Raw genomic sequence first — 134,170 nt, forward strand, 5'->3', positions numbered from 1 at the left:
GTGTACTCTAGGTCACATCACACAATGAATTCCTCCACCTGATCAGCTACTAGGGGGTTGTGTGGCACCTCCCCAGAAATCAAATTACTTCCCAGCTTTTCCATAGGCAAAGCAAAATCAGGGTAGTTGATCTTAATGGAAGCATTAGTATTCAGTGAGTGGTCTCTGGCTATTACAGCAATCCTTCTAGAAGAGGAGAACAGCCACTCTGAAGAGCTGGGCTGCTTCTCTGTGAGGTATACAGACACTTCTTTCACTAGGCACCCAGATTAGTAAAATCCCTGCTCCTTGTGCAGGATCAGGGGTCTTGGCTGGAGCACATTTTGCAGAGGCAGGAAAAAGAAAAAAAAAGGGCAGCAAGTTGGCTGCTGACAGGAACAAGAAGCATTTCAGAGACTAGTGTAAGAAACAACTGTGTAAGAAACACTTCAAAGAAGTTGCTGGGTCATGCCAAGATTCTTGAACACAGGTAGTGGTGTTGGGGGAGGATCTGTGAAGTCAGGCACTGCAGCCTCCCAGAGAGGCTCCCCCCAAAGAAGCCCTGGGCTACAAAACAGCCTTGACACTTCTCACTTCCATTTCTGACAACACCTCAACCCCAAAACACTCCCAGTGCAGCTCCTAACTCTCACCTTGGCCTGAACTTGGAGGAATGATAGTGATGAATTTGGAGCAAATGCATGTTGACTCTTCTAAAACAAAAAAAACCCACACAAATCACTGACCAATTTATGTACAGACAGATGTTGATACGAAGGCACATGGTAACAGTACAATCAATATTGCACAGAGTTGGATGTAGACATGCTCTACATCAAGATTTACAGATATTAGGGGGAAAAAAACTTGGTAAAGTGTTTAGTCTCCAAAGTTTCTGTCATGGTGTTGCAGCCCTGAGCAAAACTCTAATAGCGTCGTTTGGTTTTTACATTCACAAAAGTGAGTGTGCAAATTCTGCTGCATACAAATAAGACATTTGCATATATTGACCAAGTCCTGGAAGTCTGGATAAAATTTATTGTCTGCTATATCAGTACAGTAGCCAAAAAAACACCCTGATGTTGATATGAACTACTTTGAGGAAGAAAAACAATAATAAATCTGGCTTCTCCGAATTTGAAATTCAGAAGGTAGGCTGATCAAACTTAAAAATGTTATTTGATGATACACAGTAAAACAAATAACTCGCATTCTCCAATTCCCCAGTTAATGTTTATTGATTAACTTTTGTTAGAAAAAAGCTATTAGCAGTGCATATTCTTGAACAAGTGCTTAAAGCAAGTGTTGTAACTTATATCTAACCATTTGCTCAGTGAAAAGCATTTACAAGGAATTGTTTTTCACTTTTGAGGGGGTAAAAAAGTAGGAGTCATTTGCAACAATGCAAGCAGAACAAATTGAAAAAAATGCGTTCTATTTTATTGGGTTATAAAAACAAGCCACTGCCAAAATTTCATGGAGGTACAGTTAGTATGTTCTACCTTATGTTGTACTGAAAACGTTGCTTTGCTATTTCCAGACTTCAGGGCAAGTTTTTGGGGAAAAAAAAGAAAAGGGGCAACATTCTCTAATGCATCAGAATTAGATACTGAATTATAAGTACATTAATTGCATGCAGCGTTCCATTTACCTATAGCTACTTTGAAATTAAGCCACTCTTGAAGATTAAAATTTCTGCCACCATTCTAGCATGTTTCACTCCTGCAAAGTAGTTTTCCTCCTGGGTGAGTCAAGGAAAAAAAAATTACAAACTATTATCAGGCAGTTATACTATTGCTGTAAAGGCATCAAACAGGTGACTCAAATCTAGACAGAACAGAGCACTCAATGTTCTTCTTCACTTCCCACCCTTCAAGAAAAGGGATTTACTAAAAAGGTAGCATGATAGTAATGAACTTGTTAACAAGCACATCTCTGGTCATCTCTAAACATTCTCTTATGACCTTTGCTTAAAACAAACACAAGCTTTTAACCCAACCATTTTTTATTTCTAATTGTACTTCAGGGCACACGGTATAAGCCCAGCTGGTGGCCAAGCCCCACACGGCCACTCACTCACTCCCCCACAGCAGGGTGGGGGAGAGAATCAGAAGGGTAAAAATGAGAAAAAAACTCATGGGTTCAGATAAAGGCAGTTTATTAGGGAAGGAAAAAGCCTTCCACTCAAATAGTGTAAAAAAACAAGGAATTCATTCACCAATTCCCGTGGGCAGGCAGGGGTTCAGCCATCCCCAGGTATCCATCACATACAAGGGTGACTTGAGAAAACAAACACCATAACTCTGAATGTTCCCTCCTTCTTCCCCCAGTTTTATATGCTGAGCATGGTGTCCTGTGGTATAAGATATCCCTGGGGTCAGCTGGGGGTCTCCTGTCCTGGCTATGTTCCCTCCCAGCTCACTTGCTGATGGGGCAAGAAGCAGAAAAGCCCTTGGCTCTGTGCAAGCATTGCTCAGCATTAGGAAAACATCTCTGAGTTATCAACGCTGTTTCCAGCACAAATTCAAAGCACAGCCCTATGCTGCTACTGTAAAGAAAATTACCAAGCCAAAACCAGCACAAGGCGTGATTTTTTTTCATCCACACTGCAAAGATGTTTGAACAAAGTCATTAGGGTATGAGAAAATATAATTATGAAATAGGCACTTAAGTTCGCTATATGAACTTGCAAAGTCAAAGTAACAAATTCTGAAGATACTTCACACATCCCTACAAATACCCTTCACAAATAATGACATACATTGTCCAGACACCACAGATATACAGCTTTGGATAGAAAGAAGTAGTCCCACTATTTTCGACAGAATGAGTTTTACATCAAATAATTAATGTACAACACATCTTGTGGTCTTTTCTGCAAATCTTGCAGCATTTCAGCTTAGCATTCACCAAAAAATATAAATGTTATTATTTACTTAAACATGTGTTGGATCAGCATCAATAAACAGCACATGATAAAGGTCAGTATATGCAAGTTCTCCAAGAAAGCATAAAGGAAAGTCAGCTTTAAAGAGCAGGAGAGCAGGAAGAGTCAGATGGACTCTTAAGATTTTATTAGAATACAGCAGCATCTCAGGAACAATCTCTCAGTAATACCACAGGTGCCATTCTGATCAATCTTTTGTTTCTTTCCAAGCTCATATTGGAAACAGTTATCACAAAGGGGCAGTTCTGCTCAGGAAAATAAGAGTGGAAATAGGTTAACACTGCAGGGTTTGCATTTTCAGCAGTATTCAAAGACTTTCAGTAAGCTTTCATTCATTATGGGTGACCTCACAGAGAAGGAACCAGCTACTCTTGTCCAACCTCTATCATGCCTAACCAAAGTCCTTTACACTGTATTTTGTTATTTCACTTTAAAAAAAAAACTCTTGAAAAAGTCAAAACTATTTCCACTTCCTCCACAGGAATTGATCTAGACTAATATATGTACATTTCCCACCTCCACCTCCTTCAAACAAGCAAACCCACCCCCTGGTTTCTATTGCTTTGTAGAAATCACCTGTCTACTTCCCAGCTGGATCTGATTGCACACAAAGTCAGCTGGAGCCCTTCAAGCTCCATCTAGCCTGCAAAGCAGGTTAATAGTTACATTTATAAACTCAAAATAATGTATTTATAGGTTTGAATGTGTTTTATTATTAACTGCAAATGCTTTCCTTCATAAACACCTTCCAAGAGAGTGGTGAATGAAGTTTCCGCGCTCCTTATTTATACATGTGCATTTAAAAGTCCAGGAAATACACTCAGGAGGAATCTTGGTTTTCACAAAAGATTTCTTTATCCTTTGCAAAGATGGTTTCAATAGTTTCATAAAAGTAATAGCAAGCAGACAAGGGTTAAAGTTCAAAGAAAACAGTAGCCGAGCTTCACAAAGATGGTGCCAAGAACAAGCTAATGAGCCACTGGTCACTCCTATATCAAATAAACCTTAAGATTCTGGATGTGACAGATGGCCCAATGATATTTTACTATTCCTCATAAATATTCTAGGCCATTCTAAGACAAAACAGGACTGAGAAGCAAGAGCTACCCTTAGGTGTATGAAAACGATTTTGAAAGATTGTCCCCACTAAATGTTAAGACCAAAGGTTTTTTAGAGGTGGGGGAGCGGAATAAAGACTGAAAAAGCAAAAAGCATGAAGAGCACAGGAATTACAGGGAAGAACATGCCCTCAGGAGGCATCTTTAACTATTGAAGGAGCAGGTGAAGGTCTGATGGTTTTGGATGCATGCAAGGGTTTGCACTGTAGAAGAAATAGAAAAACAAAAATGGGAGAGAAAACATATGTAGAATGTGGATGTTTCTGGGAAATGTATGAAAGAGAAACCTTCAAACCTCCGTGGTGACAGAGAGAGCCCAACATCTCTCAAAAAAAAAAAACAAAACAACAAAACCAAGGGAGGCACAGGAGTGAGTAATGCAAAGCAGTAAACTTGACAAAGGTGGTTTCCTGTTGGGAAGTGATTAGATAAATCTATGCTTGTTTATTTTTATTTTTTTTTTAGAAAACACACTATCTACTAGTACTTCCCCATTACAATCTCACCATCACTTGCAAAGTTACATTTAAATATCTCTTGAAAAAAAATGGGATAATCTAGTGATTTAATTAAAAGATAACACAAATAAACTTTAGCTATATTCTTCCAGCAGGACTTTTACAGTTTCAAATTCAGCTGACCTTTGAAATAGTATGTTTTTCACGGACAGAGGAAAACATACGTATAGATTGGTGGGAATCCTAAAATATGTTTTAAATTTTTACAAGTCAAGAAACTGAGAAAAAAAAAAAAAGAGAATCTTACACATTTCCAGAGATGAAACTTGGTGACAAAACTGCTTTTTAGAAAAAAAGGGACTCTTAAAATCTCAAACATATTCATTCCATAGTCTGTATTCAGAGCAAATCCACCAAGCTCTTGCACAAAAGAAGATGAACAATCAGCCAGCTATACACTACTCACTAATAATGCAAGAAGCTATTTCAGTGGGATCCTTAAAAGCAAACTCTGTTATGGAAAGATGCATTTATTTAGAAGCCATTGGAATATTTGTCTCATCTATTCTTCCATCTCCTCACCTGAGCTCAGTCTGTTTAAGAACAGCGCAATCAGTCAAGCTGTTTAATAAAGGAAAATTCAAAACCCTTGCAATAAATATGTCCCTGGGCTATTTATTTTCCAATGGAATTTTCAAAACATGAATCAAAGCAGCAGAAACAGAAAGACTCAGAGACGCAGGGTGCAATCCTTCAGGAACAGACTGCAGGGGAATCTCTGCTCCAGTGCCCGGAGCATCTCCCGTCCCTCCTTCTGCACTGACCTTGGGGTCTGCAGAGCTGTTTCTCTCACATGTCCTCACTCCTCTCTCCAACTGCAGGTTGCTGTGCAGGTTTTTCTCCCCCTTCCTAAACACCTTCTCCCAGAGGTGCATCCACCATCCCTGATGGGCTTGGCCTTGGCCAGTGGTGAGTCCATCTTGGAGCCAGCTGGCCCTGGCTCTGTCAGACACAGAGGCAGCTTGTCACAGAAGCCACCCTTGTAGACCCCCACTACCAAAACCTTGTACTGCAAACTCAATGCACTGAATTAAAAAGGATAAGGGAAGGGGAGAAGGATTTTTTTTTTTTTAAGAAGGAGTCCTGCAGGTTTTGTGGCCAGTCAGCACTTGGTTGAAGCAAGCAGTGGCAAATACAGATCTAGCTGTGGAAAAGGTCATGTTGGTTTCATTCAGTCAAAATCATGCCAAATGTCCATGATGTGTAAAGAAAACTTAGAGAAAGGGATGATGCACTTGACAGCACTGAGACAAAGGCATACACAATATTTGGCCACCTTGGAAGACCTGCTTTATTGCTCCCCTACTGTTTGTCTCTGTTTTTCTGATCCTTCTCCAGCATGGATCCCAAGTTCATTTTGAATAAGGTTATGTAGATACCACCTCTGTCCTTCCTGATGACTGATGTTAATGACTCTTTCTTTCCTGAAGAAAACAGGTCTAAGTATTCATAAGATTGGGACTGTCAGACCTGCTTTTTTTACATCGGGAGAGGCAGTTGTTCACTTCAAGTTCTCACTAGTTTTGAAAATACCTTGAATATGACAAAGACTCTTGTTATCAGTGAAAACAACTGAGCCCCACAGACTTCAGTAAATCTTCAACAAATCTGAATCAGAACAAAATCAGCCCAGTTAATGAGTCAACACCTTAGGGCAGAGACCAGAGTTGCTTCTTATCAAAATAATTCTGGTTGGCTGTTGGAGGGAATGGAGTTCTGGGTTTTTTAGACAGGAGTCTGACTGAACAAAATGCTCTTAAACTTTCCAAAGAGAAGAAGTGTTTTAACATCAGAATGTGTTATGGGACATAATTTACCTCTTCATAGAGTCACAGAATGGTTTGTCTTGGAAGGGACCTTAAATATCACCCAGGTCCAACACCCCAGCTTTGGGCAAGGACACCTTCCACTAGAACAGGTTGCTCAAAGTCCCACCCAGCCTGGCCTGAACTGCCAGGGATGGGGCACCCACAGCTTCTCTGGGCAACCTCTTACAGTTCGCATTGCTTCCATGTACTCATTCCCAAGGATTCTGAAATGCCTGCATGTGAATTTGAGAGAGCGAAGGCACAGCTTGTTAGTCCTGATAACATGAAATTTAAGTTCTTCTTCATTTTAGGTAGGTGGGAATTTCCTCTCCTCTATTCTCTACAGCTTTCTTGTTTGTAGCTGATATGGTACATTATATATATTTTAACTCTATTGTTATTCCACAGCTTGAAACTTTCCCTCTGTGAAAAGAGTAGGCAAATGAAGGTAAATATGTGTGATCTTCAAGAAGAAAGCCATGGAGTTACTTGCCATTGTTTTTGTTCTCTTTTATTCCTTTTGCTGTTTTCTATAGCTAGGTAGGAAGAAGAGATTGTTCCCTGACAATAGTATCTGCAGTCCTTACACAGAGTACACTCCATCTTTGATCAAGGCTTCCAAACACAAATTTAACAGAAAACATTCTAACAAAAAAACAAAAAGGAGAAATAGAAACAAAACAACAAACAAACAAAAAAATAAACAAACAAAACCCCACAGATTATGTACAAAAGGGACAGAGACAAAGAAATACAGAAATGACACAACATGGCAGGGAAAAAACCACCAAATAAACAAATAGAAGAACAACAAATTAGAGAAAAGGCAACGACTGCAGAAATTAGGAGAAAGTATAATGAGTGGAAAACAGCAGACACTAGTCCATACCCTTTTCTTGAACTAAAACTGCCTCAGGTTGTCTTGAAGTGGAACTAAATGTATTTTCTCTCAACTGAATGCTGGCTTTCCCTCTTTGGAGACGAGTTCTGTTACTGGCACTTTGGAATGTATTTAAGCAGACACTATGCTCGTTTTTTTTTTTTCGGTCATTTTCAGCAGTCATCCCCATGCCACCGAGATTTTTATCAGCATTGACACATTTCTAAAAACACTGCTGACATCAATAGTTCTCATGATCAGTATTGATGCAAAGCATTCCTCTTGGGGGAAGAAGGTATAGTCATTTTTTTTCGTGACTAAGCTGAGGTGTGAAGTTGTTTATATTGCTGATTTACATGTTACAGCAAGCCTTTTAGCTTCAGGTATCAGGTATATTCTAAGGGACTTAGTAATGTGCTATAACGGCACTATTACTTGTAGCTATCAGCATACTGTACACCATTTTGCTCTGTAATTAGCATTTTTTCTTTTTGGTAGTCAAACTCATCCTTTTGCAATTGCACATTGCCCTGGTTCCAGGCTCTGTGTGTTTGTGTATGTATGTGTGCATGTGTACAAACGTGATCACAGCAGCTGACAGAACAGCAGCACCCAGCCAAGTGGAAAATACAATTTCCAGAAAATAAAAACATGCATTCCCAGGGACAACAATCTGTCTAAATAAGTCATCTGTTAAATGTAGTTACACAGTAATTTAGTAGTGAAAATTATCAAGATTTCTCTAGTGGATCTCATCTAAAGGGTCTCTCAGACTCCTACATTCTTTGTAATAATTAAAAATAGATTTCATATAATCACAGAATCATTAAGGTTGGAAAAGACCTCCAAGGTCATCAAGTCCAATCTTTGACCCAACACCACCAGGTCAGCTAAGGGCTGACAAATCCATCTAATCTCTTAGGAAGTTATCACTTTCCATAAATAATTGTATTTCACAGAATCTGAACTTCAGAAATACGTGAAATATGGAGAACATCCTCACCTTTGAAGGAAGGAGGAAAGCACAGGGGGTTTGCCAACTTCTGTAATTCTTCCCAGTATGTGAATCATGATGTCATGAAGAAAGCCACCAAAGTCCCGCTGGACGACTGGAATGGAAGTTACTAAATCTAAGAAAGAGAAATTAAACTTCTTGCTGACATAATCTAGTTGTAAGCCAGGATACAGCACCTTTGTCCTCTATCTCAGCTGCGTGTCCCATGGAGTGTCCAACATTCTGAAAGCTGTAATGAATTTTTCTGGTAACAGAAAGACTCGTGGTTTTGTTCTGAGTGATTTCCCATTGCATTCACCTTTTTCTGTCCGTTATGGGACAGCATTCAAGCTTTTTAAAGTTCCAGCCTTCTTCTTCCATTTCCAGCTGCTGTACATTTCCTTTCCCACCTTCTGACTTAGAAGCTGTGGCATCTCCCTTTTCCAAGAGGCAGCTGAAGAAGTGTTCAAGAACAGTAACGCACCATGCCCTTCCCCATATCCCATGCTAAATGTGCTGGAGGGCACCCTTGAGCTTAATGCGACGGCCTTTGTGATGAGAGCAGGTTTGAATAAGTGGAGTGTAAGTATTATTTACATCCCCCCTATTTACAGGGGACAAACATTTCCGCATTTTCCCTCTCTAGACAGACAGCAACGAGATACACGCACTTCATTAAGCAAAAACGATCGTCTGTTTTGCTAAGCAGCAATCTTCATTAGCACTTAATAATCAGACTTTAAGTGAACTAAAGGGTGCTTTAATTAGACGATGCAAACAAATAATCTGATTCTGAGAGATGCCGAGCACCTGGTATTGCAAACTGCAGATGGTCTGTCACTGCCCCCTCTGACCTGCTCCTCTGGCCCTCATTAAGGGCACACCACAGCACATTACTGTGATGGCTCTGCAAGGCAGAGTCAACAGGGCAACGCTCTTGGCTCTCTAGACATCACAATGTAAATAATAACATCATAACCCCTGCCATCTAACCGAAGTTAGCCTGGCATCTGCATATCATATTTCATCCCAAATGTGTAGATATTTATAGGAAAGTGGAAAATGCGAGAACTGTGAGGCATCAGTCCCTGGGTCATCCTGGAACTCAGCAAACAGCTCCTAAAGGTGGCTCTGACACCAAACACTGGCAGCTGCACTGCAGGTTCAGCAACCTCCTTCCCACCTCTCCTGTCCGTGAAACCATCCACTGAGCCCCCTCACACTGCTCTGAGGGGGTTTTGACCTTGAGATGAGTCTGCTCCAAATCTCTGTCACGTTGATTCAGCCTCCCTGCACCCCATACAAGCCAGTCAAGATATGTACAACAGACAGATATGCCCAGACAGGAGCACGAAAGAGTAGAGGGATTTAAAAAGGGGGGAAGACAGTCACCTAGAGCTCTTCTAAGAACAGAGCAGTAAAAATCAAAAAGGCACGTGTGTTTTATCACCCTGATAAATGTCACTGCAAGGAGGAGCTTCTTCCACAAGACAGTGTGGCCCTAGAGACTAAACAGCAACTTTTATACTTACCTTTCATAAAGCCAGTGGGAGGAAATCTTCTGGCAGCACTGTCTGCCACATTAATTTCTTACATCAGTTCAAGCTACTTTGTCTTGTGCTTGGTGTCTTTGGTTATATTCACTCAAATATGGCCAGGGCCTCTTCTTCACCCTCCCAGAAAGCAAATGTGCTGTGTCCAGGGGTGGCTGGATGGAGGGTATAGTGGTGTCCATCCCCCCCACCACAACTGCAAAAACCTCACTAAAGCTTTCCTTTGCCCCTCTGTCCCACAGCTGACAGGCAGCAGCAGAATAACAGTAGAGGTAAGGGAACAAGGAGGTATCAGGGAACAACAGAAGCAGCAGATACCAGGTTACAACGTGCGACAGATTGCTCCCACACCTAGTTAGTTTTCACAGTGGGGTTTCCTTGTGGTGTGGAGGGGGTGGTCAGCAGGGTAAAACAGTTCACAGAGCTCCCACACTTTCAGGCACCAGCACCCGGGGATTTTACTGGCTACCCCCAAGGTCACAGAAGATGGGAATGTGGCAACTTAGGCTGAGCATGACAAGATGCAAGTAGGACAAAGGCTACAAATGTCTTTCAAAATTTAATGTCTTTTTTTTGTGTGTTGTTGCTTTCTGCTCCATAACTAAACACTCCTGTCTTATCACTATCTTGTTAATGAACAACCTGTACTGCTCCCACTCCATGCTACTAAATATTCTGCTGAGATCCTCACAGCTAAAATATATTAAAGAAGCCACTGACAGCATCTATACACAGCTAAATTTAAATCCACCCCACCCCAGTCTGCCGTAACTACAGTGCCCAAGACAAACAGCCCTTGGCTAGTGCTCTCTTCACCAGCATGCTATTAAGCTTTTCCAGAAGAGAAGGCTTTATTTTCTCAAACCCATGCCTGGAAAGGAGGAGCCATATGGGGGAAGAAACTCCAGCATCCCAATCTGATTAATCTCCAGACCTGTGGATACAATCCAGGGAGAAAGGAAAGGCGTCTGTCAACAAACCTCAGCCACCAGATCTACATTAGTGAATGGGAAAGGATGAAGCATGAGGGAACAACAAAAGCTTCTTAACGTCCCTGGAAAGAAACATCCCAGAAAGAAAAAGAGCCCGCAAAACAAAGGAATGCCATACAGGAAATACAAATTATCCACCTGATTTATTGCACAAGGAGGACTTAAAAGTGATGGAAAACCCCAAAAATTTCAGTATGAAGTCTATACTGTTGAGAAGGGAGAAAAGTTTACAAATGACAGCGGTTTATAAACAAACCAGTCCTTCTTTCACTCCATACTGATGTGAGACAGAGTTTGCAGAAAGAGGAAAGCAACCTGGACTTCATGGCTGGATGCTGGAATTTCAAACAACATGCCAAACTGAGTGTTCCCTGCCCCACTCTTCTCCAACACCAGCTTTACAAACCAGCTCGTTGTCATCTACCTCCTCATCCCTGGGGAAGGAGAGCTGGGATGACAGAGGCCACTAAGCTGGCACACTGAGGGAATAAGTTACTCCATAAGTCATTCCTCTTCCTGAGGCTCTGAATGTGCTGCAGAGCAGTGCTGCTTTTTTTGATGCCTCCCCCAAGGTGATAAATGCTGCTGGGAAAAGCTGTCCTTTGGAGTGCAGGGTGACTATAACTCATGACAGTCTTCCACAGCCTTATTGATGTCTTCAGATCAGATTTTCTGACTTAGTTTGTGGAGAGTTTATAGTAAAACAGTCAGAAGAACCTCTTGGGCATCTCCTGGCCACAAACATACCTGGAGAATTGTCTCTAAACAAATTTCTGAAATGCTGGTGCTAACTCTGTCAGCTCAAGGGAGAAGCTGGGAGTAGCATCAGCACTAGGCACTAACACTGTAAGGAAACAACAGATAGGTAATGTAATCTTGAATTCAAGAAACTCAATTATTTTATTGCTTATCTAAGAAAACCTTTCTCTTTGTAACAGGTCTCTGGGAAAGGGACTGAAATGTATGTCACAAAAATCAATGGTTTTTTGCATCCACACAGCAGCCACCATGCCATCGTTTTAATTTTTCTTTATCATTCAAACAATCCATTATTATAATTTTGGTGTCATTTTGGCTTGGAGCAAGTCTTTAATGAGGCAGGTGTTGTGCAAACTCAGGGCAAAAAGGTTGTCTCAAAAAACTTGAGAACTAAGTATTATAAGAAGTGTGGGCATTCTTCCTTGAATAAACCCTGTATGCAGCTATTAGGAGTTCACTGACTTATTTCTTTTTTCTTCTTCTTTTTTTATTTTTAATTTAATGCAAGGGATTAAGTAGCTTTGTCTAAACTGATGTAAATATCACTTAAGCTAAATAAAACTTTCCCACCGTTGCTTGCCTTCGTTTATGAAACAGAAGTTTAAAACAACAAAGAAATACTTTTCCATAAGCACAATGGCTAGGTGTGCTGTAGAACAACTTGCTGGAGCGACAGAGCAAATAACAAAAAATAAATGTGTTCAAAAATTACCTGTAGACACTCTTATAAAAAAAAGATCCCCCCGAGGTGATTAGATACAAAGGCAGAGCCAGTGTTTCAAACTTGCATTGCCTAAGCTTCAGCAAGAGAAGAGGGTGTTCCAGGACAAGGATCTCTCTGTATTTGCCCAGGTCTCACTCTATTCCTGGGTACCCACTGCCAGCTCTCCTCAGAGAGAAAACAATGGACTTGGAAAGAACTTCTGCCTGACCCAGTATGAACTCTTCCTATGTAAAAGAACACAGCAAAAAAAAAATACTCTGAAAAATAAGCTTTAAATTGCTACTTGTTATAATCAAAACAGAAAATCCCCTTCTTGCTACCATCAGATCCACTTCTGTGAGGCACAGCAGCTGAACAAGATGACACTACACTGAGGAGGGCACAGTCTAAGAGGATGAGCCACAGTTTGAAACTAAAACAAAAACAAAATAGAGATGAGCAAACCCAAAGCAAACACCACAGGAAGCAAGGTGTCCTAAGGAGATATTTGAAGATGGAGATGAAAGACTGCTTACTCACACTGTGACATCCAGTGCCCTTGCCCTCTGTTTTGGGAATCACTAAATAGTTTCTGCCAGCATCAATGTCACTCAAGCAGTTGCACCTAAGAGAAAATATTTTCAAAGGTTTACAGGCACTGCAGAAGAATAACATAGTAAGTTGTCAGTTCTGGAGAGGCACTTTCACATTCCTGTTAGACTGAGTGCATCAGTCTAAAGCCAAATGCAGATTACAGTGCAAACACAGGTCAATCATAAACAGTTGATTCTTACTGCTCAGGAGCAGTGGATAGAGTAGAACTGTTTTGCTATTATTTCTGCTATTTCTAAGGTCACTTGTGGTGTAATTCATTAATTCAAACAATAGCAGGTCATATATATAATTGGTAGCTGAGGGAGGAGACTGCATTCATCAGTGCCAAAACCTGCAAAAGAAATAAGATTGTTCAGCTCATATAAAACTGGAACTTAAAAAGCCTGCAGAAGACAAGTCCTAAGCAGCCACTTCAAAACCTGGCAGGCACCAAATGACCCAGGGATACTGCATCTAATTAGACTGATGAGACGACAACATGGCTGTGTGCTGCAGGTAGTTGTTAGACCTCCTATCTACAAAGGCTTTCCTTTGCCCTTTTTAATAAACAATGTTATAAATTAACCTCTAGTACTTTCAGCTCTTTTAAGCTTTTGTGGAATAAAAGTTTGCGATGGTATGTATGGGCTTGTTTCGCTGAGACACATTTTGGTATGCTTCACAGACAAATACTTGTACAAATAGAGGAGCTCAAAGCATTGCTTGCAGATAATTTGTCTGGGTGGTACTCAGCCTTCTCAGATGATGGGCTAAAAGCAACTACTGAGACCTGTTGAGTGTGGAGGCCCAGGGTTGAGTGTCGAGAAGAGGGAGGAAAAAGGCACTGAGTAGGTCTACTACTGTTGGGTTCAGAAGAACCTGGGGTTCACCCCAGGGACAGCAGCTCAGTTACCCCCCAGGTACGTCTAAGATCCTCAGTAAGGTATCACCCACTTGCTGGTCCAAATACATGCCTCTGACAGCTGCACCTTTTCTCTGCAGAACTGAGCACACGTTTTTCCACCTCTGCGCCGCTTTACATGCACCCTGGCACCTCTCCCTCGCAGCCCGGTCGTAACATTTTGGAGGAGGCTGACAGCTTTACCCGCTAACTAGCACACACCTGTGAAGCTCCAAAATCCCACATAAGCCCGCTGCTCGAAACAGACCTTCCCCTTCACCCCCCTCACCAGGCAGAGACTGAGAAGACAACGACTAGGCAGCAGCAGCAGCAGCAGCCGCCTTTCCACCCAATTTAGGATAAACTAGAGCTCCCCCCCCCCCAACCCGGAGGACTCTCGCAGGGCTCCTCCCAGCCCGCGTCCGGCTCGGGGGAAGCCGGGGAAGGCGGCACAAGCGCGGGGCGGCCCCCGCACGGCACCGCTGCCCGCACATCGCAACGGAGCGGCAGGTCCGCGCATCCCCGGGCATCTCCCGGGAGCCGCGGGAGGAGCACTGGCGGGCATCATCCCGGGCATCATCCCGGTGCCCGCCCCCGCCCCGCCCCAGCGGCTCCCGCAAGTGGCGGGGCTGCTCCGCCGGGCAGGGCAGGGCAAGGCAGCGCTCGGGGAGGTGCCGGGGTTTGCCCACCCGGCTGCCGCCTCCCCGCCCCCTTCGCCGTGTTTTCTTGTCTTATTTTGGGGCGGCTGAGGAGGGAAACGCTTCGCTCTCCGCGCCGGAGCCGGCGCCCGCCGTGGTGTGGATGCGTATGGAGGAGTCCTCGTGAAAGCAGCTCCCGACGTTTCCCCCCCACCCACCAAAAAAACACCCAAAAAACCCCCAAACCCAAACAAACCACCCACTTGGACAATTAAAACGGTAAATCTGGCTAACTTTTCATTATCTTGCTTGCTGTGTGCTTATATATGTAGATATTTATGGCTTATCTGGCTTCATTTCGTCATCCTTTGGTTTTCGTTAATTAGCTTCATCTTGTGCTGCCGGAGAACTTGAAATACGGTTTGGAGCAGAGGAGGACTCTGTTTCTGCTTTTGCCTGAAGTTGGGCTGAGGAATGAAAACCTTCCTAGTTCATACCAGCCTTGCAAATATGTTCATTTGTTTTATCAACCTGAACGTAGATGAGATTTCCTGTGGCAGCATTCCCTTGAGTTTGCTTTTCCTTAGTTTAATTTTTGCCGATGCTGCCTAAACCAGCAAAGATGTGTGTATGCTACACACATGCAATCCCATAACCGATTGATTTTGTATGCTGGCATTCCCATCTGAAATTCCAAGCAGGCTTTGAATCTCTTTACTTCATGATGTTAACAAGTGAACTGTCTTCTGTTTTCATCCTAATTCAACTTGAGGATTCTGCAAAAGAAAGTCACCCAAACCAAATCAAGTGGTATTTCTTAGCTCTGTAAATATTTAGTTTCCTTTTCAGTGATAGAAGCATGCTGTGATTTGTACAGTTCACTCAATCTGTACAGGTTCATAATCCAGAGAGCTTTTGTTTGCAAGGTTATTAATTTTATACAGTTACTGTGCTAGTTGGATGCTTTATGAGACTGGGCAACTCCAGGCTTTCTGCACGTTATGAAAACCAACTTTAGGAGGTCATATGTGTTTGCTTTGTTAGATATTATAATTTCACAGACATTTCTGTTCTCTACTGTTCTTCTTCTTGGAGTATTGATACAGCAGATATTTGTCTAAGGAAAATATCTCACTGAGACGTCAGTATGCATGGAGAAAAGACTGTCTTATTCTCATAAAACAAGAAAAAATGAGAATATGCATGGTTGGTAAAAATTACTGATCAGAACTTTGCTGTAAAATATGAGCTAAATTGCCAAGTCTGACTTAGGAAAAACTCAGGTCAGTGTAGACTTTGTTGCTCTTCACTGATTTTTTTGACTTCTCAGGAAAGAAATCATGTATTGAGCTACCTACCCACACATGCATGTGCATATGCACCTGCACAGGCACACAAGCCAACCTGATATTGTCCAAGCACAGGACTTGTGATTTGAGTTTTTGAGCCACAGGGGACTACAAAGAATGCAGGGGAAAGGAAAAAAAGGAGGAGAGATTTGCAACACTGACTGTTGGGCACGTAATTTAGGGACTTGGAAACTGGTCTCAGCAGTCAAAGCAAAGTGACAGAACCCCACGTGCTCTTCAAGGCGCCTGGTATATGCTTTTGCTGTGATTACATCTCTGAATTAATCTTTGAAAAACTTATGTCCGTCCACCATTTGTCTTGTTAGTGTTGAAAATGGTATAAAAGTATGTATTCGTTTGTTATTTTCAGTCTCCTAACTACTAAGATCTGTTGACCCAAGAGACAAGTGTTTTGCTTAGGGGCTAAAAAAAAATATATATTATATTTGCTCGTGATCATAAAAGCTGCTGTGTGCTGACACTGCACACTTCACTTTTTGCAGTGTTGCATGAAACAGGAATATAGAAGTAGGGGGGTTGTTTTCCTTGCATGTGGGACAGAAAGGGTTAAGTGACTGGTCAGCAGCGCTGCTCATTAGTTACTCCAAGGAATATTGCTTTCTGAACACTGCAAAAAAGGTGACAGTTGCATCAAGTTGTTTTTAGGTACTGTAAGTAGACTGCTCTTGGTACCTCTGCCTCTTCAGAATTGCCTTTCCCACCTTCTCTCTTTGGTGTGATTTCTGCCGAGTCCAGAATTCCACCAAGCCTGTCATAAATATCTGAATGTTTCTTCTTTCTGATTGTGGAGACTGAAGTACTTGGAGTGTCCAGGTAAATTAGCTCCAAGCCACTGTGAAATGTTAATACAATAAATAAAACAGACTTTGAGGTAAGTCAGAAATCCTGCTCTCTTAAGAAGATATTAGTCAAGCCTCTGGTGTAGGGTTTTTTTATTTTTCCCAGAAGTTTTGTACTCTACAGCTCTTACAGCCTTCAGTGAAACCTGCAAATAAGCAAGTTCCCTTACATATTTCCTCCTCTTCCTTCCTTCCTTCCCTTTTGTGAGCTCCAAATTACCTGGCTTTTCATCCAGGTAGCAAATGAAAGAGCTATCACACTCAGGCAGGAGTCACTCACTGCTTGTAGTATCTGACTTTTCAGTACCAAGAGCCCTTTTGAGCTGGGGTTACAGACAGAAAGGGCTCATGCTGCACAGGACATCTCTCAGGGGCTCATGGCATTTTGTGCTAATTCCACACCTGAGGATGACATACCACTATTTTAGTGTTTGAGAGAGCATAAGTGATTGAAATTCAGATATCTTTAATAACTTACTAATGCACAGCTGTTAGAAGTGACAACTGAATTTATTGGATCTGAAAGGGTAACACCTTTTTGCATGATTTCCCTTAAAGTATTAATTGGAAAAAGCCTTATATGCTGCCAGATTCAGTAGCTTGCCCTAGTAATAGCTCCTCACCCAGAAACAGGGGGAGGGGGGGAAAGGCATAGCTTCAAAACTGCAAGAAAAAATGATTTGTAAGACAGCTTTAGTAGTTGAAATCAGTTTTTATACCTTTGTCTTTTAAATGACTAATCTCTATCTGTGGGTGTCCATTTAACCTGTGATATAACTTTAGAAACTGCTGGAGGTAATTTGTACTTTAGGATCTCAAGTGATTAACATGAGGTACACAATCTAATGCATTTCAGTATTTGATGGGTTGTGTCTCTCGGCTTTGGATGCCTTTTGGTTTTTATAAATGTTACATTTTCATCTACAGGGTAATTTATGAGCACAAACAAAGGTTGCTGACTCTCTCATTCAAGCTTCAACTGTTATGGCATTTTTATACAAATGCTCATTTACTTTGTCATGCCATTTAGAAGAAGGATCAGTGTAATCCATTATTCTGCAACTATTGTGAGAAAAAGTGATTCTATCAAACGTGTCCCCTGGTTATACTTTTTTATAAACTAATTATGTATGTCAGATATAATGTTGCCCTCTGCTACTATGCTATATTTCCAAATGTAATAGAGTTGGAGAATATTCAGTCCAAGAACTAAACAAAGTATTTTTTCAGTTGGCATTTGATGTCTATGGTGGGAAAGTTGCCCCTGGCAGAGAAACAAGTCCTTCAGTGCATACACTTCACATTTTAATTAAAACCAGGGCACATTTCAGAAAATGCTGGGAATGTATATTATATATATTGAATTTCAGGTGTTATTTTCTTGATGGTTCATCTTACAAATTAGTAATGGAGAAAAAAGAATGGAATTGATGGTCATTTCCTCCACTCTCTCTTTATGTCATCAGTTCTCCTGCAGTTCCTGGAGGAAGAAAAGCACATGGGAGCACAGTAAAATATGCAGACCAAGGCATCCTTAGAAGTGATTAAACACTTTTGAGTTTCCCTTGCCTACACTAGGAGTGTATCACATGGTAATTTGGGAGGCTTACTTGGAAGCAGAAGAGCTATGAAACTGGGTTTGACTCTTACAGCTGTGCATCCGTGTGGGGGGGGGGTTTGCAGGTTTTCTGCAGGGGAGAGGTAGAAAGCACAAAACTAAAGACAGGATCACTGGTTTTAAATAGTCTACCATGAAGCATCAGCTGCTCAGCACCACAAAAAGCCCAACCTAAGGACTCCCACGTCACTGACTTCTTCAAAAAATGAGAGGATTCAAAAAAGTCTATCAGCATATGAGCAAGTGGCCTTGCTGACTATGCTTCTTGTCAAAATGCAAGCTGAGTTTTGAAAGTTTTGAGTGGCAAGTACCCCCAAATTTAAGATAAGGCTTATCAAAGTGATAAAATGGCTGCCTAAATCAATTTTTTTCCTTATTTTTCCTAGAATCTTGTGCCTAATTAGTTGTATTTTGTAAGAAACCATTACTGCGCTACGTTAAATGAAGGCGTAACTTTTTTAGGCTTTGACTAAACTTGATTTTTGTTGATGGTGGAAAATAGGATGGTTTGATGGCAAGAACATCCAAAAAGAGTGATCCATTGAGCTGGCTCATGTACAAACACAGCATTTATGCCTTAAGTGCTAAACTTTTAAAGAGTCATTCTCCACCACGGGGAATATTGGACTTCATGATGACAATCCTGCTAATAAGTTGTCTACAATGTGCAAAGAGAGGTTAAGGTGATCTTGCCACCTACTCGTATATGCAGATACTAATTTCATGGAAGCCAATGTGAATGAACAGAACATTGCAATGAACTATGAAGGAACAGTGGGAATATGACTTGGTGGAGAAAGAGGAGCGAAAAGCAGAAACAAAAACCAAGAATCACAAATATGTCTGATCCAGTATGTAGATTTTTGACAGAGTAGGTGAGAAGGGCTGGAACTGGCTACCTCACCCACGAGAGCCACTGCTTATGCAGTAATGAGAGGTGATTATAATTTGATGGAATTCTTCCAAAGGGTACTTTGTACCTATTGAAGCGTGGTTGCATTTGGCAGCTTCTCCTGATTTGAGGAGAACTTCTGAACTCTGCTGCCATAAGTCACAATCAAAAATGTGACAATTTTAGAAACTTTTGACCTTCAAAATAGAATTTGAGAGCTTTGAATTACTATACCTGTAACTGCGTAGTCTTGTCTGCAATAACAGTTATGGTCAAAAAGACAACAGTCAGATTCCTCTTGCCCCTTTTTCACAGTAGTGGAAGTAAAAGTTCACTTTAATCAAGTTTCATTTGTTTTCCCACTTTCTTCCTGAAGCTTTCTGTAGCTGATTTCTGCAGCAGCTGAGTGAGCGGAACAGTTGGCTTGGATCTTTTCATGGACAGGAATGCCAAATGTTCTCTGCTTATTGCTTCCCACATCTGACAGAGGACATGGTGTTCAGTGAATCACTGCTATGGTCAGCAGCAAAACATGACTTCAGCATCACCTTGCATCTTCTCTCCTTCCTCTTTCTCCCAGTCCCACTGTTCTCCTTGCCTCACAGCAGCTAGTTTTCAGGCTGCTAGTTTTCAGATCTTTCCTCATCCTCCTCTGTTTGAGTTTCCCGGGTTTTGACTTCCTGGATTGCTACTGGTTGCACTCACATGGAAGCACTGACACTGCCCTGACTGGAAAACTTTCTGTGTGGGCAGCAATAATCATTGTGGCTGTTGTTTCTCCCTGAATCCAGAAGCCAGTGTGCATGACACTTAATGTAGGGCTGCTGTAATATATGAAAAACAAGCATTTTCAAATTGTAGTGAAGATGATTTCTTTGTGTTATAACTACATTTGTTAGTCTCTAGATGCATACATGTGGGCCATAATTGGATCATTTGCTGAAGAAGAGTGATACTTCCTCTGGGAGAAAAGAAACATTCCATTACGTAGCGCTGTTGATTTGATAGCATTAAATCCATTCAGTTTATGTATACTAAGCGTAAGACTGTCTCTAAATTCAATATGGGGAAAAAAGTAGCTATCAATACTTATTTTCTTATCCTTAGCTTTGTGCCAGATTATAAAAGATCAGCCTGGCTTGGAGAAACCACTGCAGTAGGCAGTGATGGAGCCCACGGAGTACAAGTTTGCTCTCTCACTGCAATGACTGTGGTTCACTGAGTCACTGATGAGAAGGGGGTGCTCTAAAACCGAGAGAGAAAACTGAAACAGAGAGGCCTATGATCAAAAGATGATCTTTGGGAGAGATTTCAGGCCATGGTTTATTGGTAACTCAACCACTAGAGGATGTAGGCAAATTTGGACCACATCTGTATTGCTTACAGAGGCAGCTCAGTCAGCTATTAGAGCATCTTCCTCCAATTGGTGTTATAATAAATCCTGGTAAATACAGCACAAGCTTCAAGCATTGCCACAGACACAAAGCAATAAATGTGTCTTGGGTGAAAATACTAGGAGAAGTACGTATCACTGGAAAACTTTAATCAGAAAATAGGTCTTAACAGCTCATTATAACAACTATTGTCAAGTTACAAAGCTTACACCACTTGTGACTGTTCAGGAGACACTCCCAGGTATCATGTTTTAATTAATAGTTTGATACAAATTAGTGTTTAATTATTCATTAACAGTTGAGCTAAGGGAATAACCTGTACACTTTGCAAACGTGCAGGTGATAAAAAGTCGAGGAGGAGTGCAAATGGGTGGAACAAGTGGGTTGGAATTAAAAGTTGTTTTAAGAGCCGTAGATAAATAGAATGAGTATCAAGGGCTCTCTTGGGCAGGAACAACCCAAATAGAACAGTGGAAATGACTGACCAGGCAGAGATGCACCTCCCAGGGTACATCAGCCATCTCACAGAGCTGATTCATGTCCAGATGATGTAACCTTTGGATCCTTCTTGAAAAACTGCTCCACGGCCATCCACATCCTGAACCTGGGCACGTGGGGAACAGAGAGAGCTACAGAGAGAGCCTCCTGCACGGGGGGATGTGACGGGAGTGGAGGTGACCCCAGTGCAGGCACTGTCTCATTGAGGGGACACAGCCAAGCATGGGCAGGCAGAGCCAAGGGCCACTAATGGGACCCAGTGACAGCCCCAGCACAGTGAGGGGGATGAACCAAGGCCAGGGGCCACCCAAGGGAGCAGCCAGGAGTGAAAAACGACACAGAAAAAAATTCAAAGGTACCAGAGAAAACAAGCAAATAATGCAATTATCCGCTCAAGAGAACAGGGAAACCAAACTTTGAAAGTCTAATAGCATTTTTGGTCTCTGTAAAAGATACATTTAAGGCTGTTGATTTCTTTCCTGGGGAAATGACTTCCATCCTGTCCTCTCTAACGCTTGTATCTACATAAACAATCTTCTTCATTGGGCTTGCCCAGCATAATGGCATCATTACCGTGTCTTTTGCACAAAGATTTCTTACATGAGGGTCATAAATCAAGCTCATTCACACTCTGCCTTTTACTGAAGGCTTTTAATTTTTTTCTTCCAGCCAAGCCTCACTTTTCTCAAAGACTGTACTGCAGGTCTTGTTATGAAATTACCTGAAGACTGACAGTTGCCAGTGGCAAAAAGGGCCCCTGCTGTTTTGGAAAAGACAAAATATGTTTCTTTTCATCTAGACCCTTGTGTGATTATGGGGGTTTGGCTTTTTTTTTCTTTTTCAATTAATATTTTAGGATGTTTGTATCTAGAACAAACAACCATTTTCTATTAATAATGAGCATCTGTGCCTACACTATCACTTTGATTTGCTGTTACCTCCCTGTCTCCTGATCATCCAAACTGTATCAATTTTAGTTTGTTTGTACCCCGTTATGGAGCAAACCAGTCAGAGTCCTCCAAGACAAAGGTCAGGTGTGGATTTAGAGGTGACTTGTTGAGAAGACCATTTCAAATAAGCCAAGATCATATCCAGATTGGGATCTTTCTGTCCTGCATAGTGTTTTCCAGCACACTTTCAGCAGATTTTCTGCCCGTAAGGTCTCACAAACCTTCATGCCCCGTCCAAGGACACTTAAGTTATCTCCCCTTTGGCATTACACTATCAAACTACCATGCCACTGGCTCAGCCCTCATGTCAGTTTAGGTACTTTGAACCATAAAACCTCTAAAAAATAGTAATGATATCTCTCAGGCACATGGATATGTGCTAGACGTCATGCAGTGTGGGCCCAGCTGCCCGTTCACACCGCTCTAAATGGAATATTGTGGGCACCAGCCACACTTCAGCTGGGGAGCAGGGATCTCTCAGCAACACAGACTTCTTTTCTGTTTGTTTCAGATATTCTTGGGTCAGGATTTTTGCTTGCGTTTCAGATTTTGGCAACTGCCTAGCAAGTTTTCTTCCTGGGGAAAACAGGTAAGGCTCTCCTCAGCCCAGGGCAAGCCAGTTACCTCTAGACAGATGATAAAATGATGCAATTGCTGTTGCAAGATGAGCAGCCCAGGATGGCTCCATTAGTTTTTGGTACAAAAGTCAGTGGTGATGATTTGAACTGTCTGTAAAGACAAATTTGACCTAGAAAAAAACCCTATATTTGGGTATAGCTACCGAAGAAAGACAAGTAAAGAGGGTGCAAGTGTGGAACCTGCTTACAACTGTCTGTAGTGGCAACCAGCCCCTGTAAGTGTTGGGTAAAGAATGGAAGCCTCCCAAATGCTGACAGTTTTCCAGAAAATTACTTACTCTTTGGTGAAGTCGTTGCGTGGTCTCTAGTGAGCACCAGTCTGAGCTGTGTGTATGTGGTATCGTGACACAATCTGATATTCATACCGAAATTCTAAATCCACTGTAGTCACCCAAAAGCCAAGAGTGTCATCTCTGCACGTAGATATGTGATCTTTAATCAGCAGCAACAGCTCTGGGTGCATATCTTGCTTTTAAGATGACCTATTAAGCTGTCATCTGTAGCTGCTTGACCTGTAACAGATAACGCCATCAGGAGAAACAAGCACTAAGATGAAAAATAGCTCTACTTGCTTTCACTGACATTCATCTGACACTCCAAAAGTCTGCAGCTGGGCAACACAACTGCACACAGATAATCACTATGATGGTACGCCTTAATTACCTCTTTCTGGTGAGTTTATGTTGCTTTTCTCAGTTCTCAGGTATTCTCTTGATTCTCAGTTATTCTCAAGCCTGCTGCTCATTAGCCCTATCCTTGATCTTGCACTGAAATTATTTACTGGCTCTCCTGGTAGTTTGTTAAACAAGTGGCACTCATTTCTTGTTGTATATAGCTGTGCATAAGAAATAGGCAAACCACATTTAGTCATTTCAGTCATTTCAAACTTTTAAATCTCCCTATTAGGACAAAGAAAAGGGGGTTCATAGATGGACTGAAACTTCACCTGTTTTTTAGTATTAAGAAGCTAAATTCAAAAAAGGTACCAGAAAAGGGTGAAAAATATTAATTAGCAAAACCTGGCATTAGTTTTACAGTGAGGCTCTTTGGGGGTTTTTAGACATTATCCCTCAGAAGCAGCTGCTGTCTCAATGGCACACATCACTGGTTACATGAAAGATTTCTGTCTAAGGCATGACATTTAATTTCAGAAAAGCAGTCATTAATTTCTAGCTTCAAAAGTCTGTAAAGTGCGTCAATCATTAATGACAATTAACAAAAATTCTGAATGTAGCAATAATTTAATCTCCAGAAATAAAAGAGAATAAATGTGTCTTGCACGTTTTCAGTGCTATATAATACAGCATTCTGCCATGAACCTCTGAATATTTAAACACTGTTTCCTCCTTGGGTGGTAGTGAGAAAAGGGAAATGCATAAGGCAAAGGCTAGGCTGTGAAACCAAAGAGGAGGGGAAGAAAGAAGAGTGGGAGGATCTGCCACTCAAAAGAGCAGCCCTCTAACGACAGTGACTCAGTAAGAGAATTTTGTTTAGGAGCAAAATGTGGAACGCATGTTGACACTGAAAACTGGAAAATAAAAACCATTAACTGAGGGGCACTAAACCAAAGAGTAGAACTACAGAGGTTTCTCAACACGTTTTGCCTTTGGCATCAAAATGTTCCTTATGTTTTGAAGAGCTAATGTTAAAGAACAACTGTAACTGATGGAGCTGAGGAAACTTGTAGTGGTCCATACCCCCCCCAAAATTATGCCATTTAAAGTGGTAAAATTGTTTATGAATACACCCAGACAGTTTTGCCCAAACAAACTTTGACCAAACATTATTGAGCACAGAGACCTTTCTTTTTTTTTTTAACGGTTTTGATACAGCAGTAAAGGAAGATAATTGCAACAGGATGGCAGTATTTCTGTTTCCCTAATAGTTCAGTAATTGGAAAGCACAATCCAGACACAACTTCTTGCTCTTTGGGGGTTTCTCGTCGTGCAGCAGTTTTAACCTCACAAAGGACCACACTCTCTGTCTCCCCTGCACGTTACAGGCTTGGAGCCACACAGCAGCAGCAAGAACAGCTCTGTAACCAGCTTTTATGGCAATCTTGAAGATACAGATGGCCTGGCTCAAAGCACTTCTTTTCTCCATTTGAGAGGAAGGCCTGAAATGGGCTTTGGTTGGTGCTGTGAGGGGGCAGTAGGAAGAGAGCAGCACTTTGTGTTGCTCTGTGCACAGATACCCCACACTCTGAACTGCTTTACTTTTCCCCAGCACAGGCAGAGCTGACCTCTGCTGGAATAAGAGTGTATAGAAAGAAAATCAAGGGATTTGATTTATATCCACATAAAGAGAGGATCATTTCTTTTCAATACCCACTTGCAGAAAATCCCATTAAATTCTTCTTTCTCAGGGCATATTTGAGAAGACTAGTTGATGCAACACATGATAAATGGGAAAAACAGTACACTAGAAGCACGGGGTCTGTTTGGCATCCATGTAAACCTCTTGCAAGAATGGGCTGTATCTGCTGTATTTGGACATATTCTGAGGCAGGGATGCATAAAGAGGAGGATGATTCCTGATTCTCTTTGGAAAATGCTTTCCACTGCAGACCTACAGAGATGCTTCTCTTCCTTTAAAGACTCACGTGGTCTCCACTACTGCAATATCACCTGGGTTTTACGGTGTGTCCCCATACAGTCTGTTAGGTGGAAATGTGGCTATTCCATCCATTTTATTGACTCAGAGGGAGAGAGAGGCAGACCTCTGCCTGTGGACAAAGCTAGGGATGATATAACTGGGTCAGGGAGTTCGCCTCTCACTTTCCCAAGTAACACAGCAATGATGCTGACTGACTGCTCAGATGTGTGTGGTGAGGATAAACTGGGGACTGTCTGCACAGTTACCAGGACCATTGCAACACCCCTAATCAGCTTGAACAGCCAAAAGGAGCTCCGCCTAGTTTTTTTAGAAATTGCTCATCTCTGATCCATCAGAAAAGTCATAAGGAAAAAGCTCTTAATGAAATACTAGAGAACCAGATTTGGCCAGAATTTTTCTGTGGAAAAAACAGGATCAGAAAGGACTTTCAATGCAGAGAGATGACAAAGCAACTATTTTTCTGACCTGGATGCATCTGTCTGCTGAAATCAGACATATGTAAGGAAAAAAAGCGAGGGAACACTACATATATCTTTACTTCTCTCATAAATCTGTGAGGTACCTTGGTGGAAGTGGCACAGAAATCTGGATTGAAATTCATTGCAACAGCACAGAGCCTAAGTTAAAGGTAGGCTGACAGAGAGATGTGTTGAAAATACATATAGAATGAAGCACCGTTCACATAGGAAGGAGCACTGGAAACTTCAGGACTTCACTTAGAAATGTGATTCTGACCTTTTTACTGCCAATTCTTCTCATAAAAGCAGCACTTTTCCTAGGTGTGGCCAACTTCTTTGTTCCCTTAACTGTTATTGGGAGAACTGCTTATGCAATGACACAGTTTATTGATGCCTTTTCTGCATATCTAATGTGTAGTACACCTGTGACTATATCATTCTTACTTTCTCATTTTTTATTGATACAATATTGTGCAGACTTCTTTGGCAGTAACCTGACAGAAAGCTTTGTTTGTTGAGCCCAAACACATTTACTTTCTGGAAACTCATTCATTTAATCTAGAGAAGCACAGATCACTTGAAGAATGATAAAATTACATGGTCAGCCTGAAAATTAAGCCATTTGTATGAAGAGGTTTGCTCTTGTTCATCTGTAGGTATGAGTCACTGACCTAAGAAGTTAAAGCATTGCAGGGATATTAAGAATATAAAAATAAAGATTTTAATAAATTGGTGAAGTAATAAAAGAAGGCAGGAAATAAAAGGCTTGTTCATCCTGACTGAAACAGAAATCTTCTTTCTGTGATAATGAGAACAGATCATACCCCTCATGTTTCCTGTTACAAATCTTTTGGATCAACACCTGTCAAGCACTATTGCTGGATGTCCTGCCCTTTAAAGAGTTGTAGGAATCAAGGAGAGTAAGGATCAAGAAGTGTTGCTCTTGCTTTTGGTAAGAAAGACTTTGTCACCCTGTCTCTTTTCTTCAGAATCTTCTCTTCTTCCTCTGCCATCTCAGGGAGAGCTGAGTTGCAGCAAGGAAATATCCTGGAGGGGTGGAGGGACCCTTTGGGCAGAACTGTTCTCCTTCTCAGACACAGCTGCCTCCCAGCCAGTGAAGAGAAGGTAGTGTGGATCAAGGGTAGAAAGGGGAAAAGAAGGGGAGAAAAATACCTTTCTTCCTTTCTTTGCCATTGTCACCTACTTCTAAAACTTATCCTAAAAGTGAGAATCAGTTTTTCCACCTTCTCAGTAGTGGAGGGAACTACAAGAATCTGTTCTCACCTCTGTTTCTGTGCCTTTGAGAGTGAACAGTGTCACTCTGAGCTTTCAGGCAAGAGCCTCATCTCCAGCATCTACAGGGGAGCAGCTCATACATTGCAATAAACTGGCTTGGAGTCAATTCAATTTAGATCAAAGTGATGATAATGAGGTAAATAAAGGAAGTAAAGAGGCAATTCAAAAGATGTTTCTGCCTTCTGGAAGGTTATCCAGCTAGCTACTCTTATCCTTTAAGTTTTTTTGCAATTTAGGTTCCAAGTTACCTCTAACTACCCCTTGCCCAGACAAAATGTTTTTTGTGTGCAAACGCTTGTCTGTTTTTTTACTCTGTTTTATCTGTGCGACTGCAGGAGCCAGTGGGAGGTCAGGAAGAATCCTCATCAGAAACTGAGGAAGCACATTAACAAATAAATTGAGAAGATAAAAATATTCCTAGGGCAGTCTCTGCTTCTCAGACTGAGATTCTCTCTGATAAAAGGCAGGCTGTACCCCACCCCTGTGGCATGGGGCTGTGTGTCCTGTGAAAAACAGCAAATCCTTATTTGAACAGGGTGGTCCTGCTGTGAACTTGCCACCTCTCAGGCACATACATGAGCCACTACCATCCCTTCATGCTTGTTGTCAGGAAGTTTTGAAGGCAGGAGTGCTTGTTTTGGAGAACAAGGTCTGGACCACACTGTCTGAGAAACCTCTCCTCCTTGCACTGTACTTGGTTTGAGGAAACCAAACTAATGGAGGTAGGAAAGCTGCTACTACCCCACAGACTCAAACAGGCTGGTTCTGGAGCTTCCTGCCTACCCTGGTTCCTCTAACTGATGGGCACAGAGCCCATCTTACCCTGCAGAACGTGCTCCATGCCAGCATCTGCAAGAGAGTGCATCTTCCTTAGCAAGGGGCAGTGGCTGGGCTGGACTCTGGGGTAGCGCCTGCTGGTCTGGAGTGGGGAAACAGAAAAGTAATTTCTGAGGCAGAGGAATCATTAATGAATTGCAAAAGATCAAGTCTGAACTAGGCACTCCAATAAAAGTTGTATTTAAAATGTAAATACACACATTACACGTGAGCTTAAGGAGACTGCTAAATCAAAATGCAATAGGATAGACACAGATAATGAGAAAGAGATGGAATAATTACAAGTGAGAGACTGAAACATAACTCCTGTTATATCATCTACCTGTTTTTCCCTCATACCACCCCAGCACTCTCACTAGACTGTTCTGAATCAGACAATATACTGTCAGTTCAGCAGCAGCAGAGCTGGGGATAAGGCATCATGATTAAACCCTCACAGAGACTATAACAGAATAAATTGAATTATGTAAGTAGCTAATTTTCATAATTTGAAATTACTTATCTGTTGTGCAGTCAGAATCACAATCTAGGCTATTAGCAGCTACTTTGGAGTATTTATGGACATAGTTTATGAATGCTCTAAGGGAAGACAGCAAGCCATTTTTGTAAGCAAGTTTATAATACATAGCCTGTTCTCTTGGTATGGAAACAGGCCATATATCTGCAAATGAGTTTTAAGCAGAACATGCAGTTCTGGAGGCCTCCACATAGGAGACGTGTCTCTGATTTTATCTGCAGCCATCCATAAGTTTAAAGGACAAGAACTGCAAGTGGTGGTTCAGTCTTACAGCTCTCCGCTCCCACCAAGCTGACAGAAGGCTTTCACAGCTGGTTCTGCAGACCTTCACAGGACCTTTCCACCTCTCCTGCAAGCAGCAGTGTCAACTGAACATTGATTTTTCAGTGTGGCTTTTCATCACTGAAACGTTGACACTTCAATTATCAGGAGGCCCCGCACAGATTGGAATTAAAAGAAATTAAGAGGTCTTATATACCATAGAGCTTAGTATAGCAAATCCCAACAAGTTATCTGAGCAGGGAAAAACTTTTGAAGCTTGCTTTCTATAGTTTTTTCCTTAAAAAAGTTTTCAGTCCTTCTGTTCCCTCATACAGATTCTCTAATGTCTAATAATAAGTTGAACACATGCTGTGGCCTTTCCATTAACAGGGGCTTGCCTTGTGTCTACTTGGCAGCACATTTTCATCAAACGTGTCTTGATCTCTCTGCAGGTTGGTTCAAACTGGGCAACGAGTTCAACAGGAACTCATGGGGACTGACAGACAGCACCACCTTGGATTAAAATAGTAGTATCTGGTTATGTGGTAGGCTGATTGAAACTATCCTTTTTGCCACTTAAAAAATAAAAAAAAAAAGTGAGAAAATGTATTTTTAACAATATATATTAGCAGAGTTTTAACAATGTAGATTAGCAGAGTTTCAGGCAGAGGGAAACAGACTGCCCAAATTATTTTTTTTCCTCATTAATGATCTAGAAAAAAGACAGTTTTATGCCTTTGTGCAACTGTAAAAAACTACTCCTTTAAAGTGCCCCCTTTTATTAATTACTGGTGATTTGCTTTGTCAGGGATTTCCACAGTGTGGTGTCTCCTTTGAAATAATTGCAAAATCATTATCATGAGGTTGTTTTGAGCAACATGACGGAAGCCTACCATAGCCTGGTTTCCTGCTGGAATTTTTATCCTTCTTGATTATAGGCTGTGTTCCCATGACAATTCCTGTACTCATGCTTCCCAGAATTAGCTCCTCACACGTTCCAGCCTGATGGTACATTAAGCCCACTCAGTGCTCTGCAAATTCACATGTAGGCAATAGGCTCTGAATATGTGGGGAAAGGAAGGTCTCTAATTTGGGTATTAAGGCTATGAAAGATGGGAGAAGGGATGGACAGAAGGAAGTGGAGGAAGTCAAATATGCTTAGAGTTACTCCTTTTTTAATTTTTTTTTTTTTAAATTGAAGTGCCTCATGTCTGTAGGCTATATAAGTATATAATTTTTATAAGTATACAAAAGTGGAATGCTTGCTTGAAAATGCCATCACTTTATCTTCAGAGTCAGCTGACAGGGAAAGCAGTTCTGTGTTTTCAGTTAACTTTCCTGCAGCTTTCCTTCTCTGCACCCTCAGTTTACCTGGAAGCTACTGGAAGTTTCCCTGATGTGCCTGTGTGTCATTCCCACTTTAAGTGCGTCGCTGGGTGTCTTCCAGCTGCAGAACTACACGCTTTTCTCAAGACCTCAACAGTCATCTGAGTCAAAACCTGGGGAATCCTAGCAGAGACCTACTCAAAAGAGCAGCTTCGTGCTCAGCTCTAGCTGCCAGAATAGTTCCAGACCTGACAGGAACATCCAGCAGTGCCAGTAGCTGAGAAGGGAGCATCTGGATACCCCACCACTGCAAGCTAAGTCAAGGCCCCCTGACAGAAAAAGCTCTCAGTAGGTGCTGGTTTGGCTCCAGACCCTGCTGGTGGTTTGCCGGGAAGATCATCGCTGCGTTCCCATGTTTTGTGGACAGCATTAGTGTTTCGCAGCCAAGGCACAGTGAATTCCAGCCAGGACTCCGGACGGATCTTCATGGACATCCAACACTGCTCACAGAACACCTTCAGCTACTACAGCTGCCTAGAGAGCTGAGAGCTGACTGGCAGCTACAGTTTTTTTCTGCTGGCAGCTACAGTTCACAGATCAAAGCCATTCTGAGGCTTTTATGGATGTTTTTGCCCCCAGCCTGTTCTCAAGAAGCTGTCCAGACTGGAGAAGTAAAGCTCTTCAACATGTTTCCATCTGAGAACAGCCTACCATCTCACCATCTGTCACAACAGCATTTGCTAACATTTTCTTCTCCCTCTTGGTGCTTCTTTTCAAAGTTTGCCCTCTGGCATTCTCCACGTGGCACAACAGTGTTAAGCAGTGAAATATACACCTTGGGACACTTGCATTTGTGGAATATCAAAAAACCTCCTTCCTCCCAGCTAACCACATTTTCTCACTCAGTATGATGGTACCAGGAGGGTTAAAAAAAAACCCCAAGCTTATTATAATGCAAGTGTGGTTACCAAGATATCAGGTATAGGAGAAAAAGCAATTGAGATAGTAGTTTCTTTTACTGTTTGAAGGATGCTCTGAGCTTTCAGCCATCTTTACCTTTTTAAGATATAATTATCCAAAGTAAGATATTTAAAGATGCATATGGATTTTAAGATATTCAGTTTGCATTAATCATGGTCTCACACTATTAGTGATTTCAGAAATGATAGTGCAAAAGTCTGGTTTTTGCTATGCAATTTGTGCAGACCTTCAGATGACCTAAGATCAGATTTCAAGGATAATAGGATAATACATTCAAAGGCAAGAGTGTCTCTCTGAGGGCTCACCTATAAAAGTAACACTGACCTCTCATCCTCACAGAACCTCTGCAAAGAAGCCTTCCAACAGAATATTTGCTGCCTACTGCACCAGCTGCCATTTTAACAAGACCCTTTTTGTGCCTTGGTGGCAGACTTGCTGATTTTAATCTGTCCCACACCAGTAAGGGAAGCCCACAGAGATTGCACAAGGTTACTACTTATTTCTCCAACTCTCCTCAATTTCCCAACAGCCCTTCCACCAATTCCAAACCATACAGACACCCTCCAAGTCCCTGTGCCAGTGCTGGTCTCCAGGCTGAGCCAGGGGCTCAGCTCAGCCCAGGAAGAGACCATAGGAGGGGAATTCCAGGACTAAGGGAAACTGCATTGCATTAGTGTTGCTATGGAGATAAAAATTAGCACAATAACTATTGTGTTCTATTTCAAAGCTTCCCAGTCTTCACTTTTAACTCCTTCCCCTACTCCACCACTGCTCCAGTTCTGTTCCACCAACATTCCAGCACACCTGACAGATTTCTGGGCCAGGAACTGGAAAAGGAATGGCAGAACATATAAGAACCTGAAGTCTGGCCAGGGACTAGAAAAGGAGGGGAATAAAATGAGGGAAGGCCTTGTAGAAAGAGGAGAGGATAAAACAAATTTGAAGGAAAAAAAAAAAGAAAATGAAAAAAAGAGGGTTGTAATAGGCAGGGACATGGAAAAACAGCTTTTGAAGATGGCACAGAAATTGGAAAATATTTTGGTACCATATGGTTACCCTGTACCCTTCCTTAATGAAGCTCTGCCTCTCAGAGGCTGATGCACAGACTGTGCACCACTCAGCAGTGAATACTGAGACCATCATCTTCCCTCCTGCATGCAAAAGTCTCTTGCTTTTCTTCAGCACCAAGAGGAAAAAGTGAAGCTTCTAGGAAGCAAATGGAACACCACACTTTCTTCTGAGAGGAAGAGCAAAAGTTGGAATTGATTTGACAATTTTAAATAGTTTTTCACAAGACACGGCTGCACTCAATTAGATGGTTGTGCCATTTCTGACAGGGTTTGTGTTTCAGGCCCTAAAGCTGCACTGCTTATGTACAGTTTGTTGTTGAACAATACTCACCCATGCTGTGAATGTAGTATCCTCCCCTTCTGCAGAAACACTGGATAACTTGTATATGAAAATTAGGAAGACAAGGCAGTTATGATCCACCAGGCTTCACACTTACACACAGGTGCTAGGGGCAGCATCACCAGCTATGTAAAGTGTCTCTGAACATCCCTTTCATCCAGGGAAAAAGCTGTCTCTTGCTGCCACAGCCACTGTGCAGTGAACAAACCTTGCTCCACTACCTCTGGCCGTGCCGCAAGCACAACTTTTGTTCTTTCAATCTTCCAAAAACCCATTCCTCTGCATTTGCCCAGAGAACTTTTATTTTGCCCAGCTAGCAAAAGATATCACAGACCAGTCGATAAGCAGAGGGTAGAATATGCCTCCCAGGAAAGCAGCAGAATGTCTGGCCCTGCCACAGGGCTCCAGCCACGGGGAAAGGGGGCTGCAAAAAGGGCCTGAAATGTGGCTGGGGGCTATTCACTCTTATGCCATTATTATATACCCTCATCCCGCATCACATCCGTTCCTAAAAATGAATACTCATTATCTGAGCCCAGAAACTGAGCTACTGGAAGTCCATTTGGCGCAGGCAGAGCTCACAAAAACTACCCCTTAAGATTTTATCCTCCTTTGTCCAAAATGACACGGGCAGCTGCCTGTTCCTGCCACCCATCCGTGTGATGGCACATGCAGACAGCAGCACCCCCATGGTGATGATGGGATCTCACTACATTCTTCCCTGCTGGCTGCCAACAACTTGAAAATGGGCATAGTTTGCAAAAGACATGTGAATGATACAGCAGACTTTTGTCTGTGCTGCTCTCCAGTCCCAGCATTCCCAGAACTTCTTCTATGACGACTTCTAACCTCTGTGAGGGGGAGAAAAGCCCACAACAAATGGCCACCAGCCCCACAAAGAGAGAGAGAGCATCATGAGCCTAAGCTTTGGTGGGGTGCTGTGGTGTCAAAGATACATTGCTGCACAGATTTAAAAGGGTAATTAGAAATGACCAATCTTGGCTATTGGTCGCTGTGCAAAAAACTTTCAAATAAAACCATACGTTCTCATAACTTCCCCTTGTAGACAAGCCTTCAAAAGCAGGAAAATGAATGTGTTCCCTTCCAGATTTTAAAGAGGAGAGAAAGGCTTTGCTCATTTATTGATCTATAAAACAGATTTTGTGGAAGCTTGAGGAAGTCCAAAACTGGAATAAGGTTCAGTGGGACGCTCAGTCCAACTGTAATTCCACTGTTACCATCTCGTTTCTGTTTCACTTCCCTCCTCCAACCTTGGAAAGGAAAACACCTTTAGACCAAAAATGCCTTTAGACTAAAATTCCTATCTCTCTTATTTCTGAAGATTCATTTTCCCCGCTTCCTGGTGAAGAACTACACTTTTTTTTTTTGCAGCATCTGTCTTCTTATATATGCTTATTATTAAAAGGTTATCTTATTAACAAATAATCAGTTTAAACTTGAAACTCAGATGCACTATAGAATGACTAAAGTCTGAAAATATGGGAATCCTGGGGATGGGTGAGTATACTACTAGTTACTCCTTTCCCTGAAAATCTCATTTCTTTTTAAGAAATATAATACATAAAATTATGACAAATAACTATCATCTCCTAATTGAGAAAGTATCAGGAAAAGGAGAAGCAGTAGGGTTCGGATTTTGCTCACATGCCAAAAGCATGGTATATGAAAATGTCACTGTGGAGTTCCAAAACCACACTCAAGAGACTCGCTCAGCAGCTGCTTACTTAGGGAAGATACTTATCTGTTTAAATCTCTAGTGGTGCTGAAACTTTAAGTGCAATTTGAAATCATCTGTCTTCCTACATTTTCCTGTTAAGCTTTTGGAAGGTGGGGTGATGAAACCCTTTACTTTGTGAACCTTAAAGGCAGACGAGATTACCAAGAGATCTTTTTTAGCTACTCTGCTATAACCTCTCTTGATTTCTGAGAAGCTTTGCCTTTAGGATGATTTACATTTCTTTATCACTGGGTTTTTATGTACCACACATGGAATGCAATTTTTTAATAACAGAGTACAGGCTCATGCTTCTATTCAGGGGTCACTTCATAGATAAAGCGCTTGTATGAATGCCTGAATTAATTCTCAGTCACACTGAAATAACCCAAACACCCAAACTACAAAGATGGTTTTGGAAAATGCTGTTTTAGGCTGGGGTCATACCATCTTAATCTAGATATTCACATCCAGATGTCACTGAGAGAGGATTGGTTTTGGGAGGATGATTGATTTCATTTTCCCTGTAACAACGTGAACAGCACTAATCACTCTGTCTAATTTTGTTCAGTGTTGGTATTAGTTAGTGTCATGCTGCAAATAAAACTTAGCCCAACATCTCAAGAATCTGGGCATCATCCATGTAAAGAAATCCTTCTTACACAAGGTTTATTTTATGCCTTTTTAAAGCCTTAACACAATATGGTCAATGTTAAGGTAGAGGGAACTCTTCCATCTTTAGTGGGGGCCAGCATGGAGTAGTTGCTGTGTTGTGGAATGGCTCAAACTGGCCACAGTGAGGGTCTGGTACATGCAAAGCCATCCCTGGGTCTTTGACACTGAATGACACCTGAATGACAAACAGTAAAGCTCCTCAGGGTACTCCATCCCACCTATATCAATTTATCCTAAAGGAAATGTGCTACTTCCTGTGCCTCTGGTACAAATGACACCTGATGGAGAGTGAAAAGGTCTAAGGTGATGTGAAAAAAAAAAACAAAACAAACCAGAAATCAAGGCTGAGCGATATTAGTTTGAATCTTGAACGGGCAGGCTGGTGCCACACTATCCAGCAGAGACCTGCTGGACAAATGCTTTCTCTCTTCCCGAGGAGAAGGGCATAAAGTATGGCTGGGATCTCTTCTCTGTCGTGTAAAAACCATAAATGTTGCACCAAATGCTGTGCTTTGATTGCAGTGTTTTTCAAGCCCATTTTCACTTTCCCTTCTGCTTGCCTTTTCAGCTTTGATCACAATGCTGTACAGCTAAAGGCACCTGAGAAACAGATTGCTAGGCAACAGATACTGCTAAGGACAGCTTCCCCTCCCCTCACATCGAGGTGGCAGGAGACCTTTCAGTGCTCAAAGTTGCCTGTTACAAAATATTCAAGGCAAAACCAGCTTAGTTTTATGAAGGTGGTCAGTTGAAGCAAGAAATTGCTTTGAAAGTAGGAGTTGAAAACAGTTACAGGAAAAAAAGAGGCACTTCAAGCAAATGAAAGAGAAACTTGATGGGAGACAACAAAAGGCAACATTAAATAAGGAGTTATTAGATGTGTGGGAGTAGGTAGGTAGAGAATATGAGGAATGAAATTAGCAAAACACAGGTACAAAGCAGATTTGAAAACTTGTGCCATAGCATAAATATATATAAGCTTACTTTATTGTCATTATTATAAAAGTGTATTTATTGCTAAAATTCTGGTTAGTGTTCATTTTACACCACCATATCAAAAATTATGTCTACCATGAGGAAACTGATAACTACTGTTGTGTTTTTCTTCTGAATTACCAGAGTACTTCACCCCCCTTTTTACTCAGTCCATAAATGTCATCCATGGAGTAAACAAAAGTTTCATTTGATCACCATTTAGGAGCAAATGTAGAAGCTACATAAAGCTACATAAATCTTTATAGAACACAAATTGGTCTTTCACCCAGAATATAACTTGAAAGCCACATATAAAAACAAAATAGTACAAACTGAGCAACAACAAGTAAACAAAAGGAAGGTTGCATCTGTCTAATGAGAGTTTCCTTTAGGACAGCAAAAACAAGCTGCTAAAATAACCTGACCTGAAAGCTGTGAAACACAGTGCAGTACCACATTTAGGAAATGTGTTTCAATCATCTGAATCCTTAATTGCCATTTTAAATGTGTAAATAGGCTTGCCCAGAAGGGTGAACAGTGGCAACAAAAACAGATGCTGGGGATGCAGAACCAGCAAGAAAGTACAGAGCAGCAAAAGCAAACTGAGTGTTGGAAGTCAAGAAATGCAGACATACAGTGAAAAATCAGACTTTGCAAAGGATATTAAAGCAAATGGAGGAAATCGAGTTACTTATGCAGGAAGAATGGGACAGAGATTAAAGATAATCTAGGTACAGCCCAAAAACTAAGTAAATTCTCTGTACCTCATTTCAATCAGAGGAGATGATGTTGAACATGGAACGAAAGGCAGAATGGCTAAAGGAATCAGGTTAGGGAAGTTGCTAAGGAGCTTATTTGGTCTTTTGAGACCAAATAATCGCCACAGCAGAATTCTGAAAGGACAGGATTCAAAATAGCAGGTAGAGCAACTAGTCTTTTCAATAATTCTGCTGGGTCAATCCATTCTTAAATGACCATACAATTGCAAAGAGGTTGCTGAAAGACTCAGCTTGCCAAAGTAACAGCTGAGATGAGGATAAGGGTTCTGTCTACAAACATATAATTGAAGCAAAAACCAGAAAGGGGAAAATAATAATGTAGCTAAAGGGTAAGGTTGACATGAGAGCAAACACATCATGAAGTTAGAAAAACGTATCTAAGCTTCAATGCAGTGAGGCTGGGGAACAATCTTCTGAGGGTAACTGGCACAGAAATATTTAGAAATGGAGATTGATTGGTTTGGAAAAGTGATTTAGTGATAAATTTGTCTGAGGTAGGTAGAAGAGAGACAATTCCTAGTCCTTTTTTAGTACGTTTCTTTACAATCAGTCAAATTTCTGAGATTCCTCCATGGTTTCCTAGACATTTGACTAGATAATATTCCAGCATTCAGTAATAATACTTTGCCTTGTTACTACTTGCAGTCAGTTTATCTATCATCCTCCTTGCTTACCTCTCACTCTGGCAACAAAGAGGGTGCACCTATTCTGTCACAAGGCAAAGTTTTGCATTGAATGTTTTGACATGGCCCAGACTGAGTTCTGCCAGTTGTTCTTGGAACTGAGGGAGAAAATGGAAATTCGAACCCCACCTGCTGTCACAGGGCTTGAAATCCATGCCCAGATGAGAGACATGCTTGAGGAAAAGCAAGCAAGTATTTTTCCTCAATTGATTACTTGGAAACTTGCAACAGAATTTATTCAAAGTTTGTGAAAGCTGAAGCAAACTATTGACAGTGTTGAAATATGAGAATAGAAAGGCACAAGTCTCTTCAGATAATTTACCTTTATGCTTTTCAAGTTTCAAGTATATAGAATATTCCATCCAAGAGTTTAACCAAACTTAAGTATGTTTTGTGTGTGAACTCTTCAACCAGCTTTTTGCCATTGACACATCACCTTGATAAAGGTCTTTTTACATTGGCTTCAACATACCCAGTTAAAATATCTGACTCATTTCACAAATGCACTTTAAGGTTTCCTATTAAAAAGCTTTGTAATAGTCTAAGAGAAAAAGGGTTCTGCAAATAAAGAATAACATTAACTATTTTTGGAAAATGAGTGTAGTGCCAATTAGCCTGCAGCAGTCTGAAGGCAAAATTTCCCATTCCCTACCAGGCAAGGTCACTGAAATTGTGTGTGCATGTTGACACAACCTTTCAATGCATATACCCATTTAAAATAATTATTTTGCATGTCAAACCATATCTTCTTCTTATAAGTTCATTTCCACTGTGTAATGGATGGCCTGAAATCCAATTTAATTCACTTTCATGATGCAATTTTCTTCCATGTCTACTATTTTTCAGTGCATATTACATCTTCTCTACTTCTGAATGCATCTTACTAAGTAATAATTGCAAATATATATACCATAAATTTCACTTCATTAATTTCTCCTTTTAGTCAACTCTAATATCTGTCATTTGTGAAAGCTCAAAAAAAAGTAAATCTGTAGAATAAACAGCATTTCAACTGCACTCCCTATCCCACTCATTGAACAAAGATATTTTATAGCTAACCTGTATTTGTTTATTTATTCCTAAAACCAATTCCTTTTTCTATTGAATCTTCTTCATGTGTCTTGCCCTTAATAATAATTGATGTGAAGTTGTGCAATTCAGTTAAATCACAGACTTTTTCCCAAAGCTGGAAATGAAATTAGCTAGCATCTTTTTTCTCATCCTCAAAAGATCAGTTTGAAGTATCTGAAACACTGCCACAAACCAAAGTTAAAGAGCGAAACAAGAGAACTGGGGATTCTGGGAAGGTCCAGAGAATCTGCTCCCCTTCTAACCCAGCTGAAGCATGGAAGGGGTCTGGAGGGATGCTGGGACATTGTTACCCTTACATCACACGTGGAGGAGGGTTTGAGGACCAGCTTTTGGGGTTTGCAGTCTTCATCTGAAGTTCTTCCTGCTTATACAAGACTAGGTCTTTCAAAAGATTCAACAATAAGAAGAAAATTCTTAGATTTATCTGCTGTAAAACAAAAACAAACAAACAAAAGCCGGTCCATCTTAAATCTGGCTACGTCACAGACCCTGAACTTCACAGACCCTTCTATTATAGCTGTTTGTTTCTGCAGTTCTGTTTCTCAGGCAGGACAGGCTGTTTATCCACAGATGCTTTTCTGTTTCCTTTGAAGGGGTTCTGGACCCAACTATTCCATTTTAAACAGATTTAGCTTGATCATGGTGAAACCTTCAGGAGAGGGTGGTAGTGCTTTCTACTTCCATATAAATGATACCTCTGCCTACAAAGTGGCCATGAAAGCAGCAGGTAGGAACTTTTTTACGTTGTTGTCTGTCAGTTATATCCATGTAAATTATACATTATTTGCAAGTTAAATTGGGGTTGGTTTCCCCAATCTGTCAGTTCTATTAGCTCAAGCTGACAGTCAAGCAAAGTTCTTCTCATGCATAATTATCTTTAACGAAGACTCCTCTGGCCCAGCTGGTTCAATGACACTTGAGCGTTGTTTCCTGTCAGCACTTTTTGTGGGAACCTGAACTTAACAAACAATGCTGATGATATACAAGAAAATGTTGAACCTGGTTTACTGTCAGCACATCTCCTCTGCTGGGCTTGCACACCAAAGAAAATAGTTAAAACATCAGTTTGAAAGGCAAGCTAGTAGCTGTGCCTTTGAATACACATAAATAACATACTGAGTAGGCGGTAATTCTACATCAGAATGGGAGATGTTAGATAAAATCTCTTCCCAGTACAGCTTTTGAAATACCTGGGACTGAGTGCTGCTACCTTTTCACATTTATTTCATTCTGCCCTTTGCTTTATGCTTGTAGCACCTTCCCTTTACCTAACCCATGGAAAAAATTTCCAGGACAAGTAACTTTTCTAGGCTTGGGAAGTGATAACTTGACAATTAGTTTAGTTTTGTTCTTTAAGAAACAGTGTATATTTTAGTGCCTAAGTGTCTCACTTTTGCTTTCATCCACTTTTGGCATTAGAAAGTTGGAAAGTTTTATATGCATAAAACTTCATAGGTAATAGCACAGCAGAACACAGGTAGGGGCTTCTCTATCTGATACAATAAGCACTTATTTTAATTTGAAGGCAACAAACTGATAACTGCTACTTAAAGAATGAAAGATGTATTTTATAAAACCCACTCTACCATATCCAAACCAGTGGACCAAGCAAATGCTGATTTTCATTTGAAACACAGGCCAGGAATCCCTACCAGTCTCATGTCAATATTCATGCCCTCATCAGCAGGAGTGAGCTGATCTCCCCATCCTTTCCTTTGTTTATACAGGGTAACATACACTTGTTCCTGCAATTGATATTTACTTTTATTGTGCTGCTGTCTGCTTTTCACAGTAATTTATGGAATCATATTACACACCACTCATCTAGTAGCTAGGAAACACCCATAAATTCTGCTTTGAATGAAAGACCACTATGGCACACGTAATATCTGTGAGACATTTATGTTATACCCACTCACATCCAGAAGTCAGCGAGTCCTTTATGCCTAAATGATTGCTTTCAGTGGCAGATGAAACTGTCTTCTCTGCTTCTCCAGATGCATGAATTTTTCAGCTTATTGCTTTTTTGCAGAAAAGGGGATCAAAGTAGAGATGATGATAAATCTCTCTAACCCCATCCATAACGGCATCTTCAGACATAAAGATGAAAAGCTTTAAACATGTTTGCACAAAGATTCTTTCAGCATTGTACTGATCTGCAAGAAATGATATATGTCCTAGTGTCAACACTGCAGAACTTTATAAATATACTCTAAGATGAAATTGTCAGTTAATAGCAAATAATCCTAACATTTGCTAACATAGTCAACAGAGGACGGTTAAACCAGACAGATTGTTATTTACAGCTGTGCCAGATGGGACAGTTTGAAAAATGTTTAACTGTTCTTTAGTTAACATTTAAAATATACTCCTCAACATCCTGCAAATAGTTTTAAATCTCTGAGATTTTTATTTTTTGAGTAAAATTTATCTGCAAATATTTTTATGTTCCTGCTGTCGACTACAATTATACGTGCCCGTAAATAAAAGACAAACTGCCTACAGAAAACTATTTTTGGAGCTCACACAGTAGAAACATTAAATATTAATAACTTAATACATCAATTTTCGTACAAAGTGACTGAACTTTGTGGGAAACTTGTGTGTTATTTATTGCAATACGTTATTTTAACATGACATTTATACTGCACTATGCATTGTGGGGGGAAGTACTGCCATCTGAGTGTCTGGCTTTCAGATAAATGGTCAGTAATGAGACTTTTAAAGAAGGGGCATTGAAGTGGTGCTGTTTTGATTAAGTGTTATCTCCATATTTCTTTAGACCCTACATGTCTCTGCTGTTTTCTTCCATTCTTTTGCAATATTCTCTAAGAAATGTAAAATCACTCTGACAAAAGATTTTAGCAGAATGTCTGGACTGATGAGTGCAGAAACACCATGGCATGTGGAGCTGGACACAGCTTTATTGTTTAAAACTAAAGGAAGTGTTAGTTTTCCTATAAAGCCAGAAGCAATCAGTAAAATACAATTACAGTGTTCTCATCAACCCTTCAGGGAACCACTAATCAGGTAGTTCATGTTTGGGCAGAAAACTATACTGTTTTGCAAGCCTTTAATGATGAATTTAACGGTGGTTGTGTACAGGTCATTTACCTGGTGAATATGCCTGAACACGAGCTGGGCTTTTTCTCTCCAGCACAAGTATGTAGACTGAAGCTCCTGAACTCCATGATTATCTCCCATTGCCCCTTGGACATGATTCAGCTCAGATCTTCAATAAGATCTTTGAGTACATCATCACTTCAGTCTTTGGGTTATCTGCTAAGACTCCTAGCAGTGCTATCAATTATTTTTTGAGGTACAGCCCACGATCCACTGAAACCTGTGGGAAATAATTTTACATACACTGACATAGCCATTGTTAGCTTGGACTGGATTTGATGCATTAGGCTGAAGAAAAAGCATTACCCCCTGATTCCCAGTTCCCTACAACCTAGGGACAAGAATCAAAAGTACAAATAAAGGAGGAGATACAGGGAATTACCTTGCCCTTCCCTATGGCACATCAGGACATGACTTTTCTGCAGTTGAGAATGCCAAAATCATGCCAGCTTGGCATTTAGGGTGCTATGCTGAGGGGTGGCACAAAGACACAGGGGTGTCTGGGACGGTGCTAGGACTGCCCCAAGAACAGGGGCCAGACCCTGGGCCAGCCTCATCCTTTATGTCTAACCCCACAAAACCATGAGGGAACTCTCCTTCTCCCTGTGGCAGGGCTTTCTCTGTTCCTCTTGGCCTCACACCTTCAAAGAGGAGATAAAGCAGTTTTTTGGTTTTAGATGCACATAACACATTGTTGTGGTGCATCAATGTGCATAAATAAAAGTTCTGAAGTTTTCATTTTGATATACTCCAGTAGCTTATGTTTCTCTCAAGGCATTGCCTAAAGCACGAATTTTAGCACAGGTGCAGAATAGAATATTTGAATTACCATTGGCATTTTAAATACTACATCTTCCCTACACAAATTCTTATTGCAAATGTCGACATTTTGGATGTATGTGTAAAAAAATCTCTGTGAGAACTTGGTCTAACCTTTTATTTCTATTGTTGCTATTTTATTAGCTGTTACATCATTTAACCCGTGCACTATTTCTACTGCTATGCCTGGAAACACAAATTACAAGGTTCTTGTAAGGGGAAAGCAATGTTCATTCACTTTTGGTTTGCCATGGGGGATGGGGTGGGGGAATTGGTACTTGTTTTTTGGGTTTGTAGGGTTTTTTGGGGGGGAGAGGTGGTATGTGGGGGTTTTTTTGTTTATTTGTTTTAAAATTGTACAAACAAAAGTAGTCTCTACCACTCAAGGAAGAATGTGAAGTCAGAAAACCCACTCGTCCAGATGGAGAAATTTAAGAAAAATATTTCACAGTAGCTCTAATGGCAATGGTAGAAGTGCCAACACATTGGACTAATATCCAAATGAAATCTACTGTTCTGGTGCTTTTTACACTCTTCAGTAGATGAACAGGGAAAAGGAAGAATAGGGAACAAAAAGAAGAAAAAAGCCCTCCGAGACCTGAAGGCTGAGTTGAAGTTCTCTTGTTCTCACTTTAGTATTAAATTTGCAAGATGATAAACCCATAGTGGTTTAGTCATGGTAATTTCAGATTTGGCACAGTCCTTTGTGTACTGTGCACAGATAAGGAAAGGTCTATATCCTGTTTTCAGAGTTGTCCCTTGAGACACAATTAAATAATATATAATCTGTATTCTGGTTTAACACACACTTTCATAAAAAGGTGTACTATTAGGGAATGGAAGTTTTCCAGGACTGTGAAAACTGCAGCAAGTTACAGCAACTGCAGACTTTTGGAATAGTTAAAGGACCCCTAAAAGACTTAGTTTTATATGTCATAAAGAGCTGCAGCTTAGCACAGGTCTTTACTCTCTGGACAGAGCTGAGAAGGTCTAACTGACCCCAAGGGAGAACCTCAGCTACTTGACTCCTGCAGGAAGTTTCAGGGTAAGGACATGCTAAAAATATGAGCCACTCAGCACCTCCTCTGCTGGGTGGGTTCTGGACCATATGCTTAAATATGAAGGAATTGCCTTCTCCCCACTTTCTCAGTAGAAAAAAGCCCAAACCCCAGCTTAGTAGGGAAGATCTGCTGAGTGGGATTGCTGATCCACTTTAAGGCACACTGGATTTGTCACACCCTATTTTCAGCCCAGACAGATATTCATACAAAAGATAGTAATTCATCAACCATATATTTTCTATAAATCTATTTTTTGAATGAATTTATGTCGGTTGGTGCCACTGAGACAAGATTTTCATACGTAATTTAGAAACCTGTCCAGGCAGGTTTAGTGATGGACTTGGCAGTGGTGAGTTAATGGTTGGGCTCAAATCTTACAGATCTTTTCTGACCTGAAGATTTATACGTGTCTACATTTAACCAAATATATCTCTTCCCTGGAAGTTTTCAGTCTTCTGCAGAATTTAGTATCATTAGAAGCAGAAAACCTACATCTCTTCTTTTAAATGGGTGAGTTAAAAGTGTATAAAAATCATGCTCCTCTCAGAATTGTGTCGCTGAAATGCTGTGTTAAGTTCCCAGAGTAAAGGGACTCTCTTACAGCAAAAATATCCTCAGTCACAGATTGAGCTGGCTTGGGTCACTTGAAACAGAGTGTAGATCTTTATAACTGATTCATAGAACATTTATTCATCCTGAATAAAATTAAAAAAAAAAAATCAAACCAAAAAGCTGATTTCAGGGAAACATGATATGAGAGATGAACACTACAATGAGCAAAAAGGATGTCTGGCTGGCTGTGGAAAAGTTTTAATTTTACCATGAATTCCCTTCCAGATATAAAGATACCTCCCCCATGCCACTTGTTGTGATTTTTAAGAGTCTAGCATTACAAGATTAGTTAGCTGTTCATCAACCAAGGTGCATATATGACATACTGCAAGCAAGATGATATTGCTACTATTATGGCTTTTAAATAAGTTTCTGATATTTGATATTTGTTGGATCTCATCTCTTGATTGCTTAGCTTCCCTGTAATTGAACAAATAGTCTTTACTTACATTACTTCTTCCATAACTCCTACAAGAAATTCTTGACGCACCGAACAGTTCTTGCACGGCATCTCTTTTCTCTATAAGCCATTTATTTCAGCACTTCAGATACTAATTTTCTGTGCAGCAATTTATTCTCTAGCTTTCCGTGCATCTGAATTTGTAATGCTCTGGTAAAACTCTCAAATTTTCAGACAAACTTTTCTTCACGAGGCTCTGTTTGCTTGGTCCGCACGGCTGCCCACCTCCTCCTATTATCAATGCATCTACAAGCACATGCCCCAGTGGAAGCAACCATGTTATTTACTTGGTGCTATTTTCAATCATCAAAACACTTTGAAAACTTTGTCTTTAGAAGCAGCATGGGTAAGATTTTGGAGCATCATTAGTGCCTTTTCCTGCAGAAATACGGAGGAAATTAGATGGCATAAAGCTTCCAAGGTTAGAACACACATCTCTCTATATTCAGACTCAGTTAGAACCATTTCTTTCCTTGCCAAACTCTACTTTGGTGACATACATCAGATGGAGTAACAATCCTTTCCTAAAGCATTTTTAAAATATGTAGGTATTGAAAATAGGTTGATGTAGGACTGGGCTGCTTGTCTTTTATGTGTCTCGTCAGGGAGAGAAGAACATCATCTACCCTTCCTTCCCTCCTCCATTCCACAATCTCTTCAGCATCACTCACAGCTCAATGTTCCCCGAGAAGAGATTTGTGTTTGGTCCCTACAAGCTTATCAGATGTAGACTTGTGGGAGGTGTAGAATGTAATTTTTTGTAATCTGTCACTATTAGGGAAAAGAACAGTGACTTTTTTGGTTTAGAAATAGTCCACTTTTAAACATTGTGAATAATTTCAAGTTTTTGCAATTGAATGCATTTTGTTTGATTGTGCCATTTGTACATTTACCCCCTTCTTCCCCATAACTAAAAGACTACCTGATAAATAAATAGTCTAGTTATAGACAGGATATCAGAGCAAATTCTGGAATATTTGACTACAAAGCTACAGGAAAACTTCAAGATCATCCTCTAATATGGCAGCCTGGAGTGGTGCTTTTAACAAGGATCTTGTTTTTGAAGGCATCCACTCAAACATCAGCAATGAAGTTATGTCTGTATGATCAGAATCCACTCACTTTATTTTGCAGTATTTCTACTATATTCAAATTTATGTTTGTTTTGGCTTTTACACATTTCAAACACATAAAAGTTTCATAAGTCTGAGTATTGTGTCCAGTTTTAATTATGTTAGTTCTGCCTTTTTATTTATGACTTTAATCCAAAATAGCAGATTTGGCAACCAAACCCATGTCAGGGCTTGCCAGGTTATTGTAACCAAGATCATCTACTTGCATGGACCACGTTCTTATTCTGGGCCACATTTTAGGCTTTAAATGTGACTCAGGAAAGTTTGGAGGTTTTGTTTGATCCATGATAGAGATGTATGTGTTTATCCTTAGATATGACCTTGCAGAATGTTGCCCAGTAAGGGGTATCCATGCCAGTAGGCAGTAACACCCTCAAGAAAAAAAAAATGAGAAGGTATTATACAGTTTAGGAGATGGAATTGTTTGATCTCTAATCACTGTTTGTTTAGGGATCAGTAACAAGAATTCTTCCTATTGCCATGGAAATGGAAATTCAGGATGCACTGGTCAATCACCATGTGGCTCTGAGCTGTTACTGTGATGCAGGTGTGGAAAAAGTTACTGACATCTGAAAATGCTTTAGGTGAGATAATGTTGGAAGAGAGAAAGTCTGTGCTTGTGAAAGATTTCCCTGAGACACTATTTGGACTACTTTTCTGATCATTTACATTCTGGAAAAAATGATGTAAGCTAGAAAGGGTACAGAGAGAGGACAAAAAGATGATTAAAGGAATGGATTATGCAACAGGGAAGTTACAAGAGCCTGGACAGTTTTGTTGTGCTGAAGTTGAGAGGGGGCAAACAGTAAGATAAGAGAAGATCTATTTCAAAGATAGCATCAGTAAAAATTCAAGTAAATACAAACTGGTAATGAATCAACTAAAACTGGATGTTGGGAAAGGAAAAAAAAAGCTACTTTCATGTTATCAGCATGAAACTCTGGTTCAACCTTCCAGACAAAGCAACTGGGACAAGGAACTCGCACTGTTTTAAAACAATCAAGTTTGACCACTTTAAGAAGGGATTTATATACTCAAAAGCTGCTGCAGACAGAAAACCAAGTCTCTGCTACAGATTCTTGAATTGTTGGTGCAGTGGTACAGCCAAAAAATTTACCATTAAAAATAATTTACACCTAGACTGCTTTACCCCTGCATCAGAATTTCTTTTGGTTACCTGCCAAGAGCAAGAAAGTTCTTTTCACATGACACATCATTTGTTTTCCAAGTTTTTCTGCTTCTTCCTCTGAATCCTGTGAGATTAGGTCTAGAGTGCCTTTCAGCATTCAGCTTTATTGCCCCAAAGTTGGCCCCATTGACTGTCTGCAGCTAGAAAAAAGTAGCATGTGCCAGCTTGCTTGCCAAAATTCAATTCCCAGGTCTAGGGCAGCAGCTCTTCTCCACTTCCCTCAGGCTAAGCCAAAGATTTTCAGCTCAAACTGAGAAAAGCAAAAAGCTGAGCCACAAAAAAAAAAAAAAAAAAAAAAAAAAAGGCAGTCCATCACCTTTAACATGAGAGACACAATTTTTTGGACCTCTGAACAATTCTTGTGTCGTATTACCTACCACTGCAAGCACTTGGGCTTTTACAATACTCTTATTTGTTCATGGTTTCTGCCTTTTTACCACATATGGCCTGTCTTTGTAACACCATTATCAAGCAATTTGTTCCTGGACTGGTTGCAAACGTGCAAAGGAGATGTTTTGCAGACCTTCTAAACCAGACACCTGTGGTCAAACAGCCTGTGCGTGCGGGAGGCTGGCATAAGTCTTCCAAGCCGTTAATAGCATTTAAAAGAAATTTAATCCTGTAAAACAAATAATTGTAGATTTGGAACGTATGTTTATGCAAGTGCTCCAAAACAGCAGTTGAGCTCTTTTGAAGTTGATAGTGTTTACCTCAGGCAGGAGCACTTTTCAAGCTCTGAAATAATTGGCAGCGAGCCCTATAAAATTTACTCCGAGCATTAGGTTGCTAAAACACAGTAAAATGCCCACATCAACTTCCTAATACCCTTCCAGCTCAGTATCGAGTTTTAACACCTCCCCCTTGACCAACTCAAGCTCTGGCCAACAATAAGCTCCTGAGCCAGCCTCTTCCTGCTTATGAGAACGAATTCAAGTACTTCTTGCACAGAGGGCCCAGACGGTTCCTTCCTCTCCATCGAAGGCTGCTTGCTGGCCTTAGCCTCTACCCCGCTTCATTTTAAAAACTTCCCCTCCTGGCCTCCAAAAATCACTTGGCCCCAGCCAGTCCCATGACCTGCCCTCACAGCCCATTCCGGGACCTTTTCCTGCACTCGCCCACAGGGCACAACTTGATTCACCTGGGGCTGATCTACACCATCACGCTCTTTTCCCGAGTCAAGCGTGTAGAGCAGGAGGGGTGGCATTCAGCACACTATTTTATCATGCTATGAATAATTGGAATTGTTTTTACTGAACAAAATATGCGGAAAAATGAGTAGGCAGCAATGCGAACTATTATCGTTCGTGCTATTCATGTGCAGTGACAAGGCAGTGTGACCTAACTGCAGCTTTCCTGTAGTTCAGCTATTGTAGATATCACAGCTGTGATGTTCAAGAATGGCCTTGGCAGTTTGGACATGCTGCTGACAAAAATAACATGTGAATTTTAACTTCGGTGTCATAGCCAGCTATAAAGATTAATTCATCCTCTGGTTTTGTTTACTAAGATCTCTGCTTTTAATTTACTACAATCACAATATTTGCTGAAAGAGAATCTTTGGGATGTATGCAGGAGGAATCCTTCTCAAAATAGGAATGGACCAAAAATGAAATCAGCCTGCCAATATAAATGCAGGAGTGAATTCTATATACAGGCAGAAAGAGTTTGCTGATTGAAAGCAAACTGGGGGGGGGGGGAATAAAAAGCTATATCCCTTATTTAATAATGGGTTTTCATTACAGTTTTCAGAAGTGTGATCTCCTCTAGCCACAGGTTACTTTTGAAATGGTTTAAAACGCAAGGTGGAAGTTCCAGGTGTGGGAGTTACAATATAAGCTATCAAGGAAGATAATATAGAGATAGAGAGATACACACAAATCAAAAAAGATGATCTATTTAATCATTTACGTAGGGCTGTAGTACATTATGATTTCTCCTAAATACCACTCACTGTAACATCAGAGATTAGTTTTCCCTGCAGAATAGTATATTTAGAGGCAATCATATACCAATCAGTATTAATTAAGATCATAAAAAGATGAAGTATCGTATAGGAAGCAACTCTCTAGGGTGAGAAATGGTGTAACATTAGGTCTGTAAAGCATCTGTCTGCTTAATGGGTTGATTCACATCTAAGCATTCAAAACTACTCTGCTAGGTAGGAAGGTCTCAGGATCGCCTGGTTCTTTTCCTACTTCCCAGGAGTTTAGCAATGGAACCCAAAACACTGGTTTCAGACATACCAGATTTGGACCATGTCATGCAGTGGATCTCCTGTTTCCAAGTGTTGCTGGTTGCTTTTAACTTCAAGATCAAAAAATTATGGGGAATCTAAAGGAAGTTGTGAACTAGGTATACATATAAGTGTGTATATATATATATATTCTTTCCCCTTCAACAGTCATGTCCTGGAGATCAGGATGGTCCCTGCACACTGCAAGTGTGTTCTTGGTGGAAAAAAAAAAAAAGGGAGGAGGGGGGAAGGGGAAAAAAAGAAAAAGAAAGAAAGAAAAAGAGGAAATTGGAAAATGAAAGTGGAAAATCTACAGATCATAATCGGTGATAACAATAGAGGAGGAGATTAGGCAAAGTCTTTGTTAGGGGAAATCGATCCACTACCAGCCCTGGAGATAACATCCAGTAAGTAACAAAAAGCTGACAACAAATGTCACAGCCCTGAGCCCAGCCAGACAAACCCCTCAAAGCTAGAGGTGACAGAGGATGCTGATGCATTCCATGTCCTGACAAGGGAGTCCAACCCTTCTGTGGATTGCAGGTCAGGAAGGGGAGAGCAAAGTACAGGAAAAAGACAGTTCTCATATATACATCTACTGGAATGGGGTGAGAAGATTAATCAGTTTATTTGGAGGAGATTCTAGTGTCAAAACCACTAATTTGGAAGAAGAACATCAGCCAGTAGGTTGGACTGCATGCTGTGTGGAAAGCAATAAGGAAGAGGAAAGGGGGAAATAATAACAAAAAGAAGCAGCAGCTAATGGAATAAATTCTGTGAAAACAAGCCTAAGGAGTTAGAGGTGCACGTCCCTGCCATGTAGAGGTCCAAATGGGTGTAGGAGGATAATGGGAGTGGGAGTTAATGTAGGCAGAATCTGACATCAGGTATTGATTCTGTCTGCTGCCTAAAGTTGTTGAAACCCCATCCTAAAGAAAGCATACTTTTACAGAGCTACTCTTATAATAATGTCATCACTTCAAACAGTGAAGCAAAGAAATTCAGGAAGAAACTTTTCAAAATCACAACAGAAGTAAACACTTATATCATTAAAAGGTGACTGTTTAAGCAGGTATCACTTTAGATTATTTTCACTTGCTAAATTCAAGAAATAGTGTGAAACAGAATATAAAATGCTAGAGAGAAAGAGCTCTTTGCTAGAGGGTCATTTAAACAAGGAACTTCTTTGAAGGTGTAAAGCCACTTCAGTATTAATGTAGTCCCAGTCACTCAGCAGGATGTCAGCAGTGAGAGACCTATTCTATTAAAAGATATCCCTCCAGGCTATACCAATACACTGAAAAACACTTATTTATGCTTTTGTATTTTACAGTGATCACAAAGAAAAGCCTTCCCTGGTTTTTAGGTCTTAGGCAACAAATTTCAGCCAGTTTTGTGAGGCGATGACTCCCGCAGATGCTGTAGTGAACCGTCAGAGCAGAGTAACAAACACTGGGCCTTATTCACAGCCATGTAATCCCATTGCTTCCTGAAGGGAAATGCCACAAACAGTGGAGATCAAAAGCATTTAGCAGCAGAGACACAGATCCCTAGAGACTAACAAACAGTAGAAGAAATACTCTGAGTCACGAAATAGCCAAGAGTACAACTACTGAAACTAGGCAAAGCCAGAGTCTGACAGAGCTTGTTTTTTTGGCATTAATGAAGAGGTTAAACAATCAAAAGAAATCTTGTTAAACACCTGTTCCTTGTCTTTCCTGCTGTTGCATCCAAATGTTATTTAAATTCTCTTCTTTCTTTATTTAGTTTTCAGGTTACAATATCATGTCACCCTCACAGTCAGTATTTTACTTCTCCTTTTATTCAACCAAGAAGCAGTTTTGCTTTTATTGAGAGCTGGTTGCTCTTTGTGTTTCAGCCCTTCACTTATATACAAATATATGCATAGATACAGATATATAACAGCCCATTGCACATTTTCTTCATGATCTACAGTAGCTGGATAGTTCTTTAACACACTATTCCTGTTCTTGTGAATGATGAGGACAAATATCCAGAAATTTGAAGACACAAAATCTAAAAATATTTACTGAAAATACTCAGAACAAAAAACCCTTAAAAAAAGAAAAAGAAAAAAAAAAGTCATCTGTGTCTTCTGCTAAAAACTGCAGGAGAAAAAGAGACAAAGAGGGTGCTCTGGTCTCAGGATGATAAAGGTAGCCAGCTCACTAAATCATTGTTTACTGTAAACATAAGGGAAAGCTGTAGCTTTCAGTGTGCTTGGTTTTTGAGAGGACATGCATTAACTCAGGGTGTACCCAGAAAACATGAAGGGGGTCAGGGATGAAGAGAGAAGCCTGGGGAAATTGGCTTTGGCTTTTGTCTCTTCCCCCATGGTTTCTCCCTCACCTTTCCTTCTCTCACTCAGGTTTGTTTTCCTCACTCCTAGCAGCCTCCCTTGAAACTCTGCTCCTACTGCATTCACCAGGATCCACCATTCTGCATCCAGCATTCACCCCTGCTTGCACCTACTCTCCTCCCAGTCCTTCTTGCACATCTGGAGCCACCTGTTCTATTCTACCATCAACCCTTTCCTTTGCCAAGGTGTGTTTCCTTTGCCAAGCAAACACATTCGGAGGCAAAAATAATTATTGAAATCCCACTGCCAAGATCCTTAACTGGAATCTTTGCCTGGAACACAGCCTACACCAGAGTGCAGTGACATCTTCCTCCTGCAAAAGCACTCATATCCCAATAGGTTTTGTCAGAAGTCCTAAAGGTCCTGCACCCACCAGCAATAAATCTTAGCCTTCAGATCAGCATGATCTGTAGGCATTCACTAAATTGGCATTACAAGTCATAGGCTCAGCTTCCAAGTCTACCAGCACTGGAGCCCTGTAAATTCTATTTGGTTGCCCCAGCAGTGCAGAGTCATGATGTGTAGGGAGTCACTGTCCTCCCTGCTATTTCCCGTGGAACAGCCAGAGCAGTAAATGTGGCTCTCCCCACTCCTCCTTCCTCCCTGTTCCACCACTGTCCTTCCCTCTGACTCTCCCTCCCATACCTTGGCCAGACCAGACCATCATCCTTGGGTTCAAAGATTTCAAATTTGTGTCCACCAGTAACACACCTCGAGCACATTCTGTCTGAGCTGTTACTGTCTCCAGTGCTATACAAGGCATTGGTCACTTCAGAGACCTTTCACACAGCAGAATTCCTTTCTGGCAGTAGCCTTCAGCTAGCCATGTGGGTCCTGTGCTATTTAGGAATAAATCTAATTCCTCGGCCTCTTTGAGCACAAATCATAAACCCAATACCAGCATTAACCACACCCTCGGCAACATCACAGCAGTCCACGGCTAGTGATGAGCCATTTGCCTTGTCTCCAGCATTCCTCATCCAAACTCCTCTTCCACAGAATCCTCCATAATCTGAAGGTTGTGGTTAAGCTGAGGGCTAGCAGAACTTCCCTCCCCTGTCCAACCCTGCACTGCTGTGCCCTCTTTGCTGTGCTTCTTGCCCTGACAAAGCAGCTCAGGAAGAGCAAGCCCAGCAGGACAGGAGAGAATCTTGGCTCACATTACTCCTTCCCAGGAAAGTAAGACAAGCCACGGGTTCATTTTTTTTTACAGTCCCCACAAGCAGATCAGGTGCTGTGGGAGATGGAGATGACAGTTGCTAGGAGCAGTCTCGGAGCAGTCACAGCCTCCACATGAGTCACCCCGGGGCCAGTGTCAGACCTCCTCCTCCTCACATGAGGTGGTGCACAACAACAGCAGCTATCAGGTCTCACATCTTTGTAAACACAACAAGGTGTTCAGGCCTTGACAGGTGCCACGTTGGTTAAGAGAGGCTTCAAACAACAGGGTCTGTTTTAAAAGCCTAAGATCATTCCTGTTTAAATTTCCTTGCTTGGGAGGTTTGATGTTGTAAGACTTCTATTTTCCTCCTGACTAGCCAGGCTTGCAGTTCTTCCCTAACTCTCCAGTCAGGGTAATGAGACATTTGGTTAGATCTCATACTTCTAGCTGAAGTTTTACCACACTCCAACATTGGAAACTATTTTAAGAGGCGGGAGAAAGGTTTTCGAGAGAGGGAAGCGTTACTCATGATTGACAAGAAAGCAGTTGTGTCTTCAGAAGCCAAGGGGGAGGATATGAGCCCGAGGAAAATAATGAAATGAAACACTTATCTGCCTTTTCATTATACGACCAGTTTTCTTAAAGATGCTTTTTCTCTGTGGGAATCTGAATAGGAAACTCTGAGATGTTCTGCACATTGCCCTCTTACCTCACGGCTTTTATCTGAAGTTTTGCAGCATCAAGTCTTGGTTTCAAATTCTTGAATTGTCTATAAACAATAGTGGAAAGCTCATGGTGGAGCGAGCACACGAGCACAATAGAATTCTCACAAAAATATAAAAGAAAATATTCTTGTTCTCCCCCCAAAAAATGTTCTATGGGCACTTAAGTATAAAATTGATTACCTAATCTTCTGCACAAACTGTGTGCTTAAAATCAATTGCATTTTTCCATTCTGAAATGTTCAGATTTTGAAGACTGATTTTCCTTCTACCTGTACATTCCTGTCATTTGCAATGTAAAGGGGTGCTGATGGCAATGAAAAAATTTGTTTTCTGTGTGCCGGAAAGGAGTGAAAAACCCTGTTTCAATTAGGTGTAGTTACAGTGAGGTAGGTTAGCCTACCTTCATCCCCTCCGCTCCGTGTCTCATTTGAGTCTCTTGTCCTTCTTTGACCTCTCCTTACTTACTCTCTCCTTGCCCATGGCAAGGTCATCTTTAAGGTCCCTTCCAAGCCATTCTATGATTCTACTATATCTTATTCATTAGTAAGATATGGCAAGAAATGTCATTAGTGTTGTACATGTCTACTTTGAAGAAAATCTACCACTTTTTGACAGATTGTGTGGATTCTTCCATTAAGAAATCAAGAGATTTACTCACTTTAAAAAAGGACTTCAACCCATTGTTACTACTTACAGCTTGTTCAAGGCAGGTACTTAAATACCAAAAAATTTTAGGTCCTAAAAGTTTCTAACAAGCTGAAAGCACTTCTGCAGGTCTTGCAGTCAGATCAGTATCTCCCCCTCTCTCTTCCCTTTCCTTATTGTTGGATGTTCAGTTTCTCAGATGTGTAAATTGATGAGATCTATCTTAAAACTCCCAACTTTCCTGTAATATACATCTTCTCCAGGGAAATGGCAAGCCTAAAAAGCTCAGCTGCAGATATGTCAGCCTGAACCAAAAAAGTGCAGATTGAAGGTGGTGACTCACTAGTTCGCGACGGAGCAGCTCTGTGCAGTCAACTTTCTCCTGCATTAAACAGTTCTAGAAGAAAAATCTGAGGGGCTTGGGGCTGGTTTGGGGTTTTTGCTTATGGGTAGACTTCCATTCCTTATTAGCCTCTGGTTTTGTATAAAAGGAAGTCAGTGTAGCCTCCTTCACAGTGAGGATAATCTTCAGAAAGGATATTTTATAGATTTTTCAGTCTACCATCCATTTTTTGTTGGAATTTGCCAAGATAGGCTCAAATGTGCACAGATACCCCCTACCAACCCTAAGAAGGAAAAAAGAAAATTTCTGTAGAGAGGCAGACCTGACTCACATGTGCTTTTATTTAAGCAGAGAGAAACTGGATAAAGTGCAAGAAACCATTCTTAACATTAAAAATTTATCTCATGTTTCTGATCCATAGTGAAAGGGAGCAGTGGAAAAATTCAAAGCTTTCCACAGAGAATGTACAGTGCATCAGTGCTTCAGATAGTGCAGCTACCTCAGCAACTGGAGCAAATGAGAAATAACATGGTTTTACTCACAGCAAAAGTCTAGCCATTAAGAATTTACAGCCTGTAGTTGGAGGTGGGGGAAGCGAATGTTTTTGTCTGAGAATAAATAATAGCAGCAGTGGTCTGTGACTTACACTGGAATATGGTAATTACCATGCTGGATCAGATTTGTACCCCATCTTTAATCAAAAGCAGGCAGAACGCTAAGCTGGCCACCCTGAGCTGGAAAAGGACAAGGGAGAGAAGGGCATTTTCTACATTTGGCACTAGAAAGTGAACAGTGTGTTTTTTGAGCTCCAACACATCATTTTTAAACTAAACCATAATGTGAAGTGCAGGCACTTTTAATGGATAGAAAGATATGGTTTAGTGCATGATTTGGTGAAAGACTTTGAAAAGCTTGTCCCTGAATATATTTTAGTTCAGACAAAATCTAGACATCTTTACCTAAATCTGTAGCCCTTCCATTTGATAATTTTTCTATCCTCAATGTAAAAGAAAGCTGGCTATTTGTCCCTCCACTGTCTTTTAAAGAGAAATGCAATTACTTTCATGCAACATTCAGGTACAAAGCAAAAATAACCAATGCATAGTATTTTCAAAATTCCCTGATTTCTATAGCATTAAAAATCGATTTCTTCATAAAAGCTACTTTTTCCTCATTTAATAGCAAACTACTCCACCATGTCCTCAAACACATCAATTAAAAAAATGCCTTTTGTGTAGAAAGTTAGAAGTAATTTATCAGTACATATAAAAATGATATGCTTGATATGTAAGATCAACCAGGCTTCTGGCAAATTTTCCTAAACTGATGCAGCTTTTGGGTATGGCTTCGTTATTGGAGTCCCTAAATAAAATGTAATTTAGCAGAACAGAGAGCACTTCTTTGACTGCATATCACCATTAAACACCTCCGAAAAAACATCCTGTGGAGTTCTATTCACCAGGCCTTCCCTGGAAGAAAAATATAATCGGTATCTTTAGCAGGCCCCAGCTGTATCCATCACCATTTCTACATTCCACACAAGAATTCTTCCCAAATAATTCTTTCAGCAGCAGCACCTGCCTCAGGGAGAAAGGAGTTAAATAATCTCAACAGGTTTCTGTGGGCAAACGTGGTGTCCAGAACCCCAAACTCTGAGGGTAAAGATGAACTAACAGAAAAGTTGCCTGTCTCCCAGTCAGTTGCCAAGCCACTGATAAAGTTTATGGCAAGATTTCCTTTCTTATTCCAAAAACTTTATCTGTATTATACTCTACATCACCAGTATCTATACATTAGAGGCGAGAGACCATTTTAGGAAAGTTTGAGCTATATGATAGCTTTGGTAAAAGAGTATTATATAGGACTAAAATTCTGTCTGCTCTAGAGACATGGGTAAGACATTGCCCTGTGAGACAGACAACACACTTAGTCTACCTGTTATGCCAGTCAAGAAATGATATCTAAGTTTTTTAATCCCAGGCACTGTCCTTTACCTGTTAATCCCTGCTTTTCCTCACTGGAAATGCTCTGATTGAGTGATTAGATGACAAAAAACCCAAGCCATTTTAGTCACAGAGCTTTCTTAGAGAAATACTGGTGCTCATCACAAACTTAGATGACCAAGAATCAGCATGTTACAGCAACAAGTGTATTAACACAACTAAAAATGCTGGTTTTCTTAAATTTGAAGAAGACTGAGGCATTTAATTATTTCCTTAACTAAATAACAGATTGTTTTTCAAATGACTTTCAAAAAAATATTCTCATCCCTAAAATGAAAACTCAAAATTTGGCGTGGGAGAGACAGACAAAGATATAGAATTCTGGTTACAACTTTGTTGATAAACAAGGAGGCAGTTCTACTGCATATTTCCTTATCTTTATTAATTAAAAAACATCCTTTCTCCTTGAAAATGAAGTTCAAGCTTTTTTTCTCAGTCCTAATCAAGAAATCATCCCTTTCGGTTTCCTGATCTGTCAAGGTCTGACAAACAAGTCCTGAAAATTGTGACAAGACTCTGTGGTTTTCATTAGATGTCTGAAGATAATTAAACTCACTCTGGCTCAGCTTTACCTTTTTTTGGAACTCTCAGGTCACTTTTGATCTTGTTGCAGGGCCTGAAGACAGTAGGCTTTGAAAGAAAAGAATAGGATTTTAAAGCAGAGGGAGGGGCATTTATGTTTAATCCCTTAATTCTACTTATGCAATTCACTGAGGAACAATCCAAACAGAAAAGTCTAAAGCAACTCTGAGTACTTGGCCTTGCTTATTGCAAATCTTATCTCCGAGGACTTCAACCCATCACAGGATGCTGGGGCTGGTGTAAAGTGTCCTTCCAAGTGGTTCATGGCCTTACCTGGGAATTTTCATGTCCTTTATGATATAACATTCCCCTTCATGAGAGAAAGTTCTCTCAATCATGGTTAATCAATGACTTGGAGCTTAAATTGTTATAAATATTGTATCCATTACTTTTATTTATGTTTCATAATTGATTCATCGTGAAGCAGAAGAGAGGGAAGTGCATGCTGGCATAATTTTGTTGCATTGCTACTTAATTTATGTAATTCCTTACCCTTATTAGTTAAATTGCTACCCGTTGTTGACATTAAGTAATGGTAATCTTCACAGATGGTTAGGGCTTATATTCATTGCCATTAATACTTCCAACCTCAAGGGAACCACTTTTATGGTGTATATGAGGATACAATGACAGTACTCACAAGTTTACAGACTGATAGAAACAACAAAAAAAATTGTTGAGAAGGAAGAAACAATCCCACAACTGTAATCTGGCATTTTTTACGGAGTTTAGAAGTGATTCCTCTTGACAACTTCACCTTCCCTTGTGTTTTTATGAGCCAACTACCTTTGTGTAGAAATGGATCTTTAGGAACAATGTGCAGTAGAGAAATCAGTCTTTCATCCTCTTCGACAACAAACAATTTTCCCTTGCCATAAGATGAGGTGTGGAAGGCAGACTAACTTCCTGGAGCAGAAGAGGTTGGCACAAAGCATCCACATAGTTTGAATCAAGACAGGTCGGGCAGTCTCATCCTTCTGCTCCCCCTGTCCATCCCGGCTTTAAATCCTCATCTGCAATTGGTGATGACATGTTCTAATCCTCTTCATACAAGCTATGAGAGGATTGTAACTTCACATGGGAAATGTCAGGGGAAGGAAAATACAGAACAAAAATCCTTCCTTCTTACAAAAGCATTCAATAACAAAGAAGGAAGAACTAAAAATAAAAAACGGACAGACTGCATACAAAGTTTGTTTAGAACTAAAGAACTCCAGAAAAACAGCTTATTGCTGTTCCTTTGTGGGATTAAGATCTTATTTGATGGTGCAATTTATGCCTGCAAAATTTCATACTGAAGTAGATGCATTCATGAGTAGATATTATCCTCTTTAGGTAATAACAGAAATAATTATAACAATCAGATTTGTTTCTAGAATTGAACGGTAGCTTAAAAATTGTGTACAAGAATTGCTCACAAAACCAACCATCCTACATATTTAACCCTTCATTTTTGCTGCCACTCTCTTCACCATGAGATGGCAAAGATTTCTTTTCAATCCATGGCAATGATCACTGGAAAGGAATAATTTATTTATACACAAATTATATTGTATAACACTTCATCCTCAGCTTCCAGCTCAGAAATATTTATTGTGCTCAGATAAATGTTATCATCATCATTCCTACACAGAGTAAGCACATCTTGAGCATATTTCTTTTTGTTTTTCCTTTTGTGGCAGGGAGTTTTTGTCATTTGAGCATAGGCTCTTCCTTCTTATTTTATGCATTTGCCCTCTGGTCATTGTCAACCCCTGCAGTCAGAATAATGAATTCCTCTTTACTGCACTGTCAGTGTGCTATCATTATTGTGAACTTTTTCCTCCTATGGAAGGGTGTTTTGTAAGTTATTTCTGAAAAGCTATATTACGTATGTGTTTGGGATTTATAGGACTGTACTGATCCACCATTTTCCAGAATATCCAATGCAGCCACTGTAAATTTAAAGAAAAAGAGAGTTCTCATCCAGCTGTGGACGTCAAGACAACTCGAGGGAGTATTATCTGCTTCTAACTCCTTGCAGCTTTTACACAGGAAACACAAACTTAGCTCAAGATCACAGGGAGATTTCTGTTTGCCTTTGCAGTAGGGCTGTCATTTTTTTTATGCCACCTACACTTCCTGCTGGCTTTTGAGGAGACAAACATTTGTGTGTGATTCTGAACATAGGTCTTCTGCCTGACAGCAAATGATGCTGCCAGCTGAGCTTTTAAAACAGCTGTTAGATTCATGCAAAGCTGCTTGTCTCCCATAATTACCTTAGTGCAAGATACCATTTTAAAAAGTCTTATTTAGCATCTTCCACACGGTAAGAAAATCACTTTTACTCTTGGAATTATTGCAAATGCTACTTTTAACCACAAGAAAAAGCTTGCCTTTTTATTCCACGCATCTCATAAGGCTTTTCCCACCGTGTTTCAGAAGACCAAAGCTCTCATAATATCAGTGTTTTTGCTAGGAAAGGAGGGCTGCAACTGGTAGTTCTGCTTTTTTGGTTACTGGCAGACTTCAACCTGACGTAATAAATATTGAAGCTTGAAGCAGGAGTACCCTGAGGCTTGAGAAGCGATGGAAGCAATAAATGTGCTACAGAGATGGAGGCAGGTCCAGAATTACTTCTGCTGGACTACCTTCCTAAAGGAAGTTGCTGCCATGCACAAAATGAGATTACTGGGACTCTGAGCAGATGGGAAATGATTTTATATTGAGTAAAAAGAAGTTTGTTTATATTTAGAAATATTAAGTTCTCATATGTACAAAACAACACTGCTAATCTGTTAAAAGCTTGGCTTATGTTTATTAAACAAAACAGTGAGTTCATAGGATTTGGGGCAGTTTTCTAATTTTTCCCTTTACGTGGGGATGTTCTGTCATAACAAAAATTACTGTTATTGTAACTAGTTTATCAATAGTTCAAAAAGTCCTTGTTTCTGTGGTTTTGTAATGTCTTACTTTCTGTCCTCAGTTTATAGGAATCCCCGTTGTAAAACCAGTCTCAGTCACTCATTGAGCGTTACTAATATTTTTTTAATGTTCTTGGAAAGTTTAAAGAAAGCATAATTCCATATGAACCTTACTTGCCAGCTGTGTAGGATTCACCTTGGAGATGTCTGTTCAGTTCCTCTGCTGAACCCCTAGGTCCAGCATACATACGTTTTAATTAAACAGAAAAGGATAAGGTAACGATAATGAAGTGATAATTACAAATGATGAGGTACAACAGCTACATCCACACTGCTGTTTCATCAACAAAGACTCCCACATCCATCCTCCCTTCCCATGCAGACAAGGTCTTCTCAAGAGCTTGTAGGCAGCTTGCAAATCTGTCTGCACAGGAATGCCTGGCAGCACTCCAAGCTAGATAACAAAGGAGCAAATGGTGATCTAAGAACCCAGGTGACCTCCAGATCCCCTTCAGAGGACACTCTCTCCCCCTTCAGACAAGAATGAAGTCACTGAGTGACAGTGCCAACAATGAAATTCTTGACTAAATAAACACATATATTTCAGAAATATTCCTTTTTGCATTAGAGGACCTGGAGAGAAAAAGGGAATGCAACCAGGAATGGCAACTGAGTGCCAAGAGCCAGGAGCTTGCAAACACGTTTGAGATGAAGATGAAAATGCAAAGGTGCAGAAGCAGGAGGGCAAGGAGGATGGACAAAAGATAGACTGTAGGGGTAAGCCATGTACCAAAAGAACCTCAAGTTTGCAAAGAAACAGAACTTCTTGCCTGTCTAGAGAGGCCAAACAAAATCTCTGAGGAGCGTAGGTGCTACCTGGACATTCTGATACCTATAATTTCTTACCTGGGAATGAAACATTAGCGTGCAAGGTTTCAAGCCAGCTTCCCCTCCTTTCAGCCCTTAAGATGGAAATCTTTTTGAGTATTTTAAGATCACCCTAAAATTATCTCAGCTCTTGTGCACTCCTGCATTCTCACGCAGAACATGGTTTTGCCACATCTGATGGAGCGTGTTGAGATAAAAGAATGGAGACAATGGTTACACAAACAATTTCCAAGGAAAACCAGAGAAAAGGGCTACTCTGCCTCTACCTTGATCAGTTATTGATGGTCATCTGTTGGATGCTTAACAAGACACAGCAAAGTACATCATTATGTCTTGAGTGCTGCATATTCCCATAGTAGGTCATGATGGCCCCTCTACCTTCTGTCCTTCCTGACCTTGCCTAGAGAGAGAGAAATCTGAATTACAAAGGAGAGCAGGGAAAGAGGGAGCGCAGACACTCATTTTACTTTTTAAACTCTATTATCACTGCCAATAAGTTGCATTTTGAAGGTTAATGCTCTGTACTGAGCAGGAGACTAACTTCTGAAAAATATAAGTCTTATGTCTAGCAGAGGCATGGGTACAAAAGTACTGAGAGCTTATACTTTTTCAGTTTTTTCCAACACATACAGCACTGATTTATAACTCACGATTTGCTGGGTGCCTCCCTGGCAGGGAGGTTCTTGCCCTTCCTTTAGTAATAGAAACCTGGACTTCCCAAAGTTGCACTGGCAACCTCAAGAAACCAAAACACTTGCTATCCCAGCCTAGCCCATAGAATCATAAAGGTTGGAAAAGACCTCCAAGATCATCGAGTCCAGCCTTTGACCAAACACCACCTTGTCAACTAAACCACAGTACCAAGGGCCATGCCCAGTTGTTTCTTGAACTCCTCCAGGGATTGTGGCCACAATGCCAAGTGGTACAAAAAACAGGTCTATAACCATCCTCAAAACCTGCCCAGAGCACTTCAAGCTGTAAGAACTCATCTGATAGCAAGTCACAGCCAAATGGTTGTATAATTATATCCTGGATAAATTACCATGTTATTTGACAATGTGTGAAAAATTATTAGTTTTTAATCCTTCCCACCACCCCCCCCAGGAAATCAGTGCTAGTTCCTTATTTGTCACTTTGTCTTCTTTTTATTCATTTTTCTCACTGACTGCTCTTCTGCTTTGAAACAAGAACTGCTTTTGTTATCTGATTTTCTACATTTTAAGCACATTAGCCATTTAAAGATTTTATATTTAAAATTAAATCAGCCTACTCCTGGTAGAATGATGTATTTCTGCTTTTCGCAGCGCAGACTTCACAGTGCATATCCTTTTGCCTTATATTTCTTCTTTAGGCAGTTGCTTACTCTGAGACACTGCTAACTGGAGGGGAAAAAAAGAAAAAAAATGTATTATTTTGAGAATCCAAGAAACAATGCCTTGCAGTTCAAACTGCACATACTGGCGTGTTTATGTGTTTAGTTTAATAACAGCAGCTTAATACTGCAAAGTGCCCTGGGCTCCTACTGCAGTCAGTGGGAGTCGACAATTAGCACCTGACAGATGCACTCGGGTGCTGAGAGCATGAGATACCCTGGAACTGCTGGCTTGGCTAAACAGCACAGGCTTCCTCCTCCTTCTCCTCTAACTGATCATTTATCTTCAGAAAAGAACAGGGCAGGTTTTTCGATTTCTTGCCTTCCTCGAGCGGAGTCACTCTCTGGAGTGTCAAATACTTGCTGGTCGTTCACTAGCTCATTACAGGGAATTTCAGACATCGCCAGCAATGCTCTTATGTGGACTCCCCGGGGGTTTCCTGACACTGGCCCCTAAGCCTTTAAAGAATGGTTCCCGGTTATCTGAAGAGATCCTGAAAATTAGTTTAGGGTTTCAGAAAATTTTTTTTCCTTCCTCTGAAGTGGACATCATTCGTTGTCGTTTACAGAGTCGATATTATGATTTTTTGCTTTCTCGCAGGTTTTTGGCAGTATCCAGTGTTGCTAAGGGTGATTTAATTCCTACTTCCGGTCCGGTTCCCAGACACGGCTTTTCCAAGGTGCTTCTAAACACAGGAGATGGTGAGTTGCTTTCTACCCTCATACATGGAGACTCTACACATGTGTTTGTGATGTACCTGCTTTAAAGAACAAATTCATTCAGCTGGGTCTTCCATAGGGATTCTGCAAAGCGTGTTGAATAGAGGGTTTTGCCGAGCTCTGTGAGAGTGACCTTTCCTTAGAGCAGTTCAGAAGGAGAGAAAAGTCTGCACTGCAAAAAACTCCAAAGTAACAGAGCAGGGAAAGGCAGCCGGGTGAGGGTTGACCTGCAGAGTGATTGCAGGCTTACCTGGGCAATCTGAGTGCATGTAGTGCAGTGGAAAGCTCCAGACTAGTCAGGAAAAAGATGTCGGAGAGGACAATCAGTTCGAGAAAAGGAGAGCAGTGGCCAACCAGGGATGACTGAATAAATGAAGAATGTCCAGCCCAGCCTGAGAAATTCAGGCACTGCAGAAGAAGCTTAGTCTGCAGTACTAGATCTGACCTTCTCCACACCCATGGACATTTAAACACTCAACATCTACTTTAACTGAGGGGGAAAAGAACAATGGTGCCAATATAACGCTTCATTTCACGGATATATTTTAAAGACTTAACCTTTGTAAGACATTTTGAAGATCAAAAGCACAGCAGTGCTCATTACCTTGCTTAACCAAATTTTTTAGTGCCAAGCTGAACCTAAATTCTTTTGATGTTAGCTCATCACAGATATTTTGTGAGACTTTTCTCAATTTCTGTGTTGGCCTGTAGCCATTTCATGCCACTGTGTGCTTCATTTTATTTCTGGGTTTGCCACATGCAGTTTTGCAAAAAAAGGGTGACTTTTTCATAGCACCTAGTTGTAGATTTTTAACAACAAAGATGAAATTCCAAAGTCCTTGTTTCCCATAGTCATTCAAGTACAACAGCTTAATGATAACATTTCAGAAAGCACTTACAATTGGTTTGAATACAAAAATATTTTCAAAAAGAAGGGTAAAACTTCCTGCAACAGTATCAGGAGACAAAATTGTCATTTAATATTGAGACATCTGGATAATAGTGTAACAAGAAACAAATTAAAGTCTTCAGCAGTCAATTAGTTGCCTGAGCAAAGGGACATGAGGTATGATTGCTCATAAGTAGGCCTGAAAATTGTATGTGTCGAGACAAGAGTAGAGCCATGTGCCAACATTTGACATTCAAAGAGTCTTCCTAAGGTATGTAATCTCATTACTTTTTACCTAGAGGAAGAAAAAGATCCTCAACACCGATGTTTTCCCATGTTCAGTACTCCTTATGCTCACCTACATCTACACAAGTTCAGAGCCCTCCACCTCACGGTTGCATCCACATTCTGGGTGTATGAAAAATATGGTACATTGCACTTTAAAAGTCTTACAATGAGAGGGACAAAGACAAGGTTACAGTGCTTGTAATGATAGAATAATTAAAAATGGTCACTGGGTAACTGTAAAATCGACTGAACTGAAGTCATCTAATTGGTTCATGGTAACGTTAATGAAATGTAAAGATTTTAGTGAAAAATAGATTGGAATATTGGCCAGTTTGAGCCTTTACAACGCCTTCCTGCTGCCATGGAGAAGGCATACAGAAAGACAAAGTTCCCAAAATTGTTTTATTGTATACTTCCATGTTGGATTTTACCCTGGCCTTTACCTTCCTCCAACTGCCAAACTAGACGATGAATGAACCAGGTACTGGAGGTAGAAGCTAAACAGGAGCTCTTCTGATCTGTGACCTCATCCCAGTGCTGCCTAATTCAGCTTTCAAAAAGGGGACTAAAGGATGCATCATAAACCAGGAGAGATTCGTTTCATATCTGTAACAGGATTCACATGGCAAGGCAGAAGAACTGTCGAGACTTCAGAAGACAGCAAGGTCGCTGATGCTCTTCCTGTCTAACCAAGTCTTAGCCCATGAGCTGTGTGCCAGGCTGCATGAAACGTGTGCTCTGGCCCACACTGAGTTCAGCTACCAAAGTCAGCAGCACCTGAACCAAGGGCAGGTAGGGGGCTAGTGCCTCTCAGCACATCTGTACCCAAAATAGGGAAAAGGAGGAGTTTTACGCTGTATCTGGAAAGTTCCGCAGGTTCAGGTGTGGGGAATGTTTGGTTTGAAAGCTTCTCTTTCCTTTTCTCTTATCGTTTTTAAAACCTACTTCCTCCATTTACTATTTATTGTTTTGTGCCTAGTACGAGAGAAATTTTGATTATTCATTAATTCTGCTATAATACCGGTGGTGACATTATAGAGAGAAATTACCTGGTGGGAGAAAGTGGAAGTGAAGTATAAACAGGGAAACTTTTTCTGGTTCTGATGGAAATGGGTTTGCTGGCTGCATGCTGGTTTCCAAAAGACAATGCCAGACTGGCAGCTTAAAGCAAACAGGTCTTGACAGCACACTGTAGAGAGCCAACATTTTCTAGCACCTTGTGTCATATCAAGCACTTTCATACCATCTGTGCTCCAGCAGCAATGGGTTGTTCTGTCCCAGGCAGAACCTTTTGTCTTTGCATAGTCGGTGGAGCCAGCTATCAGATTTATAAAACTCGTCTGAGGTTGGATGTGTGCAGGGTGTCAGCTTCTCCTGTAAACCCTCCCGGTGTTCCTGACTTCCCACAGCCTGTCAAAAGCAGCAGCACAGCTCAGCAGACAGGCAGGGGTGCAGAGAACAATCAGACAGATATGAGTTTTCTTGCTTAACACTGCCTTGACTTGCTGAAGAAAAGAAATAACGTAGAGGAGGAAGAGAGAATGCAACTGAGAGGCGAGTATGTGTCTCATTAGCACTCACTATGAAAGTTCTTTATACTCTGGGGAAGGTAAAAGCATTTTAATGAGGAGAACAGCCTCTTTTCAAATACTTCTTTTAGAAAAGGACTTTATTTCTAAGATAAATATAGGTAAAACATCTACAGTCTGCATCCTAAATAGAGACCAGGAGGGCAATTAGAAAGCATATCATCTTGATTACATTAAATTGTCTTCTTTGAGCAGTGATATGTGTCATTATTAAATTGTATGTTTCTTAGTATTGGAAGAAGAGAAACCCTTAATACTAATACTTACGTAAGCAGCATAATGGACTATTCCATATATCACTATCAGCAACAGGTTTTGTGCTAGTAAAATCCCATGTGCCTATGGCAGCTTAAAAGTGACTGAGTTGCCAAAATTTTGATTTCTCAGAATTAAAAAAAACCCAAACCTCTAGAAAGAGAAAACAGCCCCTCCCATGAAGTAAGCCCTAAATGCAGGCTCTTCTTTCAGTATTGTTATCTTTGAGGCTCAATATTTTTCCCATTATCATCCCTGTTTCATGGATTTTTTTTCTTACTTTAATGAATTTCTGTGCTCAGACACACAGCTATTTTCTTGGCTGTCTTGCTTCATTATGCTGATGGAAGCAGTCTTTTAATTTAAAACATTACTATTGAAAGTAATGCATGAAAGGCTTATCTGAAAGATATATTGTGTTGGCAATAGATGCAAATCAAAATGCAACTGTCTAGGTACTCAATTATATATTTTAATGGAAGACTTTGAGTAAAGCTTAGGCAGGAAGGAGAAAAGTTCTTATCAGCATTTATCATTTAAATTACCAGCACACTGGTAGACTATTCATATATTTCATACACCTCAATAAGGTCGAGACTGAAGCTGATTCAATGGACAGCAGTTCGCTGGTGAAGCCTCTGTCCTTGAAACACATTGCCACAGCAGCATTCCAAAAGTACAAGATATTCTTGCATTTTTTTTCCTCAGTGCATTAAGTACTTGCATCTTTCAACATCTGGTGGGCTGCTTCGTCTTTTGTAATCCACATAAATATTTACCAACTATTTGCCTTTGAACGTGCTCCAAACTTTTTTTTCTTCGTGATCTTTGAGATACTCACTATGACTTAGGCCAAGGGTGGTCTAGAACAATGCATGCTCGATAATGCCTCCATTGGGACACACATCAGACATTCAGCTGCCCAAATTATATTTAGTTTTATTTCTAGGTTTCAGTCTTGCCAGGCTTTTTTCCTCTCAGTTCAATACAGCACAACTGACTGGAGCTTACCGAGTCGTGGTTGGAGCATTGTCCAGGCTCACGCTGATCAACAAATAACACAAGTTCTTCTGTACAGCAGCTCCATGTGCCACAGAGTTTAAACCCTGCAGTACCCTGTGTGACTCAACCCTCAGCATTTTGGAGCTGGCATGTTCTTTACTGCCCACTCTCCTGGCAGCCACCTCGATCCAGAGACCTTTGCGCTGCCCCAGAGGTTGCAGTGAGCTCTGGGAGGTTGGGATCTGGGATAAAGCATCCTGAACAAGTACAAGGTCAGAAAATCAGGTAGACACACAGAATCTTCTAAAATTTAAATGAAGACCTTAGGTCTTTCCGAAAGGGGAATATAATGCAGATTTTTAGAGCCAGCCTATCAAGCTCACACATTGCTGCTCATGTAAGGAGAACAAAATATGCTCTGGAAGAAACCTCAAGGCCATGAAGTAATTTGTTTTCCTTCACCAGGACAGAGACATGAGCTTGTCATCTCTGTGTAATATCTAATATACAAAATTATTTTTTTTTTTTTTTACTGCTGTCCATCTTTTCATTTTATAGCAGCCTGTCAGCTGAAAACTGGTTACATGGATGTCCACACAAAATATCACCTGGTAAATATTAGCTATTTGTAGATGGCTCAACTATGCAACAGGAGTTTGTAGGCAGCAACAATGCTGGTAGTCATAAGTTTTGCCTCAGCACTGAACTAACAGTTCATTACAGCTTTTGGACAGTTTGTTTTTATTTCTGATCTCTGTACCTGCACTCTTTTAACAGCAGCTTAACAAGTAATCATCAAGGCAGGCAGAAGTTAGTATTTAAAATGGAAAACTGAAATTAAGATAGGCCCTGCTTGCAGAAGGGTTTCATTTTGGCATAGTATTTGCTTCCATTAATACAGAATAATAGCTTTAGCAGGGCTTTTCTGTTCAAATATTTAGGAATTTGTCTGACATTCACTCAAATCTTAGCAGCCTTAGCTACATTCAGAAAGACTGATAATTTAAAAATTGTTTTACTTTCATACAATAGAGTTCATTCAAAGAGTTTTATCAAATTTCTTACCTGCTAAATTTGACTTTGAAGTTATGTTAATTATACTGGGACCTTCGAACTTGAAGTTAACAAAGTCACAGAGATGTTGCACTTCAATCAGAAATTCAGGACAATTGGTACAGACACTGAGGCAGAAGAAGAGGACATATCAGAAGATTGTGCTTAATGAGATTTCCACCAGACATCTGAAAAGCTGACCTTTGCCAAGTGCTTCTTTTATCATGTATTGCCAGAAATATGTTACTTCTTCAGTTTATATATCTGCAGCAGACTCCATCAGCTGAAATCATGCAAGTTGTAATTCTCCTGAAGCCAGTGCACTCTAGGGAGGACAATTTTAGCTACAAATGAATAGGGTCATTTACACTGCAGATAAGGGAAGGCAAGTTACTGCAATGTCAGTAAAATACGTACACTTACGATAATTGGGGGGGAAATGTTCAGACTTTTAAAATGTGTTTCTAAAAATGATGATAACTACAATATGTGTGGTAAGCTTGTGTCCTGTTCTGAACATGGTACTGTCATCAGCTGAACATGTTTATCTCAATTAAACTAAGCTATGTTATTGCGGAGAGGGTTGGTACTGCAAAGATCAGCAGATTTGGTATTGAAAGGCTCAGCAGACAAATGAGATAAATGGTCAAATCTTGGATTTTATTCAGGACTTAAGATAGAGTAATAATTTTTTTTCTGTTGCACTTCGGTCTGCTTCAGGGAAGAGACATCTACCTCCTTTTCGAATGTGGGATTCTTAAGATACTAAATATCAGGACAATTCTGTATTAGAATCAATTAGAATCTATTGGAATCTATTTCTACTGACTGTCTCAATAATAATACCACCTAATACAAACTTCCCAGCAGAAAATTGTCATACATCCCTTGCTCTTCTCAGACAAAGCTTAAACACTTATAACCTGCAAGTTTAGGGTAGGATTCATCTGACCAGAAGTAAACAATTGTACCTAAACCACTCACTCCCAAGTTTCCTTTTGCAGTAATGGAGAGAAGTAACCACTCATGAGGTGTGAGGCATCTGGACTAAATAAATCAGCATCATCTCACCCAGTAGTCACTTTACTCCTTTCCCATATTAGTGCCTAAGGTGCCAAAGGGTACCTGTCTAGCACAGACTGCTTTTAGATTAGACAGACACAGAAAAGAAGGTGAGATGAATTCCACCAAAAGAAGCTGCAAAATTTAGGCAATTTTAAAAACTTAGATAACAGGTGCATGGGAGTTTCTCACTTAGTAGGACTTGATGACTTCAGGAAGAACCAGAACTTGAGAAGAAGACTTCAGTAGTTTACCAGAAATATAGGGAAGAAAAAAAAAATTTAAATTCATAGAGTAGATTAACACGTGTAAATACCTTTTGTAGTGTCCCCAGTGCAGGGGAACAGGTAGCATGGTCTGTTAAAGAAAAACTGGTAAACTTTACTTTAGTAAGTAGCAAATACCCCCATGGGTTCCTCTGCATGATAGCTGTTGTGTGCTTTAAGAGTCCTTGCTGCAGAGTTTTTGAAAAGATCTGTGCTGTTGTAAGTCCTGTCTCTTATGACAGCTGAGGGCTATAATCCATAAAAATCAAAGCTTGCATGTAAATGTTGTCCTGAAGGAGTGTGTTGGGTTTTGTTTGAGCCTATCATTAGAAATTTTTCTCCTGGGGTCTTTCAGGTCCTTGGAAAGAAAGATCAATATCTCTGTAGAGAAAAATGAAAGGCAGACGATTGAAAATATTACTTATTCTAAATACTGGATTTCTTTACTGCCTCTAACCCGCAGTAGCTTGCAAAGATTAATCTGCTAACAAAGGGTTATTTGACAGAGCAGGATACTTTGGAGTCACACTGCTGACATGTCAGACATGATGGAGCACTTAAGAGACTGCCAGTGGTCTGGAAATGGAATGGAAACGCACTGCCTTGTATTTTTCCTATGAGTAAACAAAATCTAACATTGCTATTCTTGGCAGAATTCCGTTGTCAAAAATCTATAAAGTCCGTACACATTATGATATTTTGTTTTTTGGTAACTCAGATTTTTTGAGCTTCCACAAAGGTGTTCGAGGCCACGTGCTTCACCAGCAAGGCCATCCTACATCAAATGTCAAGGTCATAAAAGTCTGCTAGAATTTCTCAGTCAAGAAAAACTTTTGCAGACATTTTACATTTGCAAGACAACTTAAATAATTTTTATGTCTGCCTCTGGAAAAATGGCTGCTGGAAAATTTTCTAGCATATATTTCCTCGAAATGTTTCTTCCTTCTTTTTCTGCGCTTAAAAAAAAAATAACCCAGGGCAGACTGAAATATCAACCAGCTGTTTAAGATTAGCTTAGAGAGTAGGGAACAGTATAGAAAGAGGGCTTTGGGATGGAAATTTTCAGTGTTCATCAGATCTCTGCCTGTCCCTGCACCAAGCTGGAAATTTAGATTTAATTCTATATTCGTTCAGTGAGTTGATATTTACTTGACCAGACAAACAAATGTCCAGTTCTCTGAGGTCAGTTATGAGAATAGTATTTGCCTTACTTTGAAACAGGACTTGTTTTTAAATTACAAATATGTATACTGCTAAACTGGACAAACACACACATTATCCCTTTAACTGTATCTAAAACAGTAACAGCAGGATAGTAAAAAAAAAAAAAGGAAACCAAAATCAGAAATTGCCTGCTTAAATATGATTAATGTTAAGGCAAATTGCATCAGTAAAGAGTTTACTTTTTGTTATTACAACTTACAAATAGGCAACTCTAAAACATCAAAAATGTTATGTTTGACCAGGAGGAGACATTAAAACCATATTTAAACTTCATGTCCTCAGTTATCTTGGTCATTGCCTGCAGAGCTTATTAATTAGCAGTTACTGCACTGGTTCGGTTACATAAAACCAAGAAAGAGCAGAAAAACCTGGTGTGGATTCAGGCAGGTATTTAAAATAAAAGAAATCAACCGTTTGGCAACAAAGTTGATGGCCAGATGCTGAGATGCTGCTCGGGAAGATGGGTTTTGACTGACCCAAAAAAGAAATGACAGAAAATTGACAGTTTTGCTGCTCTTGCTTGCCAGCATGGATATGTTGCTGTTTCTGGACTTTAATCTTTACTTTCTCCCTCACTGCTTTTAGGACACATAAACACCAACATTTGACACTTCCAATTTACGTTTCAAAAAGATAAAGCAGTTGTATGATTTGGAGGCTACAGACATATGTCATAAATGGGCTCAGCCCCTCACCATACCCCTGTAACTCAGTGGCTGTAACCAGTAGCTTGAATAATTGGTGCACTGCGTTAGCTGTGATGGTGTCTGAGGTACAAAAACATGAATATGAAGGTCTGTATAGAATTATTCTGGAGTGGTTATTTGTTCCTAATTGTACTACTGCAGTAGTGCCTAGAAACCCGTCTTGTACTGAACAAAAAATACAGTAATAAGTGGTCCATCTGCTAAAGGGCTTTCAGCATAAATAGGCAAAATGAAGGCTTGGGGAAAACTGGTTTTGAAAATGATTGTGGTCCTTCTTAGCTAGACAAATTGTAGCAGTTTAACTGAGGTCCTTCAGAAGCTGAAGTTATGCCAGGCAATTGAAATCCACATAGGCAGGGATTTACATCTGCTGTCCATCAAATGCATCTTCAGTAGTAAACTTGCAGCCCTAACAATATTTCCACGAGGAGTTGTTTTATTCTATACATAACACGTGTGTGTTCCTGTATCCAGCTGTCCTTGGGTCATACATATTGACTTGAAGCAGGTTAAATAGTGTGGCTTGCCACCCTTCAAAAACAACATGACTGTGCACAACCTCACTTGAGTCTGAAAAGCAGGCGGGCCAGCAGAGCCCTCTCTGCTGACAGCAAACTGTGGTTTCAGCTTTTAATAACTTTTCCACCAAGATTGGCAGCTTTGCACCCTTACCAACCTCTGTCTTTACTGGAAAGCAGAGAGAGAGAAAAGAAAAAAAAAAAGAACTTTGTGTGGATTTGAAGGAACCCTGTGCTTTTCACATTTGCTTACACTCTCTGCAAGAAGAGAGCAAGGCCAAGTTAGAGTCTGTGTTTGAGGGTTTGGTGCCTTGTTGCTGTTGCCAGTTCTGGGTGGCTGGATTAGAGTCACTTGTGCTGCAAACACAAAGGTGCACAGCATAGCAGGAGCACAGAGGACAGTCATCTCTATCAGTCTTCTAATCAGTCTTCAAATCAGCAAAATACTCAAAGAACACTTCTTGGTATTTTAGATAGTTCATTGGTAGAAAAAGCTAGTGGTGAAATTTAAGAGATTATGCTACAGATAGGAAAGCCGTGATATCGTGGAAAATAGGGAAGCATCCATGTTCCTGAGTTTGCTTAGGATCTAACTAGGAAAAAACAAGGTACATAGAAGAAAACTTATGGAAGTCAAACTACCTGGAGCCTTTTTATACTTTGAAGTGCTAGGCTAACTTGCTGACTGTTGTACCCCCTTCTTATTTAGTTATTCAATTATGACACACATAAATGACTTACTTTAAGTGACAGCTTTTGTACTTCAGTGTGGCACAAGCCTTGCTACAGCACAGCTCTGACTTATTCTCAACTAAAGAAAGGCAAAGCTCAAAGCAGAAGCAAGTGGAACAAACGATTGTGCAGATGGATGGAAATGATAGAGGCCTCTTAGCTCAGAATCCAGCGCTAAATGGAAGCTGCTACTTTGTCACAGTTGTGTGATTACAACTTGCAGGTGATACTTTTCAGTCCTCAACTGCAACTGTGCTGTTCATTTTCCCAATTAAGGTGGTGCTGCTGGGTTCAGTCTCTCACCGTGCCAAGCCACACCATTTGTCTGTTGCAAAACAAATCAATGAGAAAAAAAGGGAACTTTTCAGCCTGGTTCTCCAGGGCTAGAAGCATTCTTTCAGTCCATTAACCACGTGGCAAAAGCTTTCCAGCTTGCGTGCAAGAATCCCACAACACTAAAGAGAACATTGTCCCTGTTAAGTTCTTTATATTTCATGCTGTGAACCAACAGAAGTAAGATCTTCCATGTCACTACACAGGCCTTTTTCAGCAAGGCAAAAAACCCCTGTGCTCATACTGGGTAGGACCTTCGTGAAATCTTCCAAACGTGGTCGCACCTGAACAGCCCTGCTCCAAACAGCTTAGAAATTCCTGAGATGAAGGTTACTGAGAGTCATCATGTTCAAATAACAGTGGTGGATCTTCATTCATGAATCTGATGCGATCTGTTTTCAATCTGTTTTTAATTTTGACTGTTTCAGCATCCCGTGGCAATGAATGCTGCATACTCCATAGCCAGGGTCTTGTGAAGTTGGTAATAGGGCATGTGCCTTGTTATTAGAAATGTGCTTGCAGTTACGTTTACTGCTTCCAGTGAAATCTCTCTGTAATTTATCTTGCACAATTAAAGAACAAATTTGTAACTTTGGGCCTCGTAAACTGATTATGCTTTATATTGAGTGGGAAAAACGCAGGAGGGGATTTTGCTTGAATGTTTCGTCTCTGAACAGTTCTAAATTACTTACCTTCAAATGGTTTACCTTCAAACAATCACTTTACTGGTGGAAATTAAAATTCATAAACTTTCTCCAAGTTTAGGATTCTTCTCCCCTGTGATGAGCATGCGGGAACAGCCAGTATAGTTACAGCACTGAAAATTATACATAAAATGCATATTTAAGATTTTCAACAAGTCTGTCAAAACTGTATAAATCTTACTTAAGGGAATATGAATGTTGAAAACTCTTGCTTGGACTGCTCTCACAAAGGCATTTTAATACTGAAAAAAACCCTCACCTATTCGGTTATAATTTAAAATTAACAAAAAAAGAGCTTTCCTAAGAAAGCTTTCAGAAATTTTAGGACCAGAGCAGAAGACTAGTGCTTACATGAATTCATTATATGCTTCAAAACAATTTATTCAGAAGCATTGGAACAGAAACAAATTAAAATGTCCCTTTAGATTTCACTCAGGAAATATATTCTTTTATAGGTCTTTGACTCCAACCTTCTGACAGCTAAAATTAACTTTGCATTACTGAAACAGATAATGTGCTGTCCTTATTTTATTCAGAGATAATACAGTAAATATTGATTAGTTTTAACACATGAGGTTTACAGCAGAAACATTTCTTAATTTATATTAGTTTGTATTTGTAAATGATGCCTAGTTGTCCTCCAGGCTTCGCTATTTCCAAAATTTATTTAAAACTGACATGTCAGCTTTAGTAGTTTTTTTGTTGTGGCTCTGTGGGGTGTTTTTAAATACTTCTGTATGTGTCCACATTTATACAAATATTACTTTAAATCACTACAATTTAATAGCAAACACTCTCTTTATCTCCTGCTGCCTCCCAGACAGCTTGTTTGTACAGGAAAAAAAAAAACCCACATCCTATTTTGGATTAAATCTGTTATGTATTTTCAGGGAATGTAATAATCTTCATACAGTAGCAGAAATGTGTACAGGAAAGTGATGATTTTATACTGCCATAAAATCTGTCCTTTTCCCCAGGTTTTCAAGACTTCAGTATGTAGGTTAATACAATCAAAACCCAACTACACGATGTGGCTCAGAGTGATGAGAATGTTGTAAAACCACCTCATGCATGATACGTAAGGTGGATGGTTTGGTGGCTTTTTTAAGCAATCCTGTCCCTGTTCCCTTTTGGGAAGACAGCTCAGTCAGTACACAGATTTTTAAGCCCCTGCCATGTCCCACAACCATCTCGTCCAACACCCCTAACTAACCCCATATATTCCAAAGGCTCTGATATGTTTCCTAATTAAATCTTGACAGTTAAATTGTAGTTTATGGAAACAGTCTATGGCGGTTTGCAAGCCAGTGTCTGTGCGCATTAAACCAGCACTTGACCAGATTGGGTTTTTTACAGTTCAGTCAGGTATGCCTTGAAAGCATTATTCAGGATAAGTGGTAGGTATTTGAATAATAAGTACCCTATTTCTGCCTCTGGGATGAAATACAAAGCTCCTCAGGCAGTCTGCAGTGCTGTAAAGCACAGTCAGGATGTCTGGTATTTTGTTCTGCTGCAAGAATCCACAGTTTACTTAGACACCAAGCTATTTTTCTGATCCTTTTTCCCTGGTAACAGTGATATCTCACCAGCCCGTGTAGCCGGAGGTGTTATTATTCCCATTCTCTTTAAGTCCCCTCTATGACCTATATTCACTGATCTGTTTGTTAGTCTTTCACTTATAAATAGACTTTAAATGTTACTGTATGACTTCAAACGTATGTTAACAGATAACACCACCCACTCCTACTAAATAGAAATACTATTTTTTACCAATTTACAAGTTTAGAGCCATAATTAAGATAAATTTGAAGCACACTTTAAACGTCTCAGTCCAAACGCATGCACATCTCAGAAGTGTTCTTATTAATTACTTGGTGATAATTATTTTCTTACTTCTTACAGCTGCAGAGGTGAATTCTATTCCTGAAAAACGGTTAGTGTTGCTTTTCAAAGGACAAAGTTAACCTCCCCCTTTCTTTGACATTCTGTTTTTCATTCTGTTTTGACCTTGTTTGCCCTTTGGTGACTCCTTTCCAAAAGCAAATGCATCAGTAACAGCATAGGAGCAGGCATGGCAAGACAGTGTTCAGCAGCATGGAAGAAGCCAAAGGGATAAGAAGCATAATACCTTGGTTAAAATTCCCAGCTGAGGCCAAGGTGCAAATTAACATGGAAGCCACTTGAGGGTAACCATTCCAATCTAAGATATTCCTACAGAGGTACACATCATTTTCTGCACAGAAAGACATCTAGAATTTAATCTTCATTTAGAAAAAGAAAACATTAAAATTGTAGGATAGGCACTTAGAGCTATATTGGAGTTGTCTTTGTGTAGCACACCAGCAAAAGAAACCCAGCCACCAAACCAGCTGATATAGATGTTTTCATATGCATGCTGCTCAGACCTTGCATCCTCTGGAGCACACATAATGTGACAACAGCTGATTATTTGGAAAGAAATTCCTTGAAAACTGCTGCATGGCCAGGGAGTTCCTGAAATGTCAGGAGAAAACATGGTAAGAAGGTTCCCGTAGGAAGTGTTACCTGCACTGTATTCACACACTTTTCTACCCCTTACTTCTTATCGTCCCTTTATTTGTAAGAGCCGAAAACAGACATAAAATAAAGGTAGTCACGCTGACAATTGCTTACAGAACAGTAGCTGGAAGGAGATGATGCTCTAGGAGGGCACAATTCATTGCAGCAGCTCATTTTACACATAGTTTCATGGTCAGCACGAGAGGCGAAGTCAAAAAGCTCTCCAAGTTTGAGCCACAGGCCAATCTCCAGTGTGCTTCCCATGGAGCCCCTGCGTACACGACCACAGGCACTACTGTGAACAATGCCAGGCTTAGCACCTACTGGGTCAGTTTATCTGCCAGTTTTTTTACAGCAGGAAGAGCTGGAGCAATGACCCAGGGCCAAAGTAATCTTTGATTTGAGCCTGTAATCATCTCCCTGATATTCTCCCCCAGGCACCAAAATATAGTTATTATATGTTATTCTTATCACATGTTTTCTCAGCTAAAACCATGAAAAACCATGTCATAGCTTAGCAGAGTAATGTTCTCACACCATAACACTTGTGTTACATGGCTGTGCTATGGCACAAGGGCATCAGAATTTGAAGATGCAAAGGGTGCTCTTGGAGGGGGGCAGATGTGGTGCTGCCTTGTGTCATTTCTATTGGTTTGCAGCAATTGGCTCAGGCATAAAACCTCAAGGCTCTGATATTCAGAGCTTTGCCCCATTGGAAATTGGCTTGTTCTCTAAGAGAGCCAATTTTAGTGCATGCACAGTATTGATAATAAAAGGATCAGAGCCCTAGAGTAAAGCAGGAGGCAAAAAGACAACACAGAGTGCAAGGGCAGTATGACCTCCAGACAAAAAAAAGGAAAGAGGGAAGAGAGCTTGAGTGAAACCATGACAGGAAATGATTCATGAGGCATAACAGTTCACGATCTCCCAAAGCTTTTTCTAATTCTCCTACAAACGGGAAGATGGAGGTTACATTGCAGGTTGGGATCAGGAAAGATTGGGAAAAGAACTGGAGATGCAACAAAAAGTTTAGAGGAAGTCCTCTCCCCTGCATCTCATAGCTAATGGTGACAAAGTCAAACAGCCATCCACCAGATCTGCGGGTAAGACAGAATTAAATGGGACAATCGTGTATCTCAGATGAATTTCAATATAATTTTAAAAAATAGTAGCCTGCTAATTAAGTAAAAATAATATATATTCTTATTGAATCAAATCATTATTTTCAGTTTTTTCCAGGATCCAGCAGTAATGTCATAAAATGAGATATTAATATTTTAAGTCTAAATAGTAGGGAGACCTTTAAGAAATGCATTTTACATATAGTGAAGTTACCATTTAAACTTTAGATTTCCTTAAATAAGTGTGACTGTAAGAAGTGGTACTCAAGGAGTTTAGACAAATTATCAGACTGATATTTCTAGATGCAAAGTCATTAAAAATGTCTTCCCAGCAATCTCCACATTAAAAGTGACACACTGAAGAATGACTTAATTTATTCTCTGAAGGTTTCTCTTGCCCAGAAATGTAAAATAAGTAACTGCAAACACCTATGGTGAAAATTCTGAAGGAAATACATTGAAACTGAAAATATTTCCTGTGAATCACAGTCTTTTGAATCTCAAGACAATAGTTTTTTGCATAATTGGGTTTTACTGCTGTACCTGAAAAAATGATCACATTGTAAAAATGCACAGGTTAAACAAGCAACATTTTTAGGCTTATTTGGGAAGGCAAGGTAGAATTGCTCATGGTGTTTTTCAACAGTGTTCATCACCACAGATCTTTTCCAAAACCCAGTGAAGGCCTTTGCCCCAACCCCTGTGGGCTTGCACTATTGTTCTCATTTTGAAGATAGACAAAGGGCACTCACCAGTATCTACTAATTGCAGGTTCCCAGCTTAAGAGGAGTGAAGCCTTAGTTGCCATAGGTTTTAGCAATGCACAACCCTTTGTTTTCACTCTTCACCTCCTGGATAGCAACTTCTTACATCAGTTCATCACAGATCAGAGATGGGTTCTCAAGTCAAGCACTGGAGATTACACAGAGGGACAAGAGCCTTACTTAGCTGACTTCAGGAAGTTCATAAGTGATATTAGGACAGAAAGAGGGCTAAAACTCATTTCAAAGTCCAGAGGTAAGTGTCTAATCCTGAAGTCTACATTTTCTCTTTCATTACCTACACTTCAGTTCTATAGCAAAGCAGGCAGAGGTCTGACACGCAGCTGCTCTCATCTCTATAAAATTCTGGCTTATATCCTGAGCAACTGTGGTTGCTCACAAGCAACCATTCACCTGTTCCTCTCTCCCAGCATGGTTATTGTTTAAAATCTTCTTCCTTTTAAAAGCCACAGAAAGGAGAGCCCCAGGAACATCCATCATGTGTCGTTCCCTTGACCCACAGGCTCAACACCATTGGATTGTTACCACCCGCTCCTGTCACTGAGCCAACAGAGCAAAAGAAAAATGCTTTAAGTTTCTAATCTCTCTGGGCTGACCACTCACAGAGGATGGGTGCACCTTTGGCCAGTGGGTGTCACAGGTGTTGGCTGATAGGAGAAAAACACAGAGATGGTGGCCACAGGGATTGTTTACCCCCTTCGGAGCATGAGCACCAACCACCAGCCACTTCCAACCTGTCTCCTCGTCACCAGTTTCTCTGTTCACTCTGGTCTGTTCAGAGCACATTCCCAGGACAGGTCCTTTGTAGCGGGATGACTATGATCCTTCCCCCTCACTGTCATTTCCCACCTGCCTTCCCCCAAAGTTTTCAAGTTTTTTGCGGTCAAACCGATGTAAGGATTTTATTAGTGGCAAAGTCATACATTTTTCCTTAACCTCCTTCTCTGAAACAACCCAGATACAACCCACACCAATTCATCCTAAGGCACAAAATCAGCATGAAATTTTTTTTTTTTTTTGGCAAAGCTACAGGAAGTCAAAAATCACATTTACACTGGAAAATATGTGGATGGTTTTAGGCATTGCCACCTGGATGGTTTTAGGCATCACCACCTGAATGAATTTCATGATTATTACATTCATCTCTAAGGCACGAAGTAGCAATTCTGTTTCTCTTTTCACTCTTCTCTAGCAAAGCTGGAGATTCAATAATGTCATACAACATATTGCATTATGACAGCAGAGTGCTGATATGTCCTATAGAAGCATTTGTCATTTTAGGTGTGGGATGATTTTTCAATATATTCATCAACACTTTAAAATACTTGCCTAAATTAGATTTTTTTTACCTTCTGTTACACAAATCTAGATTCTTTTTCATCCATACATTGCAGTTAAATGGAGCTGTTATCAACACTAACAGAAATATTTTGTAGGGAACAGAAATCCCCGTGAAAACTAACAGGATGCAGAAGGAAAACAGTGTATTCTATTGCATGTAGGGATGCCAGTTTGACCCAGTGTTTGTAATTAACTAAGGAATAGCCAGACTACTGGCACAAATATTTTAGTGCTCCCTGTTCTATTCAGAAACAAGCAGACCCAGAACTAAAGTACTTACACTGTTTTCAATGACAGGTCATCCGTTCTCTCAGACACTGCTGTTGACCGGTGCTACAGGTAACAGACCTGAAGGGATAGCCTATAAACTTCTTTTTGGGGTAATATTAATATTCATCTAATGTTTGGAAGGCAACCTTTGGAAGGCAGTATTCTGCAGTCCAGATAATGCTGTTACTTTCATGTCTTGCTCCCAGTGCTTTTACCAAACAATGCTCCGGACAAACACATTTTGAAGAAACAGTAATGTAGAATATTATGCATGTATCATTTTTCCCTGCTCAAAGCAGCTGGAATAACTGCAGTACTTCTACATATTTCCAGGTTGGTTGGTACAAGTGACTTCAGAGTTCAGACAGGACAACAGCCTGTACTAAGCTGCTGGCAGAGAGCAGCAGTAATTATGAAAGTAATTGTGGAAGTGAAGGAGGTGAAGATGGTATTGTACATTTTCTAGTACTGCATTTGATACCTTATGTCCATTAGCTAAGTCACAATTTAGTAGAATCATCTACTAAACAAAGTTTTGTTAAGTGTTTCCTTAACTTTTTGGATAGTTTACTTTTTGCTTTTTTCCCCTCAGGGTATTGCCATTAATCCTAATCCTTGATGTGGAACCAGCCTAACTGCACTCAACTTATTTGAAACTTGCCATGACTTGTAGAACTGAGAAAAGTTAATACTTAAAGACATTAGGCAATGAATTTGACTTTTTAAACTATATACTCTGTGTTTTCCTTAGAATATTTCTAATTTTCTTTTTATTTTTAACCTTCCCTGGAGGTCTATGATTTTAGTATCTCCTGAGCTGACAGACCTCTTCTGGAAAAATGGTCCAAGCACAGACAATTGACTTTCTCTGGTAAAATGTGTTTTAGGGTTGTGGCCCAGCTCTGACAGCCCGTCCCTAAAATAAGAACATCTGTGGCAAACTGAAAAAATAGCCCATCTAAAAAGAGATGGCCATTGCCCTTAGTGAGCTTCAAAACACTACATTTAGTTGGAAATAATCCCCTGTATAAAGCAGGGCTGCGAGGGACTCTGCAGAGAAGGATTTCAGGGATCACAAGCTGGACATGAGTCACAACAATGCCACACTGTTGGAGAGGAAAAAAAATAAATAAAGATAATATTATACTGTAATACATAAAACAGGGATATAACAAAGCATTAAAAAAAATTAATATTTCTGCTCAGCTCAGCACTAACAAGGCATCACCCAGACAACTCTGTCCTCTTTTGAGCACTTTAGGAGGGTCAGGAATGTGTTGAAAAGCACCCAGGAAAGAACAAGGAAAAAATTCAAAGAACTAGAAAAAGTGGCCTAAGAAGAAATATCAAAGAATTAGAACTATACTAACTTCTTTAGCCTAAACAAGGGAAGCAGGGAGGAAGCACTTTTGAAAGCCTAGAGGCTGGTGCAGTGAGGGAGGGAATAAAATGCTCTTCTTACCCACCCAGAGCCCAGCACAAAGGCATGGCAGCAAGGAAGGCTTAGCTCAAAATTCTGTGACTGCGTTGGGAGATGGTGCCCAGGAATTGTTTATTTCTATTGCTGGAGAGCCTTAAACAAGAGAAACATAATTATTTGTCAGATGTGACAGTAACATTGGCATGGTGAGACAGTCAAGGTTACTGTTCAGAATCGCTTTTCAAGTAGATTATATTCCTGCCTTGCATATGCAGCTTTCACAGAGCAAGTTTTGCCTTCATAGAAGCTTAAAATTAGGACTGACATAACTGTTTGGCTACTGTAAATAAATGGCTTTAAGGGGTAACAACTCTTTGAATTTTGTTTTTGTCAACAGAACACAGACTCTGGCTCTTTGGATGGGTTTTTTCCCCCATCATCTTTTATTTAGAATCACCATTTTTAAGAGGGGTTAAAAAAAATATAAGCAAACTGCAAAACCCACACTTGCAGTCCTTGGAAGTCTATCATTGCTCATTTCTGGCAAACTCAACAAATACTCAGCCTTTTATACAAGCTTTTATTCAGAAATTACTTATCAGGCATACTTACACACTATCTGTGTTTTACCTGCTTCATGTCTTCTTTTTGATCCTCTCTCTAGCAATCCTAACATTCAAGAAATTGTCTGGGGACAAGACATGCTCTGCAGTTCACCAAAGCAGAAGTATTACCTGGCTATCAGAAGGATGCTAATGCAGAAGGCAAGGGGACATTTCAGACCAAGGGCTTGTTATTGGGTTTCAGAGAACATAATTGCACACTCGGGAGGCAGTAACTTCTTAATTACAGTCCTGGAGGGGAGTGGGAGGAATCAAAGTACAAGCACGTCTGAAAGGGACTTGACACAAGCAGCCAAAGTGGCCTTATCCCACCAGAGGCACTTGATCCCTACTCCAGGAAGCACCCAGCCTTCTTCAGGCACTCTGTAATTAAGCACTTCAAAATTGCTCCCCTCAGTGCACTTCTGTGCTGCTGCTCTTCTATCAGCTTCATCACTTAAACCCCCGGCGTGGTTAATCTGCCCTGAGCACGCTCCGGTGTCAGTTACTGGATCATGGATAAGGCACAGGGCTTATGGATAAGGCACAGGGCTTATGGATCAGGCACAGGATCATGGATAAGACACAGGATCATGGATAAGGCGCAGGACTGGGGGGCAGAGGCAACACATCTGAGAGCACAGGTATGGGTTTCAGCATGACCCATATCATGGCCACTCTCAGTTTTGGGTGATGTGCTGTGCTGGTTTAAAGGTAAACCAGCAGGGGAAATGAACCCAACTCAAAAGAGAGATTATAAATCAGAATAACAATTTAATAAAATAATACAATAAATACGATTATACAGACAAACCCACAAAACCCAAATGTATAACCCAGCACCCCGGGGCATGAACAGAGTGGTGTTCGTGTGGCCCCCTGAGTCCAAAGTAAAAGGAGAGGGAAAAACCTGTTGGTGAGAGTGCTGTTGCAGTCCGGTCGAGAGTGGTGGTTGCAGTCTGGTTGAGAGTGGTGGTCTCAGTCCTTCTCTGGATCCCACTAGTGGTTAAAAAAGTCCCAAGACTCCAAGATTATATATATCCTCAGGTTCAGGCAGGAATGCCCAGTACCTCCCTCAGGGCAGGGAGTTCCACAATGGGTGTGAGGACAGGAGCATCCTCCTGTCTCACAGGCCTCTTAAAACCCAGTTTATAGCCTGAGGAGTCAGGGGTGCTCTGGGCAGAGGGTGTAAATGATCTATTGATAACAGTTTCTGGGAAATGGGATGGAAGGCTATAGAATACACAGTTTTGGGTTACACCCATCCAGTGATGAACTGGTCCCAGCTGTTCTAACTAGGACATGTGCCTACTGTGAGGCACATCAGCTAAACGCATACAGGAATTCTGGATGCATGAAATGATCTGGAAATAACTGCTTTTTTAAAAAAAAAAATTAGGGCCTGGACGCTGGAAAGAAGTTCTGTTTGAGAACAGTGTGGAAGCATGTGCTAATTTTATTTATTTCAAAGTATCATCCAAGTTTAAAAAGAACTAAGTCACATTGCTGGTTCAGGACATGTGACTGACTAAAAAAGGGAATAACCACACCACTTCTAAAGTGTGTCATTTAAAAAGGAATGTAATTATTCATCCTTCAACCATCAACCAACTTGCAACTTATGGCAGTTAGGAACAAGCACTTGCTCTAGGCATATTTTTTCATAGTTGTCCATGCATGAATTTCCTGCACTTTCCTGCTTATTGACTAGCCCCAGTCCCAATCGAAATCAGGATCTTGGAGTTGAAAGAGAAAACACTGATAAAACCAAAGGTGGCTTCCACTGCAAAGCAGCATGAAACAGACACTTATTTTAGCTGAAGAGCAGAGTGCTGCCCAGCCCTCCAACCATTACCATTCCAGAGACCACTTTGTGAATCACTGTTCTGTTCATTTTTCATACATACAACACATTTCAACACGGGAAATAATGCAAGAAACTTTCAGGGTTATTATGTGTAAGTTCACTTTCTGTGAATACAGCAAACCACCATATCCGTGAAAGCTAGTTACCACTACCACCACCAGAGATGTCCTCTGTTGTGGGTAAACTCATCCATGGCTCAAACAGGGTGAAAGACAACAAAGTTGCAAGCCCTTAACAACTCTTCATATAAAATGGGTAATTTTTTAATGCCACCACCAAGAAAGGAAAGAATGAATGAAACAATTTTCTTTTTTTTAAATTATAACATGCAATTGCAGACAACTAAACATTTTCAGACAGCCTTACCAAACTTCAGTTGAACTTTGGTACTAGAAAGATGTACTGTACAGGGCTGGTGCCTCATTAGCACAGCCACAGCACTGCAATCCATGAAGGAAGAAATGGGGGAGGAGGACTTGTGCTAATTTAGCTCCGAGTTCCACTGAAGAGAATGTCACACTCACTCCCCCTCAGCAGTGGGCTTTTCATATGGCTGCATCCAGGATGGTTAGTGGCTTAAAAGAGAAATCACTACTGCTGAGAGAGAGCAAGCCAGTCACTCATCAGAATAGTGCCTTTTTGCTGTCCTTAGTAGTACACCTCTTGTCCTGATAAAACACAGTCCCTTTAACCCAGCCCAAGGCTGGGTTAAGATAGGATGTGTTCACTTTGTAGGAGAAAGGACAGAATAAAGTATTTTGATTTCATTTTGTAAGTTTTCCTTGAAGAGCTCTGTAAAAGTGAAAGATTTTTGTGGTTTCTCGGAAACACTTTTTGCTTAACAGACCTCTATCCCTCAGTGAACAAAGGGAGTCAAATATGTGTTTTGCTATGAATCCTGTAGGCAATAATAGTCAGCATATATATCCCATATACTTACCCTGTGCTGCTTTCTCTACTGTAAGCCACAGCCTAACAATATTCCTTTTCTTTTTTCCCATCTGGTAAAACAAAATGGTTGTTTTCATCCTGGGGTCTATAAGCATTTATATGAACAACTCCTAAGAGATCCACCCAAAACAATTAGGGAGGCTAAGGACAAACCAACAACATTACCAGCACAGGACATCAGTTATCACATGGGGACCCACATTTCTACCGAAAGATTTTTAGTAGCCTACAAATTGGCTGGGGGGGATAAAAAAAAAGGTTGAAATCCACTGCAGAAGTTAAATAGCAGAAGACAGATAACCGTTGAGAAAGACCACAAAAATAAAGAATATGAGCAAAACCATATCCCTTGGGATTTTATTGTCTAAGATATTGAAGTGGGAGGTATAATAAAACTATGAGAAAAATTGAGAAGTATCTGTAGTTAGTATGACATTAACAGGAAGGGTAACAATAAAACCACACTGTTGGTTAAATGGGCATAAGTTGCTCTATTTACAAATACTGGAACTTTTAGAGAACAAAAAAGGCACTAAGACAAGCCAACATTTTATACCAAACAATTAATAATGTACTGACAGTCTGAACATTAAGTTAAGGTTCCATAATGAGGGTAACGGTCTGTGGAGCTGGTTCGGTCATAAGACTGTTCTCAACTTAATGGGTTCCATAACCATCAAAGATGAAACACAGTATTTGGAAGGGAAAATAGATACAAAGCAGAAGAACACCACAGCAAACAAAAAAAAGCTCTTGTTCCTTTCAGGCTTGGCGCTGCACAGCAGGATGAAAACACAATACTGGTCTCTCTGTGTCTCCCACTGTTCTAACTCCTGAAAACTAGAGCTGAAGACACTCAAAAGCCAACCACAGCTTAGGGAACAAGTCTTCCGTGGTTCCCTCTATCGTTAATGGAGAGAGAAATCTCCCCTAGGAGAATAAATCAGAGCAGAAACTTGCCTGTGAGTTTTTGTATCCTCTAGGATACTAGATTAGAAGTATCTGACACAACAAAAGACAAGAGCTTAAATCCAAAGGGACTCGGCCATGAGTCTGAGAACTGAGCAAACAAACATCATGAAGTTAACAAGTGCAAATCCATGCACTCAGGGAAGAATAATCCTGGGTCTCTGCAAAAGCTGGAAACCAAATGGGCTCATGTTAGCCCTCCCAAAAAGGTCCTGAGGTTACCATGGGGGCCGATAAATACAAACCACTCTTGCCACAAACAGTGCAAATGTCCACATTAAAATAAGCATATCCAGCAGATTGAGCGGTTATTATCCCACTCTAGTCAGCACTGATGAGGCCACACTTGCAGCACTTCATTCACTTTTGGGATGAAGGATAAGATCAAGATGGATGTGGAGAAACTGAAGAGTCCATTTGCTGGGATGGTCAGGGCCCAGAACATGTCTTGTAAGGAGAGGCTGAAGAAAAGGGGTCGTTTGGTCTTCAAGGAAGGGATGATCCATCAGACTAAAGAAGGGATGGTACAATGCAACTACTTGTAGGGAAGTTAAAGACCACAGAGGCAAACTGCTTTTGAGAGTGGCAGGCAATAAAACAAAGAATTACATTCACAAACCTTATCCTGAAAGGAAAGAACCTCTATTTCTGAACCTGAAGGAGCAAAAAAAAAAAGCTTCAAATCTCTTTGGGTTTTCTATGGGTTGTGTAAGTTAGAACGAAAAGCTTGCTGTTGTCTTTCCTATTTCACCTAACCCATTAGTATCACAAATAATGCTTCAAAGTAAGCATCTGTAGGATCAGCCTCACACCTTGCAGTGGGAGAAAGAAAGCCTTTGAAAACAATGTGGCACAGAGTACAGGTATTCATCAGCTGCATTAAGAGTCTCTAGACGATAAGCAAGTTAATGGTGGCAGTAAATTTCTAGTTGGTTATTGCAGGCTGGGGAACAAACTAAGCATGGGGATGGTTAGCAAAATAGACCTAGACATCATATGATTGGTAACTGTAGGTCTCAAAGAGTATTTTTTTTTAAATCATTTTCAGTAGTGGAGTACCTAATTTAAAAGAGAGCAGATTTTAACCAGTGCTGCGTGTCCACTATGGGAGATGAAAATTCCAGTTAGTAGTAAAGCAATTTGAATGTGTGCCCAGAATTGAAAGAAAAAAAAAGGGGTGTTTGCTTGAGATTTTTTTTTAACACGTATTCCAAAGTTTATTTAGCACAGTCCTCTCCTACGTTTGTGGTGGGGTTTTTTTTGCATTTCTGCATTTCTTGAATAACATCAGATCCAGGAACATTGCAAAACCATAAGAGAAGGTATTTCAAGCTACTTGACTTAGCTTGAAGCACAGATTACAATACTTGATGTCCCAAAGAGAGCGTGTTATTCAGAAAGTTCTGGAGGTTCAAGCAACTTACACGGTATTCATTGTGCTAAACATCCAAAATTGCCAAGGCTTATCTGAACAGAACTGCTTTGTGACTAACACAACACTAACCATCTATGTCATAACAAGAGATTGACTGAAGCGTGATGCAAACCACAGATTAAATAATATATATCCCTGTCCTTGCTTCTACCTCTCTCTTGGGACTAGCGTAGTATGAAGATTTTATCAGCAATACTGCAATAGCTTTAGAGGCACAGAAAGGAATGAGTTATAAAGGCCATTCCATACAAACACTGCTAAAGCTCATTGCTTCATAGCATCTTTGAAATGATCAACCTTCATTTCTGAAACTCAGAGCCCCCCCTCTCCCCCAGGATTACATTCTCCTAGGGTGGATCTCAGCAGCAGTGTTCCTGTTTTTAAGCGCTGCAAGGTAGAGAACGTTTCTGAATAACCTCTCAGGAGATCACAGCAGAGTAACTCCTGCCCTGTACAGGTGCTCAGGGTAAATGAAGTAACATTGGTTGTTTTCTTGATATGCAGCATGGGCAGTAATACAGCAATAAAATTGATCTGTACTGACCAAATTAGAAAGGAGCAGCCATACATACGAATTTACACCAGTAGACTCTGTAAGGTAGGGCAGAAATTGAGCAGCGACTTATGAGACTGCCACCATCACCCAGGAACTTGTTTTGTGAACAACAGTTAATTGGCAGCAACTCAAGGAGTAAAAGACAGAAAGATTAACCCCCAGTTAAAGGACTTAGCAGCGAGGTTTCTTGCAGAAGAAAGGGTAAATCACAAGCGACCAGGCACCTCGGCAACGCACTATCGAGAAGTAAGTGGTTGTGCTCACTTTGGAGAGGAAAAGGGCTCCCAGTCGAGAAAGGCAGCTCACACATTTCTGTTTTACTGGGGCAGACTGGGGGAGGGAAGCGAGGGGGCTGTTCTGCACGGGAAGCAGCGGCATACGAAGCAAAAAGGGCTTTGCTGCTGAGCCAACGTCAACGTTTCTCACGCTGAAAATGCAGACAAGCATCGTAAACAGTGAGGAAACGTCCACAAAGTGTATACACTGGAGTTCTGGCTTACGTGTGTCAACATACAGAGCAACACACACCTTTCTGAATCATTTTGTGAGACTCGTCTGCAGCTGTAGTAAAATCCTGATCTTTGATTGGGAGGAAAAAGAACAAGAAGTGCTGCTTAGAGAAGCATCTAGTGACTATGAAGTAAGCACTTCAAAAGAAAGGAATTAGATTTCTCCATCTGTTTTTACCTAGTACACAGGAAATACATTTTTAGTTAGTATGCTGAAGGATCAATTAAAAAGACCTTGACTATTCTTCCAAGCCCTAAAGCTGTCAGAGACAAAAATACTAATTTTGCTCTCAGTAAATAAATCAACACCTTAAATAATTCAATCAATTATCTTTAGCTACAGGCTTGTCTTGTTATCACCATGAGCAACTGGTAGTAAAAATTAGGAGAATTCTCTTTTCTTCTCTCTGAAGGTCTCTGCTGTAAATGTCAGGTGGGAGGCATTATTGTTTTATATGCAAATAGTTTTTCTGACTTAGGAAACATATGCCAATACAGATAATGAAATTCTAGCTGTAACCAACCCACTCCACCACAGAGGCAAAGTCTCCCACAACAGGATCCCTTCAGCTATGAATTTTTATACCCTACGACGAACAACGATGCATTTTATCCAGAAATGTGACCTGGATCCTACACTTGATCTACAAGCACAGCCACTGGTGTTATTTCTGAAAGGCCTAACTGGCCCTTATGGAATTACATGGCTGTATTTCTGCTTATTGGTGACAAACTACCAAGGGCATTGCAAAGACTTAAGTGTTAATAGAATTCTACACTGTAGCTGTGAATTTACTGACTGCACAGTAAACCCGAGCAGCAGGTAGGTGTTGTGTGATGATAATTTTGCAGAAATACAGCCCTTTGTGCAAGAGCAGAAGCCCAGCCATAGGTCAGCAGAGCACACACAACCTGAGACCAGTGCAGGATAAATAAACCACTGAACTGCCAGACCAGCTGTTGCCCATGAACCCAAACTAACAATCTTAAAGTGACAAAAAGCTCAGCTTCAGTCTTGTCATAACCTGAAGTAGAATTCAGCCTTTGCCCCACCCTGCTCAGGACAAAACGCAGGTCAGTTCTCTTTTCCCTTCTTGTGCCTTCTCTACCTGTGAAATGAGGATGAGCCACAGATAGTCTGGGCTCCAGGTCTTGCAGCAGATAGAAGATGAAGCTCAACTGGTGCTAGAAACAGTTTTCCAGCTGGAATACTCATATATGCCAGTCTCTCATGATTCTTTTCTGCCAGAACTAGAAGAAAGAGTTGTTATGACACCAGAGGAGAAAGGAGACAATTTTCTAAGTTATATGCCTGCTTATCACTTCAGCTTTCTTACCTTTCAGGCTTTGTCACAACTTTGCCATTACTCTCTACAATTTTGCAAGAACTGCCATACAGAGTCAAAAGTTGCCATTTTAAAAGGATATTTTGAGGTTGAAACAATATTCTGGAGCTAGACACCACACCCTATACTTCCTCTTTAGATGCCTGCAGTCACTGCTGACCCAACATAAGGAGATGGTAAACTTGGGCTGAGAGTAATCACTACAGCTACAGTGGTCACATGGCTAATTACTCAGGGAGCTACACTTGGAAACAAAAAGGTACTGAAAGGTTGCACATCCAGCTGTCCTTTTCCTTTTCTTCAAATGCATTGAAATGTAGCCCCTTTGGGGCTTGTCCTTTAGCAAGGCAGATCATAAATCCACACAGCAAGTTGCTATGCTGTACCTTTAATGATAAAGTACAAATAATCACTCATTATCAAGAGTATCACGAATTTCATGAATATCATTAAAACACCTCATCTGTGGATTAACAGATTAAAAAAGAGATTAGTTTCAAGAAACCTCCATTCTGTTACCTTCTAATATTTAAAAGTAAAGAATCTCTGGTTCATTTCTGTTAGAGTCTCCCACTCAGTATTCCCTTAAGTCAGGGCAGTCCTCCTAGGGTCTTCTAGCCAGGGTAAAAGTATTCTTTTAAGTGAGTAGATAATCCAGAAAAAGAGATGGAGGTTTCCTCCATGGAAACACAGAGGAAAGAAACTGCTAAGTTATTTTGTGAAAGCAGTTTGTTTCACTTGTATTGAACATGAAATTAAATGCTCCAAGCAGCACTGAAAACAGTAATTATCTTCAGGTGATATCAGTGACATTTTTCACTGCAGCCTGCATGGCTTTGGGTCTTGAGCTACAGCAAAACCAAAAGCAGTCAGGGGACTGGCTGAGAAGGAAAGGGTAGATATTTGATTTGGTTGTTTTGTTGGGGTTTTTAATAAATAAAAATGTCAAACCCCAACACTCGTCAGGTAATCCTGAAGTGGAACTAATATTTATTTGACGCCTTCAGTTTTGACTCAAGCAATTTAATTTTTAATGGTGATGCTCTTGCTGTAACCAGGCTGGTAACAGAGCCTTTCAAACCCATCACCAGGACATTGCAGTTATACTCCATCTGATTCTCAGCTGAGGTTTTTGAAGGTATCAGTCTCTGCAAATTGAGAGCTAGATACATCCACTGCAGGGACTGTGCCCTGCACTCTGCACCACCTGTGGTATTCCCAGCAGAGAAGTTTCTTACTGGAGGTGTAGGTGGTCAGAGAGCAAAATAATATTTAATGAGCTGGGAATAAGAAATCTCAAAACATTTTGTAAGCGTTGTTTCGGATATTTTCAATACCAGTGACTTAGAGGCAGAGATATTAAGATAAGTGATCTATTTTAAAAAAAAAATCTGACAGACTTTCCAGCAAATTTAGAACAGAGAGATTGAGCAGCTTTCTACTGCTTTTTATTCTCCCTTACCAAAGGTTTTACAGGCCAAAAGATTTTGTCCTCTTGACGAGAAGACAGATATGTGCTTTACAAGCCTCAATAGATTACTTTGCCATGTCTTGCAGGAGATTACGGTGGTTTGGGTGTATCCGGCTGTCCCTGGCTGACAGAAGGTTGTAAATCTGCTCCAGATTTACTGCTGCTCCCTCTGGGGAGGGAAGAAATCACCAAGAGAGGAAAAGATTCAAGCACATAATGGGGGAAAATCCATCCCAGTAGGTTCATGTTTCAATATTTAGGATAGTATGGGAAGGGAGGGATCCCCATGGAGCTCCGTAGTACAGACTGTGGATTGCAGGAAGAAGGAAGATGCTTTCAGCAAAATCCTTGTTTTTTGTAAAGGTTCCTAAGGGCAGCAACACAAACAAGACAGCCTCACACTGGGATGGCACACTTTCAACAGAGGTTGCACTGTTCCTTCCTCAACACTGCAGGTGTGCACATAAAAAGCCACTTTGCACAGCCACAAGGCCTTACCTTCTAACTAGAAGCAGGCACAGCTAGTGCTGCCAGCCAAAGGGAAGGGCCAAACTGGAAGAGGGACAAGTTGAAAAGACTGTTTCCCCAGTTTGAGTCATTGAACATGTCAGCATATCCACCTGCTCTCCTGTGCTCTCATCCTCTCTTTTTGAAGGTGGATTTTGTGCTTGGCTCAGTAGCACTGAGAGCGAAGAGGATAATAAGGGGATAAGCAAAGTGCAGCTGAGGCAAAAGAGTTCTAGAGGTTTGTTCTGTGCTCTTTCCCATCCTTTTCCCCTGGGGAGGTAGGACAAGCCATGTAGCCTCCCTTTATTTTCTCTTCTTTTTCAAAAGAAGCAGGTATAATATGAAACTCTCTGACATTTACAGTTGTAAAAGGGCTTTAAGATAATGTAATAGAAAGTAAAATGGAAGTAAAAACTGTTAGCCATTCTTTAATATGCATTTATTTTGTCCATGGGTGGGCAGTACTACTGCCAGATCCACACACCAAGGGGTAGTAGTTTTATCCATTTCAACAAAATGGAACAGAATGTATGTTGTTAAAGAGAAGAGAGGCATCTGTCACACACAGTATGAGTAAAATCTGTCCCATCTCTGATTGTGAAAGCAGAAAAGCAGAAAGAAGGTACAAGGTCATTGACAATAGATTGCCATCAATCAGAGCACACTGTTTACAAATTGAAATGAATACTTTCAAGATGTTAGCAGCATCATGTAAATTAAGTTGGAGCTCAAAGAGCCCTCAAATTCAAGACCCTTAGGTAGGCCATTCAGCACAGACAATCTGGTTATATCGAGCAGTTGAGTCCTGGCAAGATTAACCATATTTGGCAAATCAGAGGTTGAAAAGTAAGGACAGGATCAGTATTGATGTTGAGAAAATAGGTTTGCAATTTCTTATGTAATGATGAATAAAAGCACTGCTGGAACAGAGCCGGCTATATCTAATACTGAACAAGCACAAGGTGCTCTTAGCAGACAACACATATTTGTTTTCACTAACTGCAAGAAACAGAGTACTTAAACCTGAGGGTGGCTTTAGGCTTCTGGCAATCGATAGTGCCAAATTAAGTTTGTTCTATAATGAACAACTTCTTGGCAAGTTCTCCAAGGCACAAAGTGCTGAGCAATGGCATCCCTTCAGAGGGCAGGGCCACAGCCCTCAACCACAGATCTGCACCTCGAATCCTGCTGGGTCCCACGTGGTGGCCGATGGCAGTCGGGGTTTGGGACCCCCATTTGTCCTCAGGGTTCCCAGTACAGCATCTGTTCCCCACAGGGTGATACTCATTTCTGCTCGGTCAATTCTAGCACAGGGGAATCATTAACTATTCTCCTTGCCCCCCTTAGGAGTTGAGCAGATTTTCCTTGCACACCCTTGCTGCACAATAAGAATTAATAACAAGCAGAGCAGGACTGAATCGAAACCCTGCCAGGCAGGACACACAGAAGGCACAGAGTCTGAGATAAAGGTTGTGATGCTCACCTGCTGGATCCATAGAGGCCTTGGAGCAAGTCAAGTGTCAGATTGCTGTGCCCCGAGGGGGGGTTGGGTGCTGCCTTGCTGTTAAGCTCCTTCTTCCCCATCAGAGCAGCAGTGGATATTTTGGTAATTTGCAGTGTTGGGCAGACTCAGTGGAAAGGAAAAGGGAACACAATCTCTGAACTAGACTCTCACATAGTCTTAGTCTTCCCATTAATTATTATACTAGCCAGCAGCTACTCTAGTCTCAATTTTTAAGGCATGATGGGCCAGAAAAGTCCTTTTAGACTAAAAGGGCAGGACAGGGGAAGCAAATTAACACTCCTCCCACTGTAGTTTTTTAGTAAGCACTCCATCTGTAGAGTACATAATGCATTCACCTGGACAGATAAATTTTACAATGAATTACTACTGGCAGCAAGTGTCTTGACTTTTTTTTAAGTCAGTCTCAGTATTTAAAAGACTATAAGGCTGTTTAAGGATGCTGTTCCATTCTAGAAAGCTCTGAGAAAAAAAAAACTAAACTAAACAAAATAAATAAATAAATTAAAAAAAAAAAATATTGGCCCTATTCTTCATTTGCAGTAGAGTCTAGTCTTCCATAAAGGGATTTGCTCACATAATTTAATTTTCATATCTTTTCATCTCAGAATAAAAGAAACAAATTTATATAAGCATAATGCCTGACTGGCAAAATTTTGTAAATAGCATGAGCTACTAATGTATCCATGAATTGTCTCTTTCATCTGAAAAATTCTTTCAGAGGCTTCATTTTCTTAAATGTTGTTTCAATAGGCTGCTTGGTAGAAGTAATTCTGCTATTGCCTCCTACCATACCAGAGCACACAACTGGGATAATGAACTGCTGGCCACAATAAGAATTAAGAAGCCTTTTTCTTGCTAACTGACCTTTCATAGTACACTTACTAAATGTATTCAAGGTGGTTTGAATATCCTAGACTATTTACAGCTGAACACTGTTTCTTACTGAGCATTTCACTCTCACAGGGTACATTGTTTCAAACAGCCAAAACTGTCTTCTGAAACAAATTAATTTGTGCAACTTTATAGTCTGGTAGTATAAATCAGTTGTTGCAAAATCTGGTCTATCAAAACAGTCTTAAATGGAAGTTGATTTTTTTCTGGAAAACATATGCTGTCTTTTGTTTACAACTAAACCAAACTGCAGTTTAATTCACTTTGAAGACCATCTGTAACAGCTGATGCAGAGCTCAGTCATATCCCCCTTCTAGTAAAAGGATCTGATCTTCCATAAGAAAACACAGGGACATACTTTCCCTTACGTTACTCTGAGATATTTAAATTTATGTAAAGGTATTTGTGACAACTGTCAGTGGCTTCCTGGAACTGGTACCCATTGTATCAAGCAGAGAATAGCATTGCTATGGCAACTGTCTCATCACATTGCAGAAGATAGATGAACAAGAGGCACTCATCACCTTCTACATTTTCCATTTCCTCAGTAGTATCTTATCTTTCCCTTCACCCAACTCTTTATGGCCAAGATAGGAAGACAACACTTCTCAGCTGAGCTCCATGGACTTTGTTGGCTGCTTGGCCCTTTGGTCACTAAAGCTGTCAAGAGATCTGCGTTATTTTTCCTCCCTCTCCTACGGACCCACAGCAAGGCACAACTTTAAGTATTCCCATTTCCCTAGGGCACCAGGCTGCCAGGGATGTCCAGCTTATCTCTGCCAGAAGCCAACGCGGTCACCTTGGCCAGGGCAAGTGCAACCACCGGCTGTGTGGAGGCAGGAATTCTGTGGCTCATCCCAGCACGGCTGCTGTGTCGCCCCTGCCCTGACGGATGCAGCCCAGTGGTGCTCTGCCTACCCAGTCCAGCTCAGTTCCTCCCCTTCAGCCTGGAGACAGTGTTAGTCACACTTTCTCCCGCGCTTCAGAGGAGACCTGAGCCTGCTCTGTGGTGCCATGAGCAGCTTGCCCGTTTCTGAATCATGCTTTTACCCCAGAGGCCTGCAGAAAAGGCATCGTTCTCATTTGCTTGGATCTTCTAAACGCTTCTCTTTAATGCACCTCATATAACATAGAAGAAACTGCTGTGTGAGATCTGCACTCTGACAAATAAGAGGGGCTGGGGGAGAAATACACAACAGGAGTATCCACTGGGAGACTGGCCTTCATCCTTTGGGCTTCCACATTTGCACCTCTCTGCTTGCTGAGACCACCATGATCTGAACGCAGAGCAAAGCTGCTCAGATTTTCTGAGGAAGAAACGTTGATGGTTGTTTTTAACGAGTAAAGTAGTTCTCTGAAGAAGGAAGAGATCTGAAAAAACTCTCTTTACTTCCCAAAATGACCACTTTATTATCCCTGGAGAGAGAAAAGTCTTTAAAGCGTTATGTGTGTATACTTTGCTCCCCTTTGAAAAGGACAATAAACAGCTACGACTCATTCTGCACCTCAAACTGGCTCTCATGGAAAAGACAGGCAAACAGCGTGATTCAACCATTTTTACTTTCAAGGTCTTTTTTGAAAGATGTTCAAACTTTTACTGTTTTCAAGACTGAAAGCTGTCAGTCACAACCCCCACATTTCTTTATGCTTTGTTCAAAACACAAAATACGTAATTTCTTCTGTTAAGGAACTTCTGCAAATCCTTCAAAGAATAAGCAAGTTCTACTTTATTTCCTTTTCCTTTTGTTCAAGTTCTGAATAGTGTGAGTGGGCTCAGATTGAGAAATACTGCACTGACCTGCTCTAAACATAAACATTCCCTGGGATGGGATTTGCTTTTCCGCACTTGCTTCCCTGTCCCAGCCACCTTAAATCATCAGTGAGAGGAGTCTGGAACAAAATGGTGCTGAGCAGAAATTGATAGTCCTTCCCAGGTAAAATTTCTTCCCAGCCCTAAGCACGCTGACTTTTTCAAGATGCAGAATCAGCACTTGTGTATTGCAAGTGGGCCCATATATATCTCATCCTGCTGCTACAACTCTCTGCAGTCAGGATGGGAACTCTCAATCTTCAACAAATACACTCCAGCTACAGAAAATGTGCCTGTAATCAATTACCACATGAACTCTATTATCAGCTTTGCATACTGTATTTGTACTTGACTCATTTGGCTTATTACTGATAATGTCATTTAAAAATAGTTGTTTTAAACATTTCCATTAGATACCTAATGGATCACCGAAACCATTAGTCCAGCAAATTAAATAAAATCATCAAGCCAAGTAAAACATGCTTGCTTAGCAAATTTCTCTCCTTACTTGTCCTTAAGGATCACTTTATATATACACACACAAGATCTTTCAAATAATCTCCCTTTCCCCAATCATTTAGCATCAGCTGTATGCAAGGTTATATCATTTTATCAATGAAATTGTTCATATTTTAGCACTTTCCACAAAAATTAAAGGAATGAGTCTTGTAATTGCTGCTCTAAAAATAGCTATATGTTTATTACAAAAAGGCATTATTAAGAACATGCATAAAACATTTGTTGTTGTGCTGTTACTGCTTCATGCTTCAGCATTATGCTAATCAGCTTCCTGTACAAATGAGTTTTATACGATTCAAAAGAGAGAATTGATATTCTATTAATGAACTAATGTCATTATTGCAGAACTGAAATGATTATTGCAGAAATTGTTGCTCATCTACGCTGCACTGTAATATCCCAGATGGGATTCTAAAGACTTGGACTGTTCTCCAAGGAAAAGAAGGTCTGGAGAGGACCTTCATCATCCTGTAACTTTCAAAATCAGCAGGGAATTCACAGAAAATTAATATGACAAGAGTTTTTTTTAATATATATAAATATATTCTCATATATTTATATAAATATATATATGAGCTAAGGAGAATTAGCATGACAACCCTGATGTTGTTTGAGATCACCCACTTAATTGTTGACTCCTGAGGGCAGGCAACTCTGGGAGCATCTTGAATGAACTAATCAGTTTGAGGAAGGCCAAACAGAGGCCAGTCCTTGGGTACAGTGAGGTGGACAGTGATACTGTAAAATGGGAAACTTCCTCTGTTTCTGGATGCACAAGTCTCAGACATCCCTGCCAGCCATCCTTTCTAAACACAAAATAACTGTACAGTAACTCCCAAAGTTCTCCTTCCCCTTACTCAATGCCATCATTGCAATGCAGGGGCTTGAAGGTGTTTGAAGCAGCAGTTTAAGGACTCTTATCAAATAGAAGCATTCACTGCACTACTTGATAGTGAAGTCTTTTGCTTACCAAGCTTATCAAAACTGCTATGATGCAGGAAATATTTATATCTCTCCTACTAAAACAATGCTTCCTATTAGCCTAGTAGTTGTAACCTTTAAATCCCAATCTCCAGGTCAAAGGAATGAGTAGAAAACTGCAGTAAATTCTCAGGCAGCAAGAAAACACTAATCTGATGATGGGGGGTAAAAATTTGATCAGCCTTTCTGAAGCAGGTGTTTCTTCAACAATCCCCCACTATGCTGGTAAAACAGTTAATGTAATCTTGAATCTGGCAAGAAACTTTAAACAAGTCAATTGGACATTTCCTGCTAAGAAAATTATAAAATATTTCTGGCTGAACTGAGGGATAAAGTTATACAAAACATTGTTTGACTTAACAAATTTTACACTGATTTAAGAAAATTAGTCTTAAGTGATCTGAAACAACCGGGAAGCCAGTCTAGCAGCACACATTACCAAAAGTAGCTTTCCATAATTGTTCAATTACAAAAACATCTAACAACAAACATGACTTCAAAAACAGATTTAGTAGCAAAATCCCTTGAAGCCTGTTGCAAGCACCAGCATATTAGATCAGCCAGGTCATAAAGAGAGTGGAAGACACAGTGTACCAGCTTCCTATGGTGGCATCACTCAGAGCTGCCATTTTAAACTAATGGCCCAAAGGAGCTTTTCCAAGTAATTCGTGAATCACTTAGGAGGAAGGATGTGAGAGTTATTGGAAATGACTCCAAATAGTGTCAGTATGGGGAGAGTGAAGTAACCAAAACTCTCAGGGTGAGGGTAGCTCTGAGCCTGCCTTGTTATTCCTTCCCGACATGAAACACTGTCCTGGGAAGTGTGGGAGGAGGGGGTGCTGCCAGCAGTGCAGGAGGAACAGGAGCCTCCCTGCTGCACCTCACCCAGCCCAGGGCAGGCTGGAATACGTGAGCTGGGAACACCAAGCCACGGTGTCCAAGAGGACCACGGAACAGCTGCTGGGAGGAGATTCATCACTCCCCTCCATCTCTGCCAGCTTCCGCTTTGTCAAGGACCCATGGTGTGCACTAAACTCTCAGAATTCCCACCAGCCAATGCAGGAGGTGGGAGAGGGTGATTTTTGATGCAGCCCTGGCAGCAGGGGTTCCATCTTTGGCTCCAGGTGTCCCTTTCAGGCTATACTGTTTCCTCATAAAACCCTACAACTTCTGCTACCACCCTATGCCCCAGCTCCCCTCCCCAGTGCTACCAGGGGAGGTGCCTATTCCTTTCTTTTGGGGTGTTTGCTTTGGTTTGGGGTTTTTGTGTGTGTGTATGTGTGTGTTTATACACATTCTACAATGTTATATACACAAACAGTGTTTACACATAGACACCAACTTCAAAACTACAAGCAAATGCTTCACATTTAAAGTTCTCTCCTTCAAATGCCAAGGTCTCCCCAGTGATCCCAAATATTCACCCATCTGCTGCAATTTCCTGTGAGAGAAAACTTCTTTCATCCTGGAGGAAATTTATTAAAATGCTGAGACTTTTCATTAGGGCACTTTCTAATTAAGCTACCAATCTTTAAAGCTTCTGCCTTCTAAGACTTATTGTTCTGTGCACAAGATGAGATGGCAGTCACAATTCATTGTCTTTAGTGAGGCACATATTGGTTTTAAAAAAAATAGATATTTAGCAGCTTGCAATTCCATGTCCTTGAAGTTAGAAATGCTTCTATAGTTTAATATAGGAAAATAGCCAGCTACTGCTGTGTTAAACACAGGCCTTGAACACATCCCAATATCCATGTTATGTTTTAAAAATATAACAATTCTTTGAGATTTTAATTATATTGTTACAGACTCACTAAAAGCTCTTTAGTTCCGTAAATCAGGCCATTACCTACATTTGATGTTTCCATATTCTCATGTATGAAAAACTGATTATTACCCATAGGATAAAATCCAAGTGGCACCATATAATATTTTCCAATGAGAAGAAAGAAGAAAGAAGGAAAAAGGAAAGCTTTAATGCCAAAAGTATTAAAGGAAAGCACCTGCCTAATAAGCAAAGAGTTACACAGGTTGAAATGAGGTGAAGCCTAAGTTCCCTCTATTGCTTCTCCACTGAGTTCCCTTTTACAAGGGTGTAAAGACAGCTGGTGAACTCCTATGAGATAAATTCCCCAAGAGAAGTGACATCAGTGTTGACATTATTACAAGCATCCCTACATGTTGGTTATCCTCATTGATGAACCACTGCAGCTCTGACATTCCCATGGCTTTTGGACCACTGTGTAACACCCCTATGGACATGAAAAATGTTCTGCTTGGAAATCTGTCAACTTTTCATTTTAAATATCTCGGGCAGGATTCACTTCCTTTAGCTCCAAAAGGTCCACGCTGCAGACTTCTATATCTGAGTTAGTCTTCCTAGGCTCCCTTTATAATCAGTGGGGAGAAATAAGCTCCTCCAGGCATAATTCATCTGACTCAACTGAAACAACTACATCAGGACGAGAATAGCTGTGCCCTAGAGATGATTCCCTGCATGGAGGGACAATTAAGGATTAGATGGCTGCAGTTAGTGAATTAAATTCCACCGTTTGAGCTTTAAAATGTTATTTTACCCCAATGCTCCCAACACAGAGCACGACACATGGGTAGTGAAGTCTTACAGAGTCATAAGGGGAGCCTGTACACAATAACATGCCAGAGAGTTCATCTTCTGAAGAGCTGCTCTTCTTTTGAGTGTACAGACACAACGTTTCCCAGCTGACGGGAATCATCAGTTTGCTCTAATTAATGTGGCTGAACATGTGTACTAAAATGGACTTACTCCATTTTTCACCCGTATGTTTAGTAATTTGACAGAATACTTCATGCTCTTAGGTGCCTATTTCAATCGCAAACACTCTCTGAATAGCACTTGTAGCTAATTGATTTGTCTTAATTTACTTCCAGCTTGCTCTCTAATGCTCCGGCGTGGTACTTTTTTAATTTTGAACACAGCAGAAGGCCCTCCTGTGAGCAAAGCTTCTCAGAGCTTCCCCATGGGGCTTTCAAGTCACAGTTGAGAGACGAAGAGGCAATAGGAAGACAAACATCACCTCCAGCCACGCTGGAGGTGCGAGAGGCAGCTGTCGCTCCCACCCACCTCCTGAGTGATTACATTTAATCCTTTTGACCAGTACAGACCAGGAGGTAGGGTGCCACCTCAAGCTTGCCCCTTTGGGATTTATAACATGGGTGTCTGCTGGGGACATTTCTCTCCAGCTTTTTAAGTGGCAGTTTCCCAGAGGGAACACAGAGAGGTTGCTTTGGGAACTAGCTGACTTTCCCACTTCCCAAGTCCATTGTGTTTAGTGTCATTAGTTCAAAGACAGACCCAGCTAGGTTTTATTTTGTCCATACACTTGAGAAAGGTCCCATTCTGTAACAATGAGCATTAACTGGGAACCTTTCCCCACTATCAGGAGCTTACTCTAAGAGAAAAAAAACTGTTACTTTTAATCCTTCATCTAGCTTCTGCAAAGAAAGACAAGCTTACTCAGTGTAAAGCATGGGGATAAAGCTCAGCCTAAGAGAGGAAAATGACAATATTAAATGTGCTTTAAGACAGCCTACCAACTACATAGATTGCTCCAACTCTCCTTCCTGAATTTCATGTGCATAGTTTGCTTCCTGAGGTGCCAAGTGCACTAAGGGTAATGTCAGATCCCTTTGTGGCCCATATGCAAGCATGTGCCAATGATAATCTGCCCCAGAACAACACTGGTGATGCCTCATCTGGTGTTGGGTCATCTGCCATCCTTGGCAGAAAAGCTCTTTTCTGGTCCCACTGCTTTCAAACAATACCTCTTGCCAGCAGCACTGAAATCAAATGTGTGTCACACTTCAGCCATCTGAAATGGAAAAGGGATCAACTTTCAAGTTAAGCACCAAGTTCACTTGAAAGGGAGGACAGTGTGGCCTTTTGAAGCACAGTTCTTTTAAGCCAAACTCTGGTTTCTGGAAAAAAATAATTTTCTTACTAGAGAAAATAGGACTTGAAGAGAAATACTACAAAAATTACTCTTCATGGATGCATCCTTGATCTACATCTTTTTTATGTAAGAGATCTTCAACCTGTACCTGTGCCTCGGCTACAAGAAAACCCAAAGACCTCCTTCTGTCTTATTATCCTGAAACACATCGAGGAGTACTTAGGCAAAAAATTTTTCCTCTGGCTTTACTTGGAGAGAAGTTTACAGCTGCTGACCAGCTAAATTGTCTTAAAGTTACTTATACTCTGTTCTCTTGTTCTCTGGCAAGTAAGAAAATTACTGCAGCCTAACACAAGTCACGGTGAACGTTTTGATTTGCCACATCTGAATCCGCGTGGATTTAAACTGAGAAGTTTAAAGCACTTAGATGGCATCTCCTGGGAGGAAACACCTTTTGGCAGGGTGATTGTAATGGATCAATTAACAGGTCCAGCATTTGATTTCAACTCACCCCTGCACATCCATCAAGGCTCCCAAGCACCGGTGCTTTAGGAGAGCAGGTATTTTCCAACTGCCTGAACAGATGGCAATTACATAAAGTAATTGCACCCTGACTCTTGCTTGCACCTTCAGAAACTCATCTGCAGTTCCACACTTGGGTGAAATCATAATTGCTTCAAGATAAAAAAAAAAAATATGAAATGCAAAGTACCACTAAAACCAGTATGTCATTCTTGAGACAAGGGGCTTACCATCAACTAGCTTTTTAGCATCCTAGATGCCCATTACATTTCCACACAGTTCTGCAGGCTTAATAAATCACCCAGTGTTTTCAGTATTCTCCTTTAGACTCACAAGGCCCACATTTTACTTTCTCCATCAAAAAAAGTCTTTAAGAAGTTCAATCAAGAGCTAACGAAGGTTAGCTAACTCTAACCTCTCAATGCACTTGGGCTGGATTTCTACCTTGCAGATCAGAAGCACTGGACCTGAAAAGCAAATCTGCTGCCCAGGAGGTGCATCAGGAATGATTTGCTGCTGGGTTCTCTGCTGCAGAACTAATGGACAGTGCTCATTGCTCAGCCTGCTTGCAGACTGTACAGAGAGATTGGAAGGGGAAATGCAACCATCTGGCTGCTGCCAATTGGTGTGGGTTGGGAAAGGCAGCCAAACGGGAGCATTTGGTCAAATTGCACAGAAAAATATTCTAAAAGCTGTGTGGAACAGAGGACTGAGCCTGACTTTTCCCTCAAGACACTTCTGCCACTAGAGCAAAAGGAAAGTACTTCCTCTACAATTCCCAGGGCATTAACTCATCCATTTCTTACATTGCTTTGCAGCTTAAAGCAAAAGGCAAAAAACTCATCCTTCATTTCACCAGTTTGTCTGTGTTTCTAAGATACGAGGGAGAAAATGTGGGACAATGAGGGAGAAAATGTGGGACAATGAGGGAGAAAATGTGGGACAACTTCTCTCCCTAATCATAGACACTCCATTGCCAACATTATCAAACATCTGAATAGTTACTAAGAAAAAAAAACCAAACACAACCAATGTAAGTGTCATGTATTGTTGGCAATAAAATGGGTAATTTAAGTTATATGTATGTGAATTTCCCTTTGTCATTCATTATTACTATCATAATTTTATGTACTGGAAGAAGGTCTACATCTCCTTTATAGAGAAGGTTTATTTCATTAACTCCATATGTACAGAGAGGAAGATTGCAGCAGTGCCTAAAGGAATAGGGGCACCTTTAAACCTAAAAATTGAAAATACAATTGAACAGATAAATACAGTCCCTGACACACTGTTTGCAATATAATAGGATAAAGGAAATACTATTAAATTATACTTAATTCTTTTAAATCAGTACAATTTTAGATACTTAAGAGTAACTTGTTTCTTAAGGCTGAGACTCATGTGATTTAAATATTTAAGCAAGATGAAATATTCTTTAAAGATATGCAGGAAGTAGCCTAGATGTTAAAAGGTTTTCTCGAGCAATTGGCACATGAGGTTCTTTATCCTGTTTCATGGAGAACAGGAGACCTTTATGAGCTTTTCTCTGATCGTAAACAGAGCTTTAGGAAAAGCAAGTAGTTGAATCTATGCCTTTTGGCTAAAGCTAATAAATATAGACAGTCTTGATTGTTGTCTTTTCAAATAACTCTCCTATATGATTATACTATTAGCACTAAAAGCTTCTTTATAGCCAATAAAATGTAATTTCTAACCACACAAAACTAGGTCCAGAAAAAGGCATGTGGATTCCTCACCCCCTACTAACTGAAGCTGGTAATTAATTCTCTAAAATCTGTCCATTAGGATACATATAGGAAGAGAAATGTCCTGATTGAACAGGACACACGATTTGGACATGCCTTTAATGTTCTGGTCGAATGGCAGCAGACTCCTAAATGAAAAGCAAAAGCTTGAAACATCAAGAATTGCTCAGACTGACATTTTTACTCTAGTCAGAGGAAAGTTCTGTGCTCGTCAGTCTCTTGTTTTGATAGATAAATGATCCAAATATGCTCTCCCAGGGGTCCCCAAGCAACATTTGTGACATTCTTAAAGGCAGTTACATTTTAGACTACCTGCTCTGAGACCACACAGATAAATACTTAATAACACAGCTTATGAAAACTTTTCAAAGTCAATTGCCTTTCCTACGACACACCTTTTGCTGCTTTTACATGACTGCTTTCAAAGTGCAAGTGCAGTAATCGTCATCCATGGCAAACTGAGAATATTAAAAAGACCTATTCCCACATATAAGCCATTGCAATCTATAACACCATTTTTCTCAGCAACCTGCAATGCAGCCAGTACGAACAACACAAGCAGATGAAGAAGCCTGAAGAAACAACCGCTGTTATTATTATTGTTCTTATAAGATGAAAGCGGCACGCACAGCTGCAGTCGAAAATCCAAATACTCGCCTCGGTTTCAGACTGGAAAATAACTTTGTCGTGCCACAGGGTCAAGCAAATCAAGAGCCTCCTGCTACCAGTTTCCTAAAGGGATGTCTCTTCTCAGCAATTACACTGCACAATGCAGCCTAGCTTCCTTCTCAGGCATGCTTCTCACCCACACAAAAACAAGGAAACACTCACAGCAGTTGAATAAAAGGTCACGAGTACCTCTTCTCTACTCTTACATGTGAGCCAAAGAAGAGCCTCTAAGACACCAGCTTCTTGTAGACTGATCAATATTCTCCTCCTGGATATTCTGTAATGACTGTCACAGCAGTAAAAGATTCTTAATTACATTAGGGTGGGGAAAAAATGCATTATTAAGTAACAGTCAAACATTTCTTATCTTGAAGCCTGTTGAGGCTTACAGACCCTAAGCCTTGATCTGGCAAGTGTTCAGCCAGGCATAGAAAAACCTGTATGATGCTGTCAGTGGCACAGGGCAAGGGCCCTGGCTGGAGTGCATCTATTTTTCTAGCTGCAAGGAAATTTCTGGGGATAAAAAACAGTGTTGAAAGCATCTGATATGTCTGATGAACAAACCCCCTTTTCGTTGCATTTCATTATCCAAACAGGAGGGGATGAGAGGAGAAGAAAGAAGGACCTGCTGTGTCCCTGAACACAGCGCTGCCAACAGCAGTTCCCTGAGGCTTCAGCTTTTCACTGCAAGCTTGTTTCAGAGAGCCAAACTTCTAATAATCATTTGCCTTTTAAAAAGGCTACCTCTAGCAACGTGCAAGCATTTGCCCATGCTAACGTCTGTAAACACTGAGCATTGTTATTTCTGACTTTTTCTGCAGCACGACTTCCTGGGGGTCACTGCTGGCACTCTGCACCACAGCACCTGAGCAACCTTTGATGCAATTAAATGGCTGTGAAGGTGCCAGCACACTTGCTTGAAATGCATTGCCCTGCTCTGGCATCCAACAGGGACCTTCCCGAAAGAGGAGAAGTTGATACTTGAGCCAAAACTAACCGAACACCATCTCCAGCATTTAAACAGATTCATCTGTTTCATGAGCCTGAAGAATCGTGCTTTGACACGGTTCTCTAAACCAGGCAAAGGCAAAACAGCAGAAAGAGCAGCTGAGCTCACTGTGTTGGGCAGCTGCTTTTGTCCAGCATTACCCTCATGAACACCAGCTCCATCATTCTTGCTGGATGTTGCTCTAGGAGCAACATCCACACAAGGAGCACAATTCCTTCTTGCCATCCAACTTCTACATTCTCACTGCGGGAAAAGTAATTATCTCTTAATCATCACAGAAGTCAGAAGCTAACATAAAAGCAGCAGTTATATTAAAAAAAAAAAACAACAAATCCAAAACAAGCAAAAAAACCCCAACAACAGACCATGTCAGGTACCTATTTATCTAAATTAAAATCTTTATCCATTTCAACCTAATAAGGAGCATAAACCTACTGATCCCATTAAATACAGCTGAAAAGCAACTTGCCACAATGCTTTTCATCATAACAAAAGGTTAATCTAATGATCCTGTACCATATTTGGTGATTATAAGAAGTAGTCAAATTTTATTTTGGGGGTTGTTTTGTGTTGTGGGTTTGTTTGGTTGGGTTTATTGCCAGGATTGGTTTTGTTTAGCTTGTTTCTTCAGTGTTTTCTGTTCTTGCTTTCCACATTATATCTTATCTCCAACTGAGATATAAGAAACCTTCATGGAATTTAAAGGTCTGCAGCATTTTTCCCATTAGTAGCCGAAAATAATAAGGAAGAAAGGACTTCAGCACATTTGAACATTTTTCCTTCCTACAGCACTGCCTCAAATCACAAGTTTTCTGAAAGGTTCTATGCTGTTCGTTATAGGTTTTGGGTTGTTGGGGTTTTTTTTAGTTAAAATTTGAATTTGTATTTAGATTAGTTAATGAATAAATGGTTATGTCTTTGTGGTCTTCTTCCATGCAGTGCTGCATAGTTTCTAGTGAATTGAGAATACTGACAGTCAATATTGTGGTCAAACCAGGTCATACTGGAGTAATCAAAAGAAAAAGTGGAAAGGCAATCTTAATAAAATGTTATTTTCCACACAACAGATTCTAAGATTTTAGGATAAAGTTTGTTGCATGGTCTAAATTAGCTCCTAATGATTTCTGGTTTTTTCATTAGGTGGCCTTATCAGAAACAGAGAACACAAAGCAACTGGAATAAATTCTTTGCAAGTGGAAAATATTGCGATTGCTTGCCTGGGTCTAAAACAATCCATTTGAATTATCAGAAAGGATAATAATGTTGCAGTAGAGGTCAGGTAACAGCAGACCTGGCAACTGCAGCTAATGGTGTTGGAACTTCTCAACCCAAAATCCCAGAGTTAAAAACATACAAACAGATGGAGCTTCCAAGCAAAGATAATACATTTAATATCTTCAGATGCTGGCAGCCACATTCATTTTATCTGTTCCAACAGCTAGGGTCATCAGCTGGTGATCTGGTCGTTTCTCTTCAGGCTTGCTACTGTTACTTGAAGCTGTAGATACTCAGGTCAACAGATAAGAGGGAGCATCCTCAATGTATGGTGTATTTTTAACCCATATCTTTTTAAGAAAGCCTCTAAATCTTGGGACTATGAGGGGGAATGTTTGATATATATGACCTAGTTACATCCTAAATATTGTGAATCAGGAAACAAAGAGCCAAAAGAATCGCAGGATATAATTACATCATACAGTGGCTAAAAATGGGGAAAATTGAAATGAAAAAAAAGAAATCCAAGGGATTATACAGATGTAGAGACATGCCTGAATCTGTTCATTGCTGCTTTCCAGAAGAGTTAACATTATAACATTCTTCAGCTTCAAAGAGCAAAGATGCATTTTGAACACTAAGGAAATGTAGTTTTCAATAATGACTTCTTCAAATAGAAAATATAGAAATGATGGGGGAAAATATGATGCAATATGTACACATGTACCTACACAAGGGCATACATGAGACCCTATGCTATAGTTCTCATTACTTGTCAAGAGTATATTGATGTTAAATGTCAGAAGCCTTTTTCCATAGGTTTCAGCAGGTTCAGGGGTTAAAATTGGCATTTTAGGAGACAGCTTTGGAAAAGACCAAATTATAACTTCAATCTCCTGGTAGAAAAAAATAGCTTCTCCTACTATAGTGCACAGGGAAATCCTCCAGCTTCCCGATGTGACAGTTGGGTTGTAAGCAATCCAGGGAAAGGAATTCAGTATTTCCATCAGTGCTAAGCACAACGTTGCTCCCATACACACCAAACAAGCCAGATCATACAGGAGCATTGGCTCACCTTTGATTTTTCCAGGCCTCTTCCAGTCTCTGAAGATCTTAATGGTTAAAGCACTTTAACCATTTGCCTCTGCCCTTTTACTCTTGCTTTTCACCGGGTTATTATGTGAAAGCACATCTCATAATCTTTATCTCTCTCAGAAACTCCAGGGGCCATAGAAAGTGCTGAGAATACACTGCAGGGTTTCTAAACTCTCCAAAAGCCATTCAGAGTACCAATATACCTTCTGCAGATTTGGGCAATTAGACACAGCCTGTTTAATGCTTCTCTTCACCACCAAATTAATATTATGTGTTGCCACGTGGAAGTGCTGTCAAACAGGTTTTTTTAAACAGTCATTATGAAATATATTGAAATATATTGCAAGTACGCACCAAGATGACAAAGAAACATTCTTATCATATAAAAAGACAAGTTTCATTTTCTCAGCATACAGCTTGAGGAGAAATCAGCTGCTATTATTGTTTCCTCTTTATGTTAGCACTATAATCTAAATCTAAAAGTTAGCTGTGCTCAATTCTCTTTTGAAACTGCATATGATTTTCTTACTCAGGTGTTATGGTTCGAGCAGGCCCAAAATCTAATTCCTGATTCCTAGCCCCCCACCCACATCTCAACCCCATGTGAGATGGGTTTTCCAGACAAAAACACGAGACTCAATATGGGGGGAAGGAATATATTACAAAGACTATACACGTGAATAAATATTATAATACATTACAAACAATCTTAACTCTATATCTATTTCTACCATGACAATAATATTTACAATGGGCCAAATCTTTTCTCCTTCCAAATAAAAGTCCAGGAGAGAAGAAGAAGAAAAGACCCCTTCCAGTCTGTGAGTAGCAGGTCTTCCTCTCTAGGCAGCAGGCTCTCTTCTTCTCTTCCACCAGAAACAGTTGCTGGCTCTCTGCCAGCACACACGAGGGAGGTTTCCAAGTCTCTCTCGGCCCCCGTCTCCAAATAAGGGGTCTTTCCATGGGCTGCGTAATCCCAGACACGGCCGTTACACCATGGTCATATCACGAAGCACCGGGGTCTCCGTGACGGTCTGGTATCTTCAGGGGAAATCAAGCCCCTGTGCAGAGCTCCCATGCTCTGCCTCAAAGATGGCTGCCAGCTTCTCTGAAGCTGGAGCAGGGGGGGCCAAGGTCACCCCCCACACACACACATTCCTTCGGCCGTCCTGGCTTATCTCTCAAGAGGCCATGAGTTTCCTAGCTCCTCTCAGCAGTGCATATTGCACTTTAGGACTCTTCTCAGTCCACCACCCCCTCCTCTTTCTTGGAGGGGTCTCTAGCGAGTTTGGGGGTTTTGGTTTATCTAGTTCTTACCCCGCGAAACTCTGTTCCTGCTGCTGGCTTGATTCTCTTGTCTTGTTGCTGCTTTTCCTTCTCCTCAGACACCTCTGTGTCTGCCTTAGCTGCATACCGGCTTGTGTTGCTCCTTTTGGTCCTTATCAGTTGGCTCTTTGCCACTGTTCTTCGGACGCTGCTGTGTCTACTGCTGCTCCGTCTGCTCCCAGCGTCTCCCAAGGCTGCCTATCGGGAGAAATTCTCCCAGCTTTTAGCCACAGGCACTCAGCCCAGTTCTGAGTCCCTGCAGCCCCCCAACCAGGGGCTGGGGGGGGCAGAGGCCCCCAAGGGGCCAGAGCCCCTTTTCTTCGTGGCCTCTACAACATGGCCACCTCTTCTTCCCTTAACAAGTACCACTGCTTCTTTTTCGGTCTCCAGAGATATGTTTATATTTTGCAGGAGCACTGATTGGTCAAGCCCCAAGGGTCACCACCCCCTGGGGGTTACCACTTTTTTAGTTTCAGGGGGAAAACCTGGTTCAAACCACTACATCAGGAAACCAAGAGCTGAAGTGCTACCTACAAGAATTCCTGGGATAAAGTTGTACCTAAACCTCTCTACAGTGCTGAAGGCTTTCATCATCACAAAGTTACTTTTTTAAAAAAGGTCTTAGAAAGCCAACATTGATAGATTCTCAAAGGGGAAAAAAATCAGCAACAGTAAAAATCTTTGAAATTTTGTTTGGAAATAGTTTCTTAGGATTATCATTCAAGATCCTTTAGTTAGTTTTATGAATGAGAAGTTTTGGGGATCGACGGAAACTAGGTAATCTTGTTAGACAATGACTCTCTGTACCAAATTCCTGGGACAACAATAAGGTTGTTTTTCATAATTAATTCTGAATCATCTGTTTAAATTTTAAGAAGCCATTCACAGTCATCTGTGCTGTGTGTCAAGTGTCACAACTACATTGGAATTATGCAAAGGAAAAATGTGGTGTGTGACAGTCTGTTATTTTCCTATCAGGAATGAAAATGAGTTCACAAAGCGTTAAGAGAGCTTAAGAGCTGATTTAGCAATCACAGCCTCTGCAACAGGAGACCTGACAGATCCAGGAAGCTTCCTAAGGAAGATAAATCCTTGTTTCTCTGTTGGGACACTTTTCACGCTGTCCTGCTGCTACCAGCTTTCTTGAAAGTTTTGTACCCCTAAAAATATACCCAAGGCTAAGCGTTTCCAGGAATTATTCAGCAAACTGTGATGCCAGCAGACCACAGAGAGAGTCATCCTCTGCCAAAATGAGATCCCTGAGATCTTGAGGGATTTCACTGGGCTCCCTGTCCTGACTGTGCCCAAGTGATTTCCAGACCAGCTGCTGGTCTGGGCTGGTGGCAGCTGCTCCAGTTCACCTCCCTCTCATCCCCACTGCAGCAGGCACACACTGATCCAAGGAAGCATGGCAGAAAACTCAGAAATCCCACGACACTGACTCCCACCACACCACACAGATGTGCTGTTTGGTGCATCTCGGTTCTTCAAAGAAATTGCTGTATTTGTATAAATTCGACTACATTCAGCAGTGGGATATAGACACATGCAAGTGCAATAGAGGGGGTACTCCAGCATCCCTCCTTCCCAGGCATTTCACTGCCTCAAGTTCTCTCCAGTGTTATTCCGAATGCTGGTACTTTTGCAGGGGATCGTGTTGCAATGCAGTAAGAAACTGAAGTAGAGAGAAAGGCATGCTCAAGAGCTGCAGAGCAGCCTGAAACTGCGAAAAGGAGGAAAGCTAAATCCCAATCTGCACTAGAGAAGTTTTGCCAGCATAGCTGCAACCGAGATCTCAAGACACAGATGGTTTATACAGGCCTGGAAGAAAATGGGGTTTTTGCCACTAGCACTTAAGCCAATTCACTGAGTGAACATAACTCTTCTGGTTAAAATATTCAGTTGTGTCAATGCCAGGATTTAAATCCCTAAAAATAATAAAAATCAATCAAACAAACAAACAAACAAAGATAACACTACACAAGTGGAAAAGCATATGAAAATAGCAAATGAGATCTTCCTAGGCATCCTGTGGTGCTCGTGGAGAGTCTGACCAGTTACCTGGCCCACGTTAATGCTCTGCCTCCACGCAGGAGAAAGCACATACAGGAATAGCTCTGTGTGTTCTACTACCAGCACTGTGGCACTCCATGAAGAGTATAGCAAAAAAACATGTCTTGTTTAGTATAGACCTAAGTCTGAAGGCACAATATCCGAGTTTTGGAAAGATCTCTCTCTAGAGCTCTCCCTGGAGCCACCATTGTTCACTGGTGGAAGTCATAAAGGCAAGGCAGCCTGGCATCCTCTGACAGAAAAGCATTGTCTAAAGGAAATAAACAACAAACATTCATTCACAACAAAATCCTCTCCCATGGATGCTTCACTTTAAGAAAGCTTTCCACAAGTTCTTCCTGCTTTTCTGGTAGCATGTAGGTCCTTTCCTCTCTGTCTTTCCCAAGGAGATTGGAAAAAGCCATTTTGACTGCTACTTCCTCCAAAAGGATGATGCTCCTAATGTTCATCCCTCTTCCAAACCCATCAATTTTAAAGACTGTGTTGTTTGTTTTGTTTAAAGTACTTCTTGGCCAGGGCTATATGCACATTATTCAGAGGAAATAGCCTGAATTGTCTCAGTTAATCCTGAAAAAGAAAATGTTAGAGAACTGCTGTTTAATGCAATCCCAGTGCAGAGTTTACCATCTGATAGGGTTATCCTTCAGTCTGCAGGATGATCAGGTGAGGATGAGAATAAAGACAAATGACACAGTGAAAAGAATACAGAGAAAGACTCTGGGAAGTATGCAGTAAGGTAAATACTATCTAAAAGACCATCAGTCTCCAAAAACTAGGCAGAGATGAGATTGCAGATTATGTGAATTTTGCCATCTCTCCAAGCTGTAAATGATCAACCACGGACTTGTTCTTGTGTCACACAGAACCCCTATTGCAGAGCAGGAGCAGTGACACGTTGCCTTCACTCCTCCTCCAACAAACTCTTCTGAGTTCAGATCTCCCTCAAAGCTGCCCTGGTAAGCACACAGCAAAAAACCTGCAATATCCTGTTGTTGGACAAGGTGATAGTTTGAAAATTATGTTTTCTTATGTTGTAGATTGAAATAGAGATCTTTTCCAGGCACATATTTGAAAATAATGATTGTTTTGTTACCGGAGTTGACCTCCCCCTTGCAGGAGAGTTTCAGAGGTAGGTGTATCAGTGAGAAAGGTTTGTGACTTACAGCTCCACACACAGGTTTTCAGAGGGCTGGCAAAAAACACATGGCCTCAAAGCATAAGGATGAGGGGGAAGTGGGAGAAACAAGGCTGCATTTTATGACTGTTCAAAAGGAAGTAAAACTGCCTCTCAACCTCCTTGCTCCAGCAGTGCTCTGTGGTTCCCACTGGTTTTAAACCCTTACCTGAAAAGGCAGTGTTTTGAAACACAAGAAAAACCATTGTTCATTTTTAACTCCCTATACAAATTTAGTTTATAACCATGAAAGCAAAGCCATTCCTGCATATTGTGAAACTACTTGTACAGATTATATACACAGATGGGTGAATAGTCACTTCTTTGATTCATTGCCAGTCCAAATAAAAGCAAACAAAAACCTTGCTTTTTTTCTTCAGCAGAACGAAAGCAAAAATTTTAAACATCTTTTCCTAATACAGAAAATTTGTGGTTGAATGGAACATTTCAGGCTGTTAGATCCAAACTGAACAAAGGATAGATGCCAAAGAGTGGGTATAGGAAGTGAGTGGCTCACTTATGATATGGAGGGTTCAGGTTCAGACCCAAAGCACCCATCGAGGGGGACATGTGCCTCTAAAGACAGGGTGTTGGCCACAGTTACGTGGGATTATGTCTGTCTGTATGGAACACTTACCATCATGAAGTACTGTTTTGCTCAGTGTAGAGCTCATACTGGGCTATGGGGTACCCAGATACTACTTTACTTCTCACCGATATTTTTTCAAACAGCTCCAAACACCAGCAACAGAAGTGATGGCAGGAAGCAGCTCCCATGGGCTCTGTTGTCCAGAGCCTTGTCCTCTGGGGTTTTTCCACAGCATATACAAGATAAGAGGCAACTCTCCAGACCACTGTTATCCAGAGAAGTCTGGACTAGGGATTCAGACCAGCCTCAAATAAGACAGGAAACGGAATCCTCTCATCTAATGAATTATAGAAACAAATCAGTGCTATCTCCTTGGGAGAACTATGAACAGGGGAATGAAGTTTTCCCTTTCTCCAGCCAAAATTATCAAATCATAACACGTTCCCTCTCTGGCCATTCTGAGTTTGGGAGGCATGCCTGCTGTTCTATATAAGCAAGCCCGTCATCCTGTGGACTGTGCTGTTCTTGCTACTCCTCCTTCCACCCTCCCAGAGGGCTGGCTGAGAAGCTGGCTTTCCTCCCTCCTATCCCCCTCAGCTAGATTAAAACAGATGGCAGAGGGACATGAAATAAAGAGCAAACACAGACAAGTGACTAATTTTCCAAAAGGAGGCAGAAAACCAAACCCTTAACTTCAGCACTGGAAGCAGCAAGGAGTGCAGAATTACTCTCTGAACATTATTCTTCCATGTAAGCAAATGCAGTGGTTGCTGCAGATATGGTGACAGTAAGAAGGGGAGGCATCCTCCAGGCAGGCTTGACAACAGCATGTGACTACACTGCAGTCCAACAGAGGCGAGTAGATAACAAGGGCATCAAGGAATGCATCACAGACTAACCCCACCTACGCAGCAACCCTGCTTCCCAGGGAGGTTTTGTTGAGCACTCTGCTCATGGTTACCTGACTGAGTTTAAAGCCAGCTCAAGTGGTACCTCCCCAGGAACTGCAGTGACATGTTTGAAATCACAGGATCAGTTAGGTTGGAAAAGACCTCTGAGATCATCAAATCCAACCTGAGACCGAACACCACCAGGTCAACCAGACCATGGCACTGAGTGCCATGGTCAGTCTTTCCTAAAACACCTCCAGGGATGGTGACTCTACCACCTCCCTGGGCAGCCCATTTCAACATCTAGTCACCCTTCCTGTGAAGAAATTCTTCCTAATGTACAACTAAACCTCCCTTGGCACAGATAAGTACTATGTCCTCTTGTCCTGTCGCAAGTTGCCTGGGAGAAGAGATTGATCCCCACCTGGCTACACCCTCCTTTCCGGGAGCTGTAGAGAGTGATGAGGTCTCCCCTGAGCCTCCTCTTCTCCAGGCTAAACATCCCCAGCTCCCTCAGCTGCTTCTCATCAGGCTTGTGCTCCAGTCCCTTCCCCAGCTCCATTACCCTTCTCTGGACACACTCCAGCACTTCGATGTCTTTCCTGGAGTGAGGGAACTGGACACAGCACTTGAGGTGTGGCCTCACCAATGCTGAGTACAGGGGGACAATCACTGCCCTGATCCTACTGGCCACACTATTGCTGATCCAGGCCAGGATGCCATTGGCCTTCTTGGCCACCTGGGCACACGCTGGCTCATATTCAGTTACTGTCAACCAGCTCCCCCAGCTCCTTTTCCACCAGGCAGCTTTCCAGCCACTCTGCTCCCAGACTGTAGTGTTGCATGAGGTTGTTGTGGTCAAAGTGTAGGACCCATCACCTGGTCTTGTTGAACCTCATGCCACTGTTCTTGGCCCACCTATCCAGCCTGTCCAGGTCCCAGAGTCAAGGAGCTGTCCCCCTGTGGCAGAGGGAGATGTGCCAGAGCAGTCGCAGCCAGCACGCTGCAGTTCATACAGTAGGAAGCACGAAGGTGAGTTAATTACACCGGGGAGATGAGGACAAAGCTATTTCAGTGCTTCACTCTGCCCCTTTGCCAGAGAGTTCTGCTTTCATTCTGGTCCTGACAGAGCTGCTGCTTACATCTCTCTTGTCAGCATCCAGTGGCAGAGGACAAGTTCACTCACCTTCCCTGGCAGCTCAGGAAAGCCTTCAGACTTTGCATTTCAGCTGTTTCAGTGGAAGCACTACCAACCTCCTGTTGATTTGGTTCCAGGAGCAATAACATGACAGAGCAGACACATGGGGTGGTAACTTTCAGGGCTAAGTCTAACAGACTTTGTCACTTTAGCCACTTGGGATTATTTCTGTTGGCTGAAACAACTTAAAGAGACATCCAGAAAATTAAAGGAAGCATAATCTTTGTTGTGCCTGGCACAAAACGTACTGCAGCACATCGTTTTGCCAACAGAAGGACTTTTAAGACTGTAACACAGCTAAGAAAAGCATCAAATACAGGTTTACTACGCAACTTCTGTGCCTTGTGTTCAAGGTACAGAAATGGACTTGTCTTTGCCATTCTGTATGAAATCAGAGCGCCTGTGCTCAGAGCTGGAGGTACCTGTTCTCCAGGACTCTCCGATTTGTTTCCTTCCTGTGTTATGCTGATACTCAGGGCATGCTGCAAAGTTTATTTATTTACCCATGCTTCTCCCAAAGGGTGCTTGGGAGGCAGAATTCCACATTATCTTTAGTTCATATTAGTTCAACTGATGTATTTGTAATATTAGAATTGTGGTCTCTTGTTTCTAGAAATGGGTCTGTTATGACCTTTTACAAGTGGAAGTTATAAATAACTCCAGATTGTAGAGACTCATACAGCAAAACCTAAACAGTTTTTGAGATATTCCTCCAGCTACCGATACACTTAAGGTCCAGAAGGTGCTCAGTCTCATGAATTGGGACAGTACCACCCAAACAGGGAACCCAAAGCGTTACTTCAGCATGCATTTGAAAATATTTGCTGACAGATTAAGAACTGAAAAGAACTCAACTTCCTAGTTAAATTGCAGATACAGGGGGAGAAAAAAAGGGTTTTAAGCATGCAGAAATGCACACTGGGTAAGGAAAGTTGGCAACCTTGTAATTTCTGCTTCGCACTTCAGTCTGCTGACAGACACCTACTTTGCGTTCCAGGAAAGGCAGGTTTGCTGCAGCAGCCTTCGGCTGGCAAGTAACTTCTCTCACAAACCTCCTAGTTGTCCCCGCCTTGTCCCAGGGGGATGCACTGTAGCTTTAGGAGCCTTAGCAAGAGTTATTGGGAGGAAAGAATTTAAGGACAGGACTCTAAGAATCAAGTGAAAATGTCCCTCTACTCTTGCTCCATCTGTTGGGACACTAGGGTTCAAGCTCGAAGTGCATCCCCTATCAGATCCAAGTACAAGCTCATCCTTCTTAAACAGATTTATTTAATCCAAAGGAGTAATATTTCCCTCTCCTCATATTTAATATGATGGATCATTACTAAGCTACTTGTCCTTAGTACATCACATGGTTAGGATCTAAAGACACACAGTCACATCAGGAAGGATTTTTACGATCTTATAAAAGCTTCAGAAGAAATTTCAGCTCCCAAGCAAGGCTGATACTTATAGCTACTTAACCTTTCTATAGTTATTTCAGTCTTACCTTCAGTGGGATCTGGTTAGCCCATACAGAAACAGGTGATAGAAACAGGATAGCTGAAAACAAGTAGAGCAGGAGGTATCTGTGCCCCTGACACACCTCTGTGTTTACTTAATACACAAAGGCTGTTATTGCTGCCTGTAGCAGTTTAAATACCCTTAGTTCAATCAGTGGCCCATTTTGCTGTCTGACTGCTGTTACTGTTTTTTAATTAAGACAGATTTTGCTAATGAACACCCATCAAAAAAAGCAGGCAAACACCACCTCCCACCCCTCCCAGTACACTCAGAAAACTTATTCAAAAGCAGTACGGCAAGTTTTCCCACTGCCAATACTTAAAGCAATATTAAAACGAAAACAAACAAAAAACAAACAAACAAAAAACCCCACAAAACAACAAACAAACCAGCCAAACAAAAAAATTAAAACAGGCCCCAAAATTCGGTCTAAATTCAGAATCCCAAACAGCAGGCTGATGAATGCCCTTCTCAAAGGCATTCCCAGCCACGTTTCTCCAGCTGTCAGCATTTCACGTTGTTTTTCAGGTTTACTAAAAGGCAGAGTAGCACCTTTTCCCAAACCTGAAAGGACATACTAATGCTATTGAACAGGAGTAATCTTATTACTGTTTTGTAAATCTCAGACACAAATGAGTGGTTATGGGCTTAATAACACATACACATGCTCAGGCAGAATTGAGGAAGACCAACAACATCAGTTTTCTTTGAGTGGCCACTGGACAAATTCAATGTTTACTTTTGTGATAAGGCTGCACTATGCCTTCTAAACAAGATCAGTAGGATGATATATGTGTGCATTTAAAGACAAGGAAGTACTTATATTCTGGTCACCCTAACATGCCCTATCTGGAAGGGAAGGAAAAGAAATTTGCAGAAGTGGCTGATTCCCTAAAAATAATAATGTTCATGTATCCAAGAGAACAGGCAGGCTATCTTAGGTGAACAGCAACTTCCTTTGTTTGCAGAGCTCTTGTTCAGCAACCGCAAATAATAATAAATAAATAGCAAAGATAAAGTACAAGATGTCTTTTTCACCAGTCTTTAATTCAGGACGGTATAATGCAATTGAAGTTTCGAGTCTTTCCAAAGTTTTCCAACAACAGCTGCATACTGAAAAGGTAATAGAAAAAGACAACACTTACAACTGCATCAAGAACAACTCCCAGGGAATTTGAGTTATCTTAGATAACTCAAAGATAGATTCAGCTTAGTCCTTCAAGTGGGGCACTGAGTTGCCAGTTCCACAAAAGTAGCCTTCAAAACATCTGGACTGTAATAATTCTTTTGAAAATAGTTGCATGCTGAAAATAGTCACTGCTAAACCCATTCTATACTTGTTGAAATACAGATTTCTCTCCAGTTCAGCATGGCTGCAAGTTTGTTTTCATTCACCAAAGTGAATGAGAAGAGAGCTCCAAGTCTTCCATGCTTTATTTTGAAGTCTTATGTCAGGTATGTGGCCATAAGGAGACACCACACCACAGGACAGAGGGACTGTGCCTGCTCTGTGAGGCAGGAGCTTGGTGGACTCACGGGAATAACAGCAAAGTCCAAGTTGGAAACGCAGTGTGTAGCTATGACAGGATGCCCACAGCACCTTGGGTATTACCTGAGATTAGATCTTCCCTGCAATAAGCTCATAAAAGAGATAATTCATGCTACTAAGAGAAAGCAATACAAATACACAGAGTAGAGTACCAGGGAAGTACTCCTGCAGCTATTTTACAGAGAATTAACAGAAGCACCATACTGAATTTGCTCCAAAATTGACAAGGAAAGCCTACAGCCCAGGGGCAGAAGCCAGCTTTCCTAATTCCTAATTCAGTGCACTGTTGACAGGATTATCCTTCACACTCCTAAAAGTGCTTACTGAGGACAGAAGCCAGTGATGGCAACTGACTGAAATGAGTTCAACTGAGCAAGAGAAAATCCAGAATTAGTTCATCTTGGATGTGATAAGAGAGAGAGAGGCAGGAGTCCTTAAATGCTGTGAGCGTGTCAACTCCACATGTTTATAAAACAATCCTGTTAGTTAATGATCACCCAATAAATTTTCACGGATGTTTCCAACACTAAACTTTCTAACGGGTTGACACCAGTTAGAAGATCCCCATCGCACTTGAACAGGAAAGCCACCAAATTTTGTGACTGGCAGCACAGCCCACTGAGTGACCCTTTAACCTCAAAAGGAGGCACTTCCACAGAGGGCAGATCTTGGGCAGATCAGTATGGTTACTGCTGTCTCCCTTGGATGGACCCACACTCTGGTGTTCACAGCAGCCCATGAGGACCACCCTGGACACCTGCTGGAACAGCAGAGGCTCTTAACTCTCCACACAGGAGCAGGAGAGCATTGTGTCCAGATGGGTACCATAAAGAACAGGTTATGTCCCATTAACAGGAGACCCCAGCATAATTGTCCATCTCACATTAGTCCACAGAAAAACTCAGTGTGGGAGTCTCCAATGCCCCTGTTTTGCCATGCCAGCAGCCTGAATGAAAGCTGAGCACACCAGCTGATAATCTTAAAGCCACACAGAGGAGCATAATCACTGCACTTGGCAAGTAAGCACTTTTCTGTCACTGTGTTCTTATAAAGGGCCTCCAAATCACAGCAGCACTGCGAAAACTTACTTATTCCTACACAGCAGTTTTACAAACCTACCCATGCTATTTTCCTTACTCCACCGTCTCAAGCTGAATAATCCTTCAAAAGCCATTAATCAGCTTTCATTATCTCTAAATTGCTTTTTCTTGCTTGCAATTAAGGACTAATATCCAAAGAGTTGGAAATTTATAAGGTAATTAACCATAATGAGTAACTGTTTTAAAGTATGATCAACTACTGGATATCAACAGATGTCTTAGTTTTTGCCAATAAACTTTTTTTCCCAGGTGTTTATACAAGCTCGAAAAAGAAGATTTGTTTAGCAGAGGTGGAACATTCACCAGATAATACTGTATCTATACCTATTCTTCCTCTAGAAAGCAACTGACTATAGACAAAAATACCTGCAAACTAGCAATTATTGTGGATTCAGGTTTTAAGGTGACACTGACATGATGAAGGATCTATTTTTACTTGTGTAAAGTATATTTCAAGTTCAGAATAAGGAACACAGAAAGAGCACTCATGTTGTAATCAGTTCAGCATTCATAAATATCAGCACATGAAGTACATTTCCTCTCCTCGTGCTTCCATTCAGTGAGATGTTGGACAAGCAGTGCTAAAAACTTTTTTGAGTAGGTCAATAGCATATTAAGCATTGACCAGGTTAGAATATCAAACCAAATTAGTGAGCTGGGTCTAAGGTTTTAAACGGTATATAAGATTCCTTTCCAGCCACTCCAGCACACTTTCAAAATGCTTTAGTCTTGTTAATGAGACCCATTCTTCCTAAGAAAAATTATTCACTTATTTCATGTATTTCCATACATGTGGCATCCAATGCCACACAAGTGCAAGTCACTCACTACACTCCAAAATCTGTCAGAGCAAACCCTGCTTAGGGATTCATCAGGTGGATCTCACTCACTCAAGAAACAGCAGGTCAGAAGTCACAAGAGGATGAAATCTGATCCTCTTTAGAGTAGAGCTTGTACTCCACAGTAAAAGGTGGAAACTCCTAATTCAGCCGCCGTCCAGAGAGCGCTCAGAAACTCTTCTTGGTAAGAAAGTAGGGTGCTCATCCCCAGAACATAGTCTAGAACTCATTTCATCACTATTTCCCTGCTTTTTTCTTCCAGCAGAGCCAGAGGAGGCATTAGGCTGTTTCCATAGTGAGAGTTGTTAGCAGAACAACTAGCATCCGAGTATTTTGCAGTTTTCTTCAGCAGCAGCCACAGAATAGCAAAACTTGAGGAAAAGTAAAGATGTTCTCAAGACTAACTTATGTATAATATTTCAGTTAGACAATGAGTTAACAGTTTGAAGCTTTAGAATATGTTTAGCTGTTTCATTTTAGAGCTGTGGAAGAGGAAGCTCTAAAATGACGCTTTCAACCTGCAATTTTTTTCTTCTATTCGTACTGCAACGTTTCACATTTCTGTTTTCTCTTGAAAACTATGACCCAGTTTAGAAAGTCCCTGCTTATCTATACATAAGGAATGACTCACATACTGATGGGGGGGAAAAGAAGTTTACATAGAGAAAATAAGCATTATGCCTGCTGGATTAATGTTTTTGACAGTTGTTACATTGCTTAGTGGAGTGAACAGTACAAGCCTAAAAGCAGAGCATCCCACATAGTGCTAGCCAGGAAAATCTGTTTGGAGACAGAATAATTTCTAATGATAAGTCTGAAGTTCTTGTAAGGTTGGGGACCAACAGTCTTTTAAGACAAAAAAATTCAAGAGATCTTGCAGATTAAAGGATGCACTTTCTGAATGTTTTACTTTTCCAACAGGTAACTGCTACGGGTAAAGATCACCTTTAAAAGGGAACATGGATTTAATAAACTCAACTGATCAAAACAGTACATCAGAACCGTTCAAATGGGTGACATCCAAGATTCTCATTTCCATTACCCTGTCTGTGCTTGCTCTGATGACAACGGCCATCAATTCTCTCGTGATGACTGCAATTATTGTGACAAGGAAGCTCCACCACCCGGCCAACTACCTGATCTGCTCTCTTGCGGTGACTGATTTCCTTGTGGCGGTCCTGGTGATGCCCTTCAGCATTGTCTACATTGTAAAGGAGACCTGGATCATGGGGCAGGTGGTGTGTGACATTTGGCTGAGCGTGGACATCACGTGCTGCACTTGTTCCATCCTGCATCTCTCTGCCATTGCTCTGGACCGGTACAGAGCGATCACGGATGCTGTGGAATACGCACGGAAAAGGACACCTAAGCATGCTGCCATCATGATAGCAGTGGTGTGGATCATATCCATCTTTATCTCCATGCCACCCTTGTTTTGGCGGCACCAGACGGCCAGCAGGGACGACGAGTGCATCATCAAGCACGACCACATAGTCTCCACCATTTACTCCACATTTGGCGCCTTCTACATCCCTCTGGCCTTGATTCTCATCCTCTATTACAAGATATACAAGGCAGCAAAGACATTTCACAGGAGGAGCGTCAGCCGGATCGTGAGGGAGGAGGGGGTGAATGGACAAGTCCTTTTGGACGCAGGTGAAAGAAGCACCAAATCAGCTTCAATGCCCAGCACGGCAGAGAAGACATCAGATCCCCTGGTGAACTCTGATAAAATCAACATCACCCTACGAAGCCCCAGGTCTGAATCTAAGCATGAGAAGTCCTGGAAAAAACAGAGAATCTCCAGCACAAGGGAGCGAAAGGCAGCAACTACACTGGGTCTGATCCTGGGGGCGTTTGTGATCTGCTGGCTCCCTTTTTTTGTAAAGGAAGTAGTTGTTAATACCTGTGAAAGATGTCACATCTCAGAAGACATGTCTGATTTCCTAACATGGCTGGGATATATAAATTCCCTTATTAACCCTTTAATCTACACAATCTTTAATGAAGACTTCAAGAAAGCCTTCCAGAAGCTTGTGCGGTGTAGGCAATACTTTTAAGAGCTTTTGTTCGTAAAAGGAGAACATACTCATTGTTTTTTAACCTGTATAAATTTGTATAACTAAGATGACAGTTGTATTTAAGGAAAAGCACCAAGACTCTGCATTTACATTATTACTTTTTTTGTATAAGTAGTATTGGGAGCATAAATTGCCCAAGTTTTACAGAGATGGATCATCTGGGATCAGTTTTGCTCTAGAAAAAAAGAGGTAGCATATTGTGGCTCTGATCCAGTTGGGATTTGCACAGCTGCCTAACTTGAAGCATAAGATATTACCTTAAATATGAAGGAAATACACACTTGAAGTAGACAAATTTTTTTAAAAAGTAACCCTCAAGCATCAATGAAATTTTAGGTAAAACAACACACAGCTTTTAAACCCTACTAACATAGAATAGAAAATACACCGTGGAATCACAACATGATTTTATCAGTATGTCACAGACCCGCAGCATAGGGCCAAGCCATTCCCAGCAAAGGGTAGTAGCTTTAAATATATCTAGCATCATCCTCTGTTGATTAGCTGAGTGCAGCTCCAGCCCTGCCTTCTCCCACAGATCAAGGTCTTCCCAGCAGCAGGCAATGTGCTCTCTTGGGTTGCCAGGTTCACAGCAAGCCAGTGTTGTGAGCCCTCTGCCACTGCACACCCCCAGCAGACACGGGCAGAGCCCCAAGGGAAACAGCCAAATACCCAGGGCACCTCCAGTGAGATGGATACACATCTTGCCCAGTGCTCTGAGACACCACTTCCATAGGGACTGGGGAGAAAAAAAGCTCATAAAGAGCAGCTGGTCCTCCTTATGGAGATATTAGAAGGGAGAGAAGCATGAGACACTTCTTTCTTCGTGTCCTCATCCCTACCTTGCACACCTGGCCAAGCGCAGAACCTGCCACTTGCAGCACCAAACCCAAACACACCGTTTGTTCCAGGCCCCTCAGAGCACTGCTGCTGCTGGAAGGTGGCTTAGTGTGAGGTTTGCTTGAGGGCCACCTAATGGAGAACTGGGGCTGACAGCTCTGGCTCAGCAAGTTCAGCCTTCCATCCTCAGAAACCCAGCGTGCCCCAAGTCTTTTCTTGACTGCCTCAAGCACCGGGGCTGTGCACCCTCTTCCCAAGCACGTGAGAAAGCACCAGGGCTCTCTGGAAAAGGCTGTGCAGCAACTTCTGCAGCCAGGGCAGATGGAGTGGCCTCAGTATGCAGGGTATACCTGGGCAAAGGATTCTGTGGGACACACACACTGGCAGGCAGCTCTAAACCCCTCTTTCCCCCAGAGCATCTAGTCCATATCCCCAGGCCCAGAATAGCTAAAAGGGCCTTGTAGGCACAGCCCTGGCCAGCTTGTCCAGCCAAAGGTAACATCCTTTCTAAGGCCTCAAAGATGGCACCTTGGCCAATTCTGCTTGGCATGCTCTAGATGCCAAGCCACAGTGCAGGTTTGCTGACAGCTAAGGGTACAAACAGAGCAGGGGGCATTTGCCTCTGCGTGCAGTTGAGTCACTAAGAGCCACACCAGAACCCAGGGACAGGTTTTGCACTTTTCAGGACAAGCAGATTCAGACTATGTCACTAAGAGCTCGGCTTTGAATTCATTGCCAGACATTCAGTGCTGCCTCACAGGAACAGGGACTTGAGGCTCCTTACATGAACTGCAAACCTGGCTGTCAGCAGCAGAAGTGTCCTACTACAATTTGGCACCTAGGCCAGCAGCTTAGGAACACCACAAAGAAACGGAGACATAGGACTGCTATGCTCACCCTTAGTTTGGGAAAGGTGTTACTGGTCTTTGCAGTTGTTCTTCCAGGAGACTTTCAGTGGTTTGCATTAAACAAGAAAACCCAGACACACACACACACAAAAAAAAGCCATCACTGTTGTTTCTCTTTCCCCTTCTCCCTCCCTTGTATTACAAACTCTGGAGTTCAATAATTTTTGTATTTTGCTCACTGGGTACCAGCTGACACAACAACTGTCAGAAGAGTTTCTTGCAAGATGACTAGGTTTGAAACTTGCAATATTGAACTAATTTGTTTCTGTCACTTGCAATTTACTGTATTCTGCTTTCACATCAGGGTCCAAATGAAATGCTATTCAGAACTACTAGAAATGGTGCATTTGCTTTAGCATTGGTTTTAACGCAGCCAGGAATCTAATGGAAAGCTCATTTATCATATTATGTAGCTCTAGCACAGCAGTGGCACAGCTAAATTTTGAGGATGCTACAGAATGGAATTGGCTCGTGCTCAGTGCAAGCTTAGCGCACTTCACTACCATTGCAGCCAGAGCACAGCCCCTGTGACCTCAGCAATGGCTGCATTATGCTGAAAGAAAAAAAAATTGCTTTAAACATCAGTTGTACTCTGTTGTCTCCAGAAAGAGCCGTGAAATCTAGCTTTCTAAAAGGATTAGCAGATTAGCAGGAGGCAGCAAAGAAAACCCCACTGAAACATTTAATATTGAAGATCTGTTTCCCATGTTTCCTGAGTACTGACTTATAATATTTTTTATTGGGGGTCATCTATTCCTCTCCCCTGCTTCTCCCTTTGTGACTGCTGGAATATGGAGTATATTGTTTATCCTCTCACACATAAGGTGTTTGACAATATCTCATGAAATCAAATTGGAAGAAAAAATACGGGGCTGCTTTTTAGGAGAAAAGATACTTAAAATACTCATTTAAATAATAATGGATAAAACTCAAAGAATGGAACCATATGTAGATAAACAGAAAATAGCTATCATTTATGCACTGTTAACAGTATTATACTCTGAACCTAATTAAGATGCTGAACGTTTCTCAAGATGCGGGGTGGTTTCTTTTGTATGGTTTTCACCCAGCTGTATCTGCTCACCCTTCAACACCCAGTGGTGGAAGAGGCAACTACAAGAAATCCAATCAAACAAGTGGGCAGTTACTCTATTAAAAGCACTTGCGGCTTGTGGACCATCATTTCTTGGTGTCTGACTGCGACTCATCACTCGCTCCCTGACAGAATCCACTGTGCCAAACACTTTCTCACACACCACCACACAGTATAATTTCATCTCTAGCATTTACCCATGCACGTGATGGATTCAGAAAAAAAAACACAAGTTCCTCTTTTAAAGTGCATAAAGGTTAAGATTTCTGCAAGATGCTTCTTCCCCTGCCTATGAAGTAAACAGGCATCCCCTGGACCTTAGCACAAGATTTAAGGAGCAAGGTTTTATGCACTGGAGCTAAGATTTTTCTGTGCCCTGGGGAGAGTTCAGTCTCAGCAAACAGAACAAAATATGCCTGGTTTCCTGTCTCTATCAGAAGACTCTGTGTGTGTTTTTCGGGGAAAGGGTTTACATCTCCTCCAGAGTTTGCACAAAGCTTCCTGGATCCCTGTCCCTGCTGCAGCTGCCCTCCCCATTGCTGTTTGCTGCCCACCCATCCACCTATCAGTTTAGATTTTTTCCAACCCCCAGAGAACTGGATTTGAAGCAGCTGACCCACCCCCACTTCAGCTTTCAGAGAAAATGATTCCTGAAGCGGCTGTGAACACGATACCCAGTTCAGGTGGATGGGTTTTGCTAACAACAAGCAGCTAGATATACCTCATTATCCCGTCCTCATTTCTGTGCCTTCCCTCCCTGCCAGATGCTTTATTGGTGTCCTTCCCTCCTGAGGATGGCATATCCCTACAAAGAGCTTGGGGGATACAAAAATACATTGTTTTAGTGATGCAGTCGCACTTGTTAACGCATGACTGTACCACCCAGGAACACCCACCTCATCCAAATGCGCTTTTGGCAGTCACTGTCTTCAGCTGGTGCCTAATTGTTCTTGCTGCTAGGGAGGTACACAGAAATAGCTGTGTGCCAAACTATTTTCTCCAGTAGTTACAAACTCAGCACATTGTTTCTAGGCGAGTACACATTACTACTTGGCCTTCGCATTCCCTTGCAGAAGGGAAACAGAAAAATCACCGCTGCAAGAAAGGGCTTTTTTGAACCTCTGCACACTAAATCACTAATCACTGCAGGAAAGTGAAAGGAAACCCTTGTAGCAGCCCTGTGGAGATTAAGCATAAACCTAACACTTGTCTCACCTAGAAACAAGGACTGCAACTCTCCAGCACCCAAACGAGCAGCAAATGGCATCTGCTGGTGGCTCTTGTATTCCTCCTGCAAAAAGTGCTGCTGCAGTACAAGGGCAGTTACCAACAACAGCTGATCCGCTAAAAATTACCAATTTTTATTATCAAAATTACTAAAAATTCCTGATACCTCCTTAAGCAAGAACTCGGCCACTCAGGAAAATTTCACAGGGGAATATTTTTTAGGCAAGGAAAAAATACTGTGTTTTATTAGTCAAACTATATTAGTACAACTATGCATTGAAAATCCTGGTTGGGGCAGTGTAAAGTCAAAGATGCTGCTCATCAGATGCTATTACATTTTGTCCACTAGTAGCTCAAATGAATTGTATCCACACTTATTTATAATACAGTGGTATAACACATATCATATGGATGATACAGGCATATATTTATTTACAATATAGTTTTGAAGGTATTCATTGCTACATACCAGATGGGTGGCATTAATAAAATAAGCCTATCTTTCAATTCTAAAGCAAGATAGCCTTCTACACATGCATGATATTTCCCCTCACTAAATTAAACCTCTTCCTCTTCTTCCTGTACATTCATTGATTTGAAACTCAGAGAAGTATTTTATGGTTTGGGTTTAAAGATGAGAAACATGTTTAACACCACAAAAAGCACTACCTGCTAAGATAATGCTAGTAGAGTGATTAATCTTCTCACTTTCAGTTTAGATCATGACTGGTAGCAGACATCTAATGCAATAGCTAGCTCTGTGCTGGCAGCACTCCAGGATGCAAAAGCTGTGGCTAATTTGTATGACAGCAAGCGTCTGCTAAGCAACTCACTCTTGGCTAAGCCTGGTTTCCCATATTTCACAGTACAGAGCTGCATAAAATAGTGCACAGCCATGAAATAAGAAATCAGCCAGTTTGCACTCCAGTCGTTCCTAGTCTGGCAGTCACTAGAAGACAGTTGCTCCACAAACACACACCAAGAATCAGGAGGAGCAAAGCTGTGCCTTTATCCGCAGCAAAAATAGTCAAAACATTTCACATCCATCTATTACTTTGGAGGTAACCAGGAGACTGCCTGAAATGACTGATGACCAGGTGGGCTCAAGGCAGAGCAGCAGTGCTCCCCCAGCAGATGCAAAAAGAGATCCCTTCAAAGAAAATGCCACCAGCATCAGGTTTGGTCAGTACTGACAAAACAAGGGGCAGTTCAGCATCTGGCCCCTGTTCCCTGCCAGGGGGAGTTTAAACAGATATTAACATTCCCTTATTATCAGCTCCTGCAGCTTACTCTCTATCCTAACTGAGATGGGCTCTTTCAGTGCCTCTAGTATATTTAGCAAATCAGTGTTGAACTACTTCAACAGTTCTATGCTGGTCAGTAAAGGGCTTGCATTCCCCGTCTTCATAAAGTTGATATCTTGAAGCTTGAGGGGATCAATCAGCTTGGGTATATGGAATTTAAGATGATAAAAATTCAAGTTAAGGGTTTTCATGTTGTAGATTTTTCTTCCATATCTACTCTGACAGCCAGCAAACTGCTGTTGTTTTGAACCCAAAACAGTTTTCCAAGAAAGATGTATCTATAACAGGTAAGTATGATTTCATTTTTTACACACATAAAGGTAAGTTATGGTACCATTTGAGCGTTTCTAATCTCATTCATTGATGGCCTTTTGCATTTTGACAAGTATTTCTCTCTTCTTGTTTTCGAAGTATGGAAGAAATATTAACTAACTAATTACCTGAGGTAGATAGGAGGTTTTATCTCATTTTTACAGTTAGAAAACCAAAACCCCAGGGAAGTAGGCAGCCAGCACCTCCAACTGAGGTCTTGGGGTACCACTCAGCATACAAAACAGGAAAACAAAGAGTGTTTTCAAAACTAGTGCAGGAATCACAGAATCACACAAACATTGAGGTTGGCAGGAACCTCTGGAGTTCTTCTTGTCCAATCCCCCTGCTCAAGCAGGGCCACCTAGAGAAGGCTGTCCAGGGCCACGTTCAGGTGGCTTTTTAATATCCCCCAGCATGGACTCCACCAACTCTGAGCAACCTGTGCCAGCGCTCAGCCACCCTCACAATAAGAATGTTCCTCATATTCAGACAGAGCCTCCTGTGTTTCAGGCCTGTTGCCTCTTGTCCTGTCACTAGGCTCCACTGAACAGAGCCTGCCTACGTCTTCACTGCACCCTCACTTCAGGTATTTATCACAGTGATAAGTTTTGCCTTCTCTTCTTCTGAACAGCGCCAGGTCTCTCAGCCTTCCCTCGCAGAGGCGTTGCTCCATCCCCTTCAATTTCTTAGTGGCCCTTCCCTGGACTCTTTCCAGCATGTCCATGCCTCTCCTGGACCAAAGAGACCGGAATTGTACCCAGCACTCCAGGTGTGGCCTCGCCAGTGCTGAGCAGAGAGGAAGGTTCACTTCCCTTGACCTGCTCGTCACACTCCTCCCCGTGCAGGCCAGAACACAAGTGTCCTTCTTTGCCATAAGCTCACAGCGTGACTCCTGTTCAGCTCTCTGCCCACGAGTCTGACCCCAGGTTCTTTCTTGCCAAGCTGCTTTCCAGCTTGTTAACCCCCAGCATATACTAGTGCACGGGGCTGTTCCTCCCCGGGTGCAGGATTTTGAGCATCCCTTTGTTGAGCCATGCAAGGAATCAAATACTACAGTTTGAGGGATGACAATTAGAGCTGTGGAGCAAGGCAAAAATCAGGAAAGGGGAAGGAAGAGGAGAAGAAGGAATGACAAAGACTGAGCAGTTTTCTCCTTACGGAGCCAGGCAGCCTTGAAGTAAACTTGCTTGAACTCATCACAGCTCAGATCCAAATAACAAAAGTGCCAGTTCACTTTGGAGCTGCCTGGCACCTCCCAGAAGCTGAGAGATGGGGAGGAGGTTGTTTTGCCATCTCCATCCCACACAGGGTCAGTACAGCACTGTATAGCTGAGCACACATGATCCTTCTTGAAGATTAGTGTGACAATACTGGTCAGCACCCGGCATACACAGCCAGTGAGATTGGGGAACTGCAAGTACTGAGATTTTAAAGGCTCCAAGCAGCAGAGAAAAAAAAGTTACTAGTATGAAAGGACATCTTTTAAAATCTTATCTATATCCCAGTGATGCCTTCTTGCCCTCTCAAAAGCCACCTTGAGTACATGGAGTATGAATGGAGACTTTGTCCCCTGCTTTAGACATGGCAGGGGTATATGCTTAGCTTGCATTTCACAAATACAAGTTACACAGTCAAACCACAACGATGTTTCCTGCTTCTCCTTGTTAAACACCCCGATGGATGCCAATCCTCCCCAGCCCCTGCCAGCCTGGCCTTCGCCTGCCTCTCCATCTGACTGAACATGGTGTTAAAGTACTTCTCAACCAATTTACTCCACTGCTCCTCACTTTTGTTTGACTGGAGAAGAATAACAAAAAGCAACTGAAACACCCTCCAAGCTCTAAACCTGTGAACAAGAGGTAAAATAGAAATAGAAGGAAGCAGTCTATATTTAACAGAAAATAAACCTAATCTCTGAACCACCCCTTCTTCTCACCCCACTCCACACTCTGACTGTTCTCACCCACACCACACTGCACGCAGTGAGCAAAGGATCAGAGTTATTTCAGTAGAAAGTTTGACTTATTTCACGTAACTGGGCAAAAAAAGCTCTCGTTAAAAGATCCTCCAGGGGAACCAGGAAGGCTACGAAAGAATAACCTGTCCTGCGCTCACTCATCCTTGGCTGCACGAGGAAAACCAAAAGAGGAGTGATGGATTATTGACTAAGGCGCAGAGAGAGAGAGAGAAACACAGCACAGACGAAAGGGGTGCCAGGGAGAAGGAGGAAGGAGAAAGGAGCGGGCTGTCAGCGAGCGCCGCGCTCTCACAGGGCAGAGAAGCTTTGCCTCATCCCCGGGCGAGCAATCGCGAGTACACGAACAGCGGGTTGCAAACAGGAGAAACGGGAGGCGATTTTGGGTTGTTCTCGCCGTCCCAAGGCCACTCAGACCCGCTGCGGGGTCGGGGTTTCTTGGGCCGGGGGTTGGGTCGCGGCCGCTCTCCGGGAGCGGAGCCGTTCCCCGGGCGGGCGGGTCCCTCTAGCGGCCTCCGGGAGCTCCGAGCATCACATCGTGTGCTCAGGAGCGTTGTCCAAACACTTATTGAACTCCGTCAGGCTTGGTGTTGTGACCACTGCCCTGGGGAGCCTGTTCCAGTGCCCAGCCATCATCTAGGTGAAGCACTTTTTCCTAATATCCAACAAAAACCTCCCCTGACACAGCTTCGTGCCATTCCCTTAGGTCCAGTCACTCGCCAGCAGAGAGATCAGTGGCTGCCCCTCTGCTTCTTTTATGAGGAAGCTGTAGGCTGCAATGAGGTCTCTCCTCAGCCTCCTCCAGGCTGAACAAACAAAGTTACCTCAGCTGCTTCTCATACAGCTTCCCCTCTAGACCCTTCAACATCTTCATAAGTTCTCCTTTGGACACTCTCTAATAGCTTTATATCCTTCTTATTTATATTGTGACACCCAAAACCGCACACAGGACTCCAGTGAGGCTGCACCAGCACAGAGCAGAGTGTGACAATCACCTTCCTCAAGCAGCCAGTGATTCTGTGGCTGATGCCCCACATTTAGAAACTGAGTGAAACAGGTACACTCTGACCCACACATGTGACAGGAAAGTTTCGGTCAGAAGTTGATTAAGGGATCATTACTAGGATGATAACCCAAGAGAGGCACCAAGTACACCGCAGGTTGAAGGCTGAGTCAGTGGGAGAAGGGAACAGAGTTGTGATACAACTTTCCTTTGGGTTAATGATCAGTTCTGCAGCGTGAGGCTCCTAGGACAAGCAGCCCCCAGCAGCAGAGGAGGCTTCCTACAAAGGAGAATGGAACGTGACATTTGCTCCCTCTCATGGCTGCTTCAAGATTGAAATAGTTTATGTACCATTTTTTTAGCTGAATGAGACTCCAGGGCATTTCAATTAAAGTTGACAAGTCCAGAGCGTTCAGCAATGTTTGTGCGACCTCCCACGCAAAGGTCAGAAAGGACTGTCATTTAAAATGGTGTGCAGAGACACCTATGCAGTTTGAAAGCTTATATTATTAGGTGGAAAAAAATTATAAATCACCAGAGGCCAGGGGAGCTGATGATGCCTAATAATACAGGCCTCAGTGACAGGTAAAAGTTTCTAGAGATGTTTCTTTCTTGGTGTGTTATTTGGTTTATTTCAGGATTAAATTCTAAAGAGTCATGAGTAATATTAACCACTAAGGAAACAGCCACTCAACTCTCTATTTAAAGTAACAACATTAATTATAATAATTATTTTTGATCTGAACTTGTTTGCAGCTATCAGACTAGAGGTTTTGTTCACAGTTGCCCTTCACCACCTTTTGCTACTGCATAGTACTGTGTAAAGTGGCCAAAACACCCTCATTTCCAAAAGCTGTAGCCCCTCTCATGCTGCACTGGTGTAAAGGACAAAGCAAGGCACAGGGCAGTGGAGAACTGTGCTCCAAAATGACTGATCAATGACTGGAATCTCATTCCAGGAAAGAAAAACTATTCGCATTTCAACATAATTTAAGTCTTACTGTCTTCATACATTTTCTGTTAAATTTTACTGACAGAACATCTGGATTTGGTTGCACACTGGGCAGCAGGTTACAAACCATCCAGGTTCACAGAGCCGTGAGCAAGACAGACATTTGTAGCATCCCAGGAACTTGAACCCTTACCTTGCCTCTTTACTGAACTGCATTTGGAGCACCCAGTTCAGAGCTGACTGTATCAGTGGAGTTATGATTACAGTCCAGGTGTACTCCATCAATAAATATGGTCCAACTGCCTGAAACTCAGACAGCAACAGCTTCAAATGACTGGTCCCAACAGGGAGAGAGGCAGATGGAGAAGGATGGAAACACAGAAGAAAGACATGAGAACACAGTAACGACATAGAGGCAAGAAGGAGAAAGTGTCAAAATTAATAGATGTCTTTGCTATGTTCCTGTAACAGGATCACAAACAGACTGAAGAAGTTCCCATGTGAAAAATCCAAGAACTTGCAGGAAGAAAGAAGAAAACTATAACAATCAAATGAAAAAAATTTTGGGAGCATCTGAGGTGTGATTGGGTTGTAACATCAATGCAAACTCCAAGTACTGAGTAGAGAGGCTTTAAAGTCTCAACTGAGACTGGAACAAGCAGAAAGAGAAATGCATACAGGCCACAAAAATGTGTACACAAGCATAGAGCAAAAGTGTCACAAATGATCCTTTTCAGACCCAAATATAAGGGATTCATGATGGTAGTTTTTTTTCGGAGCAAGGGGAGCACTTGAGAGCTGAAAGGACTCTAATTCCCCTGGCATTTGTCATGCTAAGAGATTGTCTCTCTTGCATTGCCTAACTGTTGATTTACGCCCAAGTGCTTCAGTTGGTCTCTGTCAGCTGTCCAATTCCATTCCTGTGTCTGGAAAAGTGAATCTAGAACTGTGTATGCAATTCACTTGCAGCTTGATTTATTTTTTTTAGTATAGGCAGCCCAGGAGCCACTTGAGATGTTTTGCAAAACAGAGAGGAAAGTTATGACAGATTTTCTGATTCTTGTGCTTATCAACATCTCTTCTTTTTTGCTGTCCTATATGCTTTCTTTCACTGTCATAAAGAGAAAAAAAAAATCACTACCTCTAGAAATTTCCTTCCAAGGTTTTTGAATTCTAAGGGAAAAAAAGAAACAAAAATCCAAACCAACTATCAAAAAAATCAATTCACATCTTCATTAAGATTTGTGAGGCCATTTAAGAGTTGTGTATCCTGCATTTCCAAGGGAATACACAGTGGTAGTATGATCCCATCTCATTCCCATCTGCTGTGGAATATGTTGCTATAGAGGAAGTAGGACTCGGGTAATTGCAAATATTCAGACGCCCCGAAGACAAGCTAGTTTGAAATAGTAGAGATCTCACATTTTCAGGTTGTTTAGGGAGCTGTACAAACAGTAACTCTACATTTAGCATGGTCATAAGGTGGTGCAAACCACATCCTCCTATTCAGTTGCCCAGGAAAGCGTGGGTAGGATTTCTTGCCAGATAGTATTCTCACAATATTCAACACCTATTGGACGCAGAAATACCACAGGGACTATTTCTGCCTGCAGAAGTTCACCATGTAATAAGCAAAGATGAAGTAAACTCCTTCCCTGGATCCCCTATCTCAATTTATTTCTCTCTGTCACTGAGTGGCAATTCCAGACAGATGTTCTGGCGTAGGGAGGTCTCCTCACTCAAATGGTACCACGGGAGTTTCGTTACTGTAACAGGGAAGTTTAAATGTTGTCATCAACATTGCAGGAGATCACAAAGTGAGCTATCTTCACTACATTGCACAAAGTATCTGTCAAACGCCCTAAGATAAAATGAAGCAAGTTAATGACCAAAAACAGATAAGGAAAGGAACTTCCCCAGGCCCTGGTAGAGGGTACGAAGACTGATGGTGAGCCAAGCTTGAAGCACAACCAAAAGGAGTGAAATCCACAATCCAGGACCTAGGGAGAACACCCTCTCTCTCTGTTCAACTGAGCTGATGTCCCCTCTGCCTGTAACTGCAGGACAATGCAGGAACATGCTGGCCCACAGGGCAGGGAAAGGCCAGCACACAAATACAGCCAGGGAAGCTGGCAGGCCTATATCGCTTTAGTACTTCCACTTAAACACAAACATTTCTTGCTGTATAGACTGCTGTCATTAAGCTGCATTAAGGTATGGTCACTTCTGAGCCTTTTGAGTGCCGTTTTTATACAAGGAAATCCCCTGCTGACCAATTAGTACAGCTTGCCATTTGCTTGGCATCACGCTGTGGAAACAACACAGAGCAGGTCAGCATGAATATGCTCCGGATGACTCTGGCCTTTGTTGCCAGGCAGAGGCATGATGAGCACCACTTCCCTCAGCAATGCATTTTCTGATCTGGCTGTACATACGTTTAAAGCATTGCTAAGTTACCCAAAACGCAGATACAAAATAATCCTTTACTAATCCAGCAAAAGACCAACATCTCTGCTACCATTTCCTCGTGGTCTTTTAGAGGTGTGTTTCTATTTCCTCCTCTCGTACTGTATAGCACACATAGTGGTAATTTCCTTGCTCTAAACCCATCATCATGATCTTCTCTCACATCAGTGCATACAACCCACTTCTTCACAGGTGGCCCACTGCTGTACCCAGAGAGGCTTCACAGACCACAAGGCAGCCAGAATCTGATCCACACCTTCTATTTGCAGAGTTACTGCCCACAAATTCGAGCACCTAGAGCTTTTCCGAGCATAAACCAGTGAAGTGCAGAAATACAGATATTATCTTGTCCCTAAAAGGCTAAAGAGTGCTCCCAAACAAACAGGGATTAAAAACAAAACAAAAAACTAGGAATAAACCAGACAATCATCTGGGTGACAGCACAAACATGGGTCAAGCGGAGCCACTTATATGACAGTTGTCCCTTACTGTATTATCACAGTCAGCAGCTTTCTGATGCAGATACAGCCACCACAGGATTCAAGGAGGAACACATCATCCTTAGCCATCTTTGGTGTGTCCATCTATCCCCTCCATCCCCAAGGAAGAGGCACAAAAAAACCTTATGGGACTTATCTTGAATGTCTACCTGGCATCAAGACGGATTCGTTAGTTTCCATCTCTGCCCAAGCACCTTTGATGGGAATTTGTTTTAGCTAGTGATGAGACTGATAATTAAAATTTCCTAAGACTTTGCACTAGAAGACTTCATTGGCTTTACTTCTCGAATCTTTTCACTGCTCACACTGACCCTTTTCTGCTTTGGGCAGACACCTCAGGCCACATGGGTGCCTGGGTAAACACATAAGCCTGTTCTGGCCCACCTTGCCAGGTACTGAAAGCAAACTTGGACCACAATTCTCCCACTGTAAAAAAAAAAAAAAAAAAAC

General features: G+C 41.2%; 1 protein-coding gene across 1 annotated transcript; it reads left to right on the forward strand.

Moving 5' to 3' along the window:
- The first annotated feature begins 14,455 nt into the window (after positions 1-14,455).
- HTR1F (5-hydroxytryptamine receptor 1F) lies at positions 14,456-121,686 on the forward strand. The gene is made up of 3 exons (XM_027692644.1): positions 14,456-14,663; positions 62,459-62,559; positions 119,981-121,686. Exon 3 carries the CDS (start codon positions 120,019-120,021, stop codon positions 121,117-121,119), a length of 1,101 nt encoding a protein of 366 aa, XP_027548445.1. The 5' UTR covers positions 14,456-14,663; positions 62,459-62,559; positions 119,981-120,018; the 3' UTR covers positions 121,120-121,686.
- The last annotated feature ends 12,484 nt before the right edge of the window (positions 121,687-134,170 follow it).

The sequence above is a fragment of the Neopelma chrysocephalum genome, unplaced genomic scaffold, assembly GCF_003984885.1.
Source record: "Neopelma chrysocephalum unplaced genomic scaffold, ASM398488v2 Primary Assembly neopelma1_87, whole genome shotgun sequence".
NCBI classification, from domain to species: domain Eukaryota; kingdom Metazoa; phylum Chordata; class Aves; order Passeriformes; family Pipridae; genus Neopelma; species Neopelma chrysocephalum.

Bases quoted from the DNA above. Each gene is read 5' to 3' on its own strand.
- HTR1F (XM_027692644.1), top strand. From the start codon at position 120,019: ATGGATTTAATAAACTCAACTGATCAAAACAGTACATCAGAACCGTTC.